The 144179-nt window shown below is 41.3% G+C and overlaps 1 protein-coding gene across 1 annotated transcript; it reads left to right on the top strand.

The window, feature by feature from the left end:
- The first annotated feature begins 27490 nt into the window (after nucleotides 1-27490).
- On the top strand, nucleotides 27491-111005 carry LOC121877283 (titin-like). The gene is made up of 26 exons (XM_042382960.1): nucleotides 27491-27562; nucleotides 28233-28432; nucleotides 48332-48486; nucleotides 49720-49887; nucleotides 58183-58344; nucleotides 61129-61292; nucleotides 63901-63924; nucleotides 65719-65869; nucleotides 68996-69107; nucleotides 70772-70956; nucleotides 74057-74205; nucleotides 74494-74727; nucleotides 76907-77123; nucleotides 79532-79724; nucleotides 80556-80713; nucleotides 82390-82644; nucleotides 83025-83130; nucleotides 88042-88199; nucleotides 91455-91595; nucleotides 92460-92493; nucleotides 99678-100240; nucleotides 101535-101606; nucleotides 103926-104053; nucleotides 104985-105893; nucleotides 106433-106969; nucleotides 110884-111005. Exons 1-25 carry the CDS (start codon nucleotides 27491-27493, stop codon nucleotides 106964-106966), a joined length of 5244 nt encoding a protein of 1747 aa, XP_042238894.1. The 3' UTR covers nucleotides 106967-106969; nucleotides 110884-111005.
- Nucleotides 111006-144179: the final 33174 nt, after the last annotated feature.

The raw sequence follows: 144179 nt of genomic DNA, 5'->3' as shown, positions 1-144179 counted from the left end.
TGCGTTCATCAAAGGGGCTTGTATTTTAAGGCCTTTCAATGACATTTAGGTAAAAAAGTTGCTTGTTTACCTGGATTTTACCCTTACCCCTCTCCCCCAAAAAACCATCTCTATCATTTACCTTTCCCTCTGTCTCTCCACGTCCCCTCTCCATTGTCTACAATCCCCCCTCCCTGTTCCTCCCTCTATCCTCTGCCCTCACTCCTCTATCCTCTACTCCACTTTTACTCCATCCATCTTCTACCCCCTCACCCTCCCCCCCACCCAGCTTCGCCCCCTCGATGAGAGACAGCCACACCCCAACGCGCCTACTCTCCTCACCACCACTCCCATACAACCACACCAACCATGACTTAGAGTGGAGGCGCGGCACCTCCCCAGCCACGGTGTGCGAGTTAGTGCCATTTTTCTTCATTATCTCCAGCCAAGTAGTGACCAGCGGCTGGTCCGGTATTCTCTTTCCCCTTCACACCCTCATCTGTCTTCCTGTCCCCTCACCATCTGCATTATTTTCTTATTGCCAGCCACCTCATCATCGCCTAAATGACCGTCCATCCCGGTAACATGAGAAACGTTTCTGAGGGAGGGACGGAAGTAAGAAAGGTGAGAGAAAACGAAGAATGGAATTAAGAAAGATTGTATTAGGTTTATATAATTACATCACCCAGGGTAACTTTCCTATGAACGGCGAGTAGTCATCCATTGGACATAAGAACATAAGAACGGAGGAAACTGCAGCGGGCCTATTGACCCATACTGGGCGGTCCCGTTTATACCCAACCCCTATTGCTCATATAAGCATCCAACCTGTGTTTGAAGCTATCCAGCGTATTCGAGTTAATGATGATATTTGGTAACTTGTTCCATTCATCCACTACTCTGTTTCCAAACCAGTGTTTACCTATTTCACGCCGAAATCGAAATTTGTCTAATTTAAAACCATTGTTACGAGTTCGCTCCTGGGTGGATAGTTTGAGTACCTTTGTAATGTCCCCTTTGTTTAACCCTGACTTCCATTTATACACCTCTATCATGTCGCCCCTCACTCTACGTCTCTCGAGGGAGTGCAAATTAAGATACTTTAACCTGTCTCTACACTCAAGGTTCCTAATGCCCGGGATTAGTCTTGTCATTCTCCTCTGGATTCTTTCCAAGGGTTCTATATCCATTCTGTAATACGGTGATCAGAACTGAACTGCGTAATCCAGGTGAGGTCTCACAAGCGCTAGATATAATTTTAGGATGACCTCGCTAGTCTTCTAACTAACACTCCTTTGTATGAACCCAAGTACTTTATTAGCCTTGTTATGAGCAAAAACACATTGTTTGCTTGGCTTAAGATTCCTACTTATCATTACTCCTAAATCTCTCTCGCAGTTGGATTCCACAATGGCATTGTTGTTCATCTGATAACTGGTTTCCCTGTTTACATCTCCTATACTGAGTACTTTACATTTGTCCACATTGAATTTCATCTGCCATTTTTCCGACCATTCGAAAAATTTGTTTAGATCTTCCTGTAGTTTTGCAGAGTCCTCGTCAGATTTAATTACACGTCCTATTTTAGTGTCATCAGCAAATTTACTTATGTTGCTGTCTATGCCGATATCTATGTCGTTAATGTATATAAAAAATAAAAATGGTCCAAGTACTGAGCCTTCGGGAACTCCACTAGTGACGTTGCTCCAATGCGATTTAGTGCCGTTTATGCTCACTCGCTGTTTCCTGTCCCGTAACCACGCCCTAATCCATTTAAGGATTTTACCTTTGATGCCATGCGCTTCTACCTTTCTAATTAGTCTTTCATGGGGGACTCTGTCGAAGGCTTTGCTAAAGTCGAGATATACCACATCATAATTGTGCCCCTCCTCCACCGATTCGAAAACTGATGAAAAGAATGTTAATAGATTAGTTAGACATGAACGCCCGCTTGTGAAGCCATGTTGGGAATCATTGATCAACTTCTGCTTCTCCAGGTGGTTTCGAATAGAGTTTGAAATGATTGCTTCCAGTAATTTGCCTACTATTGATGTTAGACTGATTGGGCGGTAGTTAGACGATAATGATCTATCCCCCTTCTTGTAAATCGGTATTACATTCGCTATCCTCCAGGATTCTGGTACTATACCTGTTTTTAATGACATGTTAAACAACTTTGCTAAGGGCATACTAAGCTCTTCCTTACATTCCTTTAATACTCTGGCAAATATCTCATCGGGACCAGGTGACTTATTAGGCTTCAGTTTGTTTATTTGCCTATTAACATCGTTACTAGTCACTACTATCTCGCTTAATTTGTTTTCTTCACTATCTCTGAATACAGTCGGTGCCTTGGGTATCATGTTTAAATTTTCGGTGGTGAAAACTGTTGAAAAATATTTATTCAGATTATTGCTCATTTCTCCGTCGTTATTAGTTAGCTCGCCGGTATCTGAACGAATTGGTCCAATTTTATCTCGTGTTTTAGTTTGATACATTTGGTAGAATCCTTTGGGGTTTGTCTTCGCCTCCCTTGTTATCTTCAGTTCATTATTCCTCTTTGCTTTTCTTATCTCGGTCTTAACCCTACCAGCCAATACCTTATAATACTCCCGGAGGTAAATTTCGCCACGGTTTATCCTTCTACCTATAGCCTTCCTTTGGCCAATAATGTTCTTTAAATAATTATTTATCCATTTAGGGTCATTGTTGTCTGATCTGAGTTTTTTGTATGGTATGTTCTGCCTTTGTGCATTAAGTAACTCATTATTTAAATTGTCGTGGAACTCGACAATCTCAGATCTCGTTATCAGGACTGTGTCATCTGTCAGGTTCACGCCCAAGTGCAACACCCCCTCTCTCAGTTGCCTCTTTAAACTATCAAAGTTTGCCCTTCTGAAATCTGGGACTTTAATGGAATTTTCCTTACGTCTGACCTGAAAATCTAACTGGAATCTAATTTCTTTGTGATCGCAGTTTGCAAGTTCGTTCCCTACCTCGACATTACTTATGAGGTTTTCTCTGTTCGACAGAACTAAATCGAGTATATTATTACCCCGGGTGGGTTCGGTTATATGTTGACTTAGGAAACAGTCCTGGATTTTTTCGAGGAAATCCTCTGATACTGAGTTACCCTTCAGGTCAGTCCAATCTATTTGGCCAAGGTTAAAATCGCCTACTATACAGACTTTGTTGTGCATGGAAGCCCTGCGCATTTCATCCCAGATAAGTCGCTCATTAACTCTATCAAGGTTGGGAGGTCTATATATTACTCCTATGATAAGTTTTTCCTTACCGTCGATTAATTCTATCCAAATTGTTTCTGTATTCTGCTCAGTTTTTATTTCCTTATTTATTTCACACTTCAGATTATCACTGACATAGATTGCTACTCCACCTCCTTTCCTGGTCTGCCTATCGGTATGGAACAATTTGTAACCCGCAATTTGGTATTCTACCGGTAACTCATGTGAGTCTAGGTTGATCCATGTTTCAGTGAATGCTATTATATCGATTTTTTCGGTACATACTAAGGCCCTAATATCATCCATTTTGTTCTCATACTTCTACTGTTCCCGTAGTAGACATTTAAGTTAGTCGTGTTCTGAGTCCTCTCTTTACCGAGTTTAGGTTTTAACTCCCTGTCTAATTTAGTTTTGTCATCATTCCTAACACTATTTCCCTGTAATCTTTCACTTTGTTTACCCGCTCCCACTGCAGTCTCTTCCACCCCCATGCCCATATGTTCCCCTAGCAGTTTAAAGGCTTCGATATCCTTTGAACTGCCCTCTCGAGAGACCCAGCCAGGTTTGCCACCCCATCCCTAGACAGGTGCACCCCATCCCTAGCATAAAGGTACCTTCTGCCGTAGAAGTTGTCCCAGTTGTCAATGAACGGGACTGATATTGACTTGCAATATCTGTCAAGACGGTCGTTGACACCAACCGCCCTTGACAACCATTCACTGCCAACTCTCCTTCTAGGCAGGACACTGCATATGATGGGGATCCCTCCCCTAGTCCTAATACGATCTATAGCTGCCTTGAACTCATGAAGAAGCTCCTCGCTCCTACACCGGCCAATATCATTGCCTCCTGCACTGAGGCAGATAATGGGTTTGTTCCCATTACCAGACAAGATATTGTCCATCCTGTCAATTATATCCCCCACTCCAGCTCCTGGCAAACACACCCTCATCCTATTTTTGTTTTTTCCACAAAAAGCCCTGTCCAAGTACCTTACTTGTGAGTCACCAAAAATTCAATGTTTTATACCTTCCTTGTCAGCCCTGTCCCTGACAGTACTAACGTCCAATTCGTCTATTAAGGGACTGAACAAGTTGGTACACTTAGCTGTTGATGTCGTTGTTGACGTATCCTTGGTGTGTTTTCTCATCACCAGTTTGGTCTTCCCTCTCCTCACAACCTTCCACTCGTCTGAGTTATCGTCATACACTGGCATTCCTTGTCTCTCCTCTTCCTCCATTCTCGCCATCTCTTCCTTTAATTTCATCCTCGCCATCCCTTCCTTTAATTTCAGGTTCTCCAACGTGGCCCTCTCTAATTCTTCCTTGACCCTCTCCAACAAACTCGCACACCCCAGACAACACATAGCACTGGCCATTTCTGATAATTATCCCTCGGGAGCTAACCCTGCCGTGACCTTTCCCCTAGTGAGGTCAGAAAACAACTGACAGTATATTTCCATTGAACTCTCGTCTCTTGACTGCAGGGTCATGAATAGAGTAGCCAGCCGGTCCTCGGCCAGTCAGCTCCTGTCTCTCTCGCCCACCAGACATGCGTTTACGAAGCTAGTTACACATTCACTTCGTTCCTTATTCACGCTCACAGCTCATGGCGTTAATTACTGTGATATCCTAGTAATTGTGCAATATTTTATTTTTTAATAGATGGAGAAAAGACCCTTTGAGTTTGAAAACTTATCCCATAAACATTTATGAATGTTGTTTCCAGTTCACCTCTAATCAAGGATTCCACAGGTAACAGGTGTGGGTGAGTGACTGATGTGGGTGAGTGACATATGTGGGTGAGTGACAGATGTAGGTGAGTGACAGATGTGGGTAAGTGACATGTGGGTGAGTGACAGATGTAGGTGAGTGACAGATGTGTGTGAGTGACAGGTGTAGGTGAGTGACAGATGCAGGTGAGTGACAGATGTGGGTGAGTAACAGATGTGGATGAGTGACAGATGAGGTGATATGGGTGAGTAACAGGTGTGTATGTGTGAGTGACAGGTGTGGGTGTGTAACAGGTGTAGGTTAGTGACAGGTGTGGGTGAGTATCAGGTGTGGGTGAGTGACAGGTGTGGGTGAGTAACAGTTGTGGGTGGCAAGTGTGGGTGATGGGCGATAGATGATCAACATGTAACGATTAGGTTCTTGTTAACAATGAAACGGCATAACACAGTAATGGGAGAACATATTATCTATACCTTTGCCAACTGTGTACCTGTTGAGGTGACTGTTACCGTGAATATAACAGCAACTTGTGAAGCTGTCATATATGTAACAACCTTCCAGGGTTGTCACCACTTGTCACAATCACTTGTGAAGATTGTGAAGCATGTTACCCTATATTCTAGACGTACTAAAATATAGAAAAAGTTTATTGGATCTTCTGTAGTGAAATCCAATTTGTTCCTTTTGTTTGTTTATTATAAAAAGAGTTGTATGTACACTTTTAAAAAGGATTATCACCGCAACTTAATCACTGCAGCTATGAGTGTTAAATGAGGACGGAGGCTATGTTAAATAGCTCTGCTAAGTATGTTCTGTCGATGTGAGAGTTGGGTGAGAATGAGTAGAGACCCATCGAACGAGAACGCATATATATATCCGATGTCCTCCCTCAAAGAAGATGGGTCACCTCAATGATGACTCTAAATAACGTCTTCCTCTAGTGAGTGATTATCAAAGTACTGCCCCCAATAGGTGGCCAGAGCCGGGTACTTAATCCTTAGGTCAGCACCAAGTGACGTGACTTCCCGTGGGCACACGTATCGCATTCCCTGAGCATGTACCTCATAGCGAGTGGAATGTTACAGGGGGTGGTAGTTACACAAAATTAATGTACTACCCCACATTTATATAAAAACTAAGGGGATAATACATCACTCGGTCACACCTTCCGAACTCCGTGAAGAATAAACTAATCTTGCAGAAAAACCCTATACATATACCTAGCCATGTTACAGCATATATGTGTGAACACTAAACTGGGGAAGCTGACACCTGTGGTTGAACAGCTACACAAGCCCTAGTCTGAAATGCCTTATGGGAGAGTATATTATGTACAGTCTCGTTCAAGATTCTTCAAACACTGCTGGAGACGGCTGGCAACTCAAGGCCGTTTGCTTACTATAGTACGTAGTAAAAATTATGAATAAATGGAAAAGTGATCGGTGATTGGTTACTTAGTTCCCCGTTGCTTAATTTAATGGTTGGGCTTTGCTGTTTTGTATTATATTATACTACGTACTATAGTAAACAAACGGCCTTGCGTTGCCAGCTTTCTCCAGCAGTGTTCGAAGAATCTTGAACGAGACTGTACAATTGCAAAATTGGAAGATTCTGACTTATAATCACAGAACAAAATTATTACTGCCAATATCAACAAAATAGCGGAAAATCGTTAACTTGGGTATAGCAAATAAGGTAATGACATGGCAGAAATAAATCTTGCCTATTTCGTGTTTAAGAACTCACCTTCTTAGCAATGTACAACTTTTGCTACTATGATCACGCTGGATGAATGAGTGTGTGGTGCTTGAGACTCTTTGACGAAACATTCACCTTTGCGGAGAGCAATGGTACTGAGTTGCAAAGGGTTCTACAATGAAATAGATTTAGAGTCACAAAACAATAAAAATCACCACCAAAATAAAAGGGCAAAAATAAATCTCGTCTACTTCGTGTTTAAGAGCGCACCTTCTTAGCAATGTACAACTTTTGCAACTATAATCACCCTGAATGAATAAGTGTGTGGTGCTTACTCTTCGACGAAGCATTCATCTTTGTAGAGAACAATGGTACAAACTTGCGAAGGGTTCTACCACGATATGGCTGAAAATTTACAGTCTGTGATAATATCATTGTAGAACTGTCATATTTGCAGTTTGAAAAGATGTGTCTATGACATCATTAACATAAACAACATTAGTAACCTGACATATTTGCAGTTTAAGCATTATTATAGAACTATCATATTTGTAGTTTGAAAATTATTAACATTATTAACCTGACTTTTTTCAGTTTAAACATTATTAACATTATTATCCTCCTGGGAAATAATTTTTTGTTTCCGCATTTTGTACGCCAAATATTTGAGCAATTATTTAGATACAAACCCCCAAAAATAACCTTCTCCCTCCATTTACAGTAAATTGATAGAAATTATAAGTAAAATAGTTAAAGTATCAATAGATGGACAGGTAAAAATTAAATACTGGAAATTATATTACATCAGTATATATTAAAATAAGTAAGACACCTATAAAATAAAAATAACCTACCACGACGGCTAACGTGTGATGGTATGCTATAGAATATATCAATGTGTGTTTATAAATATGTCTGTAAAATACCTATTCCTTGTAGGCTTGACATGAAGAATCCTTTCTGAAATTTCTTGAATGTGAAAATGCTGCCGCAAATCCCGTAGACTTGCGTGTGTCACTCACAGGAGACACAGCTGATACGAAGGTCCAGGTGAGTACAGCAAACTGCTGTTCCCTGCCACTGAACTCAAGGGCTCTTGGGCTTACTGGGTACACTAGTGCATCCACCACGCCATACTTCAGAATGATAACACCAATCTCTACAACCTTCGTGGTCAGAGATGCACTTGTCATCACTAAGGAGGGTGCTGGGGTGCTGGTAACTGGGGGTTATTCACGCCATACGAAACTGTTGACTCACATCCTGGCCGGTGGACGATTCATTTGCGGAACTAATGTTCACTTCAGCTCACAGGAGTATTGCCATAATACAGCAAGTATCAATAACTCAGTAATAGTTATCGATAAAAAAAAATTTGGTACATCATCTTGGATGACAAAATAAGTATCACTCAACAGAAAACTTCTAACGACGGCTTATATCCACGTGCACTTAGAAAAAAAGTATACTTCAGGATTAAAAAATAATTTCAGTTTGTATAATTTTGTTTTACACTGATATTAGATATGGATCCGGTCCTTTTCACTGCCACTTATGAAACTGTTTAAATTTTTCTGTTACATCACATTATGAGTAACAGGAGAACAAATTATCTCAACTGTTACTGAACTCTAGTATGACGAATAACTTCTCTTTTGAGAATTGTCACGGTTACTTGGAGTACACTTGACTAACTGTAAACTGTAGACTGTAGGCTGGTCCTGTAGACTGGTCACCTTTGTAACACTAATTTCTAGAATATAGGTATAACTAAAACTTCAAATTATTACAGGAACAGGGAGAATAAGTATATTCTCTACCTTTTAATCATTTTGTGTATCTGTTGAGGTAACTGTTACCGTGAATATAACAGTTACTTGTGAAGCTGTGATATATGTAACAACCTTCCAGGGTTGTCACCACTTGTAACAATCACTTGTGTAGCACATTACCTTATATTCTAAACGTACTAAAATATAGATAAAAGTTTTTGGATCTTCTGTAGTGAAATCCAATATGCTCCTTTTGCTTGTTTATTATAAAAATAGTTCTGTGTACACTTTCAAAAAGGAATATCACCGTAACTTAATCACTGTAGCTATGCATGGGACGGAAGCTATCTTAAATAGCTCTGCTAAGTATGTTTTGTCGATGTGAGAGTTGAGTGAGAATGAGTAGGGACCCTCGAGGGAGAACGAAAATATATCTGACGTCCTCCCTCGAGGAAGACGGGTCACCTCAACGATGACTCTAAATAACGTCTTCCTCTAATGAGTGATTATCAAACTACTGCCTGCAATAGGTGGCCAGATAGCCGGGTACTTAATCCTTAGCTCAGCACCAAGTGACGCGACTTCTCGTGGGCACACCTTATCACGTGCTCTGAACATGTACCCCATAGCTAGTGGAAAGTTACAGGGGGTGATAGTTATACAAAATTAATGTACTACCCCACATTTTCATGAAAACTAAGGGACTAATACAAACAGGTGAGGTGTGGACAATATCCAGATAACAGGTGTAGATGGGCAATAAGTAGGTTGTAGGTGTAGGCAAGATGTGAGTGATGATCCTCCATCATGTAATCAACACCAGAGGAAAATTTTAAATTCTGAACTTCATATAATCTTATAACCCAGGAAGTCTCTCTTGTCGATTCCACCTCTTAATTCCACCCTAGAAAAAATCTACAATATCTTGTCTAAGATTTAATTTCGTTGGTTACCGCTGCCTCATCTCTTGTAATTAGTTCTGATAATCAAATAAGTTAATTAGTTGCTCAGGAGAAGGCAACAGTGGTTGTGGTTTGTTTTGGTGTGATGGTAATCCAGTTAGATTCCAATCATGGAGAAACTGTCGTTGTTGAATTTTTGGGTGTTGTCGTGGACGAAGCGGGTGGGAGGGTGGCTGAGAGTAGACGAGGTGGGTGGTGAGGGTGAATGAAATTGGATGCGTACACTCGTACAACTGATGTGGCTGAATAGACCTACGGAAACAGTCAGTACTGCAGGAGGGATTAAACCTACTATTACAATGTCGCGAAAAGGATTAAACCTACTGAAGACATGAGGAAGGAATTAACCTCACTGAGGATACGAGAGATTATACCCATTTGAATATTGTTTTAAGGAGGAAGGAGTGTAATAAAAGGGACGCCCATGCACGCCTACGCCCACGAGAGCAACAGTTACAAGGAGAACTTGAAAATTGACCTGTGGGGTCCTGTGTGTTTATAGTTCCTGTCAAGCGACAATTACCTTAATTCGTCACCATTTATTATCCCCTCAAGGGTAACCAGATCTCTTCATATACCAAGTGTCATGAAGATAGCTCCACCCATAGAACTGACGTGACTACGGCCATATTGTGAACTAGCCAATCAGTGGAAAAGTGCCTGAAGAACATTTGAAAAACAGACTCTCTTTGGACACTTAGAATATGCTCCCTACAGCTAATAGATAATGTTAGATGTACAGTCAGTTTAGCGTTGGGTGTGGTGTAGTCGGGCATCTGCGTGTGGGCTGGCGACCACAGTACTGGGCGGTAAGGTTGACGAATGTTTCTCAGTAGTCATATGGGTGTATAGGGAATTCCTTCCCCCACGTTATATCTAGTTAGAAATAGGAATATGACATATAACTTCAGATGACGTCTTATGTTGATTAAATTTAATGAGCCAAATATATCTACATTTATCTGACCAATATAATAATAATAATGGGTCCCCATTAATAGAAAGATGAGTGCAAGTAAGTGAAGAACCAAGAACTACCGTTAATTAAACTAAAGTGACTGCACTTGACACATAAAGTAAGTAAAACACCACCTTGTGTTATAGGAGAAAGGTGTGTAATGATTTTTGTTTCTTCCTAGTCTGTGAACAATTGTCTTAGTGATCCTTCATGCTCCGAAAGACAAATTATCACAGTTCTAGACTGGTTGGCTCTCTCGTTCAGAAATTTCATTGAATCTTTCATTTTAGTTTTTAAGTTTGACATGAGGGACACTAGCTACATACAAGAAATTGCTCACACACACACACACACTAAAACATTAACTAGTCAACCCAAGTAGTCAGGCAGGTGGGGTTGGCATTAGGTGTCACCGGCGTGTTAATACAGAACAGGTATATTTCACCTGATGAGGCAATTCTTGTTGAACTTGGATCTGTCTGGATCATCTTATTACTAAAAACCCACTCTGTCCTTCAAAAATATATACATATTATGTTCCTGCTTTCTCTTTTTCTAGTTATATATCCTGCCAATGGTTTTAAAAAACTGAAAATAGCAGAGACCTTCAGAGTACAACTCTGTTGCCTTGGCTGCTTTGCCAAACTAAATCAAGGTGCCAGTGACCTATAGACGAGATGCCAAAAAAGTTTATGAATATTTTTTGACAATTAATTTTTACTATATCTCGCATCGGTCAATTTTTATTAGACCTAAAAAATTATATGTTTGTTTGAACAGTTGCCTCTTAAAAGTTCCTTTATCCCCCGTGATAACGTTTACGGTTATGTGGCAGGGTCGTAATACTAGAGTAAACTTATGAATGAATCCATAGACGTCATATTACGATGAAGCTGATTGGTGGAAAAGATTCCTAGACATAATTTCGCTTGGCAATAATAATAAAACGATGTTGGAATATAAACTCATTGTAACAATATACACATATATGCCTCTAATAGAGAAAAATGACAATTAGTGATAAGGATTTAAAAAATTAAATATATTCGAGGATACGAGGAAATTTGTGTAATTCATGATTATCACACACCAGGAAGCTCCTTCGCACTGGAACATTGGAGCCATGGTAAATCACACAATTGATCATACAATGGTTCAAAGTAAACCTTCACAATTCATAACATGCATCATACGTATGATACTAATACAAAGAAATGCAACAGTAAAAAGAATAATATATTATAGAAATATGAATAGAAAAATATACGGATCAAGGGAGGCTTAGCATAATTACGAGTTCAGTTGGGTAAGCCACCCCATCGCCTTCAACCTGACTTCATTAAATGACTTACCTTTTGGATATCTCATAGGTGATAAGTTTCGTGTGCAGTGAAGGTGGTGTGTGGATTAATGGATCCCATGTTATTGACCTGACTTGATATTATGTACGGCCACTCTTTGTATTTAAGCCTCTCTCAGTCCCTGTAAATTTAGTTGCCTCTGAAGATGTCTTGAATAAAGACGAAAGCTAAGGTGCTGCAGTATTTTCCCTTTCCTTTATATATATATATATATATAAATATAAATATATATATATATATATATATATATATATATATATATATATATATATATATATATATATATATATATATTATAGCAGCGCTTTCGTGTAATTCATCTTCAGGGTGAGTACTCCCGAAGATGTGAATTAACGAACTTCAGTTTTCTTCTTTCTTGTGTTATCATACCTGATCACGCGCACCTACAGTGATTTACTTGCATATATATATATATATATATATATATATATATATATATATATATATATATATATATATATATATATATATATATATATATATATATATATATATATATATATATATATATATATATATATAGCACGAAATAAGAATAAGATTTTTGAAAATTAGATACCTTTCGAAAAAAATAATGAAAAAGGAATAAAATACTTTTCACGATCCGTATCCGAATTTAAAACAGGTTTGAGGTGATTATTAAGTATATGAAATTTGCTTCAGTTTTCCACAGCATATAAAAAAGTTTAAAAGAAGATTAAATTCGTTTTCCCAGAGTTGATAAAAAGTTAAGACGGAAGAAAACGAGCAAACCCTCACCTCTCCTCCCATCAGGTCAGCTTCAAGATACATTGAGGATGTTGGGAATATTGAGGGCCAGCGTGTATGACAAGATGGGTTATGTTACCTGGAACAGCTCAACCCGGCCCGGTTACCCCCTCACCTCAGCTAACATTTCAGGTGAACCAGAACATGGTCAGGCCAGCTCATGTGAACCAGAACTTGATCTTGGCACCTTTGGTGAAACAGTAGTTAATTGAACCAGCTCAGGTGAAGCAACTCTACCAAGTGTAATGGTTCTCCAATCTTTATACATACGCGAGAAAGAGAAAACAGGCTTTCTTATAGACAAATCAAGAAATTAACCAAAACAAGAAAATTATAAACTAAAATGACCAAGAAACTTAAGGAAAAGAAGAAACTGGAACTAGAAAATGTAATGCATGAAAATGGGAAGACGGAAAGGGAACTGATAAGAATGCCGCAATTGATAAGGAAGAGAAGGTCAGATAATGGGTTAACCTTCACGAAAGTTTGCTAATAACATGAACAAATCTCTTTAAGAAGGGACAGTGTGGAGCAGGATAGAGAGCAGATCCAATAAGGCGACAAGTGGGAAAAGGTGGTGTGAAGAAATTAAGGAAAGAGAGAATAAGAGGGTGTATTGGTAAGGAGAAAGAGTCAATAGTTGTAAGAATGATGGAATATGAGATAAGGAGAATTAATGGTATGGGGAATAAAGAAATACAGAGTGAGGAGAATTATCGTTAGGGTGACCGAAGAAATATATTGGATGAAGTAAAAGTCGCAATCATGTGATGAGTTCTCGGACATAAGGTTGTTCCTGGGATGAACCTGTAGCCTTCTGTGCTGTTGTTGGCTGTCGCTGCTAATGATAACTTGTGAGGAAGAATCTTGGAGTGGTTTTTTTTTTTTTAATGGTTGAATCTAAACAGAGTTCTAGGACAACTAACCCCCGACAACTGCACCCCGGACAACTGTACCCCGGACAACTCCCCCCTCTGACCTCGAACAACTTCCCCCCCCCTCCCCTCTATTGTCAGTGAATCTGTACTGTACTTTTCATAGGGAAAAGAATGAGTTTACCAATAATTGGCATAAAACATGAAACTGAGTAAACAGAGAGGAGAAAATAGCACTTGGAATGAATTCTTTATTGTCTTGTTTTATTTGTTATGTGTAATAGTAATTATACTGTATACACAAAATGCAGAAATACCCCAACAATAATTGTTAACACTACAAACCTGCAAGAAAACTAAAACCTGACACTACATAATATAACCTAACCTAACCAAAAAGCATGGCTTCCAGAAGCCGAAGCCGAATCCGGTTTCAGTCCCATGCCTGGTACGATGGTTGCTAAGTTTCACTGACAATGGGGGGCAATTGTCTCATGGGGGCAGTTGTCCTGATACCCTAAAAAGGTAAAGTAGGTTTTAGCCTTTGATTTACAGAGATTTAAGTATATGAAAGGAATAAAAAGATTGAGAACGGCTGTGGAATAGCTTAGAAGACCAGAGACGGTCTACAAAATCAATCCAAAATTCCATTCAAAAACACTTGAGACGGTTTCATTAGCGACCTGAGTCATCAAATTTTTAGTGTCTGGGTGATTGGATTACTGGATGTGTTGTGGGGTGCTTGGCAACCCTCTGTGGTGGGTGGGCGACCCTCCTTCACGAAATCTTGTGCACTCATTCACTCATTGATGGTGTCTGTAAACTACGTCGACGACGCATAACACCCTTCTTCGAGGATGTCTACAGCCATCCTCCTCAGCGACATATACTGTACATACTTATGGTCGACGGCATCAATAAACTTTTTTTACCTCTACATCCGAGACGCCAGCCTGCACTCTTAGCACTCTTACAGCCTTCACTAATATATATATATATATATATATATATATATATATATATATATATATATATATATATATATATATATATATATATATATATATATATGCAAGTAAATCACTGTAGGTGCCCGTGATCTAGGTATATGCTGATAACCACAAGGAAAGAAGAAAACACGAAGTTCCCAAGCACTTTCGTGTAATTCACATCTTCAGGGGTGAGTACAGACTAAAGAGAAATACAAACCAAGGTGTATATATACAGAGGAGGGTGAGACCAGGTCCACAATGGTCAGGTATTAGGGAATGGCCCTACTAATCTTTAAATAGCACACAACGGTTGGTGGTCAGGTCAGATGGTAAGGTGACCCGACCTTCTCACCTGGTTACAAATCTTCTTAATTACAAAATTGTCCAGTTTGTACATGCCATTACTCAAATTCATGTTGAATGCTTCGGTATGTTTAATAAGACTAGATTCTATGATGTTCCTACTATCAATTGAATTACAAGGTAATATTGAGGAGGCATTATCCCAGTCAATGCAATGCTTGTTATCCCTCAAATGAACAAACAGAGCATTGGATTCCTGGCCTGTCCTAACACTGTATTTGTGTTTTTTAATTCTAGTTGCAAGATCTTTACCTGTCTGGCCTAAGTAAAACATATTACATTCCTTGCAAGGAACTTTATAAATGCAACCAATTGTGTTGTTGGGGGAGTTCTTGATTAACATTTGTTTAACAGTGCATAAGTTTTTAAGTGCCTCATTGACGTTCCAAGTTTTTAGTTGTACAGGAATTTGAGAGAAATTTTTGTGAAATGGTAATATTAAGATATTCTTTTAGGCCATGTAATGAGGACCTAAAAGCTTTCCTGCCACAACTTAACAGCTTAGCCCCCTCGATCAAATTCACTGTGGAATTAGAGCAAGACTGTAAATTGCCATTCCTAGACTGTCTGATACACAGAATAGGTAACACTTTTAAGTTCATTATCTATAGAAAACCAACTAATGTGTGTTCATACATTCATTATTATTCTGCCCACCATAATAGAGTCAAACAGTCAGAATTTTCAACAATGTTTTTACGTGCTTTGAGAATTTGCAGTCCGGAATTCATTGATGAGGAATATAAATATATCTATAATATTGGCTCACACCTTAAATACCCTAGATCTTTCATAGACAAATGCCTAAACATTACTAAGAAAACTTTTTATAGAACTGATCCCAAGCCCACCCATGACCATAAGAATATCATAATATTACCATTTCACAAAAATTTCTCACACATTCCTTTACAACTAAAAACCTGGAACGTCAATGTGGCATTTAAAAACTTATGCACTGTTAAACAAATGTTAATCAAGAACTCCCCCAACAACACAATTGGTTGCATTTATAAAGTTCCTTGCAAGGAATGTAATATGTTTTACTTAGGCCAGACAGGTAAAGATCTTGTAACTAGACTTAAACAACATAAATATAGTATTCGGACAGGCCAGGAATCCAATGCTCTGTTTGTTCATTTGAGGGATAACAAGCATTGCATTGACTGGGATAATGCCTCCTCAATATTACCTTGCAATTCAATTGATAGTAGGAACATCATAGAATCTAGTCTCATTAAACATACCGAAGCATTCAACATGAATTTGAGTAATGGCATGTACAAACTGGACAATTTTGTAATTAAGAAGATTTGTAACCAGGTGAGAAGGTTGGGTCACCTTACCCTCTGACCTGACTACCGACCGTTGCCGTGCTATTTAAAGATTAGTAGGGTCATTACCTAATACCTGACCATTGTGGACCTGGTCTCACCCTCCTCTGTATATATACACCTTGTTTTGTACTTCCTCTTTAGTCTGTACTCACCCCTGAAGATGTGAATTACACGAAAGCGCTTGGGAACTTCGTGTTTTCTTCTTTCCTTGTGGTTATCAGCATATACCTAGATCACGCGCACCTACAGTGATTTACTTGCATATATATATATATATATATATATATATATATATATATATATATATATATATATATATATATATATATATATATATATATATATATATATATATATATATATTCCACTCCCAGATGGCATCTACACTCTTCACAAGCAGTCTATGCCCTCGACAGTTCTCACACCCGTTGCAGACAGCTGTGTTTCGTCCCATGCATACGATTCTTATTCTCTCATACAGACGGTAACTGCGTTTCGTGTCGACAACATAATACGCCTCTCGTCCAGGATATTCACGGGTCTCCGAGACAACATATCCGCCTCATACCCACATCTCACCGGCCTTGTTGACACTATTTACTGCTCTCACTGAAGAAATCGATGGCTTGTAACAACACCTACTGGAGCAGAGGGCGATGTTTATCCTGCTTTTGAGCCTCGTATTTGAGAATAATACCACCTCGCTGGTTGTCTTGTATTTTTTTCTCTTTCTTTTCTACTCCGACAATACACCGCCGCAGATGATTGAAGGAGCAGCGCCTGGCATTATGGCGGTGATAGGGAATAATAACGCTATACGACCCATCCTTATTGTCCCATTTAACTACTTGACCGGTTGAGAGGTGTACATACACAGACAATGTTTGCTCGTTATAAGAACAGAAACAGTATAATTCAAGAGCCGAAACTAAATTTAGAAATCATCATATTTTTAAGAAATGCTTTGTACTGTACATCTTCAGAAATATTTATGGAAATAAAGTTCAGATCTGTACGAACGAAAGCAAACATAAGAACATAAGAAAATAAGGAGTCTGCAATAGGCCGGTTGGCCTGTGCATGGCAGCTCCTATCGAGAGTTACTACCACTCTCTATCATCCATGAATCTATCTAGCCTCCTTTTGAAACTTTCCAGAGTTCCTGCACTTACTACAAAGTTGCTAAGCTTGTTCCACTCGTCCACCACCCTATTTGTGAACCAGTTTCTTCCTATCTCCCTCCTAAACCTAAACTTATCCAACTTGAATCCGTTGCTCCGAGTCCTATCCTGCTCGGATATTATAAGAACTTTATCTATATCCCCTTTATTGATTCCTTTCACCCACTTAAATACTTCTATCATATCTCCCCGCACTCTTCGTCTTTCTAGGGAATGCAAGTTAAGTTTCTTTAACCTATCCTGATATGGAAGGTTTCTAAGTCCCGGAATCATTTTTGTCATTCTTCGCTGCACCGACTCTAGTGAATTTATATCCATTCTATAATAGGGCACCAGAACTGAACCGCATAATCGAGGTGCGGCCTGACTAGCGCAAGATATAGTTGCAATAAGACCTCTGCACTCTTGTTACTTACACTTCTAGATATAAAACGCAATACTCTGTTTGCCTTATTTCGAACATTAACACACTGTTTTCTAGGCCGTAGGTCCGGGCTTACAAGTACCCTAGGTCTCTTTCACAAGTCGACTTCTCTAGGTTGATGTTGTTAAGGCTGTATACATTATAAGTATTTGTTCTTCCAATATTAAGTACGCTGCACTTGCTGGTGTTGAATTTCATTTGCCATTTTTCAGACCACCCCTGCAGTTTATTTAGATCCTCCTGTAATGCATTTGCATCCCGCCCTGAATTAATTTGCCGCCCTATTTTGGTGTCATCCGCAAACTTGCTTATGTCACTGCTGATCCCAGTATCTAGATCGTTTATGTAGATTATGAACAAGAGTGGGCCTAGTACTGACCCCTGGGGAACCCCACTGGTTACACGGCCCCACTCAGATTTAACACCATCTACGCTGACCCTCTGCGTTCTATCGGTGAGCCATGATTTTATCCAATTTAAAACTTTCCCCTCGATACCATGAGCCTTAATTTTTCTCAGATGCCTCTGATGCAGTACTCTGTCAAATGCTTTGCTAAAGTCTAAGTAAATAATATCGTAATTTTCTTCATTATCTACTACCTCGAAGACTTTCCTAAAAAACGTTAGCAGATTTGTTAGACAAGATTTTCCCTTTGTAAACCCATGTTCAGAGTCGTAGATTAATATGCTTTTCTCTAGATGCGATCGGACGCTATCTGCTATTGATTCAAGAAATTTCCCCACTACTGACGTCAAACTGATCGGCCGGTAATTTGACGCTGATGCTCTGTCTCCCTTTTTGAATATGGGTACTACATTTGCCTGTTTCCACAAGTCTGGCACAACTCCAGTGTCTAATGATTTTGTAAATAAGTTTACGAGGGGTCCGCTAATCTGTTCCCTACACTCTTTCAAGACTCGAGGGAAAATTTCATCCGGCCCTGGGGATTTTGTTTTCTTTAGTTTATTTATCTTCTTAAGAACATCCTCTTTTCTGATAGTGATATTCTTTAATTTCTCTTCTTCCTTTCCCTTAAATATCAGTTCCACCTCTGGAATTTCATCTCAAATTTCTTCTGTGAAAACTGATAAGAAGTAGCTGTTCAATGCTTTGCTTATTTCTTCACTGCCATTTATCAATTCTCCCCTCCCTGACTTTAAAGGCCCAACTTTGTCCTTGACCTTTGTCCTATATACCTGGAAAAATCCCTTGGGATTCGCCTTGGATTCTCTTGCTATTTTGATTTCATAGTCTCTCTTTGCTTTCCTTACATTTTTCTTAACATTCCTAGATAGTTCATTATACCTGTTTCTGAGCTGCTCCTCCCCTCCCTTTAATTTCTTATATATTCCTTTCTTTATTCCTATGTCATGTTTAAGTTTTCTGGTCATCCACCTTGGCTCATTCTTATTTTACCTAATTTTTCTGTATGGTATATTTTGTTCTTGTGCTTTATGTAGTATACTAGTGAATATATTATAGTCATGATCAATTGTTGTGTCATCTATGACCTCACCCCTTTCTACTGGGAACTGATGTGACTGTTCCCAGGTGACCTCACCTAGGTACCTTCTTAATCCCTGATAATCCGCCAACCGAAAGTTTGGGACTCTGACCATATTGTGATTGTTTTTCGTTTCCCAATTTAGGGTGAACCTGATTTCTCTGTGATCACTGTTACCTAGTTCTTCCCCTACTGTGATATCTCTGATAATATTTTCTTTATTTGTTAATACTAGGTCTAATATATTGTCACCTCTAGTAGGTTCTGTAATTAGTTGTTTCAAAAATTTTTCCTGTACTGCGTCTAGGAAGTCTTCAGATTCATAGTCGCCTACAATGTTGTCCCAGTCAATATTTCTGAAGTTGAAATCCCCCATAATGCATAGGTTGTTATATTTTGCTGCCCTACTCATTTCCTACCATATGGGCTGAGCTGCTTCTTTGCCAAGACTTGGGGGCCTGTAAATCACTCCCATAATTAGTTTTTCTCTTCCTTCCGTGATTTCTACCCACACAGACTCGGTTCCTATTTCACCCTTTATTGAATTATTAATACAACATTTTAATGTATCCTTAACGAAGAGTGCGACCCCTCCCCCCTTCCTACCTTCCCTGTCCTTGTGAAAAAGGTTGTACCCTTCTATGTGGTACTCTGATAAAAAATTTTTGCTCACCAGATTCATCCAAGTTTCGGTGATTGCTATGACGTCTACATTCTCTTGTACATACAACCGCTCTCAGCAAGTCTATTTTATTTCTAACGCTCCTACTGTTTGTATAGTATACATTTGAACCTACTCTTCCCTGGTCCTGAGCAACTAATTTTACTTCCCAGGACCTGCTTGTTTTTTGACTCCCACTTTCCCCGAACCCCTCTCCACTGGCGAAACCCCCCCTTCGGAGTGACAATTTCACGCTCCAGGGATGCAGACAATGTCTTTACCCCCTCACGAGACAAGTGTACTCCGTCGCGACAGTACAGGTAGTCGTTGCCATAGAATCGTTGCCAGTTATCGATGAATGCCCAACCATTGTTTGCACAATGTTTTTCCAGTCGGCAATTTATAGCAATTTCCCTGGACAGCCATTCACGACCAACCCCTCTTCTAGGCAAGACACCACATACTCTCGGGATCCCTCCCCTATCTCTAATCTTCCCCAGCGCCTCCCTATACCTCTTGAAAAGTTCCTCACTCCTAACCTTACCTATGTCGTTACCTCCCACACTAAGACACACTACTGGATTGGTACCCTCCCCTGACAAAACCCTGTCTAATCTCTCGGCTACATGCCCTATCCCAGCCCCAGGAAAACACACCCTAGTCCTACGTTTCCTATCTCTCGCACAAAAAGCCCTATCTACAAACCTCACCTGGCTGTCCCCAACTACCACGACCTTACCTGTGGGCAGGGTTTGTACAACTGCCCTTTCCTCTCCTTGATCCATACCGTCCTGCCTCTTCTCTTCCTCGCCAGCTTCCTGCAGCACCTGGTAAGGGTTACTACACTCCACACCCTGGTCAGCTTTCCTGAGCCTGACCCTAGTCCCCTTGGAGACAACCACTCTCCACGCCTGCTCCTCCTTCGCAGGTGTCCTGCTAGGCAGGACACCTACCTGAAGGAGTTCCGTCCTGAGGGCTTCATTTTCCCCCTTTAGAGTGTCAACCTCACTCCTCAACTGCCCCAGCTGCCTTAACAGAGTGGCAAGGAGGTCGTCTTTCCCCACACTCCCCTCCTCTTCCCCCACGACACAACGATCGAAGGCGGCCATTTTCCTTGGTCTCTAACGGGAGCACTATCGGGCACGACCTTCTCCAAGCTGGGTCAGAGGTCAACTGAGCTAACCTAACCTAGCTTATCTTAACTACATCTATGCAAGTAAACCTTACTTGACGTTAAAGTAATTTGCTTTAGCCTCATCATTGTTCTATAATAAACTAAGACGCTTATTTTTTTCCTTGACAGATTGTGTAGCGTGGTAGTATGAATGCATTGTAGTTCCCTATCTCATCTCGAACCTGAGTTTGTGTACATCTGAGTAAAAGCAGGTTGTTCGCTACTATTAAGCAGACTTTTTTTTGAGGGAATTAGCCCACCCGAGCACAGGTCGAACGACCCACAACGGGGCCTAGGGGGCGAAAAAATAAGAGCAGAAAGAAATTAAAAATAGAAGAGAAAAAGGTTATATCTACACCACGAAGATGCCGGAAAACTAGCTTTTTAAAGTGAGACATTGTATGAGTATGGAAACAGAAGAAGGCAGAGCATTCCACAGTTTGGCTGTGTGAGGAAAGAAGGATGTACTATAACGGGTTATTCTAGTGTGACCGACATCCACAGAGAAACCGTGGGCACCGCGGGCAAGACGTGTGTTACGAGCCCACGGCCTTGCCGGCGGTACACAGGATGCCAAATCCACCGAACATTGCCCGTTAAAGTACCTGTAAAAGAGAGAGCGTGAAACAAAATTTTAGCGAAGAGAAAGGGAAGAAAGAGTGACAACTAAAGGAGGAGAATTAATTAGACGAAACGCCTTTGATTTCACTCAATTGGGCAGAAGAAGAGCCACCCTAGATATGAGAGCAGCACTCCAAGATAGGACGAATGAATCCCTTATATGCTGTACTTGAGCCAACTGCTCAGGGGTGAAATAGCTACGGCATCTGTACAGCATTCCCAACTTTCGGGAGGCAGCTTTAGCAATGTTGAGGCTGAGTGGCTTCCATGACATATTAGAGGAAGTAATGAGGCCTAGCATATCTATTTTAGAATTTGGCAGCATGATAGCATCCAGAAATGTAATTGGTGGGAAATCAAAGTATAATTGGTAAATACTGAGTTTTAGTACTATTGAATTTAACCAAGTTTCTACCTCCCCATTCGCAGATGCTGCGAAGATCTGCATTGATAGATGTAATGATATCAGTTCTAGAAACAGATCTAGTTTGAGAGTTAGGAGAAAGGGGAAAATGTGAAGAATAATGAAGAGTAGAATCATTAGCGTAAGAATGGATGGAATTAGTTGTAGTGTGAAGTAAATCATTGATAAAAAGAAGGAAGAGAGTAGGTGAAAGAACAGAATCCTGTGGGACACCACTATTGGTAGAGAAAGGGCGAGAGATCGATCCCTGGACAACAACTGCCATGGATCGATTCTCAAGGAAGCTAGAGATTAGAAAACAAAGTGGGGGAGAGAAACCATAAGAGGGAAGTTTAGAAAGCAAAGACTTGTGCCATACCCTGTCAAATGCTTTGGAGATGTCGAAGGCCACGTCGAAAGTTTCCCCATTATCCCGAAAAGAAGATGACCAAAGATGGGTGCAGTTGGAGAGCAGATTACAAGTAAATCTCGCCTGGCGAAAGCCGTACTGGTGATCCGAGAAAAGAGAATGGCGTTCGAGGTGACGGAGAAAAGGGGAGTTCAAGACAGTTTCGAAAATCTTAGAGAGGGATGAAGTTAGGGCAATGGGGCGATAGTTAGAGGGATTAAACTGGTCACCCTTCTTCGGGATGGGCTGAACTAAGGCATGCTTTCAAGAAGAAGGAAAAGTTTGGGTTTTGAGGCAGAGGCGAGCAAGCACAGGGACCAAAGCTTCAGCACACTCCATCAGAACACGAGGGGGGTATTCCATCCGGTTCATGCGCCTTACTCACATCCATCCTGGATAACACACGGCAACCCTGCGAGTGAAGAATATAGAAAAGTGCATAGGTTCAGTAGGAGGAGCAGGGGTAGGAGGGATAGAGTTGGAATCGTGTAAGGTGGAATTAGAGGAGATTAAGGTGCCAAAGTGATTGGCTTTGTCATGGGGAGAGTTGGCTATAGAGTTATCAGGTCGGAAGAGAGGAGGAAAAGAAGGCGTGCAGAAGTTATTACAGATGTTTTTGGTTAAGGACCAGAAAGATTTACTAGAGGAAGAATTAGTCAGGATAGCGGTCTTTCTTTTTTATAAAATTCCGTTTGGTCCCACAACGATTCCTAGAAGTAATGAAGGAAGAGTGGGTAATAGGAGAAGGAGATAGTTTCATAGCTTGATATACCCTATCTCTTTCCCTGCATGCAAGAGAGCAGGAGCGATCAAACCATGATTGTAAAGTGAAAGTTTTGGTAGAAGATGGGATAAATGCACTCATACCACCCTATATAACCCCTAAACCCCCAAAGACCTATGGCGACACACGAGTGGTGATGGGTACAAAAATGGCACGGGCGGCATAGATAACATGGTCGTTTATGCACACTGATCTAGGGAACAGTGCAATCCGGCCCTGTCTTTGCGACTGAGCAGCCCTTTCCAGGAGCCATTTTATTCAACCCACAAGGAGAGGGGGCTGAAAATGCTGCCACTAAACATAGCCTGCCTAAAAAAAACCCAACCTGACTGGGCAACCGCACCCAGTAAGGGCATCCTAATGTGGTCGAAAACATAACAGATCAAAGCAAAAACAAACTATACAGCTTCTGGATAATAATAATAATAATAATAATAATAATAATAATAATTATTAACGGTTTATTGAAAAAGTTCTGCAGCCCGAAGGCTGAAAATATACATTGGATATAAATGACTTAGTACATACATTGGTGGTTTAACAAAATCCTTCATTAGAGAAAGGTAAAGGAACATACAGATTAATGTAGGTGTTGAACAGCAAACACGTCGTGTAGTAACTCTCTCCCAGATGGTGTGGACATCCAGTACCAGATGAAGGAACTTTTCTACATATAATGACTCCAGGCTGGAACAAAGATGTTGCCCTCTTCCATCATTGAACTTCAGTATGCAGACGACCTCACCCTCATTGCTCAAGCTGAAAATGACCTACAGGAGATCCTGAACATCTATGCAGATGCATATACAAATTTCAGCAAGATTCAGATTCTGTTTCAGCCTGGCCCTGGTTCAGCCACTAATCCAACATCCATCCAGGTTAATGTTACTACCCTCTCTAATGTTACCCACTTTCAGTATCTTGGCTCTCACCTGTCCACCATTGTGGACATCGATGAAGAGATTCAACGTCTGGCAGACTTCGTTCCTGTGTCTTCAGCAGCATGTATATCGATTAGTGGTCCTCACAACCCTGTTGTATGGCAGCGAGACATGAGTCACATACAGGAGGAACCTCAAGACACTCGACAATTTTCACCAATGTAGTCTACGTAACATCCTCCGAGTTCGCTGGGTAGACAAGAGAGCAAATGTCAGTATTTTCGCTGACACCAACTGTAGGAGCATTATCCATGAACAGTTATGTTGGAATGGCCATGAAACCCGCATGGACGACAGTAGACTTCCAGAGCAGCTACTTTACAGTCACCTAACGAATGATAAACGTAACGCTGGCGGGCAATGGAAAATGTATAAAGACAATCTTAAGACAAATCTGAAAAAGTGCCAAATCGACCCCTGCACTTGGGAGATGATCACTCAACACCTTAACGCTTGGAGGAGCACCACACGAGAAGGTGTCAATACTTTCGAGTTAGCCCTACTGCATACAGAGGCAGACAAGCGCAATAATTATTGCGCTTGTCTGCCTCTGTGGCAGTGGCAGCGTCTTTCCAATTATAATTGGAAAGACGCTGCCACTGCCCCTCCAGCACTAGATGGAGCCCTCCACACTTGCAACATTTGTTGGACGATCCTTCCGATTCCGGCCTCTCGAGTCACCTCAGAGCTTACCAAAGAAGGTGGCATCTTTAATAACTCATATCATTGTATCATAGCTCGATTCCGAGAGATAGCAAAGTAGTAATTAGTCGTGTTAACTCCTTCCGTGGAACAATTTCGTTTGTTAGTTTAGCGAGTTGAACTCTAGTTCTGTTTATTTATGGATGTGTTATTTTTGTGAGTTATGTTGTTACCGAGGGGGCTTGGAAAGGCTGGTTATGTATTTATCTTGGGAGGATCACGGTGCCTTCTAACCTTGAGCAGTCCGTAGATCGTAATCATAGGCGCTTTTAAAGGTTCCTTCCAAGGATTGTCAACATACCTCACTTTAGAATTATATTCATTGAAGAAACTGGGAATCAAGTCAGTCGTGTGTGAAATGATAGTATGTCTTGTTATTAATTGGCCTCCAATTCAATGCAAGATTGTGTCGTTTTTTCCCAACTGGTGATTTTTATTGTATTTATAGATGGTATAAAAGTTAAGGAAGGCATTATACCAGTTTTCCTCTCGGATTCCTACAGAGTCGCGTCTTCTACCTTACACACGCTGTTATATAAACACTTTTCAACGCTAAATATTGTAGATATTAACACTTAGCTTAAAAAATAACAACAAATGATTACTCCAATAACAATAATGATAAAACACTTCACTTTATTTAGTGGATTTTTTCAACGCGATGTTGATTGTTTACGATACAATAGATGAACTAATCTTGTATGAACCATGGCAACTCCTTGGGCTATGAAAGGTGTAAGTGTGCTTGTGTATATGCTGTAAGTATATATATGTTACTGAAGGTATGCGAAGGTGGAAAAATAGAGGCGGGATTACTGGTCAGGCTTTAGGTTGGATGGTATCAAGGAGAATTACGGCGGACAGAGATTTATCTCAGTTTGTAGGAACATATTGTGAGTGAGGGCTGAACATGGCCTATGTAAAGGGTAGAGAGGCAGGGAGTTAAGTAAGAAGCACAAAACGTTACCATTTGTTTTCTAAGAATTATTTGAGGACTTTAAAAATGTGATAACTCCAATATTATTGGTGTAATTACGAAGCTATAATAATGTTTTGAGAACTATAGATGAATTATTATTTTATGCCTTCAAGAGATGGTTGTTTGTTATTGCGGAAGTTTTTACGTCTTATCAAATTAATGCTTCCTAGTGAGTAATGAAACAAATTTTTGCCTTGACTGCGAATAATATTTAGGTTTTGGTGCCTTTCATGTGAGTTTCTTGGGGGTATTGAGAAAATATTATTGATATAGTAAAGAGCGTCGTCACGAGAACAGCCATAAAGAACTCCAGCTTTTAATTAAACATTGGTTCGGGTGTAAGTGGTGCACACATACTGCTGGTCCGGGTGTAAGGGGTGCACACATACTGCTGGTCCGGGTGTAAGGGGTGCACACATATTGCTGGTCCGGGTGTAAGGAGTGCACACATACTGCTGGTCCGGGTGTAAGGGGTGCACACGTAACGTTGGTGTGAGTTTAGGAGGTGCACACATACTGCTGGTCCGGGTATAAGGGGTGCACACATACTGCTGGTCCGGGTGCACACGTAACGTTGGTGTGGGTTTAGGAGGTGCACACAACGCTGGTCCGGGGGTAAGAGGTACACACATAACGCTGGTCCGGGTGTAAGGGGTGCACATATAACGCTGGTCCGGGTGTAAGGGGTGCACATATAACGCTGGTCTGGGTTTAGGAGGTGCACACAACGCTAGTCCGGGGGTAAAAGGTGCACACATAACGTTGTTGGATAGAAGAGAGGAGCTAACGGGGATAAGAGGAGTAGGAAGTTTGGCCAAGAGCTTGATCCTGAACTTTGTCGAAGGCTTTTGAAATATTTAGGTCAACTAGGAAAGTTTCACCCACGTTATCCAGACCAGAGTCAAAATTGTGAGTGAGGAGGAGACGGTCTGCAGTGGAACGATCCGCGGAGGGGGGGGGGGGCATTCTGTGAGCCTGAAATAACCTTTTTTTTTCTACAGAGATGACAAAGAAGTTGTCTGTGTGTAACTGTGGATGGATGTGTGTACAAGGCAATCCAAATACAGAGAACCGTCTTGTGGCGAGGTTCCTACACAGCCAGACTTAAACACAATTTGTGATGGCATCCTGAAGTCATTTCCGAAACCAATATGAAAGGTGGTGAGGTGTGTGACATCATCTTGTACTAAAAGCTCAATACACACCAACAACCAAAAGAAGTCAGTTCCCCCCGCCCCCCATGGTGACACCGACCACCTGAAGCATAAAATGGGCAAACAAAATACACAAGACAAACCATCTGAACACAAAAAATGGTCGAACAAATGCAAAGACAGACGGAATTAAATCCAACCATAATGAATACTTTAATAATGAATTTTTTGCGCGCGTGATCCGGCTGGTCATTAATATTCACCCCAGGACCTCCGCTCTCCTCTTCACGGAATATTACTGAAATTAATGAGAATATTATATTTTGACGTACAACCCAATTACAGCATATCCCAATTCATCCTAAGAATCAGGAGGTATTTTTCCGTCCTCCGTCACAGCTTTACGGAATCAGACGCCTTATTAATTCCTCACGTGTATGAGTTGCATCATTAAGGGAAAGTCTTAAAAAGTAGGTTGCTGGGACAACATGGCTAACAACCCAATTAGGTGTGAGCGAGTTGGGTGGATCGTGGCGGCTCCCCGAACCAACCTGGATAGGGTAAGGCGAGTGAGTAGTAGGACAAAATTCCAGTCTCAACAGACTTTAAAGAAACTTAAAGCTGGTGGGGTTTTATCTACTGGGGCGAGATTTTGTCTTATGTTAAACTATTTTGTGGGTTTTTCCTCTGCCAGTATTATTAGGTGAACTCCAGGGTCCGCTGCCACTGTCGCTCAACACCACAACCTCTGTCCTCTATGTTAAGTAGTCGTTTACACATAATGCTGAAGCGGTACTTTTGAAATATGTATATATACCGTACATTGAGCATTTTTCAATGAGTTCATGGAAAATATCATTGATTGTTATATTTTATTTACCAGTGTTTCGTCTCACTTAATAATATACTGTATATTATTCAGGTATCTTACATATACAGTACAGTATGTCGTAATCATTGTAAGATTATGAAGCTTCGATCTAATATTAAATTATATTTTGTAATGGAATTCTTTACTTAACTTGTCTTACATTATATCTGAACTAAAATTATGCAAAAGATAAAAATAGTCTCTCGTACAATATTATATTAAGCAATACATAATGCAGAAATTTTCTTCTCATTTTCAATTGAGTAAAATTGTTCATTTGCTATTACATAAAATTATCACATATTTGTCTTCTCGCCTTCACTATACACACAACTTACCATGAACGAAACACTAACAAGATTCTTTTTATCATTACAGCTTTGGTGAGGCGGTATGATGTGTTGGGGTTGGCGGGGGAGAACGTTCACCTGCCCTGCGAGGTGGACAAGGCTTCGTGCGGCGACTTCCACAGCATTAAGTGGTACAAGGGCAATGACAGGGTCTTCATCTTCTCCGACACGGCCAACGTGAAGAGGGCAGAAGGGCCCCTACTAGACAGGTTAGTACGAGGTTAACATACAGGATAAGACAAGGTATAAAAGTGAGTTAGACCAGACCCAGCAGATCAACACCAGGTATTATTCTGAGTCATAGAATCTCCGGTCAACACAAATGTCGGAAGTAAATAAATAATGAAGATTCTATGATTAGGAAAGGGTTTAAAAACGAGTTAAGAGAAGTCAATAAACACAGACATTTACAACATGGTCAGATAAGCCATTGGAAACAGATTTCTCACAGTGCTTGGATATCCAGTTCATATCTTACAATGGCTACTACAACATTGGTAACTAGTGAAAGATTCCTTACTGTAAAGGTATTTTATAAAGGTCGTGATATTAAAGAACTGAGGAGGTTATGCATGAATTACATGTCTGTAAAAAGTTCACAGGTAGATTGAATAAGTCATCTTATTATATTGAGGTAAATAAGTGTAGGGCAAAAGTCAGCTTCTTTAAAGTGAGGATTTATGTGTAGTAGATGTAAACATATATGAAAATATAACGTTTTGTTTTTTAAGGAAATATATCTTTTAATCCATAAAATTTAAATTCATCTAAAGTTTGAGTGATACCAACATGGCAGGGTGTCCTCGTATCTCAGGAGCAAATCATAGGCAGTTTCTGTTGTGTAACTTACGTATTAGACAATCAAGAAAAAAAATGAACAAAGAGACATGAAAAACTAATATACTACATTAGGAAAATGTACGAGGATATCCATCTTATTCATCAATCAAACATCTTCACCCACTAAGGAAATTTATTACACATCAGAGAGTTTCATCAAAATGTATAAGTAAGACAAAATTCTTCACTTTATGCTCTTATAATGATGGGATGTCCGTCGTTAACACAAGTGAAATGTTATATAGACGAGTTGGGTTGACTAATCGTCACGATACTGCTACATGGTGCTGGTGCTGCAGGTGTGCTATGTTGTAGACAGTCAAGACCTTCTGGGGTCTATCTGTAGTACCTCGTGAGTTAATCTGTATTTTATTAGTAATTATTATTATTATTAATGATAAACGCACGAGGTATGAACATATGTCCGCATTTATTCTAAGAATCCTAATATATATATATATATATATATATATATATATATATATATATATATATATATATATATATATATATATATATATATATATATATATATATGTAGCCAGCAGCAACCCTTAGCCATATGCTCAACAACCAGCCTACATATATATATATATATATATATATATATATATATATATATATATATATATATATATATATATATATATAGAACATAAGAAAGTGGGATACTGCAGGAGGCCGACTGGCCCATACAGGGCAGATCCTTTCACACCCATCCCAGCACTTCCATGTGCCTATCCAACTTCGTCTTGAAGCTCCCTAGCGTCCCCGATCCTACTATAGCACTCGTAGCCTATTCCACATATCCACAACTCTATTACCAAACCAGTGCTTGCCTATATCCTTTCTGAATCGAATTTATCTAATTTAAAGCCATTTGTTCTAGTTATTTCGTTATTACTGCTTCAGAACATCTTCCATTTTACCCTTGTTAATCCCACTTACCCACTTGTACACCTCTATCATATCTCCCTAACTCTACGCCTCTCTAATGAATGTAAGCCTAAGCTTTTCAGTCTTTCTTCATATGGAAGGTTTCTAATATTATGGATCATTTTTGTCATTCTTCTTTGTACTCTCTCCAAAGAATCTATGTCCATTCTATAATAAGGACACCAGAACTGAACCGCATAATCCATGTGTGGCCTCACTAATGCTAGGTAAAGTTTCAAGATAACGTCAGTTCTGTTACTCACAGACCTAGATATGAACCCAAGAATCCTGTTTGCCTTGTTGCGAACGCTAATACATTGTTTTCTAGGTTTCAAGTCGTTGCTAACAAATACACCTAGATCTTTTTCACAAACTGAGTTTTCTATTTCCGTGTTACCTAGTTTATACTTAACGTTTGTATTCGTCTTCCTATCTGTAGTACCTTGCATTTATCAGTATTAAAATTCATTTGCCAGTCTACTGACCACTCGTAAGGTATCTAGATCTCTTTGAAGGTGTTCAAAGTCACTGTCTGAATTTATCACTCTCCCCATTTTGGTATCATCTGCAAATTTACTAATCCTACTAGTTATGCCTAAATCAAGATCATTAATGAATATAACAAACAGCAGAGGGCCTAATACAGATCCCTGGGGAACTCCGCTTTTGACCGCACCCCAGTCTGACTTTAATCCATTTATGCTGACTCTTTGTTTCCTACCAGTTAACCATGACCTAATCCATTTTAATACTGATCCACCTATTCCATGTGCTTCTACCTTCCTTATCACTGAAATCTAAATAAATTATATCATATGACTTATCATTATCTACCGCTTCAAAATACTTCTGAGAAAAAGCTAAGCAAATTTGTGAGACAAGAACGTCCCTGGGTGAACCCGTGCTGAGAAGAATGAATTAAGTTGAATGTTTCAAGGTAGCTTCTGATTTTTGTAGCAATAATTGACTCTAGCAACTTGCCTATGATTGACGTGAGACTAATGGGACGGTAATTTGATGCTATTGATTTATCACCCTTTTTGAAAATCGGAACTACATTTGCAAGTTCCAAGCTTCTGGCACTAGGCCCGATTCTAATGACTTATTAAATAAAACTGATAATGGATTACTCAACTCATCTCTACATTCTTTTAATATTCTAGCATATACCTCGTCTGGACCAGGCGATTTATGAGGCTTCAGTTTATTGATACTTTAAGCACATCGTTACTAGTAATATTATTCATCAACATATTTTCTATACTGTCGTTATATACCTTATGAACTTCTGGAAACTGTGCTTTAGGTTTTCATTTGTGAATCTGAATGACTGTTGGCATTACTACACATTTCTAACTCATCATCAGTCATTTCTCCTGCCGTAGTTTAAGGACTATGTATCCTCTAACCTTTGATTTATACAGTTGATAAAAAAGCTTTGGGGTTATTTTTCGATTCGTTTGCTACCTTAGATTTTATAATTTCTCTTTGCTTTCCTAATTTATGTTTTTTACCTGTCTTGTTGGGATCTGATAGTAACCAAGTAAGTGATTTTCGCCTTTCTTAACTTTTTCTATATACACCTTTCTTTTCCTAGAATCTAAGAGTCTATTATTCATCCATTTTGGTTGGTTCCGTATCGATCTGAATTTTCTTTTAGGGATGTGTTTATTTTGAGCATTATTGATTGTCGCAATAAATTGTTCATAAGTAGCTGCTAAATTAAATTCGGGGTTATCCCGTCCTAAGTTGACAGTTTCCGGAGGTGTGGGGGGATTAATCTTTTGACCATAGGGTCATCCCTTAGGTCTCTCCTTAAGCTACCGTAATTAGCCTTCCTAAAATCCGGGATCAAGGCCGAATTTTCCTTCTTCCTACCATCCATATTATGTTAAAATATATGGCTTTATGATCTTTTTCTGTTTCTAGTTTCGTAGTTCGTCTCCAATCCCAACATCTTTTACTAGATTTTCATTATTACTGAGAACTAAATCGAGGATATTATTTCCTCTATTGGGCGAGGATTTATATATATATATATATATATATATATATATATATATATATAATATATATATATATATATATATATATATATATATATATATATATATATATATATATATATATATATATATATATATATATATATCATGTAGATCCACAATGAAAACGTGGATAAGATAAATCTTGATAAAATCACACGGGAAAAGGGAAACAACGGAGCACCTTAGCTTTCGTCTTTATTCAAGACATCTTCAGAGGCAACTGTATTACACGGACGGAGAGAGGCTTAAATACACAGGGTGACCTTATTAAACATGAGGTCAGGTCATAATCATGACATCCACTAATCCGCACACAAACACCAACACACACGCAGAGGAGCTTAAGAGAAAGGTCGACGCGACTAGTCAAGTTAAGTCAAGTCAAAAATATATGGGACCCACTAAATATCTATCCTACATCTAACTCCAAGGTTTTCAAAGCATTGTTAACTTTGTAACATATTGTCAGTTTTGCACTGACCATCACTAAAGTTTATGGAATTTAATTCCCTAATCAAACTAGCTTCCACCAGAAGTCTTTCTGTGACACATGATGATTTGTACACTTCTAAGCTGTTTTCCCAATCCACGAGATGATTATTGTTCCTAACATGAACGAACAACGCACTGCTTTCAGATGCTGTTCTGATATTGTACTTGTGCTGTTTGGGTCTGAGTTGCAATGCTTTCCCAGTCTTTCCTATATATTATATATATATATATATATATATATATATATATATATATATATATATATATATATATATATATATATATATATATATATATATATATATATATATATATATATATATATATATATATATATATATATATATATATATATATATATATATATATATATATATATATATAAGAACATAAGAAAATAAGGAATCTGCAATAGGCTGGTTGGCCTGTGCATGGCAGCTCCTGTCGAGAGTTACTACCACTCTCTATCATCCATGAATCTATCTAGCCTCCTTTTAAAACTTTCCAGAGTTCCCGCACTTACTACAAAGTTGCTAAATGTTCCACTCGTCCACCACCCTATTTGTGAACCAGTTTCTTCCTATCTCCCTCCTAAACCTAAACTTATCCAACTTGAATCCGTTGCTCCGAGTCCTATCCTGCTCGGATATTATAAGCACTTTATCTATATCCCCTTTATTGATTCCTTTCACCCTTAAATACTTCTATCATATCTCCCCACTCTCTTCGTCTTTCTAGGGAATGCAAGTTAAGTTTCTTTAACCTATCCTGATATGGAAGGTTCTAAGTCCCGGAATCATTTTTGTCATTCTTCGCTGCACCGACTCTAGTGAATTTATATCCATTCTATAATAGGGGCACCAGAACTGAACCCGCATAATCGAGGTGCGGCCTGACTAGCGCAAGATATAGTTGCAATAAGACCTCTGCACTCTTGTTACTTACACTTCTAGATATAAAACCCAATACTCTGCCTTATTTCGAACATTAACGCACTGTTTTCTAGGCCGTAGGTCCGGGCTTACAACTACCCCTAGGTCTCTTTCACAAGTCGACTTCTCTCGGTTGATGTTGTTAAGGCTGTATACATTATAAGTATTTGTTCTTCCAATATTAAGTACGCTGCACTTGCTGGTGTTGAATTTCATTTGCCATTTTTCAGACCACCCCTGCAGTTTATTTAGATCCTCCTGTAATGCATTTGCATCCTGCCCTGAATTAATTTGCCGCTCTATTTTGGTGTCATCCGCAAACTTGCTTATGTCACTGCTGATCCAAGTATCTAGATCGTTTATGTAGATTATGAACAAGAGTGGGCCTAGTACTGACCCCTGGGGAACCCCACTGGTTACACGGCCCCACTCATATTTAACACCATCTATGCTGACCCTCTGCGTTCTATTGGTGAGCCATGATTTTATCCAATTTAAAACTTTCCCCTCAATACCATGAGCCTTAATTTTTCTCAGAAGCCTCTGATGCGGTACTCTCTCAAATGCTTTGCTAAAGTCTAAGTAAATATCATCGTAATTTTCGTCATTATCTACTACCTCGAAGACTTTCCTAAAAAACATTAGCAGATTTGTTAGACAAGATTTTCCCTTTGTAAATCCATGTTGAGAGTCGTAGATTAATTTGCTTTTCTCTAGATGCGATCGGATGCTATCTGCTATAATTGATTCAAGAAATTTCCCCACTACTGACGTCAAACTGATCGGCCGGTAATTTGACGCTGATGCTATGTCCCCCTTTTTTAATATGGGTACTACATTTGCCTGTTTCCACAAGTCTGGCACAACTTCAGTGTCTAATGATTTTGTAAATAAGTTTACGAGGGGTTCGCTAATCTGTTCCCTACACTCTTTCAAGACTCGAGGGAAAATTTCATCCGGCCCTGGGGATTTTGTTTTCTTTAGTTTATTTATCTTCTTAAGAACATCCTCTTTTCTGATAGTGATATTCTTTAATTTCTCTTCTTCCTTTCCCTTAAATATCAGTTCTACCTCTGGAATTTCATCGCAAATTTCTTCTGTGAAAACTGATAAGAAGTAGCTGTTCAATGCTTTGCTTATTTCTTCACTGCCATTTATCACTTCTCCCCTCCCTGACTTTAAAGGCCCAACTTTGTCCTTGACCTTTGTCCTATATACCTGGAAAAATCCCTTGGGATTCGCCTTGGATTCTCTTGCTATTTTGATTTCATAGTCTCTCTTTGCTTTCCTTACATTTTTCTTAACATTCCTAGATAGTTCATTATACCTGTTTCTGAGCTGCTCCTCCCCTCCCTTTAATTTCTTATATATTCCTTTCTTTATTCCTATGTCATGTTTAAGTTTTCTGGTCATCCACCTTGGCTCATTCTTATTTGACCTAATTTTTCTGTATGGTATATTTTGTTCTTGTGCTTTATGTAGTATACTAGTGAATATATTATAGTCATGATCAATTGTTGTGTCATCTATGACCTCACCCCTTCCTACTGGGAACTGACGTGACTGTTCCCAGGTGACCTCACCTAGGTACCTTCTTAACCCCTGATAATCCGCCAACCGAAAGTTTGGGACTCTGACCATATTGTCATTGTTTTTCGTTTCCCAATTTAGGGTGAACCTGATTTCTCTGTGATCACTGTTACCTAGTTCTTCCCCTACTGTGATATCTCTGATAATATTTTCTTTATTTGTTAATACTAGGTCTAATATATTGTCACCTCTAGTAGGTTCTGTAATTAGTTGTTTCAAAAAATTTCCTGTACTGCTTCTAGGAAGTCTTCAGATTCATAGTCGCCTACAATGTTGTCCCAGTCAATATTTCTGAAGTTGAAATCCCCCATAATGCATAGGTTGTTATATTTTGCTGCCCTACTCATTTCCTGCCATATGGGCTGAGCTGCTTCTTTGCCAAGACTTGGGGGCCTGTAAATCACTCCCATAATTAGTTTTTCTCTTCCTTCCGTGATTTCTACCCACACAGACTCGGTTCCTATTTCACCCTTTATTGAATTATTAATACAACATTTTAATGTATCCTTGACGAAGAGTGCGACCCCTCCCCCCTTCCTACCTTTCCTGTCCTTGTGAAAAAGGTTGTACCCTTCTATGTGGTACTCTGATAAAAAAATTTTGCTCGCCAGATTCATCCAAGTTTCGGTGATTGCTATGACGTCTACATTCTCGGTACATATACAACTGCTCTCAGCAAGTCTATTTTATTTCTAACGCTCCTACTGTTTGTACAGTATACATTTAAACCTACCCTTCCCTGGTCCTGTTTTACCCCTTGTCCTGAGCAACTAATTTTACTTCCCAGGACTTGCTTGTTTTTTGACTCCCACTTTCCTCGACCCCTCTCTACTGGGAAACCCCCCCTTCGGAGTGACAATTTCACGCTCCAGGAATGCAGACAACGTCTTTACCCCCTCACGAGACAAGTGTACTCCGTCGCGACAGTACAGTTAGTCGTTGCCATAGAATCGTTGCCCACTATCAATGAATGCCCAACCATTGTTTGCACAATGTTTTTCCAGTCGGCAATTTATAGCAATTGCCCTGGACAGCCATTCACGACCAACCCCTCTTCTAGGCAAGACACCACATACTATCGGGATCCCTCCCCTATCTCTAATCTTCCCCAGTGCCTCCCTATACCTCTTGAAAAGTTCCTCACTCCTAACCTTACCTATGTCGTTTCCTCCCACACTAAGACACACTACTGGATTGGTACCCTCCCCTGACAAAACCCTTTCTAACCTCTCGGCTACATGCCCTATCCCAGCCCCAGGAAAACACACCCTAGTCCTACGTTTCCTATCTCTCGCACAAAAAGCCCTATCTACAAACCTCACCTGGCTGTCCCCAACTCCCACGACCTTACCTGTGGGCAGGGTTTGTACAACTGCCCTTTCCTCTCCTTGATCCATACCGTCCTGCCTCTTCTCTTCCTCGCCAGCTCTCTGCAGCACCTGGTAAGGGTTTCTACACTCCACACTCTGGTCAGCTTTCCTGAGCCTGACCCTAGTCCCCTTGGCGACAACCACTCTCCACGCTTGCTCCTCCTTCGCAGGTGTCCTGCTAGGCAGGACACCTACCTGAAGGAGTTCCGTCTTGAGGGCTTCATTTTCCCCCTTTGCAGTGTCAACCTCACTCCTCAACTGCCCCAGCTGCCTTAACAACGTGGCAAGGAGGTCGTGTTTCCCCACACTCCCCTCCTCTCCCCCCACGACACAACGATTCAAGGCTGCCATTTTCCTTGGTCTCTAACGGGAGCACTTTCGGGCACGACCTTCTCCAAGCTGGGTCAGAGGTCATCTGAGCTGGGAACAGGGAACATAAGAACATAAGAATGAAGGAAACTGCGGGCCTATTGGCCCATACTGGGCAGTCCCATTTACCCCCAACCCCTATTGCTCATATAAGCATCCAACCTATGTTTGAAGCTATCTAGCGTATTCGAGTTAATGATGATATTTGGTAACTTGGTCCATTCATCCACTAATCTATTTCCAAACCAATGTTTACCTATTTTGCGCCTAAATATAAATTTGTCTAATTTAAAACCATTGTAACGAGTTCGCTCCTGGTTGGATAGTCTGATTACCTTTATATTGTCCCCTTTGTTCAGCCCTGGCTTCCATTTATACACCTCTATCATTTCGCCCCTGGCTCTACGTCTCTCGAGAGAGTGCAAATTAAGATGCTTTGATCTGTCTCTGTACTCAAGGTTCCTAATGGCCGGGACTAGTCTTGCAATTCTCCTCTGAATTCTTTCCAAGGATTCTATATCCATTCTGTAATACGGTGACCAGAATTGAACTGTGTAATACAAGTGAGGTCTCACAAGCGCAACATATAGTCTTAAGATGACCTCGCTAGTCTTGTAACTAACACTCCTTTGTATGAACCCAAGTGCTTTATTAGCCTTGTTTCGAGCAAAAACACATTGTTTACTTGGCTCCAGATTCCAACTTATCATTACTCTTAAATCTCTCGCAGTCGAATTTCTCAATAACATCGTTGTTCATCTGGTATCTGGTTTCCCTGTTTACATCTCCTATCCTGAGTACTTTACATTTGTCCACATTGGATTTCATCTGCAATTTTTTAGATCATTCGAAATTTTTTTTTAGATCTTCCTGTAGTTTTGCGTCAGATTTAATAACACACCCTATTTTAGCGTCATCAGCAAATTTACTTATGTTGCTGTCTACGCCGATATCTATGTCTTTTATGTACAGTATATAATAAATAATAATGGTCCAAGTACTGAGCCTTGGGGAACTCCACTAGTGACATTGCTCTAATGGGATTTAGTGCCATTAATGCTCACTCTCTCTTTCCTGTCCTGTAACCACGCCCTAATCCATTTTTGAATATCACCTTTAATGCCATGAGCCTCTACTTTTCTTATTAGTCTTTCGTGGGGGACTCTGTCGAAGGCTTTGCTAAAGTCGAGATATACCACATCATAATTGTGCCCCTCGTCCACGAATTCGAAAACTGATGAAAAGAATGTTAATAGATTTGTTAGACATGAACGCCCGCTTGTGAAGCCATGCCGGGACACATTGATCAACTTGTGCTTCTCCAGGTGATTTCAAATAGTTTGACTAATTGCTTCCAATAATTTGCCTACAATTGATGTTAGACTAATTGGACGGTAGTTAGAGCTTAGTGATCTATCTCCCTACTTGAAAATCGGTATTACATTCGCTATCCTCCAGGATTCTGGTACTACACCTGTTTTTAAGGACATGTTAAACAACTTTGCCAAGGGCACACTAAGCTCTTCCTTACATTCCTTTAATACTCTGGCAAATATCTCATCGGGACCAGGTGACTTATTAGGCTTTAGTTTGTCTATTTGCTTACTAACATCGTTATTAGTCACTACTATCTCGCTTAATGTGTTATCTTCACTCTCTCTGTATAGAGTTGGTGTCTCGGGTATCATGTTTAAATTTTCGGTGGTGAAAACTCTTGAAAAATATTTATTCTGATTATTGCTCATTTCTCCGTCGTTATCAGTTAGCTCGCCGGTATCTGACTGTATTGGTGCAATCTTTTCTCGTGTTTTAGTTTGATACATTTGATAGAATCCCTTGGGGTTTGACTTCGCCTCCCTTGCTATCCTCAGCTTATTATTCCTCATTGCTTTTCTTATCTCGATCTTAACCCTACCAGCCAATACCTTACAATAATCTCGGAGGTAAACTTCACCACGATTTATCCTTCTACCTATAGCCTTCCTTTGACCAATAATGTTCTTTAAATTATTATTTATCCATTTAGGTTCATTGTTGTTTGATCTGAGTTTTTTGTATGGTATGTTCTGCCTTTGTGCATTAAGAAACAACAGTAATTTTTTAAATTGTCGTGGAACTCGGCAACCTCAGATCTCGTTATCAGGTCAGTCTCAACCGTCAGGTCTCTGGGTAGGGTGAAGTCGCCCGCTATGGGTACATTGTAGGTCACATTATGTGAGGTCATGTAGTTCACCCCCCAAGCGTGATACCCCTTCTCTCAACTGCCTCTTCAAACTATCAAAGTTTGCCCTTCTAAAATCTGGAACTTTCGTGGAATTTTCCTTACGGCTACCCTGAAAATCTAACTGGAATCTAATTTCTTTGTGATCGCAGTTTGCAAGTTCGTTCCCTACCTCGACATTACTAATGAATTTTTCTCTGTTCGACAGAACTAAATCGAGTATATAATTACCCCGGGTGGGTTCGGTTATATGTTGACTTAGGAAACAGTCCTGGATCGTTTCAAGAAAATCCTCTGATTCTGAGTTATCCGTAAGGTCAATCCAATCTATTTGGCTAAAGTTAAAGTTGCCTACTATACAGACTTTGCTGTGTATGGAAGCCCTGCGCATTTCATCCCAAATAAGTCGCTCATTAACTCTATCAAGATTGGGAGGTCTCTATATTACTCCTGTGATTAATTTTTCCCTACCATCGATTAATTCTATCCAAATTGTTTCTGTATTCCGCTCAGTTTTTATTTCCTTATTTATTTCACACTTCAGATTATCCCTGACATAGATTGCTACTCCGCCTCCTTTCCTAATCTGCGTATCTGTATGGAATAATTTGTAACCTGCAATTTGGTATTCGACAGGTAACTCTTGTGAGTCTAGGTTTATCCATGTTTCAGTGAATGCTATTATATCGATTTTTTCGGTACATACCAAGGCCCTAATATCATCCATTTTTTTCTCATACTTCTACTGTTTGCGTAGTAGACATTTAAGTTAGTCGTGTTCTGAGTCCTCTCTTTGTCGCATTTTGGTTTAAACTCCCTGTCCATTTTAGTTTTGTCATCATTCCTAACACTTTCCCTGTAACCTTTCACTTTGTTTACCTGCTCCCACTGCAGTCTCCTCCACCCCCCTGCTTATATGTTCCCCTAGCAGATTAAAGACTTCGATATCTTTTGAACTGCCCTCTCGAGAGACCCAGCCAGGGTTGCCACCCCATCCCTAGACAGGTGCACCCCATCCCTAGCATAAAGGTCCCTTTTGCCGTAGAAGTTGTCCCAGTTGTCAATGAATGGGACTGATATTGACTTGCAATATTTGTCAAGACTGCAGTTGACACCAACTGCCCTTGACAATCATTCATTGCCAACTCTCCTTCTAGGCAGGACACCACATATGATTAGGATCCCTCCCTAACACGTTCTATAGCTGCCTTGAACTTATCAAGAAGCTCCTCACTCCTACACCGGCCAATATCATTGTCTCCTGCATTGAGGCAGATAATGGGTTTGTTCCCATTACCCGATAAGATTTTTTCCATCCTGTCAACTATATCCCCCACCCCAGCTCCTGGCAAACACACCCTCATTCTATTTTTATTTTTACCACAAAAAGCTCTGTCCAAGTATCGTACCTGTGAGTCGCCATTGTTTCCCTTTTCCCTGTGTGATTTTATCAAGATTTATCTTATCCACGTTTTCATTGTGGATCTACATGAAAAAAAAAAAAAAAAAAAAATATATATATATATATATATATATATATATATATATATATATATATATATATATATATATATATATATATATATATATATATATATATATATACATATATATATATATATATATATATATATATATATATATATATATATACATATATATATATATATATATATATATATATATATATATATATATATATATATATATATATATATATATATATATATATAAAGATTCTTACAATGAATTCTGACATAAGTTTATCCGTATTTAACTAAATTATAAGGGAAATGTATTACATAAATGAGAAGTATAAAAGTAAACACCGGCAGAAACTGGTTCAAACTCTGTTAATAATATGTGACATATTTATATCATCATTTAATATTCTATACCTTGGAGTATAATTACGTGGTAAAGCAACATACCATACAATTTTCTTAGTTACAACTCTGTCATAATTCGAATCTAAAATGTATACGTAACTTTTTTTTATTAATTTTTTATACGTGGGGTATATAAGAATAAGCAACATGGTTACGGTAAATATTTGTTTTAAACACCATTGACGAGAAAGCTGCCTCAGAGACATACGTGCTTCCAATTTTACTATAACCTTGATGGCTCAGTTTTTAACCGCTGAATGTCTGATAAAGTAATCAAACAAATTGATATGTCATCATAGACGTCAAAATTCACCCTTTCCTCGTTGTCAGCTTGTAATTCTGACATTTCGAGCGCGCAAGAGCCACGCTGTTTTACATTAATCTTGAACGGAAGCTGGACAAAGACAAATTACTCAGTTAGCAACTCAAGGAATATATCATTGTAATTTGCTGCCATTCTCTTTGCCGCGGCAAAATGGTTACTTTACCCAGGAGATTACGTTGTATCACTACGTAGAAGTTCACTGTACTACCTGACATTCCATTGATATTTATTTGATACATGATGATTTAATGAATTTAATTAAGTTCCAACATCCATCTAAGTTATTGGTTATAATTTATCATAAGAAATCAATATTTACCTCCAGTAATAATAGGATAGGGATCACCGCTACGGCAGATAATTGCACCTTTTTATTACGGGCATTAGCCAACCCGGGTACAGGAATATAATAATAATATTAATAATAATAATAATAATAATAATAATAATAATAATAATAATAATAATAATAATAATAATAGTAATGATAATAATAATAATAATAATAAGAATAATAAGAATTAATAAAAATAAATAAAAATTATAATAAGAACATAGGAACATAAGAAAATAAGGAGTCTGCAATAGGCCGGTTGGCCTGTGCATGGCAGCTCCTGTCGAGAGTTACTACCACTCTCTATCATCCATGAATCTATCTAGCCTCCTTTTGAAACTTTCCAGAGTTCCCGCACTTACTACAAAGCTGCTAAGCTTGTTCCACTCGTCCACCACCCTATTTGTGAACCAGTTTCTTCCTATCTCCTCCTAAACCTAAACTTATCAACTTGAATCCGTTGCTCCGAGTCCTATCCTGCTCGGATATTATAAGAACTTTATCTATATCCCCTTTATTGATTCCTTTCACCCACTTAAATACTTCTATCATATCTCCCCGCACTCTTCGTCTTTCTAGGGATTGCAAGTTAAGTTTCTTTAACCTATCCTCTCATGCAAATAAATCCTCTCCTTCTCCCATTCTCTTTTTTTTTCAACGAGAAGAGCATCTTATCTCCCTCCCTACATCATCCAGTTGATGCTGTAGCCTGTAGATCCTCAGTGATCAGAGCTGCTCTTTCTGCCTCAGGTTCTTTCTCTGACAGTACATCAAGTACCCATAAACACAATATCTTGCACAACCTTCTTTTGTCATCTCTCAACACGCATGTCTATGATGACAGCCGCTGAATTGTTTGCAACTATTAATATTCCTATGACAGATGGAGAGAGAGAGAGAGAGAGAGAGAGAGAGAGAGAGAGAGAGAGAGAGAATTATAACTAATTGTACAATTGGTTACAGGACACCCTTTCCACCCTGTTGCGCTCATTATATTAATAATGTAGACCAGAGGTGACAGGAGCTACGATGACCTCACATGACAAGTGAGCGATATGGGTTGGGTGTAAACAGGGCTGCCTAGTATAGGTGAAGAGGTCCATTGAAGTTTCCTCCTTTCTTACGTTCCTGTGTTCTTAGAGAAAGTAGAGAGAGGTAGAGAGGGAGTGGGGAGATAGAGAGAGGGAGTGGGGAGAAAGAGAGAGGGAGTGGAAGAGAAGGAGGAGTGTCCTGAAAACTCATTGCCAAAGGCTGACAGAATTTCCAATTTATTAAACAACACTGTCAGGCCACAGAGATTTATTTGCTTTTGACATTATTTACGGAATCTCTAGTTCTAAATGTATTGTAAACTTACGAAAAATATATATAATTCATATTCAATATTTATGAAATATTTTTACAATGAAATGCAGATTTTGTCAGCCTCTGGCAACGCTGTTCAATGCCCACCGAGCAGATACGAGCATTATCAGTATTAATGTTGGCTTTTTTCTTGCAGTGGTTATCTTAGGTCTTCATCTTCAGGAAATATATGGAAGTGTATATTCCTCTCTCGTCTGAACAAAGAATTACACCCAAATACTACACAATTAGCGGACATTATGTGACAAGAAACCAGTTTTTACAGTAGTTGCAACAGACGACTGAGGTCCTCTCTGGACCTCTCCACCCAGTGACGTCATGCGCGACCTGGGTCACATTTTGGATCAGGTGTTAGATAACCTCCTCTTCTGTAGACCTTGACCCGACCTACGTTAATCCCTTGACCGTAAATTATGGTCCCGACTTAACGAACCAGCACCTGCCGGCCACGTCCTTCAGTCCTTGACACTTGCGCTAAAAAAAAAAATCACATGTGACCGCCGCAAGAACCAGGTGGATCCACTGACCTATGAGCTCTATGACAGCCCATCGACCCCATGACCTCTATAAAAGCCCGAGGACCCCGTGAGGTCTATGATGCATTGTGACTCCTTATGATGCATCGTGACCCCGTGTTTGGGAACACCTACTCTAAATTTTGATTCCCTCACCTCCCCCCCCCCACACACACATTGGCCTTGCCTTACCTCACCTCTTCTTTCTGTACTTTCGTGTGTTACCCACATTTGGACAGGGAGAAGAATTTATTAGCTCTGCATCGTCAGGCTGTATGCCGTTTTTCTTACTTGAGGCCACAGTGAGAATTGAATGTTTCTTCTCAAACATTTTACTGACATATTATATAGAATACAACATTCCGAGTAGGATCACCCTCGTTCTCCTTTTTTTTACCGACGATAAATACTTCATGGTAATTTTGCAGGGGTGGATCCAAGAAGTTTTGGGTGAGGGAACATGGCGAGCACAGCGAGCCCACCCAGCTGGGGGGTTTGGGCGAGGGTGCTGTGAGCCCCACTCCCCCCACCCTATTTTTTTAAACCTGACCAATATCATGGACATCTTAAGGCCACTTTGAAGTCATGTACACTTGATATTAGGAGATATTCTGAGGTCAATAGTTATTATACAAAAAACACCTGAGTACAATATTACATAAGAGAAAATGTATTGGAATTTTCTGATGAGAAGGGGGAGTCCGGATCCCAGGACCCCCCCTCTGGATCCGCCTCTGTGTTGTGACTCCGAGCAGTACACGAAAAAAAAACCTTTTGTATATTAAACTCAGGGCTGTTGACAATAGAATGTTTTGCTTCGTTTTCTGCAATAGCTCACTCAGATTGAACACCACGTTTGGCAGTGGCGTCTTTGTGATGCGATTCAACGACATCTTTTGTAATCTGAAATGCCACGTGTTTTCTTCACCTCAGACGTCCAGTTGCTGCTTTTCCCTATTTCCAAGTCAAATTGTCCACTGTGGAGGTATGAGAAATTTGTCTGAGTACGGTAAAGAATCTCATAGCTGCTGCCTTCCTGTTTTTTTCTTGTTAATTATTTTGTCCGAATACATATGCCATTGTCATCAGCAATGTCATCGAACTTTGGGGAAAATGTAACCCCTCTTTCTCCCTTGTTCATTTTCCTGTACCATCTGTCATTTATCTTCGTCCACCACATTGGGCTTTGATTCCCTTTGTTCAGATCACATTGAAAACATTTCCACTGGGAATCTTTTGATATCTGAAAACAACGTCTTTATATGAAATTTCCTCCCCCTGTTATAATTTACACACAAATAATAGTCCCTGAAATATAAAGTCCTATATAGGAAAGAACAGTGGGGTATACTAAGGACTTACCACATCAAGTTCCCAGGCTGTTTCTGTACACTTTCAGGATTTACTGTACGTACAGTCTCCTTCACTTGTGCGTTTACCTGGGCTCGTCATATAAACATTTCACAAATCATTATTTCTTAGATATTTGTTTTAATATTGATTTAATTTGATTCCATAGTGTGTTTACTATTGTGAGTTTCCTTTTGTCGAATGTAAACAAACACAGCGCTGCCTCACTGCACAAAACCTGACGAGCCCCTGTAATCGGACAAGAGGAGACTGTACCATGATGACAAATGCTGCGCTGACATTCTCACTCCCACCGATTTTATTCAGGTTGACCTACTGGAGTATCTACTGCCTCTCCACGTGCCCATAACCCCGTCAGGGCTACACTTGACCACGTTAATATACACGAACTATATTTGTTTGTTTTTTGTGGGGTAGGGGCGGACATTACGAGAATACTTCGCAGTCGTGTGTCGCTCCAGGTGAAGCAAAATTAAAAAAATAACGGATTTCGTGAAAATTAGGCACCCATGCGTACTTCACCTGATTTAAACACCCTAATACTACATGGAATAACGGTTAGGTTAGGTTCGCGTTAGGTGTGTTTAAACTGGATTGCCTACTCTTCCCAAAATCCGAAATAATACTTTTTAATGTATACATCAACACACAGGGATGTTAAGAAATGAAAATATAATTGAAAATTAAGGCTCCGAATTCCAATTAAAAGTGAAATAGAAATTACCTAATCCTAGAATATAAAGGAAAAAGATTAGACTCAACTAGTCAGCATCCTCATACGTCATCTTCAGAATGTTAAAAAGATAAACAAAAAATAAAATCCCCACTCGTCATTACACACGAAAAGTGTCAAATCTCACAAACCCAATGGTCTGAATTTTTAATATCAGTAAATTATTTCATCCAGGTATTTTTAAGTATATCTTAAACAAAGAGTAAATCCTAAGTATGTAAAAAATAGATTGTAAAATGTTGAATAAAAAAGTAAGAATATCAGTATAAGCCTTAAATAAATCCTAGGAGCAGAATATTCCCTAAACGGTTGCAGCTTAAGGAAATCTTTTCGTTCAGTGGTCCCCTGAAGGTTAGCACAAACACACGCCATGTAAAAATAGGCTCCCTCCTCAGCTGGTGTACGATTGTGGCCTTGTAGTGAATTTTTAATATATATTTTTACTTCCGCGTTTTCCCCGTACGTGAAGAAAGGGTAGGGGAGGCTGTTGCTGTGAGGGCGTAGCATGTATGTGTGTGTGTGTGTGTGTGTGTGTGTGTGTGTGTGTGCTCCTGTTTACGTTATATAACAACATCACTGTTATATTCGTAAAATATTTGTGGCGTTGGACTGTGACGTGTTTCTTCGAAGACTGAGTGACTAACTGACTGACGAACTGAATATCTGCATTTTTTCCTTTTATTGTAGTAAACTTTCACAGATATTTACACTAATATCTCAGTGTTAACGTGTTGTATCTTACACTGACGGGTTTCACTCTTGGAAACACTGTCAGCATAAGAAGACGTTTTGAGTCTTCCACAGCTGTTATATATTTTATGGAAATTTAAAGCGAGGAGGACGTCTCAAAACCATTTTTTTTTCTTCAGATGTTAATGTATAAATCGTGGTGGAGGAGGGGGAGAGTGAGCTCTGGGAGGAGAACAAGGAGGGAGCCATTGGAGGAGGAGGAGGAGGGAATCATTGAAAGGGGAGAGGAAGGGGGAGGAGGAGGGAGTCATTGAAAAACAAGGAGGAGGAGAAGGAGGAGAGGACCATTGAAAGAGGATGGAAGGGAGGAGCGAGCCGTTGAAAGAGGAAGGGGAGGAGAAGGGAGGCGTTGGAAGAGGAAAAGGAGGGGACGCCGGTAACAGAGGAGGAGGAGGAGGGGGGAGCTATTAATAAGGGGAAGGAGAAGGAGAAGGAGAAAGAGGAGAAGGAGGGAACCGGTAAAAGAGAATGACAGTTGTTGTGGTGATGATGATGACAGTTGTAGGTGTGTCGTTAGGATCATTACACAAACATATTCCCTTAACACCTTGAACACACCGACATAAGCCATGTCATATTATGGACTCTAATTTTTATAGTCACAGGAAGATAATATATAAGAAAATATTGACTGACGAATACATTATACTGTATTTATTTCTAATTACCGATGGTGTTCCTTATATATAATGATATATATGACCTAATATGGTACGTTTATTTGTATGTATTGTGTTATATCTGTTATATTTGATCTCTGTCGTAAGTACTCATGAGTTCCCTCTCTCTCCGTGACTCATGAGTTCTCTCTCTCTCCGTGACTCATGAGTTCTCTCTCTCTCCGTGACTCATGAGTTCTCTTTCTCTCTGTGACTCGTGAGTTCTCTCTCATCTAGACTCATGAGCTCTCTCTCTCTCTCTCTCTCTCTCCTGGACTCATGAGTTATCTCTCTTGGACTTATGAATTCTCTCTCTCTCTCTCTCTCTATGTCTTTCCTAGACTCACGAGTTCGCTGTCTCTCTCCTAGACTCATAAGTTAATGCTCTCTCTCGCCTAGACTCATGAGTTCTCTCACTCTCTCGGTCTCCCGAACTCACGAGTTCTCTCTCTCTCTCCTAGACTCATGAGTTCTCTCTCTCTTGGATTTATGAGTTCTCTCTCTCTAGGAATCATGAGTTCTCTCTCTCTTGGACTCATGAATTCTCTCTTTCTCCTGGACTCGTGAGTTCTCTCTTCCGGACTAATGAGTTCTCTCTCTCTTGGACTCATGAGTTCTCTCTCTCTCCTGGACTAATGAGTTCTCTCTCCAGAACTTATCAGTTCTCTCTTTGTCTCCTGGACTCATCGGTTTTTTCTCTCTCTCTCTTGAACTCATTGGTTCTCTCTCTCTTTCTCCTGGACTCGTGAGTTCTCTCTCCCGGACTAATGAGTTCTCTCTCTCTTGGACTCATAAGCTCTCTCTCTCTCCTGGACTAATGAGTTCTCTCTCCAGGAGCTCTCTTTTTTGTCTCCTGGACTCGTGAGTTCTCTCTCCCGGACTAATGAGTTCTCTCTCTCTTGGACTCATAAGCTCTCTCTCTCTCCTGGACTAATGAGTTCTCTCTCCAGGACTTATGAGCTCTCTTTTTGTCTCCTGGACTCATGAGTTTTCTCTCTCTTTCTCTTGGACTCATGAGTTCTCTCTCTCCTGGACTAATGAGTTCACTCTCCAAGACATATGAGTTTTCTCTTTGTCTCCTGGACTTATGACTTCTTTCCCTCTTTATTTTGGACTCATGAATTCTCTCTATTTCTTCTGGACTCATAAGTTCTCTCTTTCTCTTCTGGACTCATGAGTTTCTTCTCCTGGACTCATGCATTCTCTCTCCTCGACTGATGAGTTCTGTCTTTCTCTTTTGGACTCATAAGTTCTCTCTTTCTCTCCCCTGGGCTCATGAGTTCTCTCTCTCCTGGACCAACGAGTTCTCTCCCTTCAGGACTCACATTTCTTCCTTCTCCGATTCACACAAGTCCTCCTCCTCCTCCAGAACGGACTTCCACTATGCAGCTAACGGTACGGAAAGCAGTCTGGAGATCTTCCCGCTACGGACGGAGGACGAGGGCCTCTACAAGTGCGAGATCACGTACCTGGCCGTCCGTGAGGCCTGTTCGGTGGTGCAGTTTGTCAACCTCACAACTCACGGTACGTAGAGAGACTCCTGGCTGGGCTCTAATTGTATTAGTACTGTGTCTACGGTATTTGTTTTTTTAGGGAATAATGTATTATATTGTTCACCTGTTTGATGTAATTCTGAGGATGAAAGTTGAAGTCTTGCCTTTGTCTATTCCTTCCGCCACACTCTATGTCCTGGGGGGGTTGTCCTTCCATCTGTCAGTTCGTCTGTCATACTACATGTCTGTCCGTCCGTCCGTAACATGTACTCGTATGTCCTTTTGTCTCATTCAACATATTCATCCATCTATCTCACCACCAGTGTGATTTTCATACTATGCGTCCGTCCGTCCATTGAAGAGATGTAAAGAAGTGGGAAGAAAAGAAATCGAAGAGGGGTGAGGTGGAGAAAGTGAAAAATAATATGGAGGAAGAAGTGGAAAAGGAAGAGGGGGATGGTGAGGAAGAAGAGGAGAACGAAGTGATGAAATTTTTAGAAACTTCCCCACCAGAACTTTTGTTTCGCAATTGTTTACACCGAGGTTCTTAAAAACTTCTCACACAAAACGCTGACAATAGTTGACAACACCGCCGCCGTCGTCCCCTCCCCCCCCCCTACCCACCATTACAAACATCATCCTCCCCCTGCCCCACCCACTCACACCCTGCAGTTGGCGTGAACCCATACTGGGATGGTACAGGCGCCTTGTGCCTCACATACTTACAGCCATCGGCAGTAAGGAATCCACCTTCGCTGATCACTGACTTGCCGCTATTAAAACAAAACTTTTTTTTTTTTGCCATTAGCCCCAACATTTACTCAACTTAGATTTGGTTTTGTGTTTAGTTGAGTGGGTTTTTTATGACAAGTTCTTACTGATAAAACTCAAATCCTTGTAAAAGTTAGAGTAACGTAAAATGATCTCGTTTGGGTTTAATATATTTGGTAGAGTAATGTCTAAGTAACAGACTTCTCAGGCACCACTTGGCTGTTTCCTCAACCTGTCGTCTCCAGAAGGAGTGTCTATGGCTCTGTTTCCATCGCCGTTGCTGCGGCTGTTAATGACATAAAAATAATTACTTTTTCTTTTGTTTTACAGATCGAGATATAGATTTTATACTTATTGAATGGAAATAAACTTTAGCTATTTTAATAAGAGGAGGCCGATATAGATTTAGCTACTGGAGATCTGATGAAAGGAGGAGTACTGCCCTAGCATAAATAGAATAATAAATCTCCCCCCCCCCCTCTCCCACCCACAGCGCTGCCGAAGTATCTTCAGATGACTTTCGAGGATGGATCGCCCGTCGAGACCGGCACAACAGTGGGGCCCTTCGACGAGGGCACCACCCTCACCCTCATCTGTGAGTCAGGGGGAGGCAAGCCCGTCGCCCGCGTCACCTGGTTGAACGGCAGCCAAAATCTAGCAGGTGGGTTAGCTGGAATAATGAAGAAAATTTGATCTGATAATCTTGTGGCAGCCCTCGTTGTAGTTGAGTTGCCAATTCATTAATATAATTTCTTCATTATTTAAGCAAATATACGATCATTTGGAAACTTCTCATTATCTTAAATAACTATGAATAGTTTATTATAAAAATGCTACTTTTGGATACAGCCAAAAATAGATCCACCAATCACATTCACCATTACATACAACCTTACTTTCCCAAATATTGCCGGGGAAAATTATGAGTACGAGATTCAGGGTGGGGTCGTTGCTTCTTTGGCTGACTGTACAAACACAACACGGGGACAGACATATACAGTACACACACAACACGGGTTAGACATGTATGTAGACCTGTTACTTGTAAGGCCTGTGAAGAGTGGGACTTGTCAGTATACTGTCCCACTTAAAAGTAATTTACTTGTAGTTGTTTAGAGTCCCGTTGACATCAATAGGATGCCTGAGACAGTCGATAATTGTAATCCATTTGCACATTCACTTCTTCCATAAAGGTGGTTAAACAAACACAAGACTGGTTCATATGTACAGTGTGATATATACAACTCTAAATACTGTACAGTTAATTAGACTGCCCCCTTGATCTATTACTGAAGAGTTCTTGGTGTGAGTCGCGCTAGTACTGAAGCAGGCTCTGGTGTTAGGCGAGCTTGTACTGAGGTAGTTCAGGTGTAGATCTTTACTCTAAGGGGTCCAGCTCAAGACTACGAAAGGGGCTTGGTTATGCCACGCCCGTATAGAATAATTCCTGCACTCGCCACCAGGGCGATCTATGAGTCAAGCTTCTATTATCTAGAAGGTTCTCGATGGAGGAAGTAGTCACCTCCGTGGAAAGTCAAGCCGAACAACAGTCAGCAGTGTTTACATTGCGTGTATAAATAACCGGCTGGTAAATGATCCCGTTGACCCGTGAATCACTCTCGACTGGCGGTGCCATTATCTATATATTACTTCTATAACTATCTAACATACTAGACGTATTACAAGTGTGAAGTAAAGTATCCATTTACCACATATGAGCAATCTAATTAGTGTTTAAAGAATTACCTACTACTCAGTGGGAGAGTTGCATGATTCATCGACACTCGGACAAGACAAAACGTCTGTGGGATGTTTTAGTCTCACGCCAAGCGCTAAAACCTATGAACAACCTTTACCCTCTACAGGTCATTGAATAATGAATGTTCATAATTATACATCCATGGTTGTAAATTGTTAATTACTTACTCTAAATTATACAGTATGTAAATTATACTTTGTTACAGATTGCTCGGCCACATCGTGTCACCGTGACTAAAATAAAAGAAAGAGTCCTATCACATGGGTATTGCTAAATGCCTACCTTGGTGATGATCTCAAATGATTACCACTATGTACTGCGTTAGGCTGCGTGTTGAATAATATTGGGGACAGCTGCCTGTATAGCAGATTTACCTAAAGCTGATTTACAAAGTTGCTTCTTTACATAGAAGGCTACGGAAAATATAATTATTATAGTGGTAATCACAGCGAACACCACCAGGGCTGAAGTCACTGTGGGATGAGTATCGTCTGTCACAAATGTCAGTGGGTGCCACAAGGCTGCATCATCATCACTATCGGTATCCATTGATTTGTCCTTCAACACTGTAATGTTTGTGATCACTTCACTTCGGTGTATTTTCTGAAGGTCCAATGGGTGAGAGGCGATAGGTTTCCTGAGGATGGACGATGCGTCATGGCGTGTAGTTCCCCATATGGTGAGCAGGCTCGAAGACAATGAGCATTGCCGTGGTAACTTATAACGTCCTCGTCCCACAGTGAAGCTTCTAGGCGATTCATCAGGGTAGATCACTACAACGGGCAGTTCCTGTGGGAAATACAAATAAACATTACCCTGGATATCTTCTAAAATACACTGTCAAAGTGTCTGTTAACAAAACTACATGACTCTAAATTTGTCCTGTTATTGACTAAGTCCATCTCACAATTTGAATAAGACCTGGCTACATTAATTCGTGTTGAATAACAAATAAGATTACTTGACTCCTTCAGGCATGTAGCATATGCTGACGGAGGTGGAGTCGCCATGAGGGATCTATCTCTAGACAGCAGGATAGATGTGGAAACTTTAATTATTATTACAGCTTGACCATTCTATATACTAGGGAAGGGTATATTGTCAAATTTTTGGAACTCATGCTTATCCACGAATGGCAGATTCAATATAATTTGATCGGGTGTGACAGAAACAGAGAGAAGGCTGTAATAATTTCAGGTTGGTGACTAAGGAAAGAAAATAATTACAACAATACTCTACTTGACTTGACAAAGAGTGTATCATAGTGGTTATGATGAATTGCTCTTGTAAGGAACTGAAAGGCTATCCTTATTCACCAACTGATTGATAGTCTTCGTGATCTCATCTAGCTTCCTACCAAGATTAGCTAACAGATGAGATTGGCTGAACAGAAATGCAGAATTCTGGTCGGCCTGTTGCTTAAGTACAGTAATCTGTTTCCGCAACTGGGCTAAGTCATCTTCTGTGGCTACTCCTAACAATGATTTATGAATGTATACCAAGAAATTTAGAAGACCTCTCTTCCTTCTACTCCTGTCACTATATGCAGGGGGAGCAATAGGAGAAGGTGTGGTGTTTGTAGCCATGTAGGGCTGTGGAAACTGGTGAATAATGAGGTCCAAGGATGTTTTGGAGATATACCTCATCATAATTGTGCCCCTCGTCCACTAATTCGAAAACAGATGAAAAGAAGGTTAATTGATTAGTTAGACATGAACGACCGCTTGTGGAGCCATGCTGGGAATCATTGATCAACCTGTGCTTCTCCAGGTGATTTCGAATAGAGTTTGAAATGATTGCTTCCAGTAATTTGCCTACAATTGATGGTAGACTGATTGGACGGTAGTTAGAGGATAGTGATCTATCTCCCTTCTTGAAAATCGGTATTACATTCGCTATCCTCCAGGATTCTGGTACTACACCCGTTTTTAAGGACACGTTAACAACTTTGAAAATGGCATACTAAGCTCTTCCTTACATTCCTTTAATACCCTGGCAAATATCTCATCGGGATCTGGTGACTTATGAGGCTTTAGTTTGTCTATTTGCTTACTAACATCGTTACTAGTCACTACTATGTCGCTTAATTTATTTTCTTCACTATCTCTGTATAGAGTCGGTGCCTCTGGTATCATGTTTAAATTTTCGGTGGTGAAAACTGTTGAAAAATATTTATTCAGATTAGTGCTCATTTCTCCATCGTTATCAGTTAGCTCTCCGGTATCTGACTGTATTGGTCCAATCTTTTCTCTTGTTTTAGTTTGATACATTTGGTAGAAACTCTTGGGGTTTGACTTTGCTTTCCTTGCTACCTTCAGTTCATTATTCCTCTTTGCTTTTCTTATCTCGGTCTTAACCCTACCGGCCAATACCTTATAAAAATCTCAGAGGTAAACTTCACCACGATTTATTCTCCTACCTATAGCCTTCCTTTGTCCAATAATATTCTTTAAATAATTATTTATCCATTTAGGGTAATTGGTGTTTGATCTGAGTTTTCTGTATGGTATGTTCTGCCTTTGTGCATTAAGTAACTCATTATTTAAATTTTTGTGGAACTCGTCAACCTCAAATCTTGTGATCAGGTCATCCTGAACCGTGAGGTCTCCAGGTAAGGTGAGGTCGCCGTCTGTGGATACATTGCGTGAGGTCACCTCATTTTAGGTCATGTAATTCACCCCCAAGCATGATACCCCTTTTCTCAGCTGCCTCTTCAAACTATCAAAGTTTTCCTTTCTAAAATCTCGGATTTTAGTGGAATTTTCCTTGAGGCTGCCCTGAAATTCTAACTGGAATCTTATATTTTGTGATCGCTGTTAGCAACTTTGTTCCCTACCTCGCCATTACTAATGAGGTTTTCTCTGTTTGACAGAACTAAATCGAGTATATTATTACCCCAGGTAGGTTCGATTATATGTTGGCTTCGGAAACAGTCCTGGATTGTTTCAAGAAAATCCTCTTATTCTGAGTTACCCTTAAGGTCAATCCAATGGAAGCCCTGCGCATTTCATCCCAAATAAGTCGCTCATTAAGTCTATCAAGATTAGGAGGTCTATATATTACTCCTGTGATAAATTTTCACTACCATCGATTAATTTTATCCAAATTGTTTCTGTATTCCGCTCAGTTTTTATTTCCTTATTTATTTCACACTGCAGATTATCCCTGACATAGATTGTTACTCCGCCTCCTTTCCTAGTCTGCCTATCGGTATGGAATAATTTGGAACCTGCAATTTGGTATTCGACAGGTAACTCATGTGAGTCTAGGTTTATCCATGTTTCGGTGAATGCCATTATATCGATTTTTTCGGTACATACTAATGCCCTGATTTCACCCATTTTGTTACTCATACTTCTACTGCTTGCATAGTAGATATTTAAGTTAGTCGTGTTCTGAGTCCTCTCTCTGTCGCGTTTAGATTGTAACTCCCTGCCTAATTTAGTTTCGTCATCATTCCTAGCACTATTTCGCTGTAACCTTTCACTTTGTTTACCCGCTCCTACTGCAGTCTCCTCCACTCCCTTGCTCATACGTTCTCCAAGCAGCTTAAAGACTTCCATATCTTTTGAACCGCCCTGTCGAGAGAGCCAGCCAGGGTAGCCACCCCAACCCTAGACAGATGCACCCCATCCCTAGCATAAAGGTCCCTTCTGCCGTAAAAGGAGTCCCAGTTGTCAATGAATGGGATTGATATTGACTTGCAATATCTGTCAAGATGGCCGTTAACACCAACTGCCCTTGACAACCATTCATTGCCAACTTTCCTTCAAGGTAGGACACCACATATGATAGGGATCCCTCCATTCGACCTAATACGTTCTATAGCTGTCTTGAACTCATCAAGAATCTCCTCACTCCTACAACGGCCAATGTCATATCTTCCTGCACTGAGGCAGATAATGGGTTTGTTCCCCTTACCAGACAAGATATTGTCCATCCTGTCAACTATACCCCCCACCCCAGCTCCTGGCAAACACGCCCTCACCCTATTTTCATTTTTATCCTGTACCTGGGAATCGCCAACAATTAAGTTTTCGTACTTTCCTTGTCATCCTTGTCCCTGACTATGCTAACGTCCAATTCGTCTATCAAAGGACTGAAAGAGTTGGTACACTAAGCTGTTGTTGTCGTACCCTTGGTGTGTTTTTTCACGACCAGCTTTGTCGTTCCTCTCCTCACAACCTTCATTTCGCCTGAGTCTTCGTAAGACACAGGCTTTCCTTGTCTCGTTTCTTCCTTTATCTTCGCCATGACTTCCTTTAATTTCAAGATTTCTTCCTTGGCCCTCTGAAGGGCACAGCCCTGTTCACAAGTAGCACTAGCCATTACTGACAATCAATCCACAGGAGCTAAGCCTGCCGTGAACTTTCCTCTAGTGAGGTCAGAACTCAATGGGTGAGTGACGAGGTTGATTCTCTGCTCCCAGCTGTGCGAAGGAGGAAGAAGTCTACTCTCCCGTCGCGGGTGTGTGGTGCCCCCAGCTGTTTCAAGGCCGCGAGGAGGTGAGGAAGCATGTGGTGCTCCTCCTGGGCGATCAGCTGATGTCGTGGAGAAAAGCGTAATTCTTCTCCCTTGGGGTCGGCGAATGTTGTGAATCATGGTCTATGAGGAAGGTGATTCTTGGCGTAGACGACAAATCTTGAAGTTGTTTAATGACGTGTTCATACGTTAGTGACTATATCACGGATGAAGTAGTGGAATTTCCCTGCTGTAATAGAAGTTTGGAACTTTACACTGGGCTTCACTAATATTAATCACTGTATTGAGCACTTAACTGACGATATGTCTTACTCAGGAACTCAGTCGTGATGAATCAGGTAGAAGCTGTCTGGAGCTTTTAGACCCAGTGTAGATGTAAACGTGAACGCTTGTAGACGTAGGTAGATGCCGTAACTTGTAGTAAGTCGTAGACACTGTAACTCTCTTCAGAGGTTAGAAAAATGTATCCCGTTGAAGCTGCTATCACCTGTAGACCTGTTACTTGTTAGGCCTGTGAGGAGTGGGCCTTGTCAGTATACAGTTCCACCTAAAAGTGATTTGCTTGTGGTTGTTTAGAGTCCCATTGATATCAGTAGGATGCCTGACACTGTCGATAATTGTAGTGCATTTGGACGTTCACTTCTTCCATAAAGGTGGTTAAACAAACAGGACTGGTGTGTATGTACATTTAATTACACTGGCCCCATGACCTATTACTGAAAAATTCTCAGTGTGAGTTGCGCTAATATTGAGGCTGGCTCTGGTGTTAAGAACATAAGAGCATAAGAAAATAAGGAGTCTGCAATAGGCCGGTTGGCCTGTGCATGGCAGCTCCTGTCGAGAGTTACTACCACTCTCCATCATCCATAAATCTATCTAGCCTCCTTTTAAAGCTTTCCAGCATTCCAGCACTTACTACAAAGTTGCTAAGCCTGTTGAACTCGTCCACCACCCTATTTGTGAACCAGTTCCTTCCTATCTCCCTCCTAAACCTAAACTTATCCAACTTATATCCGTTGCTACGAGTCCTATCTTGCTCGGATATTATAAGAACTTTATCTATATCGCCTTTATTGATTCCTTTCACCCACTTAAATACTTCTATCATATCTCCCCGCACTCTTCGTCTTTCTATGGAATGTAAGTTTAGTTTCTTTAACTTATCTTGACATGGAAGGTTTCTATGTCCCGGAATCATTTTCGTCATTCTTCGCTGCACCGACTCTAGTGAATTGATATCCATTCTATAATCAGGGCACCAGAACTGAACCGCATAGTCGAGGTGCGGCTTGACTAGCGCAAGATATAGTTGCAATAAGACCTCTGCACTCTTATTGCTTACACTTATAGATATAAAACCTAATATTCTGTTTGGCTTATTTCGAACATTAACGCACTGTTTTCGAGGCCGTAGGTCCGGGCGTACAAGTACCCCTAAGTCTCTTTCACAAGTCGACTTCTCTAGGTTGATGTTGTTAAGGTTGTATACATTGACAGTATTTGTTCTTCCAATATTAAGTACACTGCACTTGCTGGTGTTGAATTTCATTTGCCATTTTTCTTACCACTCCTGCAGTTTATTTAAATCCTCCTGTAGTGCATTTGCATTGTGCCCTGAATTAATCTGCCGCCCTATTTTGGTATCATCCGCAAACTTGCTTATGTCACTGCTGATCCCAGTATCTAGATCGTTTATGCAGATTATGAACAAGAGTGGGCCCAGTACTGACCCCTGGGGAACCCCACTGGTTACACAACCCCACTCAGATTTAACACCATCTACGCTGACCCTCTGTGTTCTATCGGTGAGCCATGATTTTATCCAACTTAAAACTTTCCCCTCGATACCATGAACCTTAACTTATTTCAGAAGCCTCTGATGCGGTACTCTGTCAAACGCTTTGCTAAAGTCTAAGTAAATAACATCGTAATTTTCGCCCTTATTTACTACCTCGAAGAATTTCCTGAAAAAATGACCTGAGGTCATGACCCTATGACCTGACCTCATGTTTAGTAAGGTTACCCTGTGTACTTAAGCATCTCCGTCCATGTAATTCAGTTGCCTCTGAAGATGTCTTGAATAAAGACGAAAGCTAAGGTGCTCCATTGTTTCCCTTTTCGCTGTGTGATTTTATCACACAGGGATATATATATATATATATATATATATATATATATATATATATATATATATATATATATATATATATATATATATATATATATATATATATATATATATATATTTTTTTTTTTATAAGCTAATCAGGATAGCATGCAATAAGGTTCTCTCGGTGGTGGTGAGAGGTGAGAGTAAGAAAACGTAGATATTAACGTTGAGAGAAAACTCAATTAAATGCAAATTCTCTCATAAAACGCGGGTGAAGCCTGAATACGAAGGGTCAGAAATACAGCTGGTGTCATATGCTGACCTCAGACAAAGACAAATTATTACTAAACATTTTTAAAATTAAAGTTGAAATAACTCGGTAATATTTTATTCAATATTTGTTTGATTTTTTAACTTGTATTTCTTTAAAACATTTTTTTTTAAATTTTAAACATTAAGTTATAATATCAATATCAAGACTTCATATAAAAAAAAACAAATGTTCTTTAGTTATGGGACCCTCTGTGTGCACCTTTATAAACGCTGCTGCTTCATTGATCTCAGCCAGCACATAACTGACCGTCCTCCTCTCCTTGCTCTCGCAGGGGAATATTCCGGCATCTTGGAACAAGACGGGACGGGCATAGGCAGGAACGTCCTCCACGTGCCCCTCACCCGGGCTGATCTGGGCACCAACCTCACCTGTGAGGCCGACAACGCTGCCTTAACCTCACCATTCACCGCCTCCGTCACTGTCGACCTCAATGGTCAGTATTCCTCACTTATTATCTGATATGTAACTGAGTTCTTATATAATAATTAACAAATATTTATAATTTATCTTAAGGTACAATTTCCGGTGAATTAGTTAGGATTTATCATTATGCACGGTAAGTATAATTCAGCATTAGACACTTAGAATGTTATTATTTGAAGAAAAAACTTGCTAAATAGGTAGATAAAACATAGTTATCTAATGAGCTCTGATAATTATACTGTAATGTATACTGGTACATAAAACACTACTTAGCATTCCTATAACACAAACATTTTTTCCTCCGCTGTTCAAATGTTTTTAGTTTATCAGATTATCCCTTAATTTTTTGCCCTTGAGGTCAACATTTATACACAATTTACCCATCTACTCTTCATCGTCTAATAAACCGATATGCATCCTTTAGCTACATGCCTATTTCACATTTTCGGCGTCGTTATTCCCAGCGTTCATTACACTGGCTATTTGCATAAGTGTCCACAACGGTATATAATATTGGCCCAATACTTGACGTTCTCTTCCTGGTGCCCCCTAAGTAAGGTGGTGCGTGCATGCGTGCGTGCGTGTAATGCATCAAGTGTGGCGGCATTATGTTAGTGTTAAGGTTCAAGCACTGCTTGCTTCCTCTCGCTTTCAGCTACCGCCGCTGGCTAGCCCTTGTGGTGAACAGGGAAGCAGCCTTGCATTAGTCTTCCCCTGCCAGTTCTCAGCCTCTTCACCATCAGGGCTATAGTTTGGCCCACATTAACTGACCATTTACTGCAGCCTCTCCACAGCATGTGTTTGTTCCCTCACTACCAGCACCTCCGTTGAGTAAGCTAAACATTAGATAATTACATCACGACACTTCCTTACAACACTATTTCTGACAGTCACCATAGCTTGACACTTGCCCTGACCCCTTACCTTGACCCTTGAGCCCTGCCCTGCCCCCTTACCTTGACCCCTGCCCTACCCCCTTACCTTGACCCCTGCCCTGCCCCCCCTACCTTAATCTCTGCCCTGCCCCCTTACCATAATCTCTGCCCTGCCCCCCTTACTTTGTCTCCTGCCTTGACCCCTTACCTTGACCCTTGACCCCTGCTGCCCTTTTACCTTGACCCCTGGCCTACGCTCTTTACCTTGATCCCTGCCCTGCCCCAGACCATGACCCTACCCTGCCCCACCCATGACCCTGCCTACACCGTGACCCTGCTGCCCCACACCATGACCCCTGCCCTGTCCCTTACCTTGACCCCTGCCATTCCCCGGACATGACCCCCCCCCACACCGTAACCCCTGCCCTGCCCCACACCGTGACCCCCGCCTTGTGTCACATCGCGACCCCTACCTGCCCTACACCGTAACCCCTGCCCTGCCCAGCACTGTGACCCCTGCCTTGCCCCACACTGTAACCCCTTACTTGCCCCACACCGTAACCCCTGTCCTGCCCCACACCATGACCCCTGCCCTGTCCCACCATGACCCTGCCCTGCCCCACATCATGACCCCTGCCCTGCCCCACATCATGACCCATGTCCTGCCCCACACGTGACCCCTGCCCTGCCCCACAGCGTGACCCTGCCCTGCCCACAGCGTGATCCCTGCCCTTCCCCACATCTTGACCCATGTTCTGCCTCACACCTTGACCCCTGTCCTGCCCCACACCGTGACCCCTGCCCTTCCCACCATCATGACCCATGTTCTGCCCCATACTGTGACCCTTGCCCTGCCCCACACCGTGACCCCTGCCCTTCCCCAAATCATGACCCATGTTCTGCCCCATACTGTGACCCTTGCCCTGCCCCACACCGTGACCCCTGCCCTTCCCCAAATCATGACCCATGTTCTGCCCCATACTACGACCCTGCCTTGCCTTACTTTGTGACCCCTACCCTGCCCCACACACCGTGACCCCTACCCTGCCCCACATCATGACCCATGTCCCCCACACCGTGACTCCTGTCCTGCCCCACACCGTGACCCCTGCCCTTCCCACATCATGACCCATGTCCTGCCCCACACCTGACCTCTGCCCTGCCCCTTACCATGACCCCTTCCTGCCCCACACCGTGACCCCTGCTCCCCTACCTTGATCCCTGCTCCCTTCCTTGACCCCGTGACCTCTGCTTTGCTCTCATTCTTTTATCTCTGTCCTGCCCCATACCACGACCCTGCCCTGCCCCCACACCGTGACCCCTGCCCTTCCCACATCATGACCCATGTTCTGCCCCATACTACGACCCCTGCCTTGCCTTACTTTGTGACCCCTACCCTGCCCCACACCGTGACCCCTACCCTGCCCCACATCATGACCCATGTCCTGCCCCACACCGTGACTCCTGCCCTGCCCCACACCGTGACCCCTGCCCTTCCCACATCATGACCCATGTCCTGCCCCACACCCTGACCTCTGCCCTGCCCCTTACCATGACCCCTTCCCTGCCCCACACCGTGACCCCTGCTCCCCTACCTTGATGCCTGCTCCCCTTCCTTGACCCCGTGACCTCTGCTTTGCTCTCATTCTTTTATCTTTGTCCTGCCCCATACCACGATCCCTGCCTTGCGTTACACTGTGACCCATACCCTGCCCCACACCGTGATCAATGCCCTCTTATCTTGACCCTTACCCTCCCCTAACCGTGACCTCTGCCTTGCTCTCATTCCTTTACCCTTGTCCTACCCCGCCCCACCCACAACACGGCCCCTGCTCTATGCCTATATCATGTTCTGTATCCTGCCCCACACCATAACCCATGCCCTACCTCACACTGTATCTTGTGCCACACCACTACAGTGCCGCCGCTGAGCGTGACAGTGACCGGGGCGGAGTCAGCGACGTACGAGGGGGACCAGGTAACGCTGTCATGTGTGGTGAAGGGAGCGAGGCCGGCCGCCATCATCACCTGGCTTAATGGCTCCGTACCTGTCCAGGACGCCCCTACGCTCGTCAACGTCCAGGTATGTATGTTTCTGTGCGTTGGAGAGCAGGCTAAAAGGAGGAGAATGTAGAGGAGAGGAAAATGAGATGGAGAATATAGAGGAAGAGGAGAAGGAGGAGGAGGAGGAAGTAGTTGGTAATGAAGTTCCATTTAGGTGAGAAAAACACAACTCATCAAAGTTACAGAAGTGAGACTTACCACACCAAAACATATGAGGGTCTTCGACTTTACCACACCAAACACGTATGTGGGCCTCCGGCTTCACCACACCAAACACATATGAGGTGTCTCCGACTTCCACTTGTTGGGTGAAGAATAATTATCCACTTGAATAATTCACATCTTTATTCGAAAAGTGAACTATATGTCACGACTGAAAGCATTATCACAGTCATTATTTTCTCTGCTGTGGAGTGTTCTTTGGTGAAGTGTTGGGGTTACAATCGAAGTTTTGTAAAGTTTGAGATGCCATTTGATGTGGCATTGCGTCTCACCAAATGGTTTCAAATCCCCGGAATTGAAGCTTGATGCCGTGCTAGTTTTGATTACGATAGATTTATGGTAAAAGGCGCTGCTGCGGAGTTTGTATTGTAGCTTTGTTGGTCGACAAGTAACACTGTGTGCTGAATATGTGGTGCTGAAAGCCACTTATGTTTTAATCGTGAAATCATGTCGACTGTAAGATTATTGTGGAGAAGCGGCCGCGGGGGATGTGTGTGTGCAAAGTGGAGATGAAACTGATAAACCGGCATGTAGAAAATAAACCAACTGGAGAATTAAATGTGCATAATTCCACAAGTAAAGAATTAAGAGGGTAGATTATAAGCTGCCCTCTTAATTCTTTATTTGAGTTCATTATTAACCCTTTGGCTCCTGGAGGTTACTCTATTTTGAATAAAATCGTCTGACGGCGGCCAGAATATAATTCTAACGTGCGACAATCAGCAGGAAAGGGTTAAGTGTTCAATAACCTAAAGTTCCGGAGGATAAACTGTAACGGTTATTAACACCGGTGGTTTGAGAATACATCGCTGCTGTTAAGAAATAGCTGCTAAAAAGTGAATGTGCACTATTTACTAAACACGCCGCGCGGGACGGGTAAAAAATGCGTAATTGCAAGTTTTACACACAAACCAAAGTTTCTGAATAACTGCGACTCCTAAAACTTCTGTGTGCTGAGCTGAAGAGAAAAAAACACTCATAGAAAACTAACTCCCAGTTTTATTATACTACTTCATTGTGACTTTTTTTCTGGTGAACTTTTTTCGTGTGGCTTTGTGTATCCATTCACTGTTCTGAGAAGTGGTAAACTTTCTTGACTATAAGTACAGAAAGTGAAGTCATTTCAAAAGTTACTGTAGAAAAGGTTTTCCACCGCTGTGAAGCTTAATATGACTAAGGTTGAGGAAATGCATTGCGACAAGCTTTCAAATGCGATCTTATGGGGAGTTAAGGATGGATAAATCTCAAGCTCGCCTGTTTAAATCCTCTTTATACTACTTATTATATCATACATGGACCTCGAGCTTGACACTTGCGAGAGAAAAGAAGGGTGGTGAAGGGAGGAACCATAAATCGACCAATTACGGTATTTATTTTTTTAACCTCTGGTCCTCTCAAAAAACAAGCGAACCTGACGCAAACACACGAATATCATCAATTTGACTATCCTAAGAATCGATTGTTTTAACCTGAGAAGAAATGGAGCACGTGCAAGAGGAAGGATCAGCTGTAGGTGTATATTAATTAATGTGGAGGGAGGTAAGGGAGGATCTCGTTCTCCCTGTTACTTCCTCCTCCTCCTCCCCCATCACCTTGTATTTTGATAGCACAAAATATATGGAGGAGGCCTTTATAAGTTGTTAGTCTCTAATTCAGTGTTTTATTTCGTCATTCAGTAAGTGACATTATCATTCAGAAGGTAAATCAGTACACCTCTCTATCGTTACATACATTTAATTATAATACTATATACAATTTCTTAATTCGGTAATTTTTTTATCATCTACCCTCGGCACGGAAGGCGCTTTTATTTATTTTCTTTCGTTTGATTTATTTATGTTTTGTATGAATGTGTAAGAGTGAGAGAGTGTGTGTTCAGACCAGGTGGTGATGGTCAAGAAGCGTCGTCCATAACGAGGGCGAGGTTAACGTTATACCACTTTTTTATTTATTTATTCATATATACACACATAAACAAAGAGATATACATATTTATTGATAAATGAAATCTGTATAGACTTAAGTTTTACTCGGTCATAATTTAAAAAAACAAATCTTAAGTTTCAGAAGAAGAGTACTGTACAAAAAGTAATTTTAGCAGTAGCATGAAATTCATAACTGTGAATTATATATATCCACAAAATTTAACATCGCATGAAATAATTATCTTCTACCACACATTGCAAACGATCGGTTAAATTCCCCATTAATATCGTCAGTAGCATGAAAGTGTTTACTGGTAATGTAGTAATGTACTTTCACGCGCGGTAATTATTTTTTTTATGTTAGTCTAACTTGGGTGCCCCCCCCCCCCACCCTGCCCGCTACCGAATCATTGAACCACGAGACCAATAATTATTGTCTTGCTTCCCTGCTGTCGCTGCCTGGCTCTGCTGCATCCCCAGGAGGACTCGGGCAAGATCCGTCTCGTAAGTTTGAGCATCATCTGTCGTTGTGTTGTGGTGGTAGGGTGGTGTGAGGGTTGAGTGATTAACTCTTGTGTCACTGGCGTGTGTCTTGCTGCTGGGCTGATCACGTCACGCATTACAAAAGCAAAAATCGGGGGAGAAATAGTTATCTTCTCTTGTTGCCGTCTGCTCTTTCTCGTGCTTCATTTCATGGCATACAGTATGTCTTACAATCGCCTGTTTTTAATCTGTCTCTTGTGTCTCTCTACAATTTGTTTTCCTTATTGTATGTCATCTTTATATCTCCCTCTTAGTACGTTAACTATACTGTGATGCCTCGTAGTGCGTGACGTGGTCTTAAGACGAACCTTCACCAGTGTATTTTCTCACCTCCAATCTTTTCATTCACGGCACTTGCACGGGCCACGGCTACTGTGACGTCACGAATCTCCTCGGCTGTAATCCATCAATCAAATATATTGTAGCTACACATCGCTTTGTTGCTGTCATACAGCAGAATGTTTACCATGAATTAGTGGCCAGGAGTGGCAGCAGTGACGTCATAGTGGCAGAGGTGAAAGTAGTCACTGTGTGTGTGTGTGTGTGTGTGTGTGTGTGTGTGTGTGTGTGTGTGTGTGTGTGTGTTTGCTCCTTTTTTACTCACTAACACGTCGCATAACTTGATGGTGGCTGGCCAGCAAAACGTGAACCACTTTCCATAAGTGTTTTACGCTAGGGAATATATCATCAGGTTGTGTAAGCTTGTTAAGTAAAGTTGACTAACATGTGTACTCCAGTTCAACACGTGCACTCCACTCCAGACCATGGCGATACTAACTCCTATCTGCACATGTTACAGTATATTGAATTGATTATTTTTTATTTGGATTGACGTATTATCTTTTTGTTTGTACACTCGATTATTTTGTTTTACTTCCTTAGATTAAGGCTTGTATGGGTGAAGGGTATTAACTATTCAAAATCTTGACTTTCATTCTGTTGTGAGTTCAGCAGTACAGTGGACGAGAAATTTCGCTAAGAGCTCGTCGTTTTATTAGAATATCAAGTGTGTGCTCATAGAAAACAACCAACAATTTACTGAAAGAAACTTGTAGTAGAACTGGTTTTACTATGTACGCCCGGCCATGATACATATGATTTTAGAAAAGAGATATGTAGGCCATGTGTGTGAGCCCAGATTATCAGTGAAGCTGTATTCGGTTTCCCGCAGGTTAACTGAACATTTTCCAGCGGTTGGGTCGCATTATTGGGCCACACTGTACAATAGACACCAGAACAGACAATAAAGGGGGGGGGGGGATTATAACTCCCCCATCTCATCCCGCCTGTGATAAGTGACGCCCTCGCGGCTGACGCTCTCGAGTTGTCAGGGCGCCAAGTCTGGGGACACACTATTGGGGGTTATAGCTCTATTCTACAGTGACCTAACAGGGTAATCCCCCAGTAAACTCCCATATCATTAAATATAGAATACATTCAGAAATTGTGTGGAAATCTTTACTCAACTGCCAACAAACATCAAATTACTAAATATTTACAGAATTATTATACAGTAAGGGACGTCGTCCACATATTGTAGTTCTCCTTCATGGCTCACATCATTAAACCCTTCCGATAAGTTTTACTTTACTAGTCCCAGTAAGTTATTGTACAGTTGGCCTTGTGTTCAGTGCTCAACTGACCTGGTTTCCTTTTATGTCTTAACTACCAGGACTGCGATTTCCAGTGTGTAATTAACATTGACCTTCTCATTCTGGACAAGCGATTCACCTGACCTTGTGTCCCCCATACCAGCCTGACGACACGTACGAGACTAGGAGTCGCCTGAAATTCGAAGCCACACGATTCGAGAACGGGCAGAGCTTCTCGTGCAAGGCCTCGAACGTGGTGCTTGAGAACAGGAACCAGGAGCCCATGGACAGTATGGTCAGCCTCGACGTTCACTGTAAGTGAGGTGATGACGTGTAACTGTAGTGCTATTAGTGGTGGCGACGTGTAACTGTGGTGCTATTAGTGGTGGTGACGTGTAACTGTGGTGCTATTAGTGGTGGCGACGTGTAACTGTGGTGCTATTAGTGGTGTTTTTACAGGTAACTGTGGTGCTATTATTGGTGGTGACGTGTAACTATGGTGCTATCAGTGGTGGTAACGTGTAACTGTGGTGCTATTAGTGGTGGTGACGTGTAACTATGGTGCTATTAGTGGAGGTAACGTGTAAGTGTGGTGCTATTAGTAGTGGTGACGTGAAACTGTGGTTCTATTAGTGGTGCTAACGTGTAACTGTTGTGCTATTAGTGGTGGTGACGTGTAACTGTTGTGTATTAGTGGTGGTGACGTGTAACTGTGCTGCTATTAGTGATGGTGACGTGTAACTGTGGTGCTATTAGTGATGGTGACGTGTAACTGTGGTGCTATTAGTGAAGGTGACGTGTAAAGTGTGGTGCTATTAGTGAAGGTGACGTGTAACTGTCAATTGCTATTAGGGATAGTGACGTGTAACTGTGGTGCTATTAGTGACGGTGACGCGTAACTGTGGTGCTTTATTAGTGATGGTGACGTGTAACTGTGGTGCTATTCGTGAAGGTATTGACGTGTAACTGTGAGGGTGCTATTAGTGATGGTGACGTGCAACTGTGGTGCTATTAGTGATGGTGACGTGTAAATGTGGTTCTATTAGTGATGGTGACGTGTAACTGTGGTGCTATGAGTGATGGTGACGTGTAACTGTGGTGCTATTAATGGTGATGGTGACGTGTAACAGTGGTGCTATTAGTGATGGTGACGTGTAACTGTGGTGCTCTTAGTGATGTTGGCGATGTAACTGTGAGACTATTAGTGATGATGAAAATTTGACGTGTAACTCTGTTACTTCAGTAGTGATGTTGACGTGTAACTGTGGTGCTATTAGTGATGGTGACGTGTAACTGTGGTGCTATTAGTGATGGTGACGTGTAGCTGTGTGTTACTATTGGTGATAGTGACGTGTAACTGTGGTGCTTTTAGTGATGGTGACAGCGGGTAACTTTGTGGTGCTATTAGTGATAGTGACGTGTAACTGTGGTGCTATTAGTGATAGTGACGTGTAACTGTGGTGCTATTAGTGATAGTGGCGTGTAACTGTGGTGCTATTAGTGATGGTGACGTGTAACTGTGTTGCTATTAGTGATATTGACGTGTAACTGTGGTGCTATTAGTGACGGTGACGCGTAACTGTGGTGCTATTAGTGATGGTGACGTGTAATTGTGATGCTATTAGTGATAGTGACGTGTAACTGTCGTGCTATTAGTGATAGTGACGTGTAACTGTGGTGCTATTAGTGATGGTGACGTGTAACTGTGGTGCTATTAGTGATAGTGGCGTGTAACTGTGGTGCTATTAGTGATGGTGACGTGTAATTGTGATGCTATTAGTGATAGTGACGTGTAACTGTGGTGCTACGTGTAACTGTGGTGCTATTAGTGAGTGACGTGTAACTGTGGTGTAATTGTGATGCTGACGTGTAAGTGCTGTGGTGACGTGTAACTGTGGTGCTATTAGTGATAGTGACGTGTAACTGTGGTGCTATTAGTGATGGTGACGTGTAATTGCTAGTGATAGTGACGTGTAACTGTGTAGTGCTGACGTGTAACTGTGGTGCTATTAATGATAGTGACGTGTAACTGTGGTGCTCTTAGTGATGCTGACGTAACTGTGGTGCTATTAGTGATGGTGACGTGTAACTCTGTTGCTATTAGTGATGTTGACGTGTAACTGTGGTGCTATTAGTGATGGTGACGTGTAACTGTGGTGCTATTAGTGATGGTGACGTGTAACTGTGTTACTATTGGTGATAGTGACGTGTAACTGTGGTGCTTTTAGTGATGGTGACGTGTAACTGTGGTGCTATTAATGATAGTGACGTGTAACTGTGGTGCTATGAGTGATGGTGACGTGTAACTGTGGTGCTATTAGGGATGGTGACGTCTAACTGTGGTGCTATTAAGTAATGGTGACGTGTAACTGTGTTGCTATTAGTGATATTGACGTGTAACTGTGGTGCTATTAGTGACGGTGACGCGTAACTGTGGTGCTATTAGTGATGGTGACGTGTAACTGTAGTGCTATTAGTGATGGTGACGCGTAACTGTGGTGCTATTAGTGATAGTGGCGTGTAACTGTGGTGTTATTAGTGATCGTGACGTGTAATTGTGATGCTATTAGTGATAGTGACGTGTAACTGTCGTGCTATTAGTGATAGTGACGTGTAACTGTGGTGCTATTAGTGATGGTGACGTGTAACTGTGGTGCTATTAATGATAGTGACGTGTAACTGTGGTGCTATTAATGATAGTGACGTGTAACTGTAGTTTTATTATTGGTCACTTTTGTCAGTGGTGTTGGAAGTGGTTAAAAGTACTATATTATCTATGTTAATGGATATGAGTTAGAATATTGTAGTGTAGATGAACCTTTGTGGACATTTGCACGTAATGAATACAAAAATAAAACTGGCTGGCGTGGTGTTCACTTACTCTTAGAGGGTTGACAGTTGCAGACGACTCCACCCATTATAGATGCTGGTATGACAGTGAATATGACAGAATTTGTGAGGGTTATAATTATGATGTCATGGTTGTACATAAAATCTTGTATTTATATTGTTCTTATTTTATACCTCATGATAACACAATGATATTGATTTTTTACCTCATAAATCGTATGTATTATATTTTGTTACCTTAATCCTGATGGGGGAGAGGTCAGGGTGCTGTAAACTGGCTTGGCCTGTAAGTCAATTTGTTTATAAATACATTAAGTTGGGGTTATAACTCTCGTCAAAAATTTGTAAATTAATAAAAACAAAATTGTTAAGAATGGTAGAGATCACAGAGGGAGTAATGAGAAATTGTTTTAGGGTGCTAAACCATGGTTGATGATGACGTAACAAAATTGAGGACTGGCGAGGATTTGTCGGGTAAAATAAGTGTTCTTCTTAAAACTGTAAAACTTGGTGACACATGGTGGTGAGGATGTATCTTGTACTCTTGTTATGACTGTAACATTTGGTGAAGAGGTTTATGTTGCCCCCAGACGCCCCCATCGTGAGGGTCAGCCCAGAGAACGTCACTGTGAACGAGTCAATGGACGTACTCATCTTCTGCCAGTACAGCGCCAACCCTGCCAAGCTCTCCTACGTCTACTGGTAAGTCACACTCTCATTACTTATTTTACATATAATGTAGTATAAAAATAGAGATGGATAGAAAATTAATAATGATCATAAATTATTTTATAAAATAATTTATAAATATCTTTATGTAATACACCATGTTCTTACCCCAAAAAAAAACAAAAAAATGTTTTAACAACATAATTCGAAGATCACAATTACGAGTGGAAGTATACGGACCTTGATCTACTGATGAATAATAAGAGAGGTGTTGGAACCTTCCAGGCATGGTGCAACCTTCCACCCTATTAAATTGTTAAAAGACTAACGCTGAATAACTGATGTAAATTACATTCAGGGGAGGCAGGAGGGGTACACAAACACCAGGTGATCCCTGGACCAAAGTTATCACGGATCCCGGGGCTTGAGTGTCGTCCCTCAGCCTGTCAGACAGTGGACCAAACTAACTTTCCTTAGACAAAGCTGATGTGATCCACAGTTTTAGTCCCGAAGGTGATGCGCAAACTGGTCCGGGGAAATCAGATTTAGTGCTGGAGTGAATTAAGTGAACTGGTCGTACCTGTCTAGTTTGAGAAAAAAGTCTGTAAATTAGTGAAGTTTACCTTTTCTATTATACTCTTTTAGTAACGCTGTCCAGTTTTCCTTTGATGTTAACCTTTTATGGGTACTCTGAATGAAAATATTAATCCTGGGACACTGTAATTTTGTGTGACAGTGACTATGTGACAGTGACCCCCATTAGTAATGACCCTGGATGTCACTGACCATGTGTGACAGTGACACCGAGTGACAGTGACTATACCCAGTGGCAGTGATCTCCTCTTTACCAGTTCCCGAGGAGAGTAATTCAACTCGAGCAGATAGGTTCAAACTTTGTCCCCGTAAATGTAAATAAGGCGATGTACCCAGACCACCAGCGCGTCTGTGTAGAGTGAACGTCGAAAGTAAAGATGTGTATCGCGAATAAGAAAGGATTACACCTCACATCTAATATAACATCACCTTTATAAATTCCACCATGAAATATATAATTTTAATTTTTAATATATAACTATTCTGTCGGGCTTTTATATCATTATATAACATTATTTTTTACATTTTATACATATCTAAGTAATGTTATTGTTCTCGGAAAGTTATGGCATGTTACGATAACACACAAACCTGAAAACTGGTCTTGGTGCGGATTCATGCCTCAAGCATTTTACGCAAGAGAAAGATTTCACGGTGTGTGTATGTTATGCCGCATCGCCTTGTCCTGTTTATGGTGTTGAATGTCACATTCACATGAAAAAGAAAAAGCTTTTGACAATTTAAATCACCCTTGTCAGGGAAAGTGTTTGTCTTGGGGAGGAAGTCGACCAGTTGCGTCATCACCAACGATCTGTTTTGAAACTGAATCCTTTTAGAGTATGAAGACTGGTCGCCTATGGTGTACGAAGTGTTTTAACTCCGGGAAACAAATGCCTACCTCATTTTAAAGAAGGATCACGGAAAACGTGGAATAGGAAGAGAGACAGAAAGCCTGTGCGGGGACGCTATCTAACACTCCATTAAAAGAAAATCACTAGAAGAAAATACCTGTTTAGACTACGAAAGCTACTAACTTCTTCAGCTCGAAGATAATTAATTTTAAAGGCAGTGGGAGAAGTATTCACTGTGTTCCCCTCCCCCAGGTACCAGGACGGTCGGCAGGTGAACGTGGCGGGGTCCTCAGAGAAGTACGGCAACGGTAACGTGGACCACCCGTCTCTCCTCATCAAGAACAGCTCGGCGGCAGACATGGGCGAGTACACCTGCCGGGTCTCCAACTCTGTCGGCGCCTCCGAAGTCACAAACAACGCCTTTGTCAGCGTGCAGTGTAAGTCGCTGCCTGTGCTAGACCGACTTCGATGGTCACAACTAGCAATATTTAAGAGCTACAATATCTTAATGCTTAAACTTGCTCGATTTTTGTTTGTTTGGTATTCTTGCAGTAATGGGTCAGTAATTTCAGTACTTTGTAATGCAATAAATAGCTAACATCCATTGCATAAAAATGAAGCATGATAAAAGTTTTAGCTAAAGTAGATTTTTGCTTTGTTTAATCATCACTACATAAGCGCCAGGATTAACATATTATATCATCATCACATTAGGTAATGTACTGTATGTACAGTAATGGTGTCCCACCTGAATAACGAGGCAATTTTTCCTTTGGCTAAATTGCTGGAAATATACAATATGTCCACATTTACGCGTTGTTAAAGTCAGTCAATATAATTATCCGTTGTTAGGTAAAGCGTGGAGGGAGATAAAGTATGGTTTTATCCCATTTATTTTCAACTTATTTTTGTGTGTACTGTACAGTATATTTATGTCATATCTCATATTCGTGTCTGGTCAACAGCTCGATGTGGTCACATCTGATGTCACATCATGATGTGCAATTGACAGATCTACAGGACTCATCGTTTCTGGAATATATGATATAATTATTCTTTTCAAATTAGGAACATATGATTCTTGACTTCACGCATTATGGTGTGTGGTGGGGGTGGTGGTTGTTGAGATGGTTGTGATGTGGGGATAGTGGTAGTGGAGGTGTCTCGTTGAAAAGACTACAGGTACAGCAGACATGATGATTCTTACTTCCTGAACGGCTGATAGAAACTACAATATGCTCTATAAAATGTTCTTTACCTTTTTTTTTTCATTTATATATACCTCAAGTAAACATTGTGAACACTAATAAAGCGTCAAGTGGATACCTTTAGGATTATCGGAGAGCCATATATGTATCAAGTTGACCATGGAAGCACTGAAGAACCAACACTATAGTTTATTTTTTATTGATATCCAAAATAAGCACCGCCTACAGACGTGTCGTTTGGGATTGGTGATTTAACAGTACGCCTAGTGGAAGCAACTTTTAGTCAACCTAGAGCACTTCATTATCTATTTGATTTTTAACTGAAGTTTAGCAAAAATTATATCGTTAATGTATCATCATCATGCCAGATAATGTAGCTATCAAATAAATGAATAAAAATGGACTTTTATTCCATACGAAGAATACAGAAATCAATAAAATAAAAATCAGTACTAGAGCTGGCAAGAGGAGTTTGCGTAAAAAAGGCAACTCAGTGGTGCTTTCATTTTAAGGATCTTATGGACTACAACGTAATTACAAGATGACAGATACTTCCAGTTTATCGAAATTATAATTATATCAATCGGGTTGTTGCACCGTAGCTTATTAAAAGTACATTATGGAAAATAACATATATTTTGTTTTACCAAATTTACTTGATTTATCTTAATTAGTAGTTAGATTTGTTATAAACTAAGAAAATATAAATATTGATTGGTATCTATTACATACGGCAGGATACAAAGTTTAGTTGCCAAGCGCTGCTTCAAGAGCAATTTTCAAGACTTAAATTATTATAACAAAACATTTACTAATAATTTTTACGTTCATAAACTGTATTGTACAATCTTATTAAAGAAATACTTTTTTCCCTTCCGTATCGTGATACACCAAGAACTATAGAGACGAAATTTCACTATCAACGTATACTGTATATACCATTACATAACTGTCACGGAGCAGGCCCACAACGGCCTACACAATCAGATGTCATCACCTTAATTGATCGAGCAAAGAGGATGGCGACATAAAAGTTATTTTTTTCTTGTCAGGTTAATTTTGGTGTTTTATGAATATGATTATATCTGCTCGTGATTAGGAGACATCTGTTACAACCTTTTTGAATTCATCCTACAGTACAATGAAGATTCTGAACAACCGAAATAAGAATTCAGTTACGTCCATCGAGTTGCCAAGTCGTACCATTAAGTTTATTATTTCCTATAATGACATTTTGCCTACTCTGCATGTACTGTACTGTAGGCTACACACACACACACACACCCTGCCACCCTGTTCACACGTAGAGTCCAAGGTTCGATTCCCGACTAGTGAGGTATTGTTTGTGTATGGAAGTTCGCTTGCTTTATGGACTGATGATATATATATATATATATATATATATATATATATATATATATATATATATATATATATATATATATATATATATATATATATATATATATATATATATATATATATATATATATATATATATATATATATATATATATATATATATATATATATATATATATATATATATATATATATATATATAATGTGTGTGTGTGTGTGTGTGTGTGTGCGCGTGTATGTGGAGAGACTGCTAGGCAAAACATTAATCTCCTAGCAGCTGTATCATTCGTCCTCAGATCGACTTGGCTGTTGAGGGACAAGTGGGTGATCATTTTGACTCAGAACTCATGAGATCGTAGGCTTTTGTGTCCAATGAATCACAAGCCAATACCAGAATGAAGGGTGATGCTTATTTTGGATATCAATAAAAAATGGGTTCATACAAAGGAGTGTTAGTTACAAGACTAGCGAGATTATCCGAAAACTATATATTGCGCTTGTGAGACCTCATTTGGATACGCAGTTCAGTTCTGGTCATCTTACTACAGAATGGATATGGAAACCCTAGAAAGAATTCAGAGGGGAATGATTAGACTAGACTATTCCCGGGCATTAGGAACCTTGAGGACAGAGACAGGTTAAAGCATCCTAACTTGCACTCCCTCGAGAGACGTAGAGTGATGAGCGATACGATCGAGGTGTATAAAATGTAAGTCAAGGCTAAACAAATGTGATATAATAAAGGTACTCAAACTATCCAACCAGGAGCGAACTCGTGACACTGGTTTTAAATTAGCTGGATAGCTTCAAACATAGGTTGGATGGATATATGAACGACGGGACTGCCCAGTATGGGCCAATAGGCCCTCTGCAGTTTCCTCCATTTCTTACGTTCATATGTTCTTATATTTTTAAAGTATTGCAAAAGCGCCGATCTAGACACTAACACTACCCTCCTCTTGCACAGACCGGCCGCTGGTGCAGGTGGTGATGGACCCGATGGAACCTGTGTCCGAGGAGGACCGAGTTAATGTCACTCTTAACTGTGACGTGGTGCGAGCCAACCCAGAGTACTTGGTGCGCGTCCGCTGGTACCTGGACGGTGAGCTACTGAAGGTGAGTGTGTGCCGTCTCGTGGGAGGGACTTGGCTATATGTTAGGTCTTACAATGTGTCTTATCCACCAAGAATGTAATTATGATGTTATGTAGTGTTTTTATTTGTAATATTGTGTTCTTATTGGTATAATTGTGTACATATTTATTTTATAACGCAGTGAACTTTATATTTTGATGAGAACATTACACTTTTGATTATATTTATCCCAGCAGTACTTGTTACTCTTAGCCTCTTCATCTTTCTATTCATTCTCATTTATCATTCACGTGTGCCTCTCCTTCACTAGGAACTACCGGAGTGTGACGGCAACTCGACCATGTATGACACCAACTCGGAGCTTTGTAACATTGATCCCTCCAAGCTACTCCTTGAAAACGTCTTCAAAGACTTCCATGGAAACTACTCGTGTGAGGGCATGAACGATGCTGGCTGGGGCACCAGGTCAAACGAGGCCGAGTTGATCGTCCACTATCCTCCCGGCCAGGCCTCCATTTCCTACGAGCCACCAATGGTTGTTAAGGTCTGTCAAACGTGTTCTTTTAACTTAAGAACATAAGAACATAAGAAATAAGGAGTCTGCAATAGGCCGGTTGGCCTGTGCATGGCAGCTCCTGGCGAGAGTTACTACCACTCTCCATCATCCATGAATCTATCTAGCCTCCTATTAAAACTTACCAGAGTTCCAGCACTTACTACAAAGTTGCTAAGCTTGTTCCACTCGTCCACCACCCTATTTGTGAACCAGTTCCTTCCTATCTCCCTCCTAAATCTAAACTTATCCAACTTAAATCCGTTGCTACTAGTCCTATCCTGCTCGGATATTATAAGAACTTTATCTATATCCCCTTTATTGATTCCTTTCATCCACTTAAATACTTCTATCATATGTCCCCGCACTCGTCGTCTTTCTGGGGAATGCAAGTTTAGTATCTTTAACCTATCTTGATATGGAAGGTTTCTAAGTCCCGGAATCATTTTCGTCATTCTTCGCTACACCGACTCCAGTGAATTGATATCCATTCTATAATAAGGGCACCAGAACTGAACCGCATAATCAATGTGCGGCCTGACTAGCGCAAGATATAGTTGCAATAAGACCTCTGCACTCTTATTACTTACACTTCTAGATATAAAACCTAATACTCTGTTTGCCTTATTTCGAACATTAACGCACTGTTTTCTAAGCCGTAGGTCCGGGCTTACAAGTACCCCTAAGTCTCTTTCACAAGTCGACTTCTCTAGGTTGATGTTGCTCAGGCTGTATACATTATAAGTATTTGTTCTTCCAATATTAAGTACGCTGCACTTGCTGGTGTTGAATTTCATTTGCCATTTTTCAGGCCACCCCTGCAGTTTATTTAGATCCTCCTGTAATGCATTTGCATCCTGCCCTGAATTAATTTGCCGCCCTATTTTGGTGTCATCCGCAAACTTGTTTATGTCACTGCTGATCCCAGTATCTAGATCGTTTATGTAAATTATGAACAAGAGTGAGCCTAATACTGACCCCTGGGGAACCCCACTGGTTACACAGCCCCACTCAGATTTAACACCATCTACGCTGGCCCTCTGCGTTCTATCGGTGAGCCAAGATTTTATCCAATTTAAAACTTTCCCCTCGATACCATGAGCCTTAACTTTTCTCAGAAGCCTCTGGTGCGGTACTCTGTCAAATGCTTTGCTAAAGTCTAAGTAAATAACATCGTAGTTTTCGTCGTTATCTACTACCTCGAAAACTTTCCTAAAAAACGTCAGTAGATTTGTTAGACAAGATTTCCCCTTTGTAAACCCATGTTGAGAGTCGTAGATTAATTTGCTTTTCTCTAAATGCGATCGGATGCTATCTGCTATAATTGCTTCAAGAAATTTCCCCACTACTGACGTCAAACTGATCGGCCGGTAATTTGACGCTGATGCTCTGTCTCCCCTTCTCAATATGGGTACTACATTTGCCTGTTTCCACTTAAGTTTCTGTTTATTGAGATTGAGACTTGGTTTCGATTCTGGGGTCATGCAGGGGACTTTACTATAAATTTTAATGTTAACTTTCAACCTAAAATATCTGCATAACTTTTTTTCTCAAAATTTGAAATATCTTATCTGCTTCGCCTTTTGGGGCGATCCAGTATATATATATATATATATATATATATATATATATATATATATATATATATATATATATATATATATATATATATATATATATATATATACCACCTAGATCATATATATATATATATATATATATATATATATATATATATATATATATATATATATATATATATATATATGGTAAACTGTATTTTATCAGTAGCGTTACGACTAATTCAGTTCCCACTGAGTAACATTCACAAGTTCTCTCATTTTCTTTACCCAAATTCTAGGTCTTTTTTTTTTATTTGTTTCAATAAATTCTTTTAGTTTTAAAATGTGTATCGAACCAGGTTTCACTTAAAGAGATTATAGATTATAAAATGGCTGACAGGTGGTTACTGGAAAAGTAGAGGGATTCTCGTGTGATACATCTTTTTTTTTTCTTAATCAAGAGGCCAATAAATCAGTATTGATGTTCTTAACATTCTACAGTTACTCTACTGTAGAGTCACAAAACATCATCTGTACTGAGAAGTTCATCTCGAAAATTCTTACTTTTATACACAATTGCTATACACAATTTTTCCTTCCTTCATCAGGGTCTCTCCCTGGAGTTGACATGCAACGTGGAGGACGCAGGCCGACCCGCCGCCACCACCTTCAGATGGTACCGCGGGTCCCACCTGGTGCCTGATGAAACTACGGCCACCTGGACTATCAACCCCGTGTCTCTCGAGACCGAAGATAACTTCACCTGCGTCCCAGTCAACATTGAGGGAGAAGGAGAGAGAGCTACAGCTAAGATTGAAGTTCTGGGTGAGTATTCATTGATGTGTGTGTTTTAATAATAATAATAATTAACGGTTTATTGAAAGAGCTTGGCAGCCAGAAGGCTGAAAATATACAGTTACATATTTGGGGAATGGGTTACGAATTACAAATAATATACAAGTAACATAAGTGATACAAATAAGATATATAATAACTAGATGGGGAAAAGCTCAAACTACAGTGTGTGTGTGTGTGTGTGTGTGTGTGTGTGTGTGTGTGTGTGTGTGTGTGTGTGTGTGTGTAATGATTTTCCGTCTATTAACGTTGTAAAGATTAAAAACCTTTACTTTGGTAGTATCGGCATATTTTCTGTCATTCATTTAACGCACACACACACACAAACCATATATATATATATATATATATATATATATATATATATATATATATATATATATATATATATATATATATATATATATATATATATATATATATATATATATATATATATATATGACAGAACGTTATATTGGGAGGAAGTGAATAGGACGAGGAAGCCGAGAGGAAGCATGTGGGGAAAAAGAGGAAGCGAGAAAAAGATTGGGAGAATAATTTGACCAAATGCTGAATATAACAGGTGAAGGAGAGACAGGTTGTCTTTTTTGGAACGGGGAGGAGCAAAAAGTGTAAAACCGATAGAAAGGGGGTTAAACGGGAAGAGGTGAAACAGGCTGTAAGCAATTTGGGAATGTTAGGCATCAGTTGTAGATGGAAACGTCGGAAAAATGATACAGAAAGAGGGTGAAAAGGTGCTGAAATACCAGACAAGAATTTATGGGTCATGTATGCCAAGGGGAATAATACCCTTGCATAAAGGGAAACGATATCAACTGAAGCTAAGACACCCCCTCTTACTTGAAGATTAGCCACATTGACAATACCTGGGGGGGGGGTAGGTTAAGTTTAGTGTTAGGGTGGTTAATCTTCAGGTGAAATAGTCTGGGGTGACTAATTTTTAGGTGATCAGGGAAAGGTTATAAGAACTGATTGTAAAATCTGTTGAAGAATAAGTTTGTTAATTGTAACTAGGAAGATACATGGCAGTTATCATCGAGAATATTGTGGCTCGTACGAAGGAGTGTGTGATAGATGAAGAATAGTGTGGCTTACAAATAAGAGGAACGGGAAGATTTGAAAATGAAAGGATCATCAGACAATGGATCAATTAGGGTTAGAAGGTTAGCTCGGATGGTGTGGGTATATAGAGATCATAAATAACAAGAGGTTGGAAAAATGACGTGTAGGATGAAAAGGGAAGGCCAAGAAGGAAGTGGGAAGGATAGGTAGGTTGAATAAGGTACTGGCTAGGAAGAGAATGTGCATCGAGGAAGCAGCTGTGTGCGTGCTAGGTGGGAGAGCATGTGTTAGTGTGGTTTATGGGTATGGTGGTGGTGGTGGTGGTGACGGTGGTGGTGAATCAGATGGAGATTTTGTGGTCACCTTTAGGAAGGAGAACACTATAGTAGAACATAGCAGTTAGAGAGAGATTGAATGACGAGAAAGCCTGCATGTTGGTCTTGATTCTGACTAAACGTGAGAGAAACAGTTTGCAAGAGAATAATACAGTTAATTTTAATTTCCTCTAATCTCATACCTTACTCAGCGCCTTTAGTGTTCACTGAATTATAATTGTTGATGAAGACAGGCAATTTCATTCTTTATAACCCCGTAATTAGCTTATTAAGATCCTAGACTTAACCTGTAATTAACCGTCCCTGAAAAATACTGGTAATTACCTGTCCTAGGTGTAATTATCACAAGTCACATTGTTCGTCGAAGCTTCATATTTCATTTTGCTCTCCCCTAATTAGCATGGCCTCCCTCGTAAACATTTCACAAGAACAGCCCTCACTAGAAGAACCATCTGTAATTACCTACTGGGTCATAAAACAAGAGTATACTGTATAGTAAAACACTAGGGATTGCCTGGGTGCAGTTGTACGGTAGAACACTGTCGTTTAAGTGGGTTTACTGTATTTGTTCTAGCGATTAGGTGGGTGTACCTTGGAACACGAGCGATTAGGTGGGTGTACCTTGGAACAATAGCGATTAGGTGGGTGTACCTTGGAACACACTAGCGATTAGGTGGGTGTACCTTGGAACACTAGCGATTAGGTGGGTGTACCTTGGAATAATAGCGATTAGGTGGGTGTACCTTGGAACACTAGCGATTAGGTGGGTGTACCTTGGAACAATAGCGATTAGGTGGGTGTACCTTGGAACACTAGCGATTAGGTGGGTGTACCTTGGAACACTAGCGATTAGGTGGGTGTACCTTGGAACACTAGCAATTAGATGGGTGTACCTTGGAACATTGACGATTTGCAGGGCATAAATGAACAAAGTAGCTAGCTGTGATTAATTGTGCATTGCTCTCCCCCTTGCTACAGCTGCACCCGTGTTCATCGACCGCCTCCCACCTTACCACGGAGCACTCATGAACTCGGCGGAGGTGTCGCTCTCCTGTCGGGTGGAGTGCTCGCCCTTCTGCTCCGTCGAATGGTTCAAGGACGACCTCATGCTGCTCAACGACACCCACTACAAAGTTAGCACCAGCCGAATGCCCCCTGATCCCTCCTCCGGGTAGGTGCTGCTGCTGACCCTTTCGCACTGTCCATGTTTGACACAATATGTGTAATGTCTTCTTGTCTTTTTTTTCTCTTCATTACATATGTGTGTCCGAATATAGTATTTTTCCATGGGTTTTGTGTGAAACTAATTATTTTGAAATACTTCCAGAGCCGCCCATGATATGTTTACACACTGCTTCTATGAGCTTTATATTATAAAAATTTAATTTTCTGAAACGTGTGTAGAAATAAAGTGAATTACTGGAACTGAACGAGATCAGGTTTTACCATATATTAATAGCTATTTGGGCGCGGTGGCTGAGTGGATACAGCGCTCGTCTCTTGTCCTAAGGTCGTTGGTTCGCGTCCAAGGCACCTCCAGCCCACCCAGCTGTGACTGAGTACCTAACTTTACAATTGGAGAAGTAAAGGAGGTCAAGTTCAGTGCCGTCCTCACTTCATTATTGTGTATCCAAGGCTTTGTGTTCATTGTATTGTATGTACACAGACTTTCAGTCCGTAAGTGTTCACGTGTTTACTGTAGGATACGTAAACTATTATTTGTTTAAGTTATTACGTGACCTTCTGCCTTTACCTACTGCCTTGTGTCTGGCAGTATGGTACACCTGTGTTTTGTCTGACAGAACGGTACACATTTGTCTACTTATAGAGGCAGTACACGTGTTAACCCAAGGGGGATAGACATGTCCACTTGCCAGGGTGGGTAACACATGTTTCCATGCCAGGGTGGTACAGATGTGTGTGTTACAACCAACACCTAAGGTTCAGTTAGTGTATCTTGCCACTCAATGAGTCATCTAAGAGTGTGTGTGTTCTCCTACAGGGACCTGCAGAGCGCCATGTCGGTGCTGACGTGGCAAATGGACCGCTGGCCTAACGGTGTGCTGGACAGGGTCCAAGACAACGCCAACTACACTTGCACCTCCACCTCCAACATGGCCGGGCCCGGGGTCACCTCTCACACCTACTTCAGGGTTGAGTGTGAGTATAGTTAATTAACCCATTAAGTTATCTGCCTTAACCTCTTCATTACGATGACTTAGGCTATGTCCCATGTGCGAGCATCCTGCGGCATCGAGCGACCAGGGCGTAGACGCTTGACATACTTTCCACAGCAATCTGTGTCCCACTTGCCAACGTCTTGCCAGCGTAAGCATGCCGTCTACGCATCACAGAGGAAGATGGAAGTACGCGACTTTCACCATCTCTACAAGGAACTTCGCCACGATCCAAAGAATTTTCACGAGCACCCCAGAATGTATTCTGATTGTGGACGAGGCCTACCCACGCTGTGTATATTTGTTGAAACCCTATCCTAGGAATGCTCTGAACAAAGAAAAAATAATTTATCATTACAGTTTGTCACGTGCAAGGCGTGTTGTAGAGTTTGTATTTGGAATTTGTACAAGTAAATGGAGAATTTTAAATATAGTTATTGAAACAAAGGTAGATACTGCTGTTGACATTGTAAAGTGTGCTACACTTTTTCCATAATATCATCATTGACACAGAGGGTCTGGACACAGACTCATACGCAATTCATAACCCAAGGCTATGTCCCATGTGTGAGCATTCTGCGGCATCGGGCGACCATGGCGTAGATGCGCTACCTACTTTCTAAAGAGACCTGTGTCCCACCTGCCAGCGTCTTGTCAGCGTAAACATGCCGTCTACGCAGCGCTACTTCCATCCTCCTCTGGTATATGGGATATTTTTTTCCTGGGTACCTCTGCACGTACCATACATTGGAAAAATTCATTATTATCTAAAACTATCAGCCAACGTCTGTGATGCGTAGACGTCATGTTTATGCTGGCAAGACGCAGGCAGGTAGGACACAGGTCGCTTTGGAATGTAGGTCGCGCGTCTACGCCTTGGTCGCTCGATGCCACAGGATGCTCACACGTGGGATATAGCCTTACAGTAGGCCTCTTTCACACGAGCGTTTTTTTTTTATATTAAGTCTACCTTTTCCTTGAAGATGACGTTGTAATCAGAGTTAATTGTATTAGTTGGTCGATGGATTCTGGATAAACTGTAGCTTGATTTAATAGAATGCGAGGAAAGCTATGTAGTATGTGGCCGTGCTACTGTAAGTTTGCTGGTGTTAGTCAAAAGGCTTGGAAATGTCCCACTAAATGATTGAGGATTTATTCATTAAGCTTAATTTGTGTGTAAACAATCTAATTACATGCAATATAAACTGAAGGACCAGTTTTGTATGAAACTTCGTAAAAAGGTCAGATGTTAACCAGGTAATAACTGATTAAAAATATGTGGTAACAGTTCAGAGTTGAGAACATTAGTCAAGATCAAATTTCAGAAGCAAGCAGGGAGAGGAGAAGCAAGAAGGGGGAAGCAGGCAAGGGGAGGGAAAGCAGGCAGGGTAGGGGAAGCAGGTAGTGGGAGGGGGAGCAGTTAGGGGGAAGGGAAGCAGACAGGGTGGTGGGAAGTAGGCTGGGGGAGTGGAAAGCAGACAGGGGGAGGGGAAGCAGGCAAGGGAAGGGGAGGCAATTAGGAGAAGTTGTCTTGTAATTGGAACTTTTTTGGTTGAAGTTTGTCACACATTTTGAGCTTAAACTTCTGTACCAAACATTGTGATTTAATCAACAATAAGGTAATGTATACCCTGGCTGATGGTCTCGTCTCCGCCACAGACCCACCGGAGGAGATCTTGGTGTCTGACTCCTACATACAAGTAGTGGAGGGTGAAGTGCCTCCGAAGATAGAGTGTCGTGCCTCCAGCTACCCCGAGGCTACATATGTATGGCTGCACGGCGAGCACACCGTGGCTAAGGGCGCCGTGCTAAACCTGGATCACCCCATCGAGAGGCACCGTGCTGGCGACTACGAGTGTATCGCCCAGAACCGCCACGGCAAGATGACCTCCACCACCACCTTCGACATCTTGTGTGAGTTAATACTAACTAGTTATATATAAGTTATGATGTCCTATTTGAGAGATAAAATAATAAAATCATGAATTAAAACTTTGATCCAATGTAAATATTATCATTGATGCTTATTTAACTTTGTTATTACAAAACAAGCAAGCGTACCGGTCTTTAACGTCTGAATTAAAATCAGTTAATTTTGTGTTTAATAAAATATTTAGAACATGAGCAAACGGTTATTGAAACATCTGAAGCTTGTTTTATCACGGTCTTTTATTGAGGAAGACTCATCAATCCTTGCAAATGTTGACAACTCAATCAGCACTGTAGATAGAATCCTTTAACATTTTCACGATGGCTTATGAATATAATGGTCTCGTGTGTTTGTATCACGACAGTCAAGCCGGAGTGTAAGATCGACCGCCAGGACGGAGGAAGCGGAGAGGACGCCCACATCCTGCTCATTTGTCGTGCAGCAGCCAACCCAGAGGAGGTGGTCTTCAGGTGGGTCATACCTGGGTGTCAACTGAGGGAAGGGGCTTTTGTTGATCACAGAAACACACATGACGCATTTATTCATTTATTAATTTTTTGAAGTAAGTAATATTTGTTTAATGTTACGCCACAATTTTGATGAAACGGTTAATGTAGAGGCTTACAACAGGTACATTTCCTGAATACCTTGTGGGTTCAAGTTACCTTTGATGGTATTTGTTAACTGGAACGTGTCGTGAAGCGTGGGCAGGACTGCGGTGACCTGTGTACACTATAGTTTTACCAGTATTAATGGCCTTCTCTTGACATCGTTTTCATAACAAGTTTAATATAGGCCCTACAGTAAAAAAAAAAACGAGAACGTATATGACTATTAGAAAAAAATGTAAAACAAAGTAAATCAGACCTTAGAAAAGCAATTTAGTGAACGTTACACGATGGATTATAAACGAAGTTGAAAGAAACTGAAAAGAAATTCTGAAAATGTACTTAATGGGGCTCAAAGTGCCTCTAAGAGCAAATAACCTGATTATAGTTTTAATGTTGCTGTCTAAACACCTTCATAGACAGAGGTGACACACGTTCTGCGGTGTGTTAGACAGAGTATAGGTAATAGTGTGTGAAGGTGATCACGAGCACGCATATTAGAGAAATGGCGCCTCCTGTAGATTGAACCCATGCTTATTTCACCTGATTATACCTGGTAATTAAACATCATAATGGTTTGGTTAGATTAAGCTAGGTTAGGTTATGTCAGGTTATGTCCGGTAATGTGAGGTTATGTTAGCATTAGCTTGGTTGATCTTTAGTGAAATAAGTTGGGGAGTATTCTTCACGCGATCGGAGATATTTTATGTAAAGTGAAGTCGAGTACAAACCCAAGGAGAGATGGATAACATGAGGCAATACATCGTTGTTGTCTTTTGTAACGTTTGTATAACTGAACAATGGAGTCCGGCATTAAACGACTACATACAGGCAATAACTGCTTCGTTGTTGAAAGGGCAAATTGCAAAGAATATAACACAGTTCATGTCCTAAATGGTAGCAGGGAGGGAGCTTCGATAGATACGTTATAGGTAAGAAATAAATAAAACATTGGCAGTTTTTCAGTACACCTGACTTTCGTATGTGAAACTTAAATGCAGATGGACAATGTATTCATAAATTTCCAAGACAATAAATATGGTGAAGCAAATATAGAAAAAGTGAAAACTTCATTAAATTGTATCATTATTGACATGCAAGACCAGAGTGATGACGTTGCTGAAAGAGTGGAAAGTTCAAGGTGGAGTGACCTGAGGAATAATTAGTCACGGGTGGCCTTTTGACGTCATTTTCCGTATTAATGTTGAATGTTGAGGAACATCTTGATTGACGCTTGATATAAAATGAGAGGATGAAAGAGAAAGAGGGAAGATATATTCGTAAGCAAAAAATAATAGAAATTGAGAATAAACCAGGATAGTAACAATGAGAAAAAAACTGTTTGAAGAAATACATCTCAACTATTACGTGGATGAATACACAATTAACGTGAGAATTAATTGAATGTATTCATAATAGTGGATTAAATATACATAACCCACGACGCCGACGCTTCACACTGCATTTTCGGGTAAATTTTGGCAAAGGGGAGGGTGAAAATACGTCAGGTTGAGTGGTGAAGATTGACTTGCTGATATACTCTAGGGCGCTAGGCTGCCACGTTTCATTATGGATTGTGGGGCCTCTAAACCCCGTCGCCTTTGTTAGACTAGACACAAAAGCGTTCACCTACAAGCTTGCCGCCCCGTTCTCCACTTCAAAGGTGAAACGCATTCTCCTTCTCCTCCTCTTCTTCCTCCCCGTCTTTCTCCTCTATTTCCTCATCCCCTCCTCTCCTCTTCCTTCTCTTCTCTTCTCGTTCTCCTCTTCTCTTCTTCTTCTTCTTCTTCTTCTTCTTCTTCTTCTTCTTCTTCTTCTTCTTCTTCTTCTTCTTCTTCTTCTTCTTCTTCTTCTTCTTCTTCTTCTTCTTCTTCTTTATTTATTGGCTTTTTATTTAACTATTTTATTTTCTTAGCTATTTATTTTTATTTTTTTTCTATTTATTTATTTTATTTATTTATTTATTTATTTATTTTTTCTATTATTATTTATTTATTTATTTCTTCTTCATTCAGCTATTTATTATTTTATTTATTTCTTTATTTATTCTATCTATTTATTTATTATTTATTTATTTATTTATTTATTTTACTATTTATTTAACTATCTTTATTTATTTTTTTATTTATTTATTTTTTCTTTATTTATTTTTTTTATTTTATTTATTTTTTAATATTTTTTCTTTATTTATTTATTTTATTATTTAATTTTTATTTATTTATTATTTATTTATTTATTTATTTATTTATTTTATTTATTAATTTTATTTATTTATTTATTTAACTTCTTTATTTAACTATTCTTTAACTTTAACTAACTATTTTTATTATTTTAATTCTTTTATTTATCTTCTTCTTCCTTCTTCTTCTTCTTCTTCTTCTTCTTCTTCTTCAACTTTTCTTCTTCTTTATTTCTTCTTCTTCTTCTTCTTTTCTTCTTCTTCTTCTTTTAACTTCTTCTTCTTCTTCTTCTATCTATTTAACTTCTTTTTTATATTTTCTTCTTCTTCTTGTTTCTTCTTCTTCTTCTTCTTCTTCTTCTTCTTCTTCTTCTTCTTCTTCTTCTTCTTCTTCTTCTTCTTCTTCTTCTTCTTCTTCTTCTTCTTCTTCTTCTTCCCCTTCCTCTTCCCTTTTCCTCCTTCTCCTCTTTCCTCCTCCTTCTTCTATTCCCTACTTCTCCTTCTCCTCTCAAACTATACCGTTGATCCTTCTTGTTATTTTCTGGAATAGATTTTCTTTTTCTTCTTCTTTCCCCTCCCCCCTCTCTCTCTCTCTCTCTCTCTCTCTCTCTCTCTCTCTCTCTCTCTCTCTTACCGATTCCTTCCTCACCTCTCACTTTCTTCTTCCCTCTCATCCTCATCCTGCCTGGTCCTCCCTGATACATCTCCTTATATCTTCTCTCTCTCCTTTCCCTCCCTTCCTCCCTTTCGTGTCTTTGTCACTTTCGCCAATGCCTCCCTAACTTACTGTCTTTCTTTCCTCCATTCATTCACCTTTCTTCCTTCGTCCATTTCTTCCTTCGTTTATTCCTTTCTTTTATCCTCCCTTCCTTTCCTCGAGCTCCCAGCCTTCCGTTGCTTTCCTAAAACATTTGCATATCCTGCCCCTCCTCTCTCCACTCAGTCGAACACCTTCTCCCCACCCCTCCCCCTCCCTTTCTTCCCTCTCTTCTCTCCTCCCACCCTTCTCCCCTCCATCTCCCCTTCCTGCTCTTCTCCCCTCCTCTCTCCCTTCCCCGCTCTTCTACCTTCCTTTCCCTCCTTTCCTCTCTTCTCCCCTCCCTCTTATATTGTCCCCTCTCTTCCCCCTTCCCTATTTCCCTCTCTCCCTGTCCTCTTCCTTTTTCCTTCCCCTTTCTTCTCTTCTCCCATCCCCTTCCCTCCCTTCTCCCACTTCCCCCTACCTCTTCCCTCCTCTCCCTGTCACCCTTCTTCCCTCCTCTTCCCTCTCTTCTCCCCCTTCCCTCTTTTCTCCCCTCCCCGTCCTCTTCCTTCTCCCTCCCCTTCCCTCTCTTCCCCTTCTGCTTCCTCTCTTCTCCCTCCCTTCCTTCTTTTTTACCCTCTCCTTTCCTCCCTTCCCTCTCCCTCCCTTTCCTCTCTTTCCCCTTCCTCTCTTCCCCCTTTCCCCTTTTCTTTCTTCACCCCTCCTTCCTTCTCTTCTCCCTCTCCTTCCTTCTTTTACCCTCTCCTTTCCTCCTTCCCTCTTCCTCCCTTTCCTCTCTTTCCCCTTCCCTCTCTTCCCCTTTCCCTTTTCTTTCTTTTCCCCTCCTTCTTCCTCTTCTCCCTCCCCCATCCTCTTCTTTCTCCCCCTTCTTCTCGAGATATGCTTCCCCAATTTTTCCTAACTTTAGTTATTAACCAATTCACGCCTATCTTATTCTCTTTTCTTGACTATCTCCCTCAGTCATCAAATTCTCCTTCTTCTTCCTTTTAATCAATTTTGCTTCGTTCTCTCGTCGTTGTAAATCCCAAGGGACTCTGTTTAACTTCTGATATCGCTTATCCCCCATTTGTCATTCACATTTTTTCATTACCCACGTTTTATCTCTCTCTCTCTCTCTCTCTCTCTCTCTCTCTCTCTCTCTCTCTCTCTCTCTCTCTCTCTCTCTCTCTCTCTCTCTCTCTATTTAATCCCTGTTTTGTCTCTCATCATCGCCTGCTCTACCTCCCAAATCATCACCCACACTTCCCTAATCCCTTCATTGAACCCCTGTTTTGTCTCTTTAACATCGTTCACCCGATATTAGTGTATTAAATCAGAGAACGAAACTTCATCCTTTCCTTTAAGCCACGGCCAACCTCCACGCTCACCTCATACATCCTTCAACTTTTTCCGTTCTTGGCCTCTCGTTGACTTCCTTTACTCATTCTCTGAAATTTATTATACAATGAAATAAAACCCCACCCTCCAACCCTCCACCCTTGAAAAAAAAATAACATTGGCAAGACTCAACTAAGATTCATGTTCATAACAATAGGAAATGTAGAAGCCTTGGTGAGATCTCTCTCTCTCTCTCTCTCTCTCTCCCTCTCTCTCTCTCTCCTCTCTCTCTCTCTCTCCATCCTTACTCTTACATCGCAACTTCTCACTTATCCTTCTACTCCTCCTTCTACGCTTGAGCTTCTTTTTCCTCCTCCTCCTCCTCCTCGTTTTCCCCCTCTCTCCTTCGCCTACCCCTATCTCCTCTCCTACCTCCCCCTCGCCCCCAACCTCCTCATCCTCTTCTACACCTTCCCCACCTCTTGCTAATCTCCTTCGTGACACTCTCTCCCAGGTGGCGGATGTTGAACGAGACACTGACGCAGGACGTAACGTCGGAGGGCCTGGAGTCTCGGCTACGACTACCGGCGACGGCGGCCTCGCTGGGAACCTACTACTGCTACGTCAACAATACCATCGGCGAGTCCATCCCCTGTGAAATTGACGTAACAGGTCAGTATTGGCTGGGGGTGATGGGGGAGGTGAGGGATGGAGATGACGATAGGCAAAATAGAGAGAGGAGGGAGATGAGGAAGAATGGTGGAGAGGATGATGTTGGGCTGGCTAGAAAACGGATGGTAAGGGAGGAGATGACGATGCGATAGCTTGAGAAGAGGCGGAGGTAGGGAGCGAGGAAGGGCGTAGAGGAAGATGAGGGAACGTAGAGAGAACTGAGGATGTGGGGAAGACTGGTAGGTGAGGAAAGGGTACACTGTGAAGGAATAGAAGAAGAGGAAAGTGTGAGAAGACTGAAAGGTGAGACGAGGAAAAGCGTGAGGAGGACGAGGGAGGTATCAGTAGCGTTAAGGGAAAAATAACGAGAGGTAATGGAGTAGGAAGGAGGGCGGTGAGTGGGGAAAAGGTCGGTGAGTAGGAAGAGGTCGGTGAGTAGGAAGAGGGCGGTGAGTGGGGAAGAGGTCGGTGAGTGGGAAGGATGTCGGTGAATGGGGAGAGGGCGGTGAGTGGGGAAGAGGTCGGTGAGTGGGAAGGATGTCGGTGAATGGGGAGAGGGCGGTGAGTGGGGAAGAGGTCGGTGAGTGGGAAGGATGTCGTTAAGTGGGAAGAGGTCGGTGAGTCGGAAGGATGTCGGTGAGATGGGAAGAGGTCGGTGAGTCAGGAAGAGGTCGGTGAGTTGGGAAACGGTCAGTAAGTGGGAAAGTCAGTGAGTAGGAAGAGGTCGGTGAAGTGGGAAGGATGTCGATAATGGGGAGAGGTCGGTGGAGAAGTGGGGAAGCGGGCGGTGAGTGAGGAAGGAGGAGTCAGTGGTGGGAAGATGTCGGTGAGTGGGAAGAGGTCGGGAGGTGAGTGGGAAGGAGGGCGGTGAGAATGGGAAGGTCGGTGAGGTGGGAGGTCGGTGAGTTGAGAGCAGTCAGTAAGTGGGAAGGGTCGGTAGTGGAGCAGGATGTCGGTGAGTGGGGAAGAGGAGGTCGGTGGAGTGGGAAGAGGTCAGCAAGTGGGAAAGGTCGGTGAGAGTGGGGAAGAGGTCGGTGAAGTGGGGGAGAGGGTCTCGGTGAAGTGGGAGGAGGTCGGGGAGGTGAAGGAGGTGGTCAGTCAGTGGGAAGGATGTCCGTGAGTGGGAAGAGGTCCGGTGGAGTGGGGAAGGATGTCCAGTGTATGAGTCAGGAGGATGTCAGTGTGAGTTGGGAAGAGGTCGGTGAGGTGGGGTGGAGGCCGGTGAGTGGGAAGGATGTCGGTGAGTGGAGAGGAGGTCGGTGAGTGGGAGGGAGGTCGGTGGAGTGGGGAGGAGGTTGGTGAGTGGTAAGCGGGCCGGTGAGTGGGAAGGATATCGGTGAGTGGGAAGGAGGTCGGTGAGTGGGGAGGAGGGTCGGTGAGTGTGGGGATGCCGGTGAGAGATGGGATGCCAGTGGATGGGGAGAGTCAGTGAGTGGGGAGGATGTCGGTGAATCCAGGAGTAGGTCATGTGAGTCAGGGTAGGTCAGTGAGTGGGAGGAGGTCGGTGAGTGGGGGAGGAGGTTGGTGGAGTGGGAAGGATGTCGGTGAGAGTGGTAGGATGTCGGTGGCAGGTGGGAGGAGGTCCAGAGTGGGGAGGAGGTCGATGAGTGGGAAGGATGTCTGTAAGAGAGGTGTAGCCGGTGAGTGGGGAGGAGGTCGGTGAGTGGGGAGGAGGTCGGTGAGTGGGAAGGATGTCGGTGAGTAGGAAGGAGGTCAGTGAGTGGGAAGGAGGTCGTGTGAGTGAGAAGGCAGTCGGTGAGTGGGGAGGAGGCCAGTAAGTGGGAAGGGGATCGGTGAGTGGGCAAAAGGTCGATGAGTTGGGTGGAGGCCAGTGAGTGGGAAGGGGTCGGTGACTGGGAATTGAATTTGCCGCAGATAGCAGCTAGTTTATTGTGCATCCCATGCTCATCCTGTGAGTAGCACAAAGAGGAATACTGAGTAGGGTACACAAAGGGTGTTTATCAGACCCCAGTGATCATAATATTGTGGCATTGAGTGTTACAGAGTATTTCCAGTACATTGTCTGTTAAATCGGTACATAAAATATTGATTGGGTACTAGATGCGAAGTGTGGATACAGCCACAGTATATCAGCTATATTGCCATCGGAGATAAAGTGCTGTGCCATTGCATACAGGAAGGAGGTAGGTGAGTGGGGTAAGTTAGTGGTGGCTTACGGGGATAGGTGTTACAGGTGGTAAATGGAAGGGTTGCAGCAGGTTAGGGGATAATTACTGGAGGTAAAAGGAAGATCATTGGGTGTAAGGGGAAGGTTACAGGAGGGAAGGGATATTAGCCCCAGGTACTTCGGACAGAGAGAATGATGAAGCAGGAGAATGAGGCGATAACTCGAATGATATTTGATAACAGCAACAAACAAAAACCTCTTGATGACACATTGTGATTGTGACAGACCAGAACCCCACGTTTCTTGGCAGATAGTTCAGAATCAGCTGTGTATTATCCAGGGAATAACATCTCTGTAAAGTGTTGTTTGAAGCGATGGAAATAAAGTAACACGTTATTAATGGCTGAACGGGGGTACCAAAAAAAAAATGAGCCTGGATAAAAAAAAATTCTCGTAGCAAGTGGAGGAGTTGAGTGTGGGAATGTCATGATATTATGGCTTTATATACAACCATATTGTATTGTACTCACTTCCTGCATGAATTTTGTATATTATGTCTACATACAGAGTTAAAATTTCCTTTAAAATCTAGTATAGTGCTAGTGTATGGAGGCAGAGAAAGGTTTTATGTGTACCTGCCTGGCGGGTTTGGTGCCTGGTGCAATTTACTGATGAATAAAGATTTAGATGTGTCGCTGTTGGTCTCAATAAGTGTACGTGAAGCAAGTCTCTTCCTTATGTAAACGTGTGTGAGCAGTTTGACACAATAGAATATAAATATAGCTAATAGTAGTTCAGTGCTGCTGTACATATTAACTGCATGTACGCTTGCATTAATTATTTTCAATATTGACCATTTAATATTCAATATTAGAAATTTTAACATTATGAAATACATAATTTCACTGTAATTCAATGTTGGATTAGATTTGCATGGCGATACATTCACTTTTTGTTTAAAACGTTTAATATCTCTGGCATAAAGTGTGTAGTGCAACAATAAACGTAGATGTATTTCAGTGACGCAGTAGCGATAGTGTACTGTAGAGCAGTCGTCGTTCTACTGTATATAACAATCCACTAACCTTACTAAAGTTCGGTTTCCACGTCCGTCCATACATTATAAGGTGTCGCAGGCATTATGGAGAAGCTCGGGGACGACAACATCATCGTCATCTCCGCCATAGTAGCAGCCGTCATCGTCCTCGTCCTCATCATCTGCGTCGTCATTATCGTCATCTGCCGTAGACAAAGGCAAGCCGGAAAATGTAAGTACAACCTGGCACTCCCCTCCTGTCGTTTTCCTTGTGTCTAGATTTTTACAAGCTTTTTTTAGATTTGCTTTGATAAAGAAAATGGGAAGTAACTTTTGGATGTTGGATATATGACTTTATACAATGTTCATCTAGATAGAGCTCAGTGAATGTTAAGTGTTAGAACCAGGTGTTGTAGTAGAGATCTTAGTTTGCATCAGAACCTAAAGTTACGGACCATCTCAAAAAACAAAAAAAAACATAATCGACCATAAGCTAACTGGAGGACAACTTCAGGAGTTTATCTCTTGCCAGTACTCCAAGTAAATATATTCTTAATGTTTATATATGTAATTACTTATTTTATCTATATACTCCTGGGGTTCGTTTTTAGTCATTATAATAACCAATGTGGGGAGTCTAGAATTAGATGACAGCATGAGAGTGGTGTGTGTAGCTTCTTGGACTTTAGCTGGTGCTGTGTCAGACCAAAAATCTGTTTATATTAATCTACTGAGTGACGCCTCTCCCAACCATGTGCCTGTGTTTCATGAATATTGTGTATTTTCACTTAGCTTTCGTTACTAATTGTATTGATTTGTGAAGATTTTTCAACCTAAGATAATAAAATTACTGTTTTTCTTCTCTTATTTAAAGGGAAGAACACCAGTCACCATTGTTGGAGAGGTGTGACACATTATAGTTATCGTGATATTTGCACACTAACATAGCTCACACAGTGTATCAAGAACCGCCTGCAATACGGCACTCACACACCCATACACACTCAAACATCTGGCATTAGGGGTCTCCCCAGTGCAAGTCCCTTGGGCCTCATATTTAAACTAGCGCGTTTCTTTCCCTCCCCTGCTTGCTTAGACAACGGTACGACCAACTTACAGGAGAGAGAGAAGTAAGTTCCATTCCTTTCATGTCATTTTTCGTTTGTTAATATTCTAAAACCAGTAAATAAAATTCACTTAAATTCACTAGTAAAAGAAGTAGTTGAAAAATAAGTAGTTTGTTCATTCTATGTTATTTTATATTTTGTGTATTATTCACCTCGAATTCAGTTTTTCTTGACGTAGATTTATTATTTTGGATGAAGTAGCTTAAAATTTTGTTCAAAAAATTATTATTATTATTATATATATATATATATATATATATATATATATATATATATATATATATATATATATATATATATATATATATATATATATATATATATATATATATATATATATATATATATATATATGCATGGTTAGCTAAGTCACCAAACATAGATTCCAGGACATTTTCTCTAACACTAACTGAGCAGCCCCTTGCATGGGTACTTGAACCCTTAAAAAGAGAATTTATCCATGATTCTGATTTGCTTAACAACAAGACTGTAGCTCAGTAGCCCTTGCATTATTATGTTTAAACTTTGTGGAAGAGCCACCTTGTTATACTAGACCTCACGTCTATTACACCACCTTTCTGGTATTGTCACGTCCTCAGTGTGTGCTTGAGCACCAACTGGTACCCCATAATGTGATATCCCACTGGGCTGCTCTGTGCCATTACCTGCTTCGGGTACCGTGATCACGAGACCCAGCTCAGGTACTGAAAACCGAGTCAAATCAACTGCTTCTTTGGCTTGCTGTTCCTGGGTAAAATTTATGTAAATTTATATTTGTGTAAGATATTTTGTGTTTATAATTTATATTTGCATTTGATTAATTATGCGTTAATTTATAGTAAAATACAGAGTTCTACATAATCATGACTATATAGCCGTGTGTGTTATCAGGATCTGCAGCCAAAGTAGCTTCTAAAGGGTTTCTACTAATCAGCTGTGGGCTCAGGAGCTGGTAAATTTCCGCCCTCTGGAGAGACACTTGGTCCTTACACTCAGGCATTGTGTTCATGGGAAGATTACTGCAAGCATAAAATGTTCACTGTCGCTGATATTGTTCATCTGTCGTGTAAAAAACAGACACAGTGGAAAATGTCCGGCATTGTCGATGTATTAAGTTGTACATAGACGTTAACTTCATGAATGTGTCCCCTGAGTGAACAGCTTTAATGTCTCTTAACTGAAAGCGGAAGTGTAGTCAGTTCCAGCTGGATAATCTCTGCACTTAGCACACAGCCTTCGCCTCCCTCTCCCCTTCCCTTCATCCCGTTCTCCATTTCGTAGTAGCCCGGAGCCACACCCGCAGCTACTAACGGTCGGGAGACTCACACTGAGTTACTGCTTCCTGCTTTCCTATGCCTTCCACCCGACATTATTTAAAGTATTGTAGGACTAGCTTTAAATGCATGCTGGTAATTAAAAGACATTACTAATATCTGCAGTAATCTTAAAGCATCTTTAAAAATAAGCACCAATCTTTTCTCTCTACCCAAAGTTAGTTTTGTACGCAACTGATATGAAAAAAATATGAATATAAGAGATATATTTAATTTAATACAGTGGCACATTTCTTACAAGTGTATTGCTTTTCACGTTCCGGAACGGGTCCTGGGTCCTGTCTGTGTATGCAGAGGTTGCCTTGTGCAACGTTTCCATCACCGGGCATATGTCGGGAGCAAGAAGCACTAAATCTCGGTATTTTCACATTGCCCCCCCCCCCACACCACGATTTATAACCCATTATATACAAAATAGATTATACTATGTTGTACATAGACGTACTTCTTTTATCCAAAATCAACCTCGATTGCATTCTCATAAATCGCAAAATCCCTTTGGAATTGCATCACTATTTTGTACATGACTTGTTTAAATTTCCCCACATGGCCCCTTGCAGTTTGTTTCCCTCCTCCCCTCCTCTTGGCAAGTCGTTCTTCCATGAATTCTAAACACAGCTGAGGCACTATTTATCGTGACCATCAGAGGAGGTTACTGTGCCGGTATATACTTCACCGCTAGGTCCTCAAGCACGGTATTGTGTTAACGTGATTCATCGCTTAAGACGTCAGGAATTTGAAAGCGATCACAATTCTGGAGCAGCTTGTCGGTCACTGAAATTTCTCCACTGCTTTTGCTGCCGACGGCTTAGTAGAGAAGAATGTTTCCCCAGGACGCCAGCTGTTAATGGTGATCTATTGTTCCCCAGTCACTCCCTCAAACTCTTGTTTAGAATTCAGCAAGAACTCAGAACTCGCAACTCATCACGAAAAATAACTCTTGCGGACTTAAGTGTGCGGCTCATAAGTTTTAAACCATCCCCTTGGCCTTTAAGAACCGGTTTAAAAGTTCCATAATAAACTTTAATTCAGGAGGGCGAAAAATACATTATTTTACTGCATAAAGAGATTTTTAGTTCTTATCAACCCAATTGTTCTCTGTTAATTCATGTAATGGTGAATTAGGTTTCCATTTTTGTTATAGCAGAAAATTTATAATAGAAACAAATAGGTATTGTGTTTATCCACTTCTTCTTCGGTAATTAATATTGTCCTCAATTTCTTTTTAAGTAATGGTGCCCCACTGAAATCGGCCTGTTTTTTTTATGTGCCAATATTTATCATCACATCCTCTGTGTCTCTTCTTATTCTCGTCCATTTTCTCCCTCATATTTTTGTTCTCTTAATACTATGCGACTGATGTCTCCAGCTATCGTTGCTGCTCTTCACCATCACCCTTGCCCCTTTCTGTTTTAGGTGCCCTTACAATCTCCGTAACCCATGTCCTCTAAGGTCTCCAGAGTCCTTCTCCCCCTGCCCTAACCCTCCCCCAGTTGTCAGTATCAGTATCTTAAGTGCCGTGTGTCATTTTCTTGCGTGCGAGCAGCCACCACAACCACTACAACCACCACCACCACAGCCACCACCAGCTGTGGGAGGACGTTACTCAGGCTTGGCTCATACCTTCCTTAACTGCCGCCCACAGACCCACACCCGCCACTAGCTCCGCCACTAGCTCCGCCACTCACCCACGCCCACACAGCCGCCCCTGCCTCCTGGCCATGCCCACGCGCCACCAGCTGCCTACGCATTACTACCACCACAATCACCATTACTACCACAATCGTAACTGCATTGCGCCCAATTGCCGTATATTACACGATTTACCTCAACTAAGTACTTTTTAAGGAATATAGAATACAGTTTAAAAAATAATATACTGTATATATATATATATATATATATATATATATATATATATATATATATATATATATATATATATATATATATATATATATATATATATATATATATATATATATATATATATATATATATACAAATATATTTAATTAATTTGTAAGTACTTTGTTATACAAATTGGGTTTCCGCGGGTATAGACACGTCAGTAAAAAGAGTATGGAGGTAAGGGTGAAACTCCATCACAATACGCAGCTGGGGCGCTCTAAGAGGCGGCGGGTGGGAGGTACGCGACTAGGGCCAACTTGGAAAAGGAATTCTGCGTTTGGAAGCTTAGTTTACCACCTAACTTGTTACAACTTGCTGGTTAACGATCCATCCTGATGCAGTATTTGTTTTCTCAGCTCCTCCACTCCTTCCAGGTTCCCTCACCCTCCTCCTCTCTCTCCTTCACTCTCCTTCCCACCCTCCCACTGGCACCTTGTGGCACCTCCCCCTGAGCAGGTAAACAAGACTACTGTGCACCGCCCCGACACGAGCTGGAAGAGTCACTGAACATTAGCCAATTATTCCTGAATAATAATTTATTGTAATTGATTCTCCATTTGATAACTACAGTAGTGTAAGTCTTTTGAGACCTTCGTCAGTTTTCTGAACAAATGTCGTTATAGATTTAAGAGGGATTTAGAGGAGTAAAATGACTGCTTTGATCAGCGGACGACATTACATAAGGGAAGATGCCAAGGTACAAAATCCCCTTAATTGTTCTATTAATTTATGATAATAAAGGCTAAAGACCAGGTATGTTAAATATTTATCCAATGAAACATTAAGAAAAAAAATCATTACCACTACTGCAGCCAGTAAATACCAACAAAATGTTTTTGTACTTGCTAATAAGGTTTTATTTTTTCATAGAACGGTACTTGCTTCGGCAGTACATATATTATACTACTAAACAAAATTAGTGCATCAGTGTGCTATTTGAATAATTAATTTATGCCCAAATTTCACCTAAGCCGGTGAGGAGATACAAAGTTCCAGTAAAATAACAATTCAATGTAGGTTGAAACAGCCTTTTGCAGATGACAATCAATGTGTGAATAATCGGTATCTGTTAGACTGTAGGGAATCCCTTTGATCTCCAATTTAACCCGCCCAGTGAACAGTCTCGCCTCATCCTAAACCCTCACCAACGCTACTGATCTGATCCAACACCGTCTACACAGAGTTCACGCTTATCCCGATGATTAGTGGTCGGATAAACGAGTATAATGTGAATAACGATGGATCCGGCTCAGCTGCCTCTCCTTCCCACAACCACCACCTTAACCCTTCTGTTTGCATTTTTAAACTGTCAAAGATTTGTGTGCATGTTTCCGTGCTACAGTAACTGAGTGTACTAGTGTACGGGTGTGTGTATGGGCATGTCTGTACGACTGGACAATACTACTACTACTGCTGCATTACTAACTCAAGCCTGTCAGTTACATTTCTTTAACAACTCTCAGGAATTGCACATCACCTAAGATAAAGGCAAAATATGGAATTTATTCGCATTTTTTCCAACTTTTGTGAATGTGTAGCTTATTCTATTGACTGACTTTTTTTAAGGTCCAAATTTTTCTTCAAGTTTTTTGCTATGTTTTGTGAATGCGCATCCCATTCATTCAATTTGATGTATGTATGTATGTATGTATGTATGTATGTATGTATGTATGTATGTATGTATATGTTTTGTTTTTGCTTTTGTTTATTTTATTGAAAAATGGCAAAAGCTAAGATGTAACTCTCATGTTCTTATTGTTGCTGTCTATTTTCTGGCTGTACTCGTTGTTGTACATGTTGCCTTAAGTGTGAGGTGGATGGTCAGTGTGGCTTGAGACACCTCCCTGGCTATGTCAGAGGTGAAGGTGTCGTTGTGTGGGTGTGGCCTTGTCTGCCTGAGGGTGAGCCTGTAACGTGTGCAACGCTACCCCGTGTTTTGTCCACGTGGCGTGAGAATATTATAAAATGTTGAGACACTTGTGTAGGGCACGTGTGTACGCCCAAGTAGGCACGTGTCGTACGCCCGTGTAGGTACGTGTGTACGTCCAATTAGGCACGTGTGTACGCCTGTGCGGGCCCTGGTGTCCTGGGCTACAGCATAAGGCGTATCAGGTGTTAAAGGGGGCTGAGTGTAGCCTGGGTGTAGCTAAGAGTTGGGGCCCGGGTGTTACAGACAAGGTGGACGAAGAGCCGAGCCCCGAGCACGCGTCCAAGGAACTGCCCTCATGAACACCCCGGAATCCCTCACTCGTCACCACCGTAAGTATTGGCTGTTGCTGTTCCTGCTGCTGCTGCCTCGTCGCTGCTGCCGCCTGCTGTAGCGCTGGCTGGATCAGGACGGGATCATGCTACCCGAGCTCAGAGACACACCTTCAGACGGGATAACCTATTTATTGTCGACACGTTTCTAAAACACCCAACAAATTTCTGATATCCATAAAGGATGTTACTAACCATTTGTTATTGTCAAGTTATCATTTTTTTTCTCGTTTGGTCCTTCAAAGAATCAGAAATTTGTGGTAGAATGAGTAGAAGAATAATGTTGCTCACTCTTACCTGTGTTTTTGAAACCAGGTGTGAGGAAGGGCCGGGCGCTCCCCTTCCCCCAGCCACCACTCAGCAGGCAGACGGCCGTCTCGTCTTGTGTTGCTAAGTGTTCGTCTCGTCTTGTACTTCCCTGTATGTGCCTCGTGTGCGTGTGTACGTGAACAAGTGTGCGTGTGTACCTAATGAAGCGCCTGTAAGCGTCCATTTTTTTCTTCCTCTCATCCCAGTCATTCTTTTTTCCTCCCTTGTCCTCGCTTACCTCCCCAGTCCTAGCCTCCCTAACCACCTTCCCTGTTACACACCTCAACCTTACCAGATAACCAAACGAAAATAAATCCTTTTTTTCTAGGATTTACAAATTAGTGACAAGTTTTATTAATGATGTTTAGAAGTGTAAAATTTTGAAACGTTTGGACATACGTGATCGTAGACAGCGAACCATTCATGTAAACTAATTTTAAAGAAGACAAAATTCCGATAGAAACCGGAGACTTTTCCAGCTTGCGTTCAAGAACGGGCATGAAAATCGGCTGAATGCATTATTAAGTTCTTTAATATTTTTTTCGCTTACCCATTTATATTTAGCTACTATTTAATCTTGAATACGTAATGTAAGTTTATCTGTTCCTTTCTTTTCTTTTCCATTTGATGCATCGTCCCTACTTACTGCCTGTCCTAAAACCCTAACCTACGGAAAGGAGTAAGTTCCGATAGTACCGCTACCAATGCACAAGGTAATCTGATCCTTTTAGTTGGTCCTCGTAGTCCGTGTTCTGTTTGTTCCGAGAGTAATGCAGTATCAAGACGGCCAACAAATTTATAGCTGTTAAAATCAGCAATATGAGGCACTAATTAAGATCAATGCTGTGAATATTGCCGTATGTAATGATTGCAGTCTTGGACGACTGAGTCGTGACATGAGTGACGAGTATTGGTACTGTATTATCCCTCCGGACCTGACTTAGTGCACGGCGTAGAAGGTTGACATGCGGCTTCCCTAGTCCATCTATAACACTTTTTTTTCTAGCTCACTGTCGTATACCTCTCTCTACACCACAAGGCAAAGGCTCTGCACTAAAAAAGAGTAACAGGTGGCTTTTTCCACATTGTATCTTACTATTTGTCATTAATAATTCGTGATTGATAGGCTTATCTGGAGTATCCTCGGGAAGCTTTCATTAGCTTGTGGGAAACAGTATTTGTACTGTAATTGGCAGATGAATGTTGTTGAGATAACATAAATTATGACTCACATCCTGATGATCAAATTGGAAGTATAGGCTCATTAATGACAGCTTCCCATGTCTCCTTTAGTTTCATTGATGTCGTGTGTGGTGAATGTGTTGATGTTGACGAAGGCGCTCTGGTGGCCCTTCTTTCCCCCTTCTGTTATAGCCCGGAAGGGACCTCGCCCCGCCCCGACCCCTTCTCCCCTGCCTCAGTCCAACCAGTACATAAGTGGCCACTCCGTCCCGGCGTCCACGTGCACGTCAACTCACTCACTAGCCTGACCGACGATTCTAAACCTATGCACAACAATAACACCATGACGAACCTTTTTCCTCCCACCACCACCGCCCCACCTCCTCCTCACAACCCCCAGCATTACCCGTACCACCAGCATCCTCTCCAACACGCTTCCCATCCCCTGGCCAACAACCACCACAACCAACAGGACAACCACCATCCTAGTTATTCCCACCCTCTACACCCTCACCAACAGTACCCGACTTTAGATAGCAAACGTGCTGGCTCCAGCCTCCGCAAGCTTAATTCCCACAATAACCCGCACACACTTCCTCGCCAAACCTCTCTGGATGTTTCACGGGAGGATTTGGTGTCCTCAGACCACTCTCCCACCTCCCACTCCCATCCTAAATCTGCGACTAACAACAACAAATACAGACCAAAAAGTGCTGTTTCTGACCTTGACGTAAACTTTCACACGGGGAATTCAGGTATGTTTCTCTACATGAACTTGTCCTACTTACGTATATACTGTGAGTGCAAAATGTAAACATAGTTGACCTGTAATGGTCATTCTAGTGGGTTTTTCTCTTATTGTATATTTTTAGACATTTTGCATCGCAGTACATCCTATAACTAAACTTTGTTCTCCCAAACTTAGCCAAAAAGTTTCCTCTTAATAAATACAAACAAAACAAGATAAACAATGGTAGTTGGTGTAGTTTCCGCACAAATAATTTCCTTGAGGGTTAAAAATTATCAAGAATGAAATGAGAGACGGCATTTGAATAATTATTAAATGTGCATGTGGCCAAGAGTTCACCTTCAACACAGTAGTATGTTGACGGCCGCCCCTCCAGGAAGTTAGTGTCGCACCTGCACCTCCAGCACTACTGTAGTCCGCAGCATAGATGCCCACCAGTCACTTTTTATTACTTAGCAATCGACTACTACACTTAACTAACGTAAGATAATATCGGTCTAGACGGGGTGGTGCTCTCGATTCAAGTATTAATGAATCTGTACACATAACACAGCAGCCTTTCTCCAAAGAAATCAGAGCAGATTCATCCTCTTGCAATAACAAGTTTTAAAATTTTTGCAACAGACGATAATTAATGAAGAAACTTTGGTAATGGGTGAGAGGTTTTCACTGCCAGTTCATGTTATGTACAAAGTGTTGGGGTGCAGGTGAGAACAAGAGAGTTAATGTATAGAAAGTTATCTCCAAGTGAACTTTTGTAGAGAATAATGTCAAGCGGAGTCATACCTGAACTTTGTCAGAAGAAATGAAGGGGAGCCGAAATTAATGTTTGCTAGCTAGTTGAGTTCACTCTAACCGTTACAGTAGTTGAGTTTAGTATACCTACACTTATTACCTAGTTATTAATAGTAAAACAAGAAATAAAAACAAACAAAATAAAAGAAAACATTTCCCATCCTATTTATTAAATGACGAATCAAGTCTGTGCACAGATATAAAACAATAATCAAAACGATTAAAAACTTTATATAAAGGCTGTTTTTAAAACCTTCTCTTCGCCCATTCCCTCACATGTAACATGATTCTTTATTTATTAATTAGTCCTTTATTTGTGCTAAATATTCGCAATGATGTTGAATTAATAATAATAATAATAATAACAATAAAATAATAATAATAATAATAACTGACTTAACACGTGGATTATTTTAGCACAGGTAAACTAGCCACCTTTGATTGCATGTGTCTTGTTTGTGAATGTTTTTTGTGTCATGTCCGGTATTTGTCTGTGTCTGTTTTAGTCGTGGTACAGACCAAGCCAGACATCAGCGAGGGGTCGACGACCGGACGTAAGCGCAAAAAGCCAGGTCAAGGTAGGCACCTCAGGGGTCACTTCCGGGTCACCTCGTTCACGTGACTGTCACGTCGAATTCTAATACTCAACAGTAGGAAAGTTACTTGTTTCATGACAAAATGAAGTGAATTGTATACAGTAGTGTATTTTTTTAATTTTAATGCTTGTGGTCAGACCTTTAATTATGAGTAACGAGGACTTTTATATTATATTGTTGACCTGTTGCTTGATAAATAGTCTCACCCACTTTGTTTCTTGGTTAAAAGAAAAACCTAACTTATAAGACCATTCATGAATTTCCTTCTTAACTGTCCCTTATAAATTAAGTTATATAATCATTAAGAATCACTAAATGAGTATTAGAATTCGCCTTGTCGAGCCTTGCTGTTCAGATGCTTCATTCATAATGCCATAAAATTTTGAGAGTTTAGATAATGAGTAAGTGTTATATGTGCGTGTCTTAACTAAGTGTTGAACGAGTGTTATATAGCCGGGTCATCCTTGAAAAGCTATTCTCTATGGTGGACAAGAACTCCCGCTTCAAGTGGAAATCATTGATTTATATTCCTTCTGGAAATACTAAAACACTGCCGTCGATGCAGCTGACTACCCAGAGACATTAACGTCAGGATTCCACTGACGGTCACCATGCTTGATCACCTTAGAGAAATGGCATCGAGGAAGGACCACAATTACCACGGCTCACAATCACTGGAAACGACACAAACAGCAACAGTTTTGTGTATTATATATGACTGTAGAATGCTTAGATGTATATTTGCCAACAACCACCTGATATTTTTATTTATATATTTTCAGCATTTACTTGAATCATTGGTTCTTGGAGATCTCAGATGACTGGCTCTTTTGAAAATACGAGCTTCTCTTGTGGGCTAAAGGCTTGTCTTGTACAGTATCTTTAAGGCGTATATAAAGTTCCCCATGGCAACAAACTTGTTATCTTTACTCGACAGGGTGAGATCAGTCCTCCAATATTAATAAAGTCGTCAAATATTGAGTTTTAGACTTGACACAACGCTGGAAGAAGGTTAGGTTCACTGAACTCTTGCCCAATAATTTTTCCTTTTTAATGCAAAGTTCCTTCATATACGAGTCAGTTCCTTCTTTTTGGCCTAATTGGGCCCTATTCAGGTGTGTAATAATACTATATAGCCATAAACTAACTCCCAGCAAGGACAAAAAAAAACCGCAATATTCAATCGGTAATGTCGTCTCCGGGCTGATGATGTAAATGTCAGTGTATATCATAATACATTATCAAGTTCTTCAGATGGAGAGCTTTTTTATATATTGTAATGGAGTTAATACAGCTGCTAAGACATCATAAATGTAAGCAAACTTTCCCGGCGTAAACACAGTGAGGCGTGTATCAACATAAACAAACTCTCTTACGAACTGTTGATAGTCAGAGGTCCTGGATGATAACCACCCATTTACCGCCCTTCCACCTCCTCTCTAATCAATGATAAAATGGCACGCGAGGAAAGTCCTGTTTACATTTGTTTACATGATGCGTTAGGATCATTGTGACTGGCATGAATAATTGTTTGCCACTGTACTTGACAGTTTGTGGTTGCATTTGCCCTGATATAGGAGAGAGAGAGAGAGAGGTCCACGTGCACTTGTAAACAGTTATTCTAACTTCTTGTGTCTGAGACTTTTTATTTAATATCGCAGTTGTATGTTATAATTTCCTCTGGCTTTCATTTAGTGATGAATGACTCTTACTTCCCTTTGCTCTCAAGAAATTGTAAACAAATTTTGAAAGCTTATTTCGTTCTCAATTGCCAATTTACAGCTTTGTTTTGTTTTAAAGCTTTATACTGTGAATGCTACTCTTAAGTGTCGTTGTCGTTGAAACACAGCAGTAAAACCTCAACTCTTTGTGTAAGGAGGAACGTACCATCTCTTGCTACTCTAAATATTTTGATATTTTTTTTAGTAAATCAAGTGGACAAAAAAAATCTGCTGATGTGCTCATAACTGTTGCAAAATGTGTGCTTGAAGTCTGAGCGTTTGTTTGTCCTTTGTGTTTTTCTTCTCGCCCTGCACTGTCTTCCACCAAGATGTCAAAATGTGTCCTGAATATTTGCCAGATGTAAGAAGGCTCCAACTTCAATCTCTGCAGACCTTTGTAAAAAAAGAAAAACAAATCCTCAATCAAACACTAATGCTTTTAACGCTTGATAACAAAAATCACTATAATATTTTTACTTAATTCCAACTCTGCAGTAGCATAAAGAGTATACTAGTTTCACAGACATGATCACAGAAAATTGCCAGTTCGCTAATATGTTTACTTTCATGCCGGGCGAAGATCCTGAAGCTTCTAAACCCCCGACTACTGGTCCCAAAGATAATGGAATTCCCTCGCCACCCGACGATGACAAACAGACCTTCTACGAAAACCTGCCTTTCCACGGCATGCAGCCACCGCCTAACAAGGTAAGGTCAAGGGAGGCAAACGGCATGTTAATTTTTTGCTGGTACTGAAAACAAAATGTGATATGAAAATAAATCAACATGGTAAGAATGCTATAAGAGTATCAATATAAAAAGTAGGAAATTGTTATAGAAGAAAATGGTGTTATGAGAGGAAGGTAAATTGGCTCGATGGGAAGTAATTTAAAAGACTTAAACATCAAAGTACAGAAATACCATGTTCAAGGCGCATTAGATTATTATATGTGTGTGTACGGGAGTTTTAAGCCCAGACTTTGGTATACAGTAGATAACAGTAAAGACTACCAAGGTAAGAATAATTTCAGTTAATATCAAGCTGTGTGACCAGGTAGGAGGTGCACCAGTACCAGGAGGTATTTATTTGTTTTACTTGCCTAATAATAACAAAATGTACGAGTATGGATTATAAAACACTAGTACTAAACGCTTGCGACTTTTGGGCCATTCTATGACTGATTTTTTTTTAATAAAAGTCAAATAGTAATCGAGGTTATCAGGTAATAATATTTATTTTGCAAAGGGACTTAAATTGTTTTTAGAGTGGCCGTTGATTTACTTCAGTTCCCCAGTATTTGTGCATGGATGCTATTTAGTTGCAGTAGCTTTTTTTAACCTGTTTTATACTGCCTTTGTTTTGATGTGTTGTGTGATATCACATTTTTTGTGTCATTTTATATTTGTTTGTGAAACGGAACTAACCAAAATATTTAATTCATTTAAATGTCAATTCGTCAGTGCCTATACTCATGTCTGATGATTTAATCTGTTTCTTGAGACAATAAATAATATGGTAAAAGTTGCAAGTTATGTTGTAACAAATTAGATATTATATATATTTTGGTTTGGTCCTGGTGTTGTAGTTAACCTGTTGTTTAGTGTTGGGTAGTAAAGGTGTAGTGACTATGGTCAGCAGGACGCTCCGGAGGTGCCAGGGTCCAGCATGGTGGGAGGAGGTGGTAGTGCAGGAGGCAGTCGACCTCCTAGCCAGCTAAGCCAGCAGGCATCTTCCGGTTACGGATCAACCCGAAGCAGGAAAGACGTCAATCTCAATCAGTCTAGCTCAGAGGAGGGCTCGAAGGATCCCCCGAAGGTGCCAGGGAGGCGAGACGTGAGTTTCCGCCAGGATGTGGCCCAGATGGAAGATGAGAAGGGTTTCAATCGCGTTCAGAGGCAAAATTCTGAGTCGTACGGTTCATTAAGGAGCGCATCAGAGAAGTCTGCTAAAAGTACGCTGGCAAAAACAGCAGCATATTTTTCCATGAGGCTTACCGGAAACAAGAGAAAGGGGAGAAGTAAGGGTAACAGTGAGGAAAATCACCAAATGATCGACAAACAGCCCACCATACAAACTGTCCCAACCACAGATTCTCCGACATATCCTTTGAGAGAGAACGAGAGTGAGGTTCTGGCTCCAAGCCAACACACCACACATTTCACCTCCGAGACCAAACACACCATCACATCACAACCATCTCAAAATACCCTCATCCTCGAGTCCAGTCAGACATCCAAACTCACAGTCATAGGTAGACCCCCATCTAGAGCAGATTCTAATACCGACTCTATATACTCAGAAGGTTCGAGCAATCGGAATATTCCACGACCAGGTAGAGCCACTAAAGTACGCAATCACGAGCCCTCCTCTGACCCAAGGGCGAGTGACGTCACGGAAACGACAGATACCTTGCCAACTCCAGCGCCACGAAACGGTACTGGCGGAAAAGTAAAGCACACGTACCAGAATATTCCTCTTCCCACCAAAGATAACATTACGAATGCTCAGCGTCCTTCACCAAAACAACCACACCATGTACTGCCTGAGGTTTGTTTTGTTTTATGTTTTGTTTTGTTTGTCGTGGTAAATGACCTGTCATTGCGTTGCCAAATCATTTGTCATATTTGCATTATTTCCACATTGTAGATCTATTTTGGTTTCCCGTTCCCTCACATAGTGCAGCACTTGTTTACTGTAGATCCCGGGGACTGAGAAACGTTGAAGGTCATTTCCATGATAAAATGTTTTCTTTACTTACATCTGAGTTCCTATAATTCTGTGATTCTAATCTTCTGTTTTTTTTTATCTTGTTTCACCAATGCATAAGCAGGACACTGGCATCTATGTTGCCACGGTTCTTGTTTATGTAACACGTGAGTCTTATCTTCTCAGATTTTTGTAGTTTTCTGCTCTTTATTCCTTAGTGCTTCAGAATCGATGTAATTTTTGATATTATTGCTACACTCTGAATAAACAAGATATTAAGTATTTCTTTGTTTGAACTGGAGTTTGTTTATAGTGCAGGTGGTTGTTGTGTGTGTGACTAACTCAACTAACAAAGGAATGCGTTTGTGATTTGCTTACAGAACCGAAAGACAGCCAACTACGGGTCAGCTCAGAATCCTACGCCTAGCTCCTCGTCATCCTCCTCTTCCCCATCCTCCAGTCACTACCAGCCACAATACCAAACTCAGTACCAACCACAGTACCAGCCACATTACCAAAGAAATCCATCTGCAACATATAAACAATACCCATCATCTTCATCGCTAAAAGAGTCCCATCCTCCGCCATCATATAACTCATGCTCGCGACAGTCATACTCATCCTCAACATATCCACATAGGTTGGAGAACCAATCACATCCTGCCACTTCATACCCAAACACTCAGTCACATCCTGCCACGTCATATCCTAGTTCCCAAACCCACGCCTCTAAGGCATATCCACAACCTGCAAACAGTCAATCACATCTCCCTAAATACGCTCCAGGAGTTGTGTACGCAGACCTAGCCTTATCTCGTAATGGCCAGCCAAACCATTACAGAAGAGATCTCAACACTGAGTATGCCATCCTCCAGTTTAATGGTCCTATTGTGGGACAGGAAATCGACGTATAAAAGGTTTGTGGTACTTTCTTCTTCTGCTCCATAGTGGTTTAAGATGCGTTGATTTATAGTAGTGAAGCTAAGAATATGTAAGTTTAATGGCGTATGTCCGTGTATGTCTGAAATATCTTTCATTTATTGTATTCTCTCATTTTATTATGTATTATTCCTGTAATGCAGTCAGTGACATGAAAAAAGTTTTACTCATAGAATCCAGAGACAGTATACAACAGACAAAATGCATACATTACATCTAAAAATATTATAAATTCCATCTTACTAAATATATAAATCATGTTCTAAGGTTACCGAACTCTAGGATACATTTTATAATACCAAGGAGATTGGATTGAATATTAGAGGCTTTTGTATCGGATTTCATGCCCCTTTGAAGGTGAGATCAGACGAAATACAGTTTTATCTGTATACCTAAGAATCTGGTAATTATAGTCTTTCATTTGACAAAAGCACAATTTGAAATGTACGTTTAGTTGCTGAAATAATATCAAGAAATTATGTCATTTGCGATTGGTTATGGCGATTTCATCTCTCATTTTCGGTCTGTTTTGAGGCATAATTTTCTTAACATACGATGACCATATTAACTTGTCAATCGCAGCGAGACTTGTGTTCCGGATATTCTTCATAAAGTAGTTGCTCCTTTCCCATTGTAAATTTATTTCTTGGTTATGAATTTTTAACAAAATAAATACTCCTTAACTTAGTCAACATATGCTCCCTGCATATCTCCTCTCCAATAAACTTAGGAGTCGCCCTCCCCAGAAATCTTTGGCGCCTCCCTTGGAAATTATAGTTCCCCTCCTTCTCCCAGAAGCCTCGAGCCTCTCCTCCTAAGAAGACATGGCTGTCTGCACCCCCTCCTCAGTACATTCGGCAGTCCCCATACCTCCCCAGTAAACTTGACAATCCCCATACCTCCCCAGTAAACCTGGCAGTCCCCATACCTCCCCAGTAAACTTGACAATCCCCATACCTCCCCAGTAAACTTGGCAGTCCCCATACCTCCCCAGTAAACTTGGCAGTCCCCATATCTCCCCAGTAAACTTGGCAGTCCCCCATACCTCCCAGTAAACTTGGCAGTCCCATACCTCCCCAGTAACAGTACCTCCCAGTAAACTTGGCAGTCCCATACCTCCCAGTAAACTTGGCAGTCCCCATACCTCCCCAGTAAACTTGGCAGTCCCCACCTCCCAGTAAACTTGACAGTCCCTATACCTCCCAGTAAACCAGTAAACTTGGCAGTCCCCATACCCCCCCAGTAAACTTGACAATCCCCATACCTCCCCAGTAAATTTGGCAGTCCCCATACCTCCCCAGTAAACTTGGCAGTCCCCATACCTCCCCAGTAAACTTGGCAGTCCCCATACCTCCCCAGTAAACTTGGCAGTCCCCATACCTCCCCAGTAAACTTGACAATCCCCATCCCTCCCCAGTAAACTTGACAATTCCCATACCACCCCAGTTAACTTGGAAATTCCCATATCTTTCCAGTTAACTTGGCAATCCCCCATCCCTCTTAAAAATATTTGGGAGTCCTCCTCCTTCATAAAAAGACTTTGGCTTCCCCTGTCCATTAACAATCTAGGATGGACTTTTCCCGGTAACATGGGTATTTCTCTCCCTGTTAAACTTGGGTGCCTCTACCCTCCACTCCCCGGAAAACTGGTTGTTTTCCCCCAAGTAGACCTGACCTAATCCCTCCCCCATACCTCCAATAACCCTGTGCTTCCCCCTCCTCCTACCGAAAAAACTTCCCCCCATCCCCTTCACCTCTATTGTCTTTAAACTCGGTAATGGACTCAGTGGGCAAGATATCTCAGATCCCAGCCGAGGATTCAGATAAGATATCTCCCAGTACATGACTCCCAAGACAGTCGTGGAGCATTAGCGTTCCTTAGGTGCATCCTGTTACGGTTGTAGCAGACTCCCCGCCTGTATAATTACATTAGCATATTGACTTAGTGTTCTCGCTTCTGATAAGAAAGGGATAGACGGAGACGAGAGCCATGGGGCTACACTAATAAGACCTGCTGGGTGTATTTCCCCTCTGGCCAAGACACTGTCTTAGTGACTCAGCCAAAAAGTTATGGACAAGGGGAAGGGACTACGCGCTGACACAGGTGGTGAGTATAATAATAATCACTTGCACGTGCCGGAGGAGGCAGTGTCGGTCCCTCCTCAGGTACACAGTCGGTGTTCATGTGGAAAGAGAATGTGGTTTAGTTTTTCAAAGTGGGGGGAAAAGTAGTGAGGCTGGTGGACTTATCCAGGTAAAAAGTATCCTGCTTCCTGCTCGTGTCCCGTCCGTCCCACACGTCAGTTTCCCAAATGAGAGTGGACCACCTGCTGCTCTCTGACCCCTGGCTGAAGTAATACTCAAATGGTGCTTTGTTTTAGTTCTTCACTGGAACACAGAAGTTGGATTACTACTGAAGCGCAGTATAATCTACTGTAACTCAATAATAATATACAAATTTAAAGATATGTACTGTAGAACCTTGGTGTTTATTGTAACTGTTTTCAGTGACACAAGTATCTTCTAGCGATTACAAATCTAAATTACGAAAACTTTTATTTATATACGAGTGCCCAACACTTCAAAGTGAATACAGGAGGTATTTAGCAATATTTAGCATTGGATCTCCACATGCTCAGAGCTTATATGCCACAGTGCAGGTAACATCACATTTTTGTTTTGTGTGAGGCTGCGATCTCCTTGTGGAGTCCTTCTTACAGCTTAAAAGATCAACTCATCGTAAGGTGTGGAGACTTGAGGGTGTGTCATCCAGTGGTTCATAGAGCATCATTATTAATCCACACCAGGTAGTTTCGGCCTAGGTAATTGGGTAGGAAAGCACAAGCCCTTAGAACAGTGCCTGATTCCAGGTACCAACAGCCCAGAGGCCGCCTCGCCCCCTGGACGTAGTGCGAGTAATATTTTGCTAAAATCTAGTCTTGTCCACATCAATATTAGTAATGCTGAGACATAACAGTAAGTCTAAAGATTAACTGCAATACAAGAAGTGATCATGGCACACTAAGCAGGACTGGTATGAGTGACAGCAGCGAGCCCCAGGAAACCCAAGCTGTTGTTTTGGCTTGTCTGGTGTTGGCAGATGGTTTTGGCGCCACGGTCATTACAAAAAAATTATTGAATAGCACGTGATTGCGGATACTGTAAATAGTCGCTTCCTAATCTCAACACTCGCTGTTGCTTCAAGAAAATTGTACAAGTGTTTGTGAGAGGTGACTTGAGATGTTGAAAACATTATATACTCGTATTTCTCTAGATGTTATAACCCACTGAGTATTCTAAAACACGTAATATATGGAATATATGTGACGAATATTTGTTTTCTGAATCTCGCCTTTACAATAAAACTAAAATCTAAAGCAGTAATCTGCAGAATTATTAAGTTTTCATGGGTATATTTCCATATATCTTTAAGTTAGAAAATATTAGTAATGTACACCTCTACCAGTCTGTCGGCTTTGGTGTTTTTATTACAAAAGTAACAGTTGTTATATAACTCTAAACACTACCTAGCCTCCACCACCTTTTCTCTAGAGGGCTCAGCCATTTTTTGGCTAAGTGAGCGTTGCTGTTAAATTTATTAAAAAAAATTTTGCTGGCTGTGTCGGTGGACGGTGAACGCCGATGTACTACAGTACACCTCTGAGACCTTAAACGGTTATTGTCCACCTTCCATTGACAAATTTTGGAAACTATATAATTATGTTACAGTAATAAAACACCTGTGTTATTTTTATTTTATAAGGTTGTAAGTGATAAGTCCAAAGGTTATTGCTCGCTTCGTCTATTCTCATATGATTGGTCGATGTTGTTTGTTGACATCCTCCAACATCCAAGTTTGTATTATTACTAACATTAATTTACTATCCGGCAGCCGTTCCTTACCAGCCTGGGCGGGGGCGACCTGGAGTACGCTGACGTAGATTACGCCACCTACAACTATGGCCCCATCCCCTACAAAGCCGCCTCCATCACCAACGCCCAGGAGAAGAAGGCCGAACATGAGGCCGAGATGCAGGGAGTTCCCGTCCGGCCCCCAAGGAAGAAGCAGTGAAGAGGAGCAGGGTAAGTGTGTAGTGATCCTCAGTAAGATATACAAGTGGAAAAGAAAACAGATAGTGTGAAGACCAACCCATGAATCTGTGAGAACAATTGAAAGGAATTAAAAGTTTAATAAAAAAATCCAGCTTGGCTTAGTGTGACGTTAAGACTCATGTACGGGAATCAAGTGGGAGAAGAACTCGTGATGCGTCAAAATAAATATAAAGCCAAAATCAAAATATAATCCATAAGTATGATAGATAATGGAATTTTATATCTTCCTGTAATCTATCAGTCTTATGAAGGAAAGGAAGAAGAGAACCCCGACGTTCTCTTGTGGTTGTTGATAAGTGCTATGGTTGCTGGATCTTTGACTGAGGAGAGAGACTGAGTGGAGAGATTGGCATTCTTGGAAAGGCTGTTTATTTATTTCTAGTGTAAGATAAATCCAGTGCTGTTTTTAGTAAGACTTAAATCTCATCGTCGAGTGTAAGGTGAAATTCCTTATCCCTTATAACCAGTGGTTGTGGAGACTTTGTACGCAAGGTTGAGAAGCATAAAGGATATTGGTGAATCTAATCCACGATTCATCCTATATCCATGTGACATCCTACAGTATAGAATATTATTCATAATGTTTGAACCGTGCTGTTCTTCCATAAAACATTTGTACATATTGGGATGCGTGTTTCATGAGGATGTTGTTTCATGTACTGGAAGCATTTGATGTCCGCGATACTCGCCCTTAGATAGTTCTTAACTATAGTTTCAAAACACTGTATGTCTACTCATTTGTGTACAGTATTTACGGTATATACATTTATACCCACAATATCAGAAGTTCATTATTGTAACTTGATATTCCATATCATTAATTTGGTCTGTAAAATAGTTTTCTCCTTATGAACACTTATTACCTGTTGACCAAAAGCTGTACATCTCACTACACAATATGTTTTACATTATAAGTTCTATCTAAGGTTTAAAGTCGCTGTTCACGTTTCATATTAGTTAAAAAAAATGTGAGTGATACATTTTCCGGTCCAGAGAGAAACACAGGTAGTCAGCTGCTTCCAATATATCCCTAAAGAAGTCCAGATGTGATCAGTGGATTGCTGAAATGTCCACGGACGTGTGGGGTCGGTTCACCAACTGTATATATATATACGAGTATATATAGAACTATGGAACTGAAACTTATATGTACACAGTGATATACAGTAAGTATTGATTCTGGGTGGAAAAGTAAGTTTCACTACCATGAAGAACGGAAAATTTTAGCTTAGCATTTTTAGAAATCTGAATTTTGTACTTTCAAAATCTTCATGTGTAACAAGACATCTTCAACACACTTGATATTAGCTACCTTATAACGTGTCACAAAACACTACTTTAGGAACCCACTCGCGTAAGGAGGAAACGCCGTAAAGTGTGTTATCGCACACACCCGCACACCACCGCTGAGGTGGGAATCAGTCATACGAGCCAAAGATCCATTATAACTCAATCTTTAGGGGTCAGGGAAGATAGTGTTAACCCAGTTTGCTCTTAGGGTCAATTGTAAATGATACTGTAACAGGGAATTTACCCTCAGAACAAATGATGGTTGAAACGATCTTTCAAAACACCCATATTTTGTTTGTGCTGGTCATCTTTAAGGAGGTTTACATTGTCCAGATGCGTCTGTTTGGGAGAGTCGGTTGTTAGTCCAGGGTTACCATTTTAGACCTGATTTACCCAAACAACAATAGACAAAGTACACCAGCTAAAGTGACCTCTTGTTCACTTATTTCTGTCCTCCCCTTATTTCCCATATAACCGGAGGCTCCATGTTGGAGATCCAGCCTTGAAAGTCGTCCAGCTGACTTGTGTGACTTCGCGGTGACCTTGAGGGATGCTAATACAAAAATAATAACTTGTTCATTCAGTCTTCATTATGAGTATTATCATGCGTGGCAATGGTTAAATTAGTCGGCCAGAGTTGTGCTTGCATAAATATTTGTATCATGTTTTAATTGGTAATTTCAAAGGGATAAACTGCCATTTTGAGTTCCTACATATCCCACCAGGAGTGATGTATCTCTCTGCCTTTAAATTATTTTACAAAAATTATCTCCTCCATTATCTTTAATTCGGAATACTTGGACAAGACGTGATATACAGTACAACTGACAATGTACTAGCGTTCCCCAAGGTTCCACTCTTCATTACTGACCCCAGCTTTGCCAATGGATATTAAAACTAATGTTTGAGAGATCCACACTATTGTGCAGCCACGCCAAAGCTTTGTACATAAACATTTGTGTAGCTCATTGGGTCTATTAGATTACTTTATAGTCACAATAAATGTTTCTAGTTTAGTGTAAGGTAAAGAAATTGAAAGGTGCCTATTGTATAGAGAAAACGTATATTATTATTGTGGAAGTACTGTAGATGTAAAGCAAAAAACATGTTGCACAGACATATTAATTATATGAAGACAGAAAATATAAATAGCTTTGTTTTTTAACAACTAAGTCTAGATTTTAATGGAGTGCTTTAGACCTTGAGAGATGTATTTCCGTCGTGAAAGAAATGTATATAGAAACTTGTGAACTTTTGTGATAACAATTTCATTGCTGGCTTTTCAAGTGATAGGCTTTTGTAGTAAGCAGTCACTTAGTAACAAAATTAACCATATTGATTTTTTCTTTTGATTCTGTATATTAATCATTGTAAGCTATGTTTCCTGGTCACTCTCCATATAGAGCTCGTCGAACGTAAACTATCAGACTGGGTTAGAGAATATGCTGCACCATCACTCAACAGGAGAGATTTATGACGCTGTTAACTGGAAGACTTGTATTCCACCTTGGTTTCAACTTTGTGTAAATCCAAGGCAAGAAACTGCAGCATCCATGTTTTTTTTTATCGAAGTTTATGAAATGTATTGAACAAGGCTTAACGTCAGCACCGTTGTAAATCAATTTTCCTGTCCACTTAAGCACGTTATTTCTGTTATATCCTAATACTGGTTGTACAGAATGATTTATTTATGTATTTGAATCATTCTTTACACATCAACTCCAACTGATTATTTCCAGAAACATCAAAATGAACCAATCCAACATTTATGTTGCTGTAGTGAATACAGGATGTGTTAATTTCGTGTGAATGTATTCAATATTTTATGTGACAAATATTCGCATTCTGTTTGTAATACCTGGAAGAGCGTTGCTTTATTATTTACTGTGTGTAAACCTCTGAAGGAAGAAGGGCAAAAATACAGTATAAACAGCACATTAAACGTTCACTATAGCTAGTCACTGTAGATAATTTAGAATGCAGGGATTGTTATGTTTGTACAAAGAAATGTTGCAATGGCCACTAAGTTGAAAGTCGAGATCTGGCGTGAGCCTGCAGTGTCTGCAGATGAAGTGACAAAATTGTTACCAGTCCTTTTGTGTCAGTTACCGACAAAAAATATTAACTTTCTAGCTTTTTGGAAGATTATTATTATTTTTGTGCTTGTTTTGGTCAGTAAGCTTTTCAACTTGAATTGGCAACGATTGATATTTTCTGTAAAAACAAATAAAATGACAATGTCACTAGTTGTATTATTCCCTTACTTGTGTATAGTTCTCTACTTCTTTGAATATTGAGAAAATAGAATTTTATAACTATATATTTATAGGATCCAATAATACGACTAACATATTAAACCCAAGTGTCCCGGGCCGGATCCTGTCCTCATTTCGTTTTCAAAGAACGCCAAATAACATTTAAAACTATGCAATCTGAATACCCGAGGCCAAGTAATGTACTACTGATCACCAACACACGACAAGGAGACTCATGTAAGGTAAGAAAAAGTTAAGAAAACATTCTTCCCTCGACAAGTAAATGCCACCTGCCCCCACCCCCCAAGACTGTAATGCTGCCCGCGGCCCTTCATATCACTATGTTACATACACACGAGGGAAGGAACCACTGATAAGAAAACACATTAATCTCCCACGTCAATTTTGATGAGAAAAAAGGTAATTTAAGTTTTATCTTCTTTCTTGCCAAGTTATACAAGACTTTGCTCTAATGTTATACTGCTGATGTTGCTACTGTAATGTTTTACTGTTGCTGTTGTTATTCTAATGTTATGTTGTGGCTGTTGTTGCTGCTGCTGCTGTTGCTGCTGCTCCTGCTGCTGCTGCTGCTGATGATGATGATGATGATACCGTGGCTATACTGCTGCTGCTGATTCTTTTATACTGCTTTTATACTGCTGCTGCTTCTATGTTTCTCCTGCTGCTGTGTCTATACTGCTGCTGCTGCTGTTTCTATACTGCTGCTGCTGCTTCTATACTGCCTGCTGCTACTTCTGTACTGCTGCTGCTTCTACACCGTTGCTTCTACTTCTATACTGCTTGTAACGACTGCTTTTGCCACCATTATAATGGGTCATCTCTCACCATTGTAGTGGATACTAGTGGCACCATTATGAATGTAGTGAGACTTATAGTAGAAGGGATTGCAAAGTGAGGAAAGTTGGTAACGTGGCACAATAATTATTTATAGTATTAATCGGATCTTATGGGGGGAATCTTCTAAACAACAATTTTAAGTACAGCTATTTATTATTTAACTGAATGACATGGGGCACATTAACAGATCATTATATTGTCGTTACCAGATAATGACACCTAGACATGAACCTGACAGGGATAAACTTCCTACTAAAAATAATTCATCCTATGGGTCGCTCTGACGATGACTCACGTGTAACCTGCGGGAGGCTCAGCAGCTGTGGACTCTTGATTGCAAGGCCTGTACGTGATTCCAACTATGGCTGGATTCTGTCTCTCCTTGAAAATGAACTGTTGGTCCCTTTTATTCGGGTTTTCTAGGTCACTTTACTTTCACAAATCGATCTTATCTAGGTTAGTTTATGGTGGTATGTCCTGTTTACTGCAGGCCTGTTCTTACCGCGACCCTTAAAGGTACTTACTGCGAGTGGGAGTAGCGTTATTGTATTAACAGGGTCATCAACACGAAGGCGAGAGCTCCTTGTCCCTTCGTGGCCCTTGTTGGGTCAGATCTTTATCGTGTTTCATTACTGTAGGGTGGGTCAACTTAAATAGCCGTATCCTGCTCCCATAGTTACTGCTATATGTGTTATTGTTCTTCTGGACTAGACAGCTTTGGTCTGATAGATAATCATTATACCTCCCCCCAAGACCAAAGCTTTCATGCCAGAAGACTGAATATACATATACACAGTGATCATGGTAATATCGTGCGCAGTATCTGGAATAGCTCCTGAGGCGAAAATGCAACCTCACATTCTACAAACAACAACAGGTGTTACATGGCCCTGCCAGCCAAAGTCAGTATAATGATTAGCCCAATCAACAGCATGGATGCAACATTGGATTAGGTAGTACAAAATTGATCGAATGAACTCAGAAAAATGAAAAAAAAATGAGGTAAATGTCATCAGATAAAAAAATTGAAATACTTCATTATACAAAAAAAAAGCTCCTTCTTTCACATGTTGGGTTTTTGCTATTATTCTTTTATTATTTCTGAGCCATTATATATAAAGACAACCAGCACTACAGTAGTGTGGCTCAGTATGGCTCACCATAACCACCAGTTGGCATTAAGGATACTGTCAGAACAGCAGCGGTTGTAGGTTGGTCCTTCCGATGATCTGCCTCACACCGTAGATTTTTATTTTCTTCTGATATCAGTACCGAACCTTTTATGTCTTCTTTCTTCACCTTGCATGCTTCTTTCTTTTGATGTCAACACCACCTTGTCTCCACACGTGCACGTTTTCTTCCATATGTTGTCAACACAGTACCTTCTACTTCTCCTCACTTCCTCCAGGTTTATCATGCAACTTTCCTCTTGCATCAGTTACTCTAGAGAGTCTAGAGTTTCAACAAATCTTCTATATCTTCCTTATCAATAATTCTGCCAATCCTGCCTGGGGTGGCCGGTTACACTGGGGTAGGTGCCGTCATTCTGGACGACGTGTGAGGCAGAATAAGCATCTCGGTACTTGAGTTGAGCAGGCATCGGTTGCTCTGTCCCATGCATCTACAGTGGAAATCCCTGTGCTGCAGGGTCCGCCTCACCACGGTCTCTTTCCACACAACTGAACTGCCTAAAGTAAAACAAAATCTCCTTAATCCTAGTATAAGGGAGGACTTGAGAGAAGTGCAGTGGTTTGAGGTGGGTGAAGGTGAAATGCTGCAGTCATCACGATGCTTCTATGCTCGCACGTGCTCTTCCAATTCCCTGTGGTTGGAGTCAATGATTAGTCTATTGTCACCTCTTGGTTGCCTGATCACTGCACGAAGCTTGACAGGCGACATCAGGTCATACTCAAGTGAGCTGGCCATCTCCAGCGTCTGGCTAGCCTTGGGAGCGGTACTGTTTGTGTTATTTGGCAGAGAAAGACAATCTTATAGGGATGAATGATTAGTTGGAAGTGTATCCGTAAGAAAAACAAAAATACTCAATACAAAACATGTTAAGTTTTTATTTAGCTAGTATACTGTAGGTACTATCTCGAGGGGCTGTCAATACGTATGAAAGAGTACATTATAAATCCATCTATCACAAAGGAATTGAATGAAGCTCTACAAATATCATCCTACCAACAATAATTACACGAACCATTAATTTCGAAAAATAGCTTACAGGACAAAACAGACTGGAAATTGTAAAGTCACACAGGACGCGACAGGGCAGGGCAGGGCGGGGAGAACGCGTGACGTGGGCAGATGCGCGAGGGTGAGGTGGGGTGGGTGGGGCGTACCGTTACTTTACCTCTAATCTGTTATTATTTAAATATTTTTTTAATGTATAACCTTACATAACATTTAATTTCTCCCTAATCATTATCTGCTCAATACTCACAATACTCTGGATACTATATGACAGTATGTTACTTCAATGTCTATAAATTCAAGCCAATAATCCAATAAGTTCTTTAGATACAGTCCGCCATTACTTTACGTATAACCTTTTACTTTTTCTAGCTGAATTTGTTATGTAATTGTGACAACATGTTTACCCAGTCTCAGAATAATGTGAAAAATAACTTAAAGTGTTTAGTAATGGAACACAGTGAAAATTAAAGTAATAGTGGGAGGAGGATGGGAGGTGGAAGATTAGTGTCGGTACTGACAGACCTTCGCGGTAAGGGAAGTTTATGGGGAGGTGGTTGAGGAAATTAGGGCAGGGAGGATGATGTATATTATAAGACATGTTAGGTTCAAATGTTAGTATATACACAGCTTCCATTACTAAAAACACAATGGACACATGTATCGCTGACCTTGAATTACTATGTAGTAGGGACACTGACAAAATTATTAAGCACTGGGAACTTACTTAGCATTGATCATATTCTGGGGAGTGTTATGCTAGTGAAAATGCGCACATAAATCGATGAGAACATTTACTTGAATTTTTAAGAAGGCACACTTGAACACCTTTCACACTGTACTACTAGGGGTCCCTTGCCGAAAATATTTAATTTTAATTAAATTAAGGGGGAGACATGGGATGAAATATCGCCGGCACCAGCACAATACTGTGTTTAACTAAGGGGAGGGCGTGTAAATATATTAAGATCTCAGTCACTAATATAAAGTTTACTATATCAGGGGCTGGGTGTTGCAGGGCAGGTGTTAGGTATAATTGTTACTAGGGAAATGATCACCTGGACATCAAGAGGGAAGACACATGTTTACATTAAGTACCCTGTCACCATTGTAATGATTGGCTAGGGGGAAAAAAGTGTGAGTTTACTTTAAAGATGCTATGACCACTGTAATGACTGACAAACAGAGGACATGGGACACCGCTGCTACCAATGCAATAGCTGCTTTCGGCACCATTATAATGGGTCCCTCTGACACCATTGTAATGGATACCATTGGCACCATTTTGAAGATATTATGAGAGATAAAGTAGGAAGGATTGCAAAGTGAGGACATTTGGCAGCGTGGCACAATAGTTATTTAGTATTAATCTGGTCTTAGGAAGAATCTTCTTCACAACAATTCTAAGTGCATCTATTTATTAGTTAACTGAATGACATGGTACACATTAATAGATCACTATATCGCCGTTACTAGATGGTGGCACCGAGACACGAACCTGACATGGATACATTCCCTGCTATCATAACTCCTTGCCATGCCCAAGCTTACCCGAAAAGACACAGAACTGGACAACAGTGATATACTGCTATGGCTAGTTTTAAGTAGGGTAGACTTTACGAAATACTCTTTAGGTGTTCCCAAATACTCGGTCATTACTGAAGATTAAAATCCTTGGTAAAAAGGACCAGCAGAAACACCTAGGTAAATCTACCTTATTTACAAATAAAATGTACAAGACATAATATAAATGCACTTTCTACCTAATTGGGAGCTCAGCATAAGCATCACTGACTCCCCACCTAACATTCCCAAAGACAGAAACGACAAACCTTAACCACATGGCGGCTCAGAAACTGGAGTGAGAGAGAGAGGCCAAGACAGACATGTCTACAGGACACAGGCTGTAACCAGACAGAGGAGGAGGCTCCTGGGCCCTGGCAGGAGTAGTGACCCAGTCGCTGAATCTGATGTTTGTGTGTTTAGTTTCAAAATTTTTAATATGTTGCCCGTTTCCTTACGGTAATCAGGAATGGATCTGAAAATTTGGGAGAAAGTTTGGGGATCCGTTCAGGTTATTTCGGTTGTCGTTGTTGTGATAATTTATGCGGTTTCTTCACAGTTGCGGTTGCAGTTGCGAGGCTTCGTGACATCACTATATATATATATATATATATATATGTATGTATGTATGTATGTATGTATGTATGTATGTATGTATGTATATATATATATATATATATATATATATATATATATATATATATATATATATATACATACATACATACATACACATACATACATATATATATATATATATATATATATATATATATATATATATATATATATATATATATATATACATACATACATACATATATATATATATATATATATATATATATATATATATATATATATATATATATATATATATATATATATATATATATATGCAAGTAAATCACTGTAGGTGTGAGTGATCCAGGTATATGCTGATAACCAATAGGAAAGAAGAAAACACGAAGTTCCCAAGCTCTTTCGTGTAATTCACATCTTCAGGGGTGAGTACAGACAAAGGAGAAGTACAAAACAAGGTGTATATACACAGAGGAGGGTGAGATCAGGTCCACAATGGTCAGGTATTAGGTAATGACCCTACTAATCTTTAAAAAACACCGCAACGGTCGGTAGTCAGGTCAGAGGGTAAGGTGACCCAACCTTCTCACCTGGTTACATATCTTCTTAACTACAAAATTGTCCAGTTTGTACATGCCGTTACTCAAATTCATGTTGACTGCCTCGGTATGTTTAATGAGACTAGATTCTATAATGTTCCCATTGTCAATTGAATTACAAGCTAATATTGAGCAGGCATTATCCCAGTCAATGCAATGTTTATTATCCCTCAAATGAACAAACAGAGCATTGGATTCCTGGCCTGTCCTAACACTATATTTATGTTGTTTAAGTCTAGTTACAAGATCTTTACCTGTCTGGCCTAAGTAAAACATATTACATTCCTTGCAAGGAACCTTATAAATGCAACAACCTGTATTGTTGTGGGAGTTCTTGATTAACATTTGTTTAACAGTGCATGAGTTTTTAAGTGCCACATTGACGTTCCAAGTTTTTAGTTGTACAGGAATTTGAGAGAAATTTTTGTGAAATGGTAATACTAAGAGATTCTTATGGTCATGGGTGGGCTTGGGATCTGTATTATAGAAAGATTTCTTAGTAATGTTAAGGCATTTGTCTATGAAGGATCTAGGGTACTTAAGGTTCAAGCTAATATATTAGATATTATGCTAAAAAATTTGGTATAACATGACTAATCCCGGGCATTAGGAACCTTGGGTACAGAGACAGGTTAAAGCATCTAAATTTGCACTCCCTCGAGAGACGTAGAGTGAGGGGCGACATGATAGAGGTGTATAAATGGAAGTCAGGGTTAAACAAAGGGGACATTACAAAGGTACTCAAACTATCCAACCATATGCGAACTCGCAACAACAGTTTTAAATTAGACAAATTTAGATTTCGGCGCGAAACAGGTGAACACTGGTTTGGACATAGAGTAGTGGATGAATGGAACAAGTTACCAAATATCATCATTAACTCGAATACGCTGGATAGCTTCAAACATAGGTGGGATGCTTATATGAGCAATAGGGGTTGGGTATAAACGGGACTGCCCAGTATGGGTCAATAGGCCAGCTGCAGTTTCCTCCATTCCTATGTTCTTATGTTATCAGCATATATATATTATATATATATATATATATATATATATATATATATATATATATATATATATATATATATATATATATATATATATATATATATATATATATATATATATATATATATATATATATATATATATACTCTTAAACTAATTACATCGTTCAATTAAACTTAGAGCATGTGATAATCAATATCAACACATGTGTATTTTCACTCTTGTGACCGCCAACGCTCAGTAATTATCATCACCTAATTACTCTGATTAACGTCTCTGACAATCTCAATCGATGGACTAATTAATTTCAGGTTGAGCTGTGATCCCTGGGGAAGCCCCAGCTCCCCAGGTGCTCCACTAAAACCAAAAGATTTAATTTTGCGACAGGAATAACATCCATACGGTGAGGTGAGCTATAGTTTACTGAAAGTGTCCGATATGTGGAAGTGATCAACAACTCTTCGTACAAAAAACAACCACGCCAGATAGTCATGTAATGGCTCTTACGGAAACAATTATTGCTCCATTAATTTTTTGCTACGAACACAAAGAAAATACCTCAAACTACAAACAGCTACAGAAATACAACACAACTTAGGTCATTATCTGCTTACAGGTGTACTTACAGTACACGCATAACCCGGCCTCAGACGTCAGCAAACAAGAAGAAATGTTGAAATTTTTCACATCTTCACAATCTTCGCTGATGATTCTTGTATCACGAAACCCATTATAAATTTGGTAATCAAACCTCACTCCCCCATCAATGACAAACACCCCCCACTCCCACATCAATGACAAACACCCCCCCTCCCCCATCAATGACAAAAATCCCCCACTCCCCCATCAACGACAAACACTCCGCACTTCCCCATCAATGACAAACGCCCCTCACTCCCCCATCAATGACAAGTAACTCCCACTCTTCCCCAACATTCTTATCCCCTGCTCGACAAGGCTCAGAGCGGCAAGTTGAAATACATGCACTGTTGTGTTTGTCTGTACGTAAACAACTTTCAGTGGAGAATTGTAAACGAAAACAATATAAATTAATTATTGATGTTCTGTTGATGATCTGTGATGACTTTGGTCAGGGGAAAGGGAGAGAGAAGTCATTCCATTGGCGGTTCTCGTTGACGACTAGCACGTAACACCTCATCAATGGTACTAACACCTTTGTCATCAATGGGATTAACTAACACCCTCCCATCACTACACCTTCCATTACCACTGACCCCTCTTCCCCCCCCCCCTTCCCTTCCCTCTTCTCTCCTCCTGTGGTCAAGTTAATATTAACCATTCAGTGGTGTGCCTCAGTCATTAACATAAACTAATGAGTGGCAGTGTTCTTGCATAGTGAACCTTCCAAAAATTTGTTCGACAAATTAAACAAAAATAATAATTCTAACATGGTAGGTGACGGCTGTACCCGACACTTTTACCAACAATATTCTGTGACTTATTCTGAATGCATTCTGATTTTATTATTATTATTATTATTATTATTCCTTAAATAAAACAACAAAAAAGTAATCAGCTCTTAATATATAGTATTTTATCATTTCTTTTTTCAGATGGAGTTTATAGTATTTTTTCTCTCGCAAATTTCAAGTGAAATTTTAGAAAATATTTCTATGGTGTTGGAGGTGTCTCGCCGACAGGATCTGGTAAAACTGGTCCCGTCCCTGGCAACAGGCTGGCTGAGAGAACCGAGTTTACACCAGTTTCATTAAGTCTCGTACACTTTCGAAAGATATCGTTTGAATAATAACGGAGGGATACTGGTTCATCCCCTCATTCACAGGACGAGAGTAAGTCCCCTTTTAGTAGGCAAATTACAACCACCCATACTTTAAGAGTGAGAGAGTACTGACCCATTAAAAAACTAATCACAACAATAAAGAACATTTATGAACTGCATTCGAGAAAATAACACACAAATATCCACTTTACGTCGTCTCCTGCAAGCAAAATCATATGGAAGTTTGAGTTTCAAAAGGTATGTACAGTAGATTACTAGACCTACAAGGTATGTTACCGAACCACAGGTCTGCACCACCTCTCGCACGCCGCCTTCACCTCTTTCACTCTCCCATCACATCTCACACACCTCCCCCACCACTCTCACGCCCCCTCCCACCTCTCGCACCCCCCACCTCCGCACGCCACCCCACAACTCACGCCATCCCACCTCTGGCACACCTCTCCCTCCTCTCGCACTCCCCCCACCTCTCGCACACCTCCCCATCTCTCGCACATCTCCCCCACCTCTCTCACATCTCTCCTCCTTTCGCCTCCCCACCTCTCACATCTCCCTCTTGTACACCTCTCCCACCTCTCGCACACCTGCCCACCTCTCCTTTCTCTCCCTGTACACCCCTCCCACCTCTCTAAAGCCTCCCCACCTCTCTTCCTCCCCACCTCTCCCTTATATCTCCACCTCTCTCACATTTCCCTCACCTCTCGTACACCTCCTCTCTACTTTTGCACACCTACCCCACCTCTCCTTTACAACTCTTGCACTCCCGTCACCCAGGAACCACTCGACGAAAGGAGTGTGTAATAATGAGGGGTCTGGTGTACAGGGGAAAGAGGGAGGTATATGTAAAGGGAACAGTGCGAGAGTAGGGTGAAGCGGAAAGTACGACGTAAGTGTGACGAGGAAGGTATGAAAGGAGGATGCGAAGGAAGGATTAACCTTTTTGTGAATGAATTACCCGTCTTGTTTCACATCTTGCTTGAGTTCGAAACTAGGGATTCATTTTACACGAGCTGCTGTGAGTGGCTGGCAAGGCAGGCCGCGTCACTTACCGGGACCTGCCTCGCCAATGACACCAGTCCACTCTGTGACTTTTTATGTATGGAGTGTGGTGGTGTGATGACCTATGTGGCCTGCCGTTAACAACCTAGCTAACTGGTATAGCGTGTTACCTCGTTAGGATTTGTGTGTGCCACTAGCCCACTACAGCAAATTTTCAACATAGTGCTCACACCCTCGATGATGGATGCGGCCTCCAGTGTAACCCTGTGTACAATGAAAGACAAAAGTCCTGTCGCGGTTTTGTCCGAAGATTAAAATAATATAACTCGGCATATGTTTTCACCAAATTTCACGACACGACTTTTGTCTTTCATTGTACATGAAGTCCAGTTGGCCCGAGTCGCCAAGTAAAACCAGGTCCTACCTCTACCAGCCATGATTCATAATTTATTATTGTTAATACAGTTTTGATTTTATACTTAGTTTTATTTTTCCTTTAGTACAATCATTAATAGCTGAGAGATTAAAATAGAGTTAATCATAATTGGTGTGAAGATCTTTTAGCAGGCGGGGGCTCCCCTTAGAAGAATAAAATCCCCTGGCGTTAGTCAGAATAAAATCTCTAAGGGATAATTTGCTCTCTAAAGGGACACACCTTTGTCCTCAAAGGATTTATTTATCACCCTAAAGGGGTTAAATTATCAACCACAAAGAATTCAATTATAATCCTTCAAGGGTTAAACAATCATCCTCGGATCGTTAAATCATCGTCCTCAAAGGATTAAACAATCATCTTTAAAGGATTTAACCAACGTTATATTATCATACTTTTGCATTATACCATCGTCCACAAAGCATTTAAACCATTGTCCGCAAGGGGCTAAGTAACATATGTGACAGGTCAGTTTCTACGTCGTGAAAATATGATTTCTTTGGGGCATCGGTCAAACACTCAGCAAGTGACTGTATCTGGACTGAGGTTTAAACTATGAGCATCAACTCAGCTACCAGTTTGAGAAGTGATAATGATTTTAACACGTTATGAGCAGTTAAGGTTACTGTCATAGTCTGGAGGCAGTAGTTAAGCATTTGAACTAGTGTACTGTGTGTGTGTGTGTGTGTGAACAATAGTGAACAGTACGGTCGATGGAAGTTCAAATACTCACCAAGCTTCCCGTGTGTTAGGGCGTGAGTGATTGTTCACAGTGATAACCTTAAAAGTATCACAAGTATTAACATCAAGTCCAAGTGACCTGAAGAGAATTAAATACCTCTAATGGTTATTATAGGCAAAAAAAAAAAACAATAGTCAAATTAAGAACTACTTCTGACGTGATTATAAAGAATATTTGTGTTAAGTTAAACTTTAATTGGTTAACTAGTTATGAGAAAGTGGACTGCATACAGGCAGACACCACACTCACGACGAGTGTACAACCACTACACGAGCTATTTACCATTAAGTATGATCTCCTTTTCTTCGGCCAGATGAATTATAAAGATGTAAGTAAAATATACAGTATACCCTCAAGTTTCCCTTCCCTAAATGAAGGCCAAGAGCTAGAAACTCCTATTTTCTAATCCTGGGGCTAAGAGAGTTATAAGCCTTTAAACTTAACTATTTTACGTTAAGTGAGCTTTAATCTTGTAAGCTCTCTGAAAGTAAGGCAATCTATAAACCAGCGAGCTCTCCACTCACAAGCAGATGAACTATAACCTCACAAGCTGGCCACTCCTTCGTCCAGAAGAGCTATAAAAGCGGGTAACATTTGACGAGTTGGAAATGGAAAAAGCTGGTCTTGTACTTGCATAACCTGAGGCTTGAATTGTTAACAACGGCCGAACGAAAGGCAAACGAGTAGTAGATCAAAGTAATAGTCGGTCTGTACCAGGGGAGCAGCAGGAGGAGGCGAGGTATAAAAACCTACTGCTCACATAATAATATTATCTTCCCATTGCTTTGAGGTCGTGGACGTTTGTATATATATATATATATATATATATATATATATATATATATATATATATATATATATATATATATATATATATATATATATATATATATATATATATATATATATATATATATATATATATATATATATATATATATATATATTACGGGCAGTTCCTTAAATCGGGCATTTAGTTAAATGACTAAATTCATAGTCTATAAATTAATTGCTCAAGTTAGCCTGCCATTTAATTTAATGAACTACTTTTTTGAGCCATTCATTTAAATGCCTGAAAATTTTCAGGATTTTTAACAAATTGCCAAGAAGGCTAAATACCAATTCAATGCGGTCGATTACCACGTATCGTGAGTGTATCTTGTCGTTTTCGTCTGCGTTGTGACCCTCAACCGTCAGTTGGCTAATGACTCTACAACCAGTGGTGTGTGTCCCGGGAGCAGGAGCAAAAGAGCAAATTACCTGTGCTAAGTATCAGTTCAGTGCAGTCGTTCATACAGTACCCCAGTGTTGTGACTAGCAATGGAGCAGAAATTCACAGTAAAACTTGTGCAGATATTAGGAGACAACAAGAAAAACATGATATGGTCAAGAATTAAAAACAATCAAGTCCTTTCTACAGTAAGATATTCCAAGAAAGTTTCTCTGATGTATTACTATTATGACAAAAGGTAAGCTCTTTCTGAGAATTATCAGAAATATCAAGTTGATAAGAATTGTTTCCATTCCAATTGAACTTGCCATAAATCCAGAGTTGGCATTTATTTTATCCCATCCCATAAGGATTTTTCACGTATTAAAAAAAATCATTATTTTTGTTTATTATATTTTTTGCCTAAATTACCATATACTTTATTTTAATGAAATATGACATAATAACAGCAAAACAAAGAGGGGGGGATAGAGTGAATCATATGGGAAAGTCATTTCACAATTTTTTTATAACTATATCTGTACTAATAATATGAATTCATGTCTATCAACACATGCACAAACGCACCCATAAGCACATCAACCACATATGTACGCGTGCATACACATATACACACAAACACACACACTATCACAGAATATCCATTTTATCCCTCCCCTCATATCATATGACTTCGTAATGTTTTTGGTTGCCTGATCAACAAGAGAGGGAGTGAAGATCTATCTCATACTTCGTGTGTGCAGATGTCTTCAAGGTTGTACATCAAGCTCACGTTAATACTGGACATGGTGGAAGAGATAAAATGATAAAAGATTTAAAGAAAAAGCATGCAAACATCACAGAGGAAGCTCTGTCTCTGTTCAAAGAACTATGCCAAGAGTATCAGCTCAGAGAGAAAAAAATGAAAAAAAGGCATTGTCGTAAAACCTCTGATGTCTAAAGAACTTATCTACAGAGGTCAGGTTGAACTACTTTATATGCAGTCTATAAGGTTTGAGGATTACAAGTTTATATTGCATTATCAGAACCACCTAAGGCCATTAAAGTAAAAAAGTGCTGCTGAAATGGTATATCAACTTCTGGACCTATTCCTACTTTTTGGGAAGCCTCACGTCCTCCAGAGTGACAATGATCGGGAATTTGAAGCTTCAGTGATTAGTGAGATAAAAGATTTGTGGCTTGCCTGTGTTATTGTACATGGTAAACCTCGGCATCCACGGCCCCAAAGAAGGGAGAACGTGTTAAAGCGGATGTTAAGGCCATGCTCATATCGTGAATGCGGGATAACAGCACAAAGAACTGGGCAGTTGGCTTGAAATTTGTACAATTCGCAAAGAACAATAGCCACCACTCCGGCATCCAAAGATTTCCTTACAGAGCTATGTTTGGATGTGAAGCAAAAATGGGATTAGCAACATCGTCACTACCACAGGAGGCACTGTTGGAGTACATCAAGGAAGAGAAGCGTTTTGAGGAAAGAGGTGAGGAGTCTTTACATGAAAGAAGTGAGAAATATCAAGAGGAAAGAGGTGAGGGGTGATTAGATGAAATAAGTGAGGAGTGTCAAGAAGAAAGGGAGAGGAGTGTCTTGTGGAGAGGTGAGGATTATCTTGAGGAAAGAGGTGAGGAGTGTCGAGAAAACACTTTACCCGTAGGTGGTAGTTGAGAAATTGTGATAATAATGGAGAGATGCGCGGCTGCAGAGGGATTGTAAAAACAAAGCCAGAAAATGGTAAGGAACACAAATAAGGTTCTAAGAGCAGTATAAACTGCATCCACCTTGTTGGTACCTATTCTTCATGCGGACAGCGGAAAAGGAGATACGGCGAACACCATGGCCGTTGTGATCAGCAAATATGAAAATGGTTATAAACTTGCTATACTGTTTCTCTTGAAGAAAAATTATCTCTCGGACAAGCAGACAGAAAACAATCCTTTGGTTCTTGTCAAAGATGTTCAAAATGTAATTGTGCCTCAAATATTAAGACCCGCTGCTGTTCAAACGGTGTCTCTAAAAAATCTAATCAACAGTGTAACAGGAGATAATATTCGAACTTGAACTGCAAAAATAAATAGAATAAGAATAGGGTAAATGAACTGTCTTAATTCCTATTTTGTTATGTTTTTTACTGTTGTTGTGTGCCGTTGTCAATTCTAACTAACTCTGTAAAAATAAATAGATGAATATCATTGATATGAATATTGTGCAGAATAATCTTAATTTTAAATTAAGGTATGCGTAATAAGGTTTAGTTCTGCTGTATGCCGATGTAATCTTAACTTAATCTGTAAAACCAAGCAGAATAAAAATTATATCGTCCTTTTAATTTCTAGTATGTAATAAACTTCTGCTGTGTGCAATAAAGTCATCGTGTGCAATTATCTTTTACGAAATAGTCACTAGTCATGAACCTACATCAGCCAATTCGTGAAAATTTCTTCGAATTTTTTAAGGCATTTAACTAAATGCCTAAATCCGGTAGGCATTTAATAAAATGACTGAATTGATAAGTCAATTAACTAAGAGCCCGAATTAAGGAATTGCATATATATATATATATATATATATATATATATATATATATATATATATATATATATATATATATATATATATATATATATATATATATATATATATATATATATATATATATATATATACAGAAAGAGAGGTAACCACCATGATTGACAGGCTACTAAGGTGAAACCCAAGAAACTGGGCTATCGGCAGTCCAGTCCATTGCAACTCTCCCTCTCCTCATTCGTTGCAACACTTGTACCACTGGATCAGGAAAAGGGAGAACAAGCTCGTATGGTTGCAGCCTGAGCTCCTGCCTCACCACATAAATCAACTCACGCGCAGCAATCATCCACCTCATCATACCTCTCATCACCAAAACCCCTATACCCTCAAAAGTTCTCTGGCGACGGACGAGTGGCGACGGGGACAGGCAGAGATGACTGCCGGTAGTCTCTAGTCACAACTCTGCACATGGGCGGCACAGATAAGATTGTCGTGCAATCCGGTCCTGTCTGTAAGACTGAGCAGCTCTTTCGAGGAGCCACTCTGCTCACCCCACATGGGGAGGGGGCTAGAAAAGGTGCCCTAACCATAGCCTGCCTAAAAAAAAAAACCTGACTGGGCAACCGCACCAAGTACGGTCATCCTTATTCAGTCGAAAACACATTCAAAAGCACAGATTAAAAAAACACACAAAAAAACTATACAACCAACCGTTTATGGTCGCTGCATGGAATGCCAGGACCCTTCTCGATACTGGCACAAATGAGAGTCCTGAAGGAAGAACTGCCCTTGTGGCAAAAGGGTTGTCTAGGTATAACATCGACATAGAAGACATTGGTGAGTTTCGGCTCCCAGACGAGGGTCAACTCAAAGAACGGGTGTCTGGTTATACCTTCTTCTGGAAGGGTAAGCCTGCTGTGGAAGGAAACCGCTGACTGAAATGTCTTTTGGGATCAACGAGCTCCTCATGACGCTCCGAGTCCCACTGAATCATTCAAGTCATGCCTTTTTCATCAGTGTATACGCCCCAACACTGGATGCAGAGGATGCTATCAAGGAGGCCTCTTATACCTACCTCGACAGAGTGCTAACCTCTATCCCCAGAGAAGATAAGGTTGTGTTCCTTGGTGACTTCAATGACGGAGTTGGCAGAGATGCTGACATTTGGCAGGGAACCGTAGGGAAAAATGGACTTGGCAAGTGTAATCCCAACGGCCTAGTCCTCCTCACCGAGTGTGCTGCTCACAACCTCACTATCACCAATACCTTGTTTAGGCAGGCCGACAAGTTCAAGGGTTCGTGGCAACACCCACGATCCAAACACCGGCATCTCATTGCCTACACCACTGTCAGAGAAAAGATCACAGAGATGTCCTCTTCATCCGAGCCATGCGTGGCTCAGACCACTGCGTCAGAGCCAAGCTCTCACTTCATGTCGCCCCAACATGGAGGAGGCATCAAGCCTCCAGAAGAAGTTTTAACACTAAGCGACTGGAGGATCCAGCGATAGCACAACCCGACAACATACAACCCAAATCCCAGTGCTGAATGGGATGTTCTCGACACTGTCATGGCAAAAATCTTCAGGAGACCCTCGGCCAAATCGCAAAGGACTGGTTTGATGAAAACGACCCAGCAATCAATGTACTAGTCGATGATAATCGTGCTGCTATAACAGACTGGAAGAACAACCCTGTGTCTCGGACCAAAGCTGATACTTTCCGCAAGAAGAAAGCGGCAGGCCAGCTGGAACTTCGCAATCTAAAGAACTACTCGTTTAAAAATAAAGCACGTGAATCACAAAAAAATGCTAATCAGCCAAAATGAGCTAATTTTTAAATTCCATTTAAACATTTTATGGGCCAATCACTCGTGGAGCAGCTCCCCCCCGCTCATCCGACGGTAACTCCACAATTAAAGATGATGAGTTCTCCTTCAGCGCTGGAAAGAGCACTACCATTCACTACTCAACCGAAACACAGATGTGGATGTCCTGACTACCCAGTAGGTCCCTCAGCATCCTGAGATGACCCACCTCAGCTACTCTCCATCCCTGGATGATGTAGCTACTGCCATCAAACAGATGAAAAATAACAAAGCCTCAGGGCCTGATGGAATCCCATCCGAGGTGTATAAAGCAAGAGGACTTCTGCTTATCAGCCGTCTCCATTATCTCCTGAAGAACATATAGGAAAAAGAGGAAATCCTCACGCTCTTAAAAACGCTTCCGTCTTCAGTATTTATAAGAACAACGGAGACCGGACAGACTGTGGCAACTACCGCAGGATCTCGCTGCTGTCCGAAACTGACAAGAATATCGCCCGAGTCCTCCAAAATAGGCTTCTTCCTGAGGCGAAAAACTTTCTCCCAGAACCTTAATGAGGCTTTAAACAATCACGTGGCACCACTGACATGATCTTTGCTGCTTGTCAAAACAGGAAAAGTGCAGAGAACAGCGTCATGACCTGTACATGGCTTTCATTGACCTAACTCAGTGAACAAGGAAGCCCTCTGGTGGATCCTCAGCTGTTTTGGCTGCCGACCAAAATTATTCGCCATTGCGAGGCAACTCCACGAGGGCATAAACGACAGTGCCCTGCACAATGGCACCCAGTCTAAGTTCTTTCCTACCCAAGCGGGGCTTAAACAAGGGTGTGTACTGGCAGAATTCTCTTTTCCATTTTCTTGGCTGCCTTCCTTACTCGTGCCAGCGCCAATTTAGCCGTTGGGGTGGACATCGAGTACATAATGAAGGTTCTTTTCAATATAAGATAACTCCAGGCAGGAACAAAGGTGTCGGCAGCTTCCATTACTGAGTTTCAGTAAACAAACGGATCTCACCCTTGTCGCTCACACTGAACCCAACCTACAAGAGCTCCTGAATACCTACGCAGATGCGTATGGACACTTAGGCCTTGAGATGAATATATGGAAGACTCACATTCTCTTTCCGCCTGCCCCTGGTTCAGCCACACCTCCTCCATCCATGCAGCTTAATGGTACTACCCTCTCTAATGTTACCCACTTCCGGTATCTCGGCCACCACCTGTCCACCACCGCGGACATCGATGAGGAGATTCAGCATCAGATCAGATGTGCATCTCAAGCCTTTGGCAGACTCTGAAACCGTGTCTTCAGCTGTAGGGAGCTGAAATTATCTACAAGTTACGCTTACTGTTTATCGAGCAGCGGTCGTCCCCACCTTGCAGCGAGACATGGATCACATACAAGTGGTACCTCAAGGCACTTGAAAACTTTCACCAACGTCTTCTACGTTCCATCCTCCGAGTTCACTGAAAAGACAAGAGAACAAATGCCAGTATTCTTGCTGACACCAACTGTAGAAGCATCGAGGCTACCATTATCCATGAACAACTACGCTGGACTGGTCATGTTACCCGCAAGGACTACAGTAGACTGCCAAAGCAGCTACTTTTCAATCACCTAACGAATAGTAAACGTAATGCAACTGAAAAGATATAAAGATAGTTGTTACCGCCACAGTAAGATAAGCTAGAAGAGAGAGAAAGAGAGAGAGTGGATGAGATAAGAGATATAGTGTTGACAACGAATTTGCTGACCAATCTGCTGAGGTGTTTCAATACGAAAACATATGGCCCTCGCCTCCGGGCTGAGATTGCCCTCGAGGGTAGTCTACTGATTTCTACAGGACAGACAACACGTTGGTTCAGACCACTAGACCCTAAAACGTGAGTGATCGTTAAGTATTAGGATCTGCTAAGAAACTCTAAATAACTTTAATAAGTATATTTGTGTACTGCAATTTGATCATATTATACCAATTGTCTCCTGTATCAATAGTTATAACATGCGGGTTATATTTAAGATGTTAACAAGCTATGTACTATATATTGATTGTATTTCATAATATGTGTCCTGAGATAACAGCATTTGTTATATGAGAAATGTTCTTTAACAGGTTTTGACCGAATTATATGGTACGCGTCAACGTTGAGGGTTTATTTCTCCAGCAACAAACCAATAACGCTCCTATGAGCGTTAACAGTCAAAACGTATACGGGAGGACTGTCGAAGGACCAACGCCGGAGTTCAGCGTGGGAGAGCATAGGCTCGTCGATCGCCCACCCACCCATAGTGGGTGGATAACCCACCCACCCACCCACAGTGGGTGGATCACGTGCGTCGTCAGCAGTGAGGCAGTGATAGCGAGTGCTCTGTGTTTGAGTGAAGTGTCTTAAATACCTGGACAGTGTCGTAAAGCTTCGGTCTGCGCGTACGGGGCTGTGAGCGTTCATTTCCGAACAGGGAGGCCGGCACCTAGTGAGCTAAGGTTTCAGAACACCCGGACAGTGTCGTAATGTTTGGTCTGGGCGGACTGGTAGTTAGCGTTCGCTCGGACACGCACGCAAGTGATTATAACTAACAGCTGATCTTCCTATACCAGTGACACCATAGTATATCAAACAATGATGATAAGGAACCATGAAGAAATACATAAATGAAAGGGATTTGTGGGTTAAGTGTGTTCAACATTCAGGTTATATGTACATGTATGTATATATGTATATATAAGTATGTGTGTGTGTAATTAAGAAATAACAACGAAGGTTGTGACAAGCCGTAACGTTGTACAAGTAAGGGCGCCGCAGTAGTGTTTGTGACATCAGTTGTGTAACGAGTCCCTACATTGATTGTGGATCTCTGTGGTTGTGTTAGTGTGACATCGTAGCTGGTGTGTGACATCGCTGTAGTCGTGTTTGTGTGACATCACTCGTGCGTATTGCACATCACGTGTTTGAGGGACATCGCTCGTGTGTGACATCACTGTGGCCATGTTAGTGTGACATCGTCGCTCGTGCGTGACATCACTGTGGTCGTGTTTGTGTGACATCACTCGTGCGTATTGCACGTCACGTGTTTGAGGGACCGTGTGACATCACTGTGGTCGTGTTTGTGTGACATCACTCGTGCGTATTGCACATCACGTGTTTGAGGGACATCGCTCGTGTGTGACATCACTGTGGCCATGTTAGTGTGACATCGTCGCTCGTGCGTGACATCACTGTGGTCTTGTTTGTGTGACATCACTCGTGCGTATTGCACGTCACGTGTTTGAGGAACCGTGTGACATCACTGTGGTCGTGTTTGTGTGACATCACTCGTGCGTATTGCACGTCACGTGCTTGAGGGACCGTGTGACATCACTGTGGTCGTGTTTGTGTGACATCACTCGTGCGCATTGCTCGTCACGTGTTTAGAGGGACTTCGCTCGTGTGTGACATCACTCGTGCGCATGGCACGCGTCTGTGTGACATCAACTCCAATTGTGTGATATCTGCGATCGTGGGCACCTGATACTAAGCGTTACTGCATACACTTATCGAGCAAGACAGATTACGCTTGCTGTTCGGGCAGTCATGGACGGGAAAGAGAATAAGTCAGAAGTGGGGAGCGTGTCCGGCGTAGAACAAGGAGACACTGTGGACAAAGAGACCGATGTCTCACCCACCTCGCCAAGGCAGCGTGAGATAAACCCGTCTACCGTAAACCTGTCTCCCGAGAAGAGAAAGGAACCACCTGTCAAAGGAATCGAAGGACAATTATGTGAGCAATACCAACAAATGCAGCAAATGTTCGCTCACATGACAGCGATGATGCAAAACGTCACCGAAGGTATGAATCAACTACAAGGCAAAGGCAGCACAGAAGATCGCGGAAAGGTGTTATCACCACCAGAGACTAAACTTTCCTCTGTAATTGAAGCTAACGAAGAAACGTTATATACGCCAAGGGGACTCCCGGCGCTCACCTTAACCGCAGAGCCGGGAACATCTCACCAGGGGGAGCGCGGAAGTACTTCCGAACATCAAGCTAGTTCGCCGAAACCACTACCTTTGATGCTGGGCCCGCTAAGGACGCTTTGCGGGGATGTCTGCAAATTCAAGATCCCAAAGCCGGGTACAAGGAAGCTTTGGACTTATTAGAGAAACGTCACGGCAATAAGCACACTTACGTTTGCCAGCTAATAAAGAAGGCCCTGCGAGGTCCAACTGTGAGACTAAGTGACGCAAAGGGCCTCCAACAGTTCTCAGACGAACTGGGGAATTGCGTGAGGAACTTGAAGGTCTTGGGAGAACTACGTCAGATTGACACGTATGAATCAATAAGAACTTTAGCTGAGAGGTTCAAGGGAAAGATGAGGGACGACTACGTGGATAAGGCGCATAAATACAAAAGGAAGTGGGGAAAGCTTCCTGGGATCGAGTGGATGTTGGAATTCACAATGGATATGGTCGACAAGGCGGAGGAGGTCACAAAGGGACGAGGACAGGAAGAACCAAGCAGAATTTATGCAGACTCACGTCAATCCTCGTCGAGGAAGAGACTTGTGGGTCTGGTGACATCAGGAATAAAGACAACCAGAGAAATGGACGATGAACGCTGCTCGCTATGCCGTGGAGATCACCTTCTTCAGATGTGCCGGACATTCCTCAGCATGTCCACAGAAAAGCGAACTTCCCTTGTAAGGGAACAACGTCGCTGCTATGCCTGCCTGGGTCATAATCACCAGATAACAGAGTGCAGCCAGAAGATTGTATGTGGTATAGATGGCTGCTCTGGGGTACACTCGAGGCTCCTGCCCTTCACGGGAGCTCTGACGAGCAATGACAAGGTGCAACGGGGCGAGGTTCAGAAGGGAGAACACCAGACTAGCCTCCAAAGGGTGAAGAGAGCTACCACAGGGGGCGCCTACCAAATAGACATAGCACCTGACCACAAGCGACCTAGAATGAGTCAACGTAAGGCTATTATGCCACCACCGGAATCGGCATTTAGTAGAGCTAAATCATGGAAGGTCGAAGCCGGTACAAGCACCATGGGGAAAAGAAATCCGCATAAATGGGTCAGGGAAACCATAACCAACAATGGAATTGATGATCGGCGTGAAGAACCCAACGATTGCGAGTTGTGACTACAAAGTTCCAGCAGAGTCGCACTTCCAATAGTGAAAGTCAGGGTGGAAGAAAAGAACCTAGAGGCGAAAGAAGCAGTAGTCACCGGAGCTCTCTTGGATTCAGGCAGCAACCGATCATATTGCACGCGTAGTCTAGCTTACCGGCTGCAGGCAGAGGGAAGGCCAGTTTCCCTCTCCATTGGCACAATCATGAAAGAAAGTAATAGTGTAAACACCGAAGAAATCAGTGTGAGAGTGGCTAGCGTAGGAGTCAGAAAGAGCCGATCCATCATTATCCCCAAGGTCATCATTGTTGAGAATCTACCGTCTTCCCTGAAATCGTCGGTCGCAGACACCCAAGATGTCATCATGTGGGAACACCTACGAGGTACTGCGCTACGCCAAGCACCGAAAAGAGTGGATCTCCTGATAGGTCTAGACGTACCACAAGCACTAGCACCATTAGAAGTAAGAACCGGGAAAGACGGAGAGCCGTTTGCAATACGCACCTTGCTAGGTTGGACTATAAATGGACCGCTTGGAGTGGCGAGCCGTGATTATGCCGTGATCAACCACTTTGTCAGAATGGCAACACTAAATTCGGAGACAAATCTGGAAAAAACAAGTCAGGCGCTTCTGGGAATGCGACTCAGCCTACAGTAACGATGATCCCGTCTCTGTCGAAGACAAGAGAGTCCTGACGCAGTGGTCAACGTCAATTACTCAAGTGGACGGACACTACCAACTTCCCATCCCGTTTCGCCATAAAGAACCGGGACTCCCAGACAATAAGAAACTTGCCGAGCAGCGGTTGGCAGGATTGAGAAAACGCCTCCTGAAGAACCCAGGGCTCTCTCAGAAGTATAAAGAAGAGATGAGACGTCTAATCGACGAGGGACATGCTGAGCGAGTCCCACGTCAAGAACTCAGTGTTGCACCCGGGAAGACCTGGTATCTCCCACACCACCCTGTGTTGAATCCCAACAAGCCAGAAAAGGTGAGAATAGTGTTTGATTGTGCAGCCGAATATGAGTCGATGTCGTTGAACAGCCAGGTGATGCAAGGGCCAGACCTTAACAACAAATTGATGGGAGTCCTCATCAGATTCAGACAAGGAAAGGTGGCACTCATGGCTGATATCGAGGCAATGTTCCACCAAGTGCGAGTAGTACCCGAACATCGAAATGTCTTACGATTCTTATGGTGGACGGACGACCAGCTGTCAGGGGCCCCCACCACTTACCGAATGACAGTACATCTCTTTGGAGGAGTGTGGAGTCCTTCATGCGCCGGGTATGCGCTACAACGAACATTCCAAGACTACGGGGAAAGTCTTCATGACGACATCAAGAAAGCGAATCGTAACTTCTACGTCGACGATTTGCTTCTCTCAGTAGATTCGCCGGGAAAGGCAACGATAATTACCCATCGGCTGAGACAGCTGATGAAAAGGGGCGGATTCAGACTTACGAAGTGGGTCTGTAATCACAAGGAGGTCCTCAAGGCAATTCCACAGACAGAGAAAGCTGTGGGAGTAAAGGAAGTAATTTTGAAAGATGACAGGCTCCCCACTGAACGAGCGTTGGGAATCTTGTGGGACCTGGAAAAGGACGAACTAGCGGTCCGGGTCCAGATCCCTAAGAAACCGGAGACGAAAAGAGGCCTTCTGAGTATGGTCAGCTCCATATATGACCCACTGGGACTCATCGCTCCGAGTGTCATAAGAGCCAAAATCATATTCCAAGATGAGTGTAGACGAGGTGTTGGATGGGATGAACAAATCACTGAACAAAACAGGGTCGCATGGCAAAGATGGCTGGATGAACTACCTCACCTATCACGAGTTCACGTTCCACGGTGCTACCGACCAGAGGATATGAATCCAGTGACTACCGTGCAACTACATCACTTCTGCGACGCCTCCCAACGAGCGTATGGAGCTGTATCGTATCTGAGAACCACGTGTGAAGATGGAACTCACCATATCTCCTTCGTGTGTGGCAAAGCCAAGCTAGCCCCTCTGAAACAGCAGACCATACCTCGACTTGAGCTCTGCGCGGCAGTACTGGCTGCTAAGGCAGACAAACAACTACGGCAAGAGCTTGAATTACATATAGACAGATCAGTGTTCTGGACAGACAGTACGGCAGTCCTTCAATACATACGAAACACCGAAAGACGCTTCCAGTCCTTCGTGGCCAATCGAGTGGCAACGATACACGAGGACTCCAATGTAGAACAATGGCGCCACGTGACGTCGGCACTGAACCCGGCCGACGACGCTAGTCGTGGATTACATGGAGCAGAGCTCAACGAGGAGGGCAGGTGGATTCGGGGACCTGCTTTCCTCTTTTTGGAAGAAGACAGTTGGCCAAAGAGTCCATTGAGGATTCCAGACCTCACAGACGGAGACCCAGAGGTGAAGAAGGAAACCACGGTGCTGACGGCGAACGTTGACCAGGGGGAGGGTATCCTCGATAAGCTATGGGCCAGGTACTCATCGTGGCATCGACTTCTGAAGAGCGTAGCGTGGATTAGAAGGTTTATAGAATGGCGGCTTGGGAAGCGAAAGAACAAACATCACCGAAAAAATCGGCTCCAGGTCAGCGAATTGGAAGAGGCGAAATTAGCTGTCTTAAGATTTATGCAAAGGAAAGGATTCCCTCGAGAACTAGGAATGTTACTACAGGGACAACCCGTGAGAGGTAGCGACATAAGGCGGCTGGAACCTCATCTAGACACAGACGGTCTGATCAGAGTAGGTGGCCGACTGAAGCACGCCGCTCTCCACCCAGACCAGGAGAATCCCATACTATTACCAAGGGACAACAGGATCACGGGGCTCATCGTGAGAGAGGTACACTCAACTAGAGCTGGACACTCAGGACGAGAACACACTCTTGCCATAATACGTGAGACGTACTGGATACCTAAGTGCCGAAAATTACTCGACCGCACAATACGGACGTGTGTGACTTGTCGAAGAAGCAACTGGAGGCCTACCCATCAACGCCAAGCCGACCTGCCAGAAGATCGAGTGCGCCCAGGAGGCCGGCCGTTCACCTACACTGGAATTGATTGCTTCGGCCCTTTTTTGGTTAAACAAGGACGAGCCCGGGCGAAGAGATGGGGATGCTTATTCACCTGCCTGACCACCAGAGCCATACACCTAGAAGTCCTCACCTCACTAGACACCGACTCGTTCCTCAATGCCCTAACAAGATTCACCTGCCGCAGGGGACCTCCCAAGCGTGTTCGGTCTGACAGGGGAACCAACATGATTGGAGCTAACCGAGAGTTACGAGAGGCGGTGAACGGCTGGAACAACAGTGACAAGGTCGGGAATGCCCTTCTACAGAAACAGATAGAATGGCAGTTCAACCCCCCGACAGCCTCTCACATGGGAGGAGTGTGGGAGCGACAAATCCGCACTGTAAGGAAGGTCCTCCAGGGAGTGGTGGGCACCCAGACACTAGACGATGAACGCCTCAGCACTGTGTTCTGTGCCGTAGAAGAGATCATCAACGGAAGGCCCATCACCCCAGTGTCTGACGACCCAAAGGATCTAGAAGCACTAACGCCGCTCCACATACTACGGATGAACCCGGAGACACTGTCCACCGGAGGCGATCGGTCCATGACAGAAGGGTACCGACGAAGATGGAAGCATGCCCAATTCATTGCGGACCAATTTTGGAAAAGGTGGGTAAAAGAATATCTCCCAACATTACGTCAGCGACAAAGGTTCTTCAAAACTCGCCGTAATCTCCACGCTGGGGATATCGTGATCATCTCTGGACAACCCCTTCCCAGGAGTCAGTGGATGCTAGGGAGAGTACTGGAAGCTCTACCGAGCAAAGATGGCCTGGTGCGAAGTGTTAAAGTGAAGACAAAGGACTCGGTGTTAATACGCCCAGTGACGAAACTCTGCCTGTTGGAAGGGGTGGGAGAGTGAATCTAATAATATGCAGTGATTTCGTGCGAAGCCCGACAGGGGGAGTGTTACCGCCACAGTAAGATAAGCTAGAAGAGAGAGAAAGAGAGAGAGTGGATGAGATAAGAGATATAGTGTTGACAACGAATTTGCTGACCAATCTGCTGAGGTGTTTCAATACGAAAACATATGGCCCTCGCCTCCGGGCTGAGATTGCCCTCGAGGGTAGTCTACTGATTTCTACAGGACAGACAACACGTTGGTTCAGACCACTAGACCCTAAAACGTGAGTGATCGTGAAGTATTAGAATCTGCTAAGAAACTCTAAATAACTTTAATAAGTATATTTGTGTACTGCAATTTGATCATATTATACCAATTGTCTCCTGTATCAATAGTTATAACATGCGAGTTATATTTAAGATGTTAACAGGCTATGTACTGTATATTGATTGTATTTCATAATATGTGTCCTGAGATAACAGCATTTGTTATATGAGAAATGTTCTTTAACAGGTTTTGACCGAATTATATGGTACGCGTCAACGTTGAGGGTTTATTTCTCCAGCAACAAACCAATAACGCTCCTATGAGCGTTAACAATAGTCTTAAGACAAACCTTAAAACGTGCCAAATCGACCCCCTCACCTGGGAGACGATTACGCCTTAGCTTAACGCTTGGAGGATCACCACACAAGAAAGTGTTAATACTTTCGAGTTAGCCCGACTGTATAACGAAATAGACAAGCGCCAACGCCGGAAAGACGCTGCCGCTGCCCCTCCCGCACTAGATGTAGCCCCCAAAGGAGGATCATCTGTGATCGACCCTGCCGGTCCCGCATCGACCTCTTTGGTCTCCTCAGAACTCATCAACCTAGGTGACATCGTTAATAATTTATATCATTGCATCATATCTGGATGATTGTCATACTCGATTCCGAGTGACAGCAAAGTAGTAGTAATGGAATGTCGACGGAAAATGCTGATATATGGGTTAAAGAAACTTACTCAGAAATTGTCAGGTGGTCGCCAGCTAACCTGTTTGAACCACCCAAGTGTGCGGTTACCAAATAAATGACTCGGGAGATGATCCGCCTCATAACTGAGTACATTCAGGACTGCTTCCTTGCCCCTTTAGCTCTTCAAATACTGGCAATAATACCACATCTATTCTGTCAGAGGACACACACAAAGACTAAGCAATAAAAAAATGTGGCAGCAATGAAGAGACGATTGGCAATATGGTACAATGGGACCCTTGATGATCTCCTATGTGAAGCAAGAACACTGCAGGAGAGACTAAAATTTATAGGAGACGGAAAGCAAAACACCGATGACGTTGCAAGAAAGTTTGCAAACAAAATGCGTGTAGGAAAAGTGTCTTTGGCTGTAAGATCTCTCACAGAGGAATCCTCCGGTGGGGTTCTGCCAATAAAGAGAGAGACATTAAAACAACTGAAAGAAAACATCCCCCTGCAAGTGAAGATGAAGGCATCAGGTTCCAGGGTGACTATATCCCACCAAATGCGTTCCTGTTCGAGAAAATAACAGGAGGGATGGTGTGGAAAAAGGCACTTAAGACTCAGGGAGGTGCTGGCCCTTCAGGTCTGGAAGCAAACGGTTGAAGAGTCATCCTCAGCACTAACAAGTTTGGCCCCATAGCAAGAGATCTCTGCACTGCCATTGCCGTCCTTACACGAAAGCTGGCATCCTCGTGCTATGACGGCCTGCTGCCTCATTCCTCTGGATAAGAATCCAGGATGTAGGCCTATAGGGGTGGGGGAAGTGCTGAGGCGGATCATTGGAAAATGCATAATGGAGGTGGTAAAGGAGGATGTCAGGACAGCAGCAGGGAACCTGCAAGTTTGTGCTGGCCACCAGGCTGGATGGGAAGCTGCCATCCACGCCATGAGAACGATATTTGAGCAGCGCGATTGTGAGGCCGTTCTCCTGGTGGACTCTTCAAACGCATTCAACATACTTAACCGCAAGGCCGCACTACACAACATCAAGATCAAGTGTCCAAGCTTTGCAATGTATGTTGAAAATTCCTATAGGATACCATCATACAGTCAAGAGAGGGAACAACGCAGGGGGATCCTGTTGCAATGGCAATGTATGCAATAGGCCTATCAATGCTCCAACAAACAATACAATTTGAAACAACTGAAGTCAAGCAAGTGGCGTACGCTGATGACCTTACAGGAGCAGGAAAAGTGGAGGACATCAAAATGTGGTGGGACCTGGTAACATCACGAGGCCCACAAATAGGGTACCACCCAAACGCCAGCAAGTCCTTCCTCATTGTGAAGCCAGAACATTATGAACGGGCAATGGAGGTGTTCGGTGGAAGTGAAGTCAAAATAACAAAGGGTGGCCAAAGACACCTAGGTGCAGTAATCGGCACGACGGACTTCAAGACAGAGTACGTAACGGGAAAGGTGAATGAGTGGGTTAGGGAAATCCAAGCTCTGTCGTAGATTGCTAACACAGAGCCACATGCGGCTTTTGCGGCATTCACCCATGGAGTCAAGCATCGCTGGAACTACCTGATGCGCACTATCACTGATATCGGACCCCTCCTCCACCATCTGGAAGAAGCTATCAGCGTCAATTTCGTTCCTAAAATAGTGGAACACCCTCACTTAACCCCAGCAGAAAAATCACTCCTTGCACTACTACCGAGACTGGGAGGAATGGGATTGACCAATCCAGAGGAGATTAATGCCACCGAACATCAAAACTCAGTTAAGCTCACGGCAGCCCTCACGGACCACATTATAGCTCAGAACGCAACAGGGGAGGTGGATACCAGTGAAGTAAACAAGATTCGAAGGTCCATTACGACAGAACGACAGCACGGCCAAAGTAATAAGTTGCATCAACTGTTGCTGCAAGTACCAGATAATTTGAAAATAAAAAAGTAGTTATGGAGGAGGAGGTGGGCGCCTCGAACTGGTTAACTACGTTACCGATAAGGGCAAATGGTTTCAGTCTCAATAAACAGGAATTTACAGATGCCAATGCTCTAAGGCAGGGGTTTTCAAACTATGGGTCCCGACCCTTCAGTGGGTCGCGAAATAAATAAATTGGGTCGCAAAATAAAAATTGGTCGCGAAAATAATTTAGAATATTTGTATTTTCATACAATTGGATACATGTAATTCAAATATAAATGGATCATGAGAAATTTACATGTAAAGGAAAATTGTGAACAGTGTTTGTCTTTGATTTACTCATTTCATATCATTACACTTAGGTTTAATGGGTCGCAATTCAAATTGTTGTTCTGGCTGTGGGTCGTAGTAAAAAAAGTTTGAAAAACACTGCTCTAAGGTACGGCAGGCCAGTAGAAGGTTAGCCCTCCCAATGCGTGTGTGGCTCTTCTTATGACGTCGATCACGCCATGGTGTGCAAGAAAGGGGGCTTCATATGCATGAGGCATGACGAAGTAAGGGATCTCACAGCAAATATGTTGAAGGAAATCTACCGTGATGTCAGGGTAGAAGCGACCCTCCTTCTATTGGATGGTGAGAATTTCCAACATAGGACTTCAAACACATCCAACGAAGCCCGTGTTGACACCAGTGCCAAAGGTTTTTGGACGTTGGGACAGCGAGCCTTCTTCGACATCAGGATTTCTTATCCTATGGCCGCATGTCACCGTAACTTAGCTCTCGATGCTGCACACAGGAGGAACGAGAACGACAAGATAAGGGAATATGGGAAGAGAATTCAGAACGTTGATCAAGGCAGCTCCACTCCTCTAGTGTTCACAACCTCTGGTGGGATGGGACCTAGTGCAAGATGCTTCAATGCCAGACTCGAGGAGGTGATATCCGAACAGAAGCAGCAGCCCAAAAGTTATGTTACAGCCTGGATGAGATGTCGAATGCCCTTCTTTCTCCTAAGGGCTGCTTTGCTTTGCCTCAGAGGAACGAGAGTATCGGCCCCAAAGCCGACAATAGTTGCAAATATTGACTATGAGGCAACAGTCACTGAATGCCGCATAGATCTGCGGCTCAACTAACTCAACACAGCTAGGATAGCTACTTATGTATTAGGATATTTAATATTAAGGTAATAAAATGGTGGCGAAGGTATGGCTATTGGGGGAGGCTGGAGGCCATTTAAAAAAAGTATTAATAGTAGTGTGTGTG

Source organism: Homarus americanus, unplaced genomic scaffold (genome assembly GCF_018991925.1).
Source record: "Homarus americanus isolate GMGI-L3 unplaced genomic scaffold, GMGI_Hamer_2.0 scaffold367, whole genome shotgun sequence".
Classification (NCBI taxonomy): Eukaryota; Metazoa; Arthropoda; class Malacostraca; order Decapoda; family Nephropidae; genus Homarus; species Homarus americanus.
This window is presented reverse-complemented; position numbering and strand designations above follow the sequence as displayed.

Excerpts from the sequence above, each read along its gene's own strand:
- LOC121877283 (XM_042382960.1), top strand. The coding sequence starts at position 27,491 with ATGGCTAACAACCCAATTAGGTGTGAGCGAGTTGGGTGGATCGTGGCG. Across the intron at positions 69,108-70,771 it reads AAGCTCTCCTACGTCTACTG|GTACCAGGACGGTCGGCAGG; the intron begins GTAAGTCACACT and ends CCCCTCCCCCAG. Across the intron at positions 83,131-88,041 it reads CCAGAGGAGGTGGTCTTCAG|GTGGCGGATGTTGAACGAGA; the intron begins GTGGGTCATACC and ends ACTCTCTCCCAG.